This window comes from Schistocerca gregaria, chromosome 5 (genome assembly GCF_023897955.1).
Source record: "Schistocerca gregaria isolate iqSchGreg1 chromosome 5, iqSchGreg1.2, whole genome shotgun sequence".
Taxonomy (NCBI): Eukaryota; Metazoa; Arthropoda; class Insecta; order Orthoptera; family Acrididae; genus Schistocerca; species Schistocerca gregaria.
In genome coordinates, this window is record NC_064924.1 from 131,708,479 (window position 1) to 131,852,657 (window position 144,179).

The 144,179-nt window shown below is 44.0% G+C and overlaps 1 protein-coding gene across 1 annotated transcript; it reads left to right on the forward strand.

The window, feature by feature from the left end:
• The first annotated feature begins 578 nt into the window (after positions 1-578).
• On the forward strand, positions 579-113,626 carry LOC126273259 (sodium/hydrogen exchanger 9B2-like). The gene is made up of 11 exons (XM_049976804.1): positions 579-585; positions 5,737-5,836; positions 16,178-16,389; positions 28,745-28,919; positions 44,127-44,309; positions 51,019-51,194; positions 57,048-57,154; positions 76,190-76,354; positions 105,956-106,099; positions 109,227-109,328; positions 113,234-113,626. The coding sequence occupies exons 1-11, from the start codon at positions 579-581 to the stop codon at positions 113,624-113,626; spliced, it is 1,764 nt and encodes a 587-aa protein (XP_049832761.1).
• The last annotated feature ends 30,553 nt before the right edge of the window (positions 113,627-144,179 follow it).

Genomic DNA, 144,179 nt, shown 5'->3' on the forward strand with positions numbered 1-144,179 from the left:
TTTGTCGCCTTAAAGGCATTCTTGAGTGACATCAACTCAACACGCCCAATCTCAAAGATAACTTACGCTCGCGACCGTTACAGCGTGTATTTAAAGCAAACCTGATTTGTATCCTCGTAGTGATGCTGGTGCAAAATTTGAATAGACATAGACAAACAGATACGCGCCTACTAACTTTCGTTTATGTCGCACACCTCCTTCTTGGTTTTGTGATTTTTTTTTGCGTCAGTGTATGTCAGACACCCTCTTACACTCCATTTCTGAGACGACCCAAGACAGAGAAATTGAGACAACTGGAGACTAAGGTACAGGCCCTGCCTGACATCCACTACCATGGAGCTTGTTGGCGCCTTACGTGTCCTTACGTCGGCAGCAAGGTGTGCCGCTACCCCATCATTCACCTATCACATTACTCAAAAATCCTTTCTTCCAGCTGTTTGCAGGTGTTGACTGGTGGCGGGTAGGTGCGGGTTTTCACAAAACTAAAAAGTTCGGTGGCGTTGAATTGGCCGATCTGGAAGACCACCCTCGTGGAACTCTTGCGCCCCAACACTATTCGAATGAGCCGGACTCCCAGAATGGAGGGTACCGCGCTAATGTACACATACAAACACGTCCAGTTGGTGGACAAACTTTCACGCTCTCGCTGCTGATTGGCTATCGTTTTACGACGGTGTCTCCACAACGGCGTGCTACCAAGCACTGATTGTTTGGAAAGTTTTTCTTGTTTCATCGTCCCTTGCTCTGGTCTGATCATAGTATCAACTTGTTTTTCCCTACTCTGAATACTATGGTTACGTCCCGTACCATACGCGAATGGAAAGCGGGAAGCTTATTCTCTCTTGGCCCTAGCAAACCTTTTCGTTCGAGTGTCTCTCAATAGAATTTTTTGGTATTTTCGGTTATCTCTCTGGCTGAGCAAATAAACCATGGACCGAACACGTTGATCCGTCTTGCAGACAGTCCTTGCTCTCTGTCGGTCTGACCAGAGGTGGTACATAATACTAAATATTTTAGCCACATTATTGTCCAGTTAGCTTAGCAGTGGCGCTGATGACCACGCTGTGGAATGCCCAATGCATACTCTCACCTTGACCACGACCACCACTGCCCCTACCAGAAGTGGAGCCGACGCACTTGAATTAAAGCTTGGTACCGTAAAATCGTTGTGTAAGAAATCTGTTTTGTTAACAAAACAGCAGTTTATCAGCATCAAACTGGCCTGCCACTCATTTCACCTGTCACACAGCGGAAGTTACCACATCGTTCATATCTATTTGCATTAGAATTTTGGAACATACGCTGTATTCCTACATTACGAAATACCTCGAAGACAATGATCTATTGACACTTAACGAGCATGGTTTCAGAAAATATCGTTCTTATGGAATAGAACTGGCTCTTTATCCATCCAAAGTAGTGAGTGCTACCAATATGGGACCTCAAGTTGATTGCCTATCTTTAGATTTCCAGAAGGTATATGATACCGTTCCTCACAAGTAGCTTTGTCAAATTGCGTGCCTATGGAGTGTCGTATGAGTTGCGCGATTAGATTTGTGATTTCTCGTTAGAAAGGTCCCAGTCCGTATGTACATATTTGTGGTTAAGCGTGTAAGCGTGAAAAAGTACAGAAAAGATTTTAAATTATGTTTAAAGTCTGTTGAAAGTCGCTAAGTGCTGTAATAATCACATAGTGGATTAGTATACTCTGGGTAATTTGCTCTCCGTCTTAAGGAAACCTGGTTTATCACGCATCTCAGTATTTATGACTTAATCTCTCATGAACTATGTGTCATTCAAGATACAATTTTGCAGGTACATGCAGCTGTATATGTGGATACTGATCGAAAATGTGTTGCGAATATACCCATTTAGTGTTAACGACGTATTACATTGAAACGTCGTACCTGATACCGCAGTTTTACTGTAGCAACAGCGAAAACGTAGAGAGCGATAAACTTTCTTCCTTTAATCATTTTTTGGGTTGGTGTCAGAGAGAAAAAGTTTCTCAAAAGTTTGAAATTATGTGCAGACTTTGTTATAAGTCGATAAGTGCTGTCATTCTATACTACTCGATGAGTATAGTGTGGGTACCTGCGAGCGGTGCAAAACGCTCTTTTTACGCCGCCACCCCCGTCCCTTTGAGAGGTAGCTCATTCGAACCTAGACGACGCTTCTTTCAGGTTAGCAAGTGTACCAAGTTTGGTTGAAATGTTTCCCGTAGTTTAGGAAGAGGTGTTGAACATACATACGTACATCCATTTCTATAAGATACCCTGATGCCACAAAAGTTTCAGATAACGATAGGCACATATAGAGGTGGTGGCAATATCGTGTAAATAAGGTATAAAAAGGCAATGCATTGGACGAGCTGTAATTTGTGTTCAGGCGCTTCATGTGGAAAGGTTCCCGACTTGATTATGGGAATCAGCAGACTTTGAATGAGGAATGGTAGTTGGAGCTAGACGCATGGGACATTCCTTTTCGGAAATCGTTTGTGAATTGAATATTTGGACAATCACGATGTCAAGAATGTGCATGGGGGCTTAATTAAAAAGAAAAGACTAATATTAATGCATAAATGCAATAAATTTACTAGCTGTGTGACCAGTTACGAAGTCTCGTAACCGGTTGGCCCTGACTAGTATTAGCACGCAATGTGACTGCATAAAATAAAACTATAAAAGCTACGAAACAACAAAGCACAAGTGTAACTGTTCTGTGTGTGGTAGTGTGACTCAACGTACATGTATCTGGCTCAGTCCTTTCTCAATACAACAAGATATTTTAAACACCATTTACAATGAACTAATGGAAAAATCAGAAATACTATAATTGCACATAGAAACTAGAATTACAAGCCTAATAAATGAACACGATCCAGATGCTTTGTTGTCTGTATCTGTGAGCAAGAGAGATTGTTATTAAAGACAACTGTAATACCTTTTTACGTCATTATATATTGACGAAACTATTCCATTACAACAGCATCATAAATGAAAAGCCCATCTCCTTTCTCAAATATATTCTGACAATAGCATCTTCTTCCATCTATACATTACACCGACCGAACAGCACACATTTCAGTCAACACTCAGATCGTCTATTCTCTCGCCCAACAGAACAACGACTGCCCTCGACATCCTCTGAACTACTACTGCGCCAGTGGAGGCGGCTGAATAATAATCTTTGGCGCAATCTCTGGCACTGTGACTCAGTGTAGCCACCTTTCAAATGCGCCGAGGATACTAAATTTCAGGCACTACCTCTCACCACGGACAACGCCGTGGCGGACGGTTAACACCCGAAAGCAGCGGCGTTTGCAAGAGTCGTCAGTGCTAACAGAGAAGCAGTACTGTGAGAAATAACAGCAGAAATCAAGGTGGGACGTACGAAGGGCGTATCTGTTCGGCGTTAATGGGCTACAGCAGCAGACGACCGACGCGAGTGCCTTTGCTGACACCGAGGCATCGCCTGCAGTGGCACTCCTGTGCTCGTGATCACATCGGTTGAAATTGATACTGGAAAACCGTGGCCTGGTTGGATGGGCGCCAAATCCAGGTGGTAAGAGCTGATGGTAGGGTTCGAGTATGGCGCAGACTCCACGAAGCCATGGACCCAAGTTGTCAACGGGGCACTGTACGAGTTGGTGGTGGCTCCATAGTGGTGTGGGCTGGGTTTACATGCAGTGGAGTAGATCCTCTGGCCGACTGAACCGACCGTTGACCGGAAATGGTTATATTCGGCTACTTGGAGACCATTTGCTGCCATGCGCCGACTTGTTCATGATGACAATGCGTCATGTCACCGGGCCACAATTTTTCGTGATTGATTTGAAGAACATTCTGGACTGTACGAGTTAATAAGTTGGCTATCCAGATCCGTCGACGTGAGACCCGTCGAACATTCATGAGACGTAATGGAAAGGCTAGTTAGTGCACAAACTCCTGCGCTGATAACACTTTCGCAATTACGGGTGGCTAAAGGAGCAGCATGGTTCAATATTTCTTCAGCGGAGTTCCAACGACTTGTTGAGTCCATGCCACGTGAGTTGCTGCATTGCGTGGGGAAAAAGGAGGCCCAACACTGTAAGGTGTCAGGCAAATCCAACAAGTTCCATGAAAACACTGACATGATAAGCAAATCCAGTAGAATGTCACATAGCTCCGAATAAATAGTGACATTAAATAGTGACGCAGTTCCGAGGGGAGAAACGAGGACAGAAGCCGAGAGCAGAACCGTGTTAAGCTAGAAGGCCCTACGATAAGGGAGGGGCTGGACCCCCACGTCGCTAGCTAACCACTAGGGCCACACAAACCGCAAATTTTAGTGGGAGACTTTTTCGTGTCTCTGTTACATTGGGACCACCCCCCCCCCCCCCCCAGCCCATGTTAAAAGATAGAGCCCTCCAGAAGAACAGTATAGATCTTACGATAACGCTAAAAGATCCACACCAGCTGCAGATTTTAGCGTGAGACTTTTTCGCGTCTCTGTACGTTGCAAACTTTAAAAACATTGCCCCACCACGAAAAGTATAACGTTTCTCATTGGATAGACAGAATTTTTGTAGGCGGAGCTTAAGGTTAACATTGAGGCCCTGATTGGTCAGATGAAAACACAGCCAGATAGCTTTTTTAAACCTACTTCGGTAAATTGTAGTAAGGAGAAGTTAGGAGAAGAGTTAGTTCCGAGACGGCGAGCTGGCTGGCTGCTGCGCCGGTTGCCGTCCCCCTGACGAACACCGACAAGGTAATGAATGCACGCGATGCCGCATAACAGCGCATAAAGCTTCACTCAGAACTGCATGTGTTACACCCCCTTTTTGCGTAATACTAGTGTCGATCGTAAATTAAAGCTCATGGTGTTCACATTTGCCATTTGAAGTAAAAATCTGAAACGCGATGATTTCTCTGTTTTATAGTTATTGAGAAGCCACATCAGCCACTGTAATTTACGACAAGTTAGATAAGTAATTAAAGATAATTGAGGGTCACTGTAGACCATTTTGATAGTTTTCTCTTTTGTGAAACTTAATTTAAACCTAGATTATAGATGTGATATGGCATAGGTCATCCTTCGATCGATTGCAGAACTTGGAAACCCATTCAGGGAATATTCGTTCACATTTTTGTTGAACGCAGTTGGTTTTTACCATCCTGTATTAAAACACTTCCTTTTATCAATAGTGCAATTTATAAACAATGTTTTGTGAGTAGAATAAAATTTCCAATGGTAAACTTAACTGCTTTTTCGACGTTATTTTACCAGCTAACTAAAAATAGGAAAGCCTTGAACTCCTTCAACTAAATTTAGTTGGTATTAAGATTCTTTTACAGGGAGTGCAGTGGAGCTGACGCTGAGATCATTTAGTATTTGGTTATATCATCGCTAGTCTCACTGAACTCTTCTGAATTCTACATGTCATGTGTGGTCTGGCGTCTCCTTACCAGCAACAGATCCCAGGTTCAAACTAGTCAATTCCCTAAAAAACACGCTCAGAGCGTCGTTGCGCGAAATTGGTAGGGAGACACGATATAGAACAAACAGACACCACCATGAATGTTTAGAACACGACATTAGGAGGTATCCCGTGGCTTTTGTCATCTCAGTTTATACAGAAGAGGTGTAGGGATATGACAAAACAGAGAGATGTGATTTCTGTGAAAGCTGCGTGTGGATATGTGTAAAATGAGAGAAGGCGTACAAGAGGGAAAGACGTGTTTTTTTGTGTTTCAGCGGAGGCGCACGCGCCCCCTAGCGACTACAGGCGACAGCCACGAGCCTCGATCCAGGACCCGCCGCTGCCACGGCCTCCGATGGAGGATCCTCCACGCAGGTGAGCCGAGTCACGTGACGACGTACAATGTGTTAACTGAACACGAGGCACTCGCGTTGTTTCTGTGCTGACGACAGTTTCAGGAACGATGGAGAAGGGTTTCCGTGTCAGTTTGTTTTATGGGACACTGGCCTGGTAACAAATGAGTTTAAAGTTGCAAGCGAAACTTTGAAGTTTTTCGTTGGTCATCTGAAGAGAACATCTACATTCTATCCGAGAGAATGTCTAGTTTACGACGGAAGGTGGCTGTCTTCTGTTTCTAGACGTCTTGGTCAGTCGTAAAGGGGATGGATTACTAGGGAATTACGTTTAGCGCAAGCCTACACATACGGAACTATATTTCCAGGCGACAAGCTGACACTACCCTTCACAGACTGTGGGCACCTTTCGTACTGTGGTGCACAGAGCACGTATTCTGTTTGACCGAGACGACCTGTGAACAGGCTGGAACATCTAAAATTTGTATTTAAGGCCAGCCGGAGTGGCCGAGCGGTTCTAGGCGCTTCAGTCTGGAATCGCGAGACCGCTACGGCGCAGGTTCGAATCGTCCCTCGTCATGGATGTGTGTGATGTCTGTAGGTTAGTTAGGTTTAAGTAGTTTTAAGTTCTAGGGGACTGATGACCTCAGATGTTGTCCCATAGTGCTCAGATACATTTGAACCATTTCATTTGTATTTAAAAACAATGGATATTCTTCGCATCAAATTAGTGAAATGCGGTAGGGGGCTGGTGTTGAGTGGAAAGGCACTGTGTTTCTAAATACACTGATGAATTAATTTTTAAAAATAAAAAATCCGACAATAACGTTAAAAAATTGCCTCAAGAACTGAGGAGTCTAAATTTCAAAAACACAACTGATAACAAACACCTCAAAACGGCAACAGTATAAAATCACTACCTTTTAGTAAAGAATATTGAATGAAGCAAAATATATCATCAAATGAATATGCCACAAATAACAACGATCGGCTATTGCCAGTAATAATCATTGCCTTCGAAGTAGCCAAAATGACTGGCAAATGTGGTTCAAATTTATGATGGTACAGGCGGTGAGAGAGACAACGACAGTAGCAATAATCCTTCTTCAAAAATGGTTCAAATGGCTCTGAGCACTTCTGAGGTCAACAGTCCCCTAGAACTTAGAGGTACTTAAGGGGGCTACGACATCAAACGGGCCGGCTTGGAGCAGGAGACGCACCACAGGACATTTTAATTTCCACTGTCTATATCTTTACAAGTAAATTCATAAAACTTTGTCCGCATGACCAGGAAGGTCACACCCAGCCATCACGAGGCACAGAAAATCCCTGAACCCGCCGGGAAACGAACCCGGGAACCCGGGCGTGGGCAGCGAGAACGGTACCGCACGACCACGAGATGCGGGCGAAACTTTACCCGAGCGCACGGCACAATTAGGATAGCTTTAGAGACATAAACAGGACCATGGCGTTGCCCCCACAAGAGGGCGTCATTTCTTGTAAATTAGGCAGACACGTAAAGAATCACTACGTCCAAGTGATCTTCTGGTCGCCTTTAGGATACCGGGGCCATTCTCGTTTTGACAAAGGACGATCTGGGTTTGCGAAAGGCTGCGGTCACTGTTCACCATGCGGCAAATCCTGCTCAGGTGAAACTACACCTACAGTTCGTGAAATGTGCTTGGTACGTGATCGCCACACTTTGCCAGACAGTAAGTCATAGTCGAACATTTTATCTCCATAAGACGTTCTACGTATTATTCCGCTGTGGAAATGTTGACCAAAACAAGCCTCTTCTGCGACTGCTTTATTAACGAAACTGTGGAAATACTTTCGGCAGAAGATCTTACCAATGGCGTCTCTCAATTTGATAAGGCTTGTGACCCGGTGATGTCTCTGGTATGTTGAGAACGTCAGCAACCTAAGCCTAATGGCACATCCAGAAATAATTAATTTCATTATTTTGACAACTGAATTTTAAGTCCACAGGCCCAAAGTTCGACAGAAGCCGTGCGTGCCACAACACAGTTGCGAATGCACCAGCGCCTCAGATGGCACAATATTCGACAGAGAGTGCTGAACTAGACAGAGGGCTGTCATTCAGTGAAAACCTATTCGCACTAGGCACCCGTCAATTTTCAGTGAAGGGTCAGCGACATGCCCTGCCAGCCTCCAGTGTAAAACTCACCTCAAGACTGCTAAATGTTTCTTTGACGAAATATCGTAGCAAGTTATCGACATCATTCGGTTGCAAGTCTTAAACCTCATGGAACACTATGCTGGACAATCATCAAGAATGGCTCTGAGCACTATGGGACTTAACATCTGAGGTCATCAGTCCCCTAGAACTTAGAACTACTTAAACCTAACTAACCTAAGGACATCACAAACATCCATGCCCGATGCAGGATTCGAACCTGCGACCGTAGCGGTGATGCGGTTCCAGACTGAAGCGCCTAGAACCGCACAGTAACACCGGCCGGCGAAAATCTTGAGGAATCACATCCTGCCCTTTCTTTTTGTTATTGTATTGTACCCCACATGTTCATTTCTTAACTTACCAGTACATGTAATTTTCCACGTTACGATTTAGCACCACAGTTCAAACTCTTCGATCCTCTTTTTTTCCCGGTTTCCCTGCAACCCACAATTCACTTCCATGCAGTGCTGTCCTCAAAAGGTTCGTTCTTGGACATTTCTTTCTCGACTTGAGGCAGATGTTTAATACAACATATTTCTTTTGCCCAGGAGTGCCCTATTTGCCCGTACTAGTCTGCTTTTCACGACCGTGCGAGGTCCGTCATGAGTTATTCCGTTACCAAGGTAACACGATTTCTTCACTTCGTCCATTTCGCAGCCAACAATTTCGCTATTACGTTTATCACTTATTTCTGCTGCTCCTCTTTCGTCTGTCTTCAGCTTCTCCTCAACCCATAATGTGCGCTGATTATAGCACTCCACTGTGAACTGTCCTGTCGATGTGATTACCCCGATTCCCGTCAGATCACCACAGTGAAACACCGTGGGGCGTGGTCAATACTTCTATGGGTGACCGTCCGTATACGGCGCATGCTGTTAACAATCTTTTCTTCGTGTTTACGACAGAGGGGACAAGAGAGTTGGTGGCGTAAGGTACCTGATCACCAGTAATTACACCGAATGTCCTGGATTAAATACCAATTCTTTACGCAGTGTGATCTGAAGGGTTGAGACACTATTAATGTAGTAAAGAACGTATACGTCTGTACAGCTTCCAGTGGAGTTCATGGGGATAGTGAGAAAATCAGAATAGAAGGACGTATATTCTCTGTGGCGGTATAGGCGGATTCCAGGTCCTCATCAAGGAAAACGGAGTAGGTAGACACTTTAATGGAACGTCTGAGAAACACAATCTCGTTGTCTTTCTCGGTGACGTAAATCTCTCTGGTATTTAGTGGAGTGTGTGTGTAGAAAGTGAGCTGTTTTGAACTGTAGGTCGTGTGAATGATACAAAATTGTTGAGGGTTTTGTGCCCTCTTGTTGACAAACTGTATGTTGGCCTCTGTCTCGTGCTCTTCGACCGAAGTTTGTTTGATGGTTTTTCTGACTTTTAGATGCCACGAGTGGGTGGTATTGTCAAAGCTTCGTCCTCCATTGTTGGTAACGGACTGATGTCGATCTCGGGGCAGGAGGTTGCGTGTAACATACCTGTCCCTTTTCCCTGATTACTCTCCCCTTGCTACCTGCAACGGTCGCTCGCTACATCACGGGAATCCAGGATGTTCGAGGTTTCCCTCTTTCTTGTCAAAGCTATCGTCATGTTTGTGGATTTCTGTGGCTTCCGTCCACAGCAAGAACTTCCGTCTCGGCGACCTTTTCTTTAAGTGCTCGGTCTCACAAAGCGCGTGCTTCGCCACTGACGATTGCTCCACGTGAATCTGTAGTACCTTTTATGTTCGACGATTCTGTTGACAAACACTTTCCATATGCACAGGGTATGTTCCCGACATTGCAGGTGGGTCCATTTCGTCCTTTGACGCTGTGAGGTAGTCTTTTATCTTCTTTGTCGGTTCGCAAATAGTCTTTACGCCAGTTTTGCGCCATATGCAGCCGATTCTGCCCTTCACCTCGGGGATGTACGGGGGCAAGGCCGTACCCAAATCTCTTCTTCTGACGTGTCACTTCGCCGACTGTTTCATTCGGTGACACGTTATGTAACTGGCGGGGTACCCCATTGGTCTTCAGATCGCTATCCAGGTGCTGCGTTTCACATATTCATCTTGCGCGCGTTAAGAGCGTATTAATAATTTCTCTTTTCGCGGTACGGGTGATGATTTAACAGTTCGTGCAGGTATCGGTCCTTGTGTGCGATATTTGATACAAACTGTGTCCCTTGATTTCACCATTCCTCGTAACGAATACATCTGGAATGGGTAACTGTTGTTCCTTTTGTTCTTCCATAGTAAATTTCATGTTCTCACGGGGACCGTTCACATTACTTAGAAAGTCACCAAGCTCTTCTTCACCGTGGCTCAACAACAAAATGTCGTCGACCTACCTGTACTACAACCTTAGGATTACAAGGCGGCAAGTCCAGCGAGTCTTTTTCGAAAAGCCCCATGAAGAAATGGTCGCTACTGGACTAAGTGGGCTACCCATTGCTACCCCTTCCAGCTGTTCGTACACAGAAGGTACCATTCCAAATCTAACACCTCGTGGTGACACCTGTGTGAAAGAGCTCGGTGATTTCAAGCGGGAAAACAGAACTGATGTACTTCAGAGAATCATTGATTTGCACTTTGATAAATAAAGAAACAGCATCAAAGCTGACCAAAATGTCGTTGGATACAAGTTTTAATTTCTTCGGCTTTTCAATGAAATGTTCAGGGACTTGTGTGTTTGTGTCGGTCTTTCCATCATGTGTGCTGTAACTGCGATCGGAACGGTCGCGGGGTTGAAATGACGGAAAGCGCAGCGGGACCCACGGAGAGGCCCGCGAGCAACAACACAACGGGAGAGAACGGACACGACCAACGAAGGACAGAACGAACAACAAGAAGATCGAAACAACGAAGTCACAAGGAAACCTAACAACCACGTCCCCTCGTACACAGAACAAGAAAGTAAGTAAGCTGTCTAACGCGAGGCGAAGTGTCGAGAGACGTACGCAAGATTAGACTGGCTGGCTTAGCTTTTTAATTAGAGATGGGGCCCCTCCACGCCCACACCAACGTGGTGACCAGACCAAAAGTTCTACTGTCATCTCCGTCAACATGTTAGTTATCTAGTAAGTGGATCGCAGGATGCTGGGCTGTGATGTTATCCGTGCGTCTGTGTAAGACTACGCATTAACACGGCCCATCAGGTGATAGATAGTGGACGAAATGCAAGTGAGGGTAGCGATTTGAAGAGCACAGGGAAAAAAGTGCCATGGCTCGTGCCGTGGGAAAAAAACCTCTGCGACAGTGGGATGGGTAGTAAGAGCAGAAGTAGCCTACTAGCTGCGATAGTTCATGCAAGGTTGGATTTGTTAGTATGGGTAGCATGCATCATTACCGTGGCAGGCGATGGCGATGTATCCCAGTTCCGAGAGGCAGGCGCTTAAGTACTCCATCGGGGGCACCGCTGTTGGCCGCTGGGACCACGTGATCCACAGTGGCGCCCTCACACTAAAGGTGGACCAGGACGCGCGCGCCGCCACAGTTTACGGCGCGATGGTGCAGAGACCTCTAGGGGTCGTCGACGTCCATGACGTCTCACGGATTTTCAAATCCACCGTACGCGGTACCAGAGTGTGGCTGATGCAGAGAGGGCAAGTGTTTCACCAGTTTATATGTCGGTGAGCCAGGAGCGCGACAAGTAAACAATAATCTTCTGCTGCCATTCTCGACGTAGTGTTTTAATGATGCCAACTACTTGTGCGTCAGTAACGTCAGGAAAAGCGTCAAACAAACGTCGCTCGAAGAACACGAGACAGAAGCCAAGACAATAGGTAGTGTGAAAGATGTTTAATATGTGTGGGTTTCTTGGTAAGTGGACTAAAAGAAAACCTAAAAAACATTAAAATAATACATAACTACACACATCGAAAACATCACGCATAAATGCCACAATACGCGGAATAAGGCTCATGAAAATTTCACGAAACCAAATGAAAAAAAAAAAAAACAAAAAAGAACGTGGCTGGTGGCAAAAGCGGTTATTCCACAAACAAACCCATTGTGAAGTTGAAATCCAAGTAAAGCTGTGGAAGGAGCCGCCATAAGTATGTGTTTGATCAAATTCGGTATGTCATAGTTAACAATTATGAAGTTTGTAATGAATGAAGCTACATTTATTAATTTGAATCATTACTTGTAAAATAAAAATGGATTATATACACATAAAAAAGTTTTGAATCACCTCGGTTCCGAAAGTTCTGGAACCTGTACAGAAAATTGGAATAGAGATCAACATAAACACAATTTCGGGCCTTTTTATTGCTCATGAAAAACGCACATGCCATGTTGTACCACCACACAGCGAGACATTCAGAACTGGTGGTCCAGACTGCTGTACACACCGATACTTCTAATGCCCAGTAGCACGTCCTCTTGCATTAAAGAATGCCTGTATTCATCGTGCCATAGTATACAAAAGTTAATCACTGTTGGTCCAGATCGTCTCACTCCTCAACGGCGATTCGGCAGACATCCCTCAGATTGGTTGGTGGGTCACGTTGTCCATAAACAGACCTTTTCAGTCTATCCCAGCCTGTTCGATACGGTTCATGTCTGGAGAACATGCTGGCCACTCTAGTCGAGCGATGTCGCTATCCTGAAGGAAGTCATTCACAAGATGTGCACAATTGGGGCGCGAATTGTCGTTCATGAAGACGAATGCCTCGCCAATATGTTGCCGACATGGTTGCACTATCTGTCGGAGGATGGAGTTCAAGTATCGTACACCCGTTATGGCGCCTTCCATGACCACCAGCGGCGTACGTCGGCCCCACATAATGCCACCCCATAACAGCAGGGAACCTCCACCTTGCTGCACTCGCTGGGCAGTGTGTCTAAGGCGTTCAGCCTGACCGGGTTCCCTCCAAACACGTGCCTGACCATTGTCTGCTTGAATGCATATTCATCGGTGAAGAGAACGTGATGCCAATCCTGAGTGGTCCATTCGGCATGTTCTTGGGCCAATCTGTACCTCGCTGCATGGTGTCGTGGTTGCAAACATAGACCTCGCCATGGACGTCGGGAGTGAAGTTGCACATCATGCAGCCTAGTTTGAGTCATAAGACGACGTCCTGTTGCTGCACGAAAAGCATTATTCAACATGGCGGCATTGCTGTCAGGATTTCTCCTAGCCATAATCCGTAGGTAGCGGTCATTCACTGCACTGGGCGGCCTGAGCGAGGCATGTCATCGACAGTCCCTGTTTCTCTGTATCTCCTCCATGTCCGAACAACATCGCTTTGGTTCATTCGGAGACGCCTGGACACTTTCCTTGTTGAGAGTCCTATCTGGCGCAAAGTAACAATGCGGTCGCGATCAGACCGCGGTATGGACTGTCTAGGCATGGTTGAACGACGGACAACACGAGCCGTGTACCTCCTCCCTGGTGGAATGACTGGAACTGATCGGCTGCGGGACCCCCTCTGTCTAATAGGCGCTGCTCATGCATGGTTGTTTACATCTTTGGGCGGGTTTAGTGACATCCCTGAACAGTCAAAGGGACGGTGTCAGTGATAGAATATGTAGAGTCAATGTCTATCTTCAGGAGTTCTGGGCACCAGGCTGGTGCAAATTTTTTTTATGTGTGTATTAAGAAGCTGTGAAATTCACGAATATTAGCTTTGGCTCCATCAGTGTCAAGGGTCCGCACGCTTTAATAAAGTGGATTTCTGTATCTACATACATATTCTGTAAGCCACCGTATGGTATGTGTGGCGGAGTGCACCTTCTACCACTACTAATCATTATCTTTCCTATTCGATTCGCGAAGGCACCAAGGGAAAATCGACTGTCTATATGCCTCCGTACGAGATATAATTTCTCTCTTATCTTGAGTTCGCGGTACTTACGCGAAATGTACGTTCGCGGCAGTAGAACCATCCTGCAGTCAGCTGTAAATGCCTATAGTCTAAATTTTCTGAACAGTGGTTCGCGAAAAGAACGTCGCGTTCCCATTTGAGTTCCGAGACGTCTCCATAATACTTGCGAGTTGATCCATCAACATATGTATTAGTACGCCTCTGAACTGTTTTGATGTCTTCCTGTAATCTGGTCTGGTGGGGATCCTAAACACTCTAGCACATATCAAGAACGGGTCGCACAAGTGTTCAATAAGCGGTCTTCATTATATATGAGCGACGGTTCCCTAAAGTCCCTCAATAAACCGAAGTCGAGCATTTACCTTCCCTACTATCGTCCTTACGTCCTCCTTCCATTTCAAACCGCTTTGCAACGTTACGTTTAGATATTTAGTATACCAAGCAGGACATTACTAATAAATGATTCAAATGGCTCTAAGCACTGTGGGAGTTAACATCTGAGGTCATCAGTCCCCTAGAACTTAGAACTACTTAAACCTAACTAACCTAAGGACATCACACACACCCATGCGCGAAGCAGGATTCGAACCTGCGACCGTAGCAGCAGCGCGGCTCCTGACTGAAGTGCCTAGAACCGCTCGGCCATGGCGGCCAGCTGGACATCACTAATACTGCATTCGAAGATTATAGGATTGTTTTTCCTCCCATCTTCATTAACTTGCATTTTTCTACATTTAGAGCAAGGTGACATTCACCACACCATATAGAAGTGCTAAGTTCTACAGTCACTCAATTACGATACTTACCCGTACACTACAGCATTGTTTGCAAGCAGTCTTAGACTACTCATCACCCTGTCCATAGAGCATTTTTATGTATAAAGAACCAGTCTGGTTCTATCGTGCTTTCCTGGGGTACTGCAAACGGTACTCTTGTCTCTATTGAGCACTTGTCACTAAGGAAAACGTACTGCATTCTGTTACTTAAAAAGTTTTCGAGCCATTGATATATCTAAGGACGTAATTCGTATTCTTGGACCTTTGCTAACATTCTGCATTGGGTATCGTGCCAAACACTTCCCGAAAACTAAGTATATGGAATCTACCTTTTTCCCTGCATCCAAATAAGAGTTCTTAGCAAAGTGTGATGATGTGAATGTCGTGTATCTGGTGGAAATTGATCGACAATCATTCAAACTGAACGTTGAAAATGTAGGACGGTATAGTCCAGCTACTGTACTGAGGAAAATTCCAGTAAAACAAAAGAATTGAATACAGCTGATAAAATCTCGTATTTATTTACAACAATCCAGCCAAATTCAAGTACCTTGCTCCAGGTAAGACCCTTGCACTCAAGTTACAGTATAATGAACAGGGCCGGCCGCGGTGGCCGAGCGGTTCTAGGCGCTACAGTCTGGAACCGCGCGAGCATTACGGTGGCAGGTTCGAATCTTGCCTCGGACATGGATGTGTGTGATGTCCTTAGGTTCTAGGGAACTGATGACTTTACAAGTCCCATGGTGCTCAGAGCCATTTGAACCATAATGAACAGCTTCAACAATGGGTATTCGACTGGAGGGAGAAAACTAATAGGTTATATTATGTAAATTAGAGGGGAAGGTCTGACACATTCTCACCTAGCACCACATATCCAGTCCCGTCAATTCCTCCATCTTGACTAATTTTAGATTTGAGGGAGTGTGCCGAGACATCCATGTATTTGCGAGAAACACTTTGTCCAGATGGCGCAGTGGTTAATCCAGCTGCCTAGTAAGAGGGCTATCCTGGTTTCAAATTCTGATCAGACACACATTTTCACCCATCGCCACTGATTCTGCAGTAAGTCTCGATGCAGCTGGTAACATTAGTTCCTTCACTTTCCTTTACTTTCTCCCCACTCTCCTTTCAATTAACATAATATGTATCACAGCTTTGGATTCCACAGGATGTCTGTTTATTCATACATGTCCCAAAGAACAGACACTACACATTCATATAAATGATCAGTTATAATATATTGTAGCATCTTTTCGGAAATTAATTTTAACAAAGAAAAAATATGTATTTTATTATTTGACTAAAGTGCACTGAGAAACTTAAATTTTATTGTTAGGTGAGGACAGGTAGTTACACAGGGGAAACGCAGGAGATTTCCCAGTAGGTGGAGGATCTAAATCAATAATTTTATTTAGCTGTTACTGTATGATTAGAGATTGCATTTTTAGATAATTCACTCCACTGAAGTGGCTACAAACTTGCGTTAATGTCACTGTGACTGAGTAATCTAGAATCACACATAGCGATGAGTTTACTGGCAGTGAGTAGAGCTGTCTGGACGCTTCCACAGGTGGCGGTGGGTTCCCCCACGTTTAGCCACTCTACCTGCCCCGTCGCAGTTCTGCCACAACACGCCAGCGTGGACCCCGCCGCAGTGCTGCCAACAAGCCTGGGCCCGGCGTCCCTCGTACCGCCAGGTCGCCCGCTTCTTCGCGCTCTTCGTGCTGACGGTGCTCGCATGGGCCATCGCCTACAGCATCGCCGGACCACAGGCGGCTCCAGGTGACTAGCAACCACCCACAATGTCCATTACCTCAAGTTATTTGTTGATATCTAGAGGTGATGCTTTACATGGTGAAGGGAGTATAATCTACACTATTGCCCATTAAAATTGCTTCACCACGAAGATGACGTGCTACAGACGCGACATTTAACTGACAGGAAGAAGATGCTGTGATATGCAAATGATCAGCTTTTCAGAGCATTCACACAAGGTTGGCGCCGGTGGCGACACCTACAACGTGCTGACATGAGGAAAGTTTCCAATCAATTTCTCATACACAAACAACATTTGACCGACGTTGTCTGATGAAACGTTGTTGTGATGCCTTCTGTAAGGAGGAGAAATGCGTACCATCACGTTTCCGACTTTGATAAAGGTCGGATTGTAGCCTATCAAGATTGTGGTTTATCGTATCGCGACATTGCTGCTCTCGTCGGTCGAGATCCAATGGCTGTTAGCAGAATATGGAATCGGTAGGTTCAGGAGGTAATACGGAACGCCGTGCTGCCAGTCCAGATGACAGGCATTTTATCCGCATGGCTTAAGGATCGTGCATCCACGTCTCGATCCCTGAGTCAACAGATGGGGACGTTTGCAAGACAACAACCATTTGCACGAACAGTTCGACGACGTTTGCAGCATAACGGACTATCAGCTCGGAGACCATGGCTGCGGTTATCCTTGGCTCTGCATCACAGACAGGAGCGCCTGCGATGGTGTACTCAACGACAAATCTGGGTGCTCGAATGGCACAAACGTAATTTTTTCGGATGAATTCAGGTTCTGTTTACAGCATCATGATGTTCGCATCCGTGTTTGGCGACATCGCGGTGAACTCACCTTCGAAGCGTGTATTCGTCATCGCCATACTGGCGTATCACCCGGTGTGATGGTATGGGGTGACATTGGTTACACGTCTCGGTCGCCTTTTGTTCGCACTGATGGCACGTTGAACAGTGGACGTTACATTTCAGATGTGTTACGACCCGTGGCTCTACCCTTCATTCGATCCCTGCGAAACCCTACATTTCAGCAGGATATTGCACGACCGCATGTTGCAGGTCCTGTACGGGCCTTTTTGGATACAGAAAATGTTCGACTGCTGTCCTGGCCAGTACATTCTCCAGCTCTCTCAGCAATTGAAAACGTCTGGGCAACGGTGGCCGAGCAACTGGCTCGTCACAATACGCCAGTCACTACTATTGAAGAACTATGGTATCGTGTTGAAGCTGCTTCGGCAGCTGTAGCTGTACACACCATCCAAACTGTGTCTGAATCAAAGCCCAGGCGTATCAAGGCCGTTATTACGGCCAGAGGTGGTTGTTCTGAGTACTGATTTCTCAGGACCTATGCACCGAAATTGCGTGAAAATGTAATCACATGTCAGTTCTAGTATAATATATTTGTCCAATGAATACCCGTTTATCATCTGCATTTCTTCTCGGTGTAACAATTTTAATTGCCAATAGTATACTTTTCATTCCTTTCATTGTATCACCTGTCATTAAAGCATGTGTACGAGGTATGATAAAAAAGTAATGTGTATATTTTAATTTTCCGAGCCTCTTACATCTGATTTTCAATTATTTTTATCTGATTGGTACGCATGTTCCTGATAAATGTTTGTATCTTCATCCGTTTTATTTAGTTTATTGTTGGCAGTCGAAAAGATTACACTCGTTTTCGAGTGATCGACGAGTTTTTACGTTCCTATAAGATTGATCAAAGAATCTCCGTTAAATTTTGACCGAAAACTGCAATAAAGTGCAGCACCGCATCCGAAATGTCGACTGTGGCTTTTGAAGAATCTACTAAGACTAACACAAGAGTTTACGAGCGGCAAGAACGAGAATCGAGAAGACCTTGAAGACGACGACCGTCGCGAACGCCCTAGCACATCAATTACTGACAACAGTGTGGAAGAAGCAAAGAAAATGTTCTGAAAAATCCCAGAATCACCATGAGAGAGAGGTTTCTGGTGATGTCGGCATACCCTTCGGCTCACACCAAGCAATCTTTCTCGGATGTTTTGGGCATGAAACGTGTAGCGAAAACGACGTTGCCCACACGTTGCTAAGGTATTGCTGAGTAAAGTCGACAACGATCCAGAACTAGTAAAGAAGGGTATGACATTTAAACGAAGGCCCAATCGTCCCAAAGGAAACTACCTGAAGAGCCAAGACAGAAAAAAATTCGACTAGTACGATCACATGTGAAGATTCTTATCACTGTTTTCTTTTATTGCAATGGGATAGAGCATCATGAGTTCCTGCCTTATGATCGTAGAGATCAATAAGGAATGCTACCTGGAAGTTATACGCTGTTTGCGTGAAGCAGTCCGAACACAACGACTAGAATTGAGGAAACTGCATCTCAATAATGCTCCCGCTCACACCTCAATTCTTGTTTGTGACTTTTTCCACAAAAAAAAACAGTTATGTTGCCTCAGCCACCATATTCGCCGGATATGGTCCCGTGCTGCTTCCTTCTATTCGCGAGGCTGAATAGAAATATGAAACGACGTCATATTCTCACCATTGACGAAATAAAAACAGAATCGCTGAAGGAGCTGAACACCATAACGAAAAGAGAGTTCCAGAAGTGCTCCCAAGATTGCAAAAATCGCCGGCACGAGAGTGTTCCATCTGAGAGGATTAACTTTAAAGGCGACGGAGTTGATGTAGATGAATAAATAAAGATTCTTTAAGAAAAACAAAATTTTCTGTTACTTTTTGATCACGCTTCGTATATTAATGCTTGGCGATTTCCTGCTCAGTAAACGGTGTGGCAAATACAGTGATGCCTCTATACACTATGCCTATAACATGTTGCGAGACTGAATGACAGTTAGTGGCGTTGCAGGCATGTAATGCAGTAAGGTAAGAGTGTACGTGAAGCACAGACCAACGGACAGTCATTCCAGGGCCGGCCTCCGTGGCCGAGCGGTTCTAGGCCTTCACTCCGGAAAGGTGTTGCTGCTACGGTCGCAGGTTCGAATCCTGCCTCTGTCATTGATGTGTGTGATGTCCTTAGGTTAGTTAGGTTTAAGCAGTTCTAAATCTAGGGGTCTGATGACCTCAGATGTTTCTTAGTGCTTAGAGCCATTTGAACCATTTGAAGCCATTCAAGTAATGATAAAGGCTGCAATTGGGGAGAGTCGCCGATTTCCACAAAGGATAGATTTTTATAGCTCTGTGCCTGGGAATGAGTTTATCAACAACAATGGACCCGATCAGCTGTTCAAATCTTGCTATTATGAGCAACTATGGAAAAAGTTTGAAGGAAGATGAAATAACAAGTAGGCAACAGGTTGAGGGACGTGGATATCACAGGCTTGCCCAGTCTGTAAAACTGGGTACGCTGCGATCTGTGATAGATCTGACGACAGAGTGCAATGCAAATGCAGGCAGAAGATTTTCAGAGCACAGCATTAAGAGCACATTGTTGTGTATGGGGCGCGGCAGAATTGTTCCCGAGTTGGACCAACGACATCGTCTAAAACGATTGGAGTTTATTTATTTAATCGTATGGCTCGGGACCCCCGTAGGGCAAGTCGTTCGCCGCGTGCCGGTCTTTCAACTTGACGCCACTTCGGCGACCTGCGGTCGATGAGGATATAGGATGATGATGAGTACAGCACAACACTCAGTCCCTGGGCGGAGAAAATTCTCTGACCCAGCCGGGAATCGAACCCGGGCCCAGAGGATTGACAATCTCTCACGCTGATCATTCAGCTACCGGGGGCGGACCGCGGATTGGAGTGAACACGAGGTTATCAAAATTGGACCCTGAAGCAGAGGAAATTTGTCGCCTGAACTAATAAGTCAGGTTTCTTGGTACACCATGTCAATGATCGTGTCTGCATACACCGTCATCTAGGTGAAAAGCTACTTGAAAATAAATAAATAAATGAAAACAGGCTCATGGAGGCAATATTATGCTATGAGGGACATTCAGCTGGGATTCCATGGGACTCTTACTAGTAAACGAAGGCACCATGACAGGTATGGAGCGTGTGAAAATTATCTGGATGCAGAATTTCCCAGTATACGATATCGATTAAAAGCTCTCGGTTTCCCAACTGGGTGGCGGTGTTAAAATAGCACGAAGTTTCGAAAGTTGTCATACTCACAGTCTTTAGGCGAAATGATGATTATTACACTTTTCAAAACGTCATGATTTTTTAACACTACCAGCCAGCTGGGAAACCGAGAGCTTTACATGACTATGTAAACATTGTTACGCACCACCTGCATCCGTTCATGCTTGATGTCGACTCCAACTGCAATGGCATCTTCCAACAGGATAACTGTCCGTGTCACAAGGCCACGTACATGACAGGGCATGTTGATGCCTTCGCCACCAAATTCGCTGCAACTGATGGAACACACCTGAGACACATCCAGAGGCCAGCCCTATACGCACAGATCAATGGCTCGTACTTTGCTGGAACAGCGTGCCATGTCCATAAACATGTGGAAACCTTGACTTGTAGAATCCATGTCACTTCTGTTCTGTATCCCATTGGGGTAACGACAGCTATTCAGCAGATGGTCACAATGGTTATCTGTTATCCGGTGCATATCATTGTACACTCGGACATGCTAAATTCTTTGAACCATAGGTCGCGCTAATAATTTTGGGCAGCGGCTTTCCAGTCGTGTCTGAATGGGTCTTTCGTTTACTCTGACCTAATTGAATTCGCAATGCCTAACATGCTAATTGACAACGTGCTGTGGAGTTGCAAATATTGTACACGAAGCTGCTCAACTTTCTTCATTTTGTTGTTTCCAGTTGGTCACAAAAGGCACAAATCGCTATTAAGTCGCATTTTACTTGAAAAATTTGTTGGATCGACAGATGATGCATTGCATACACTGAAGTGACAAAAGTCATGCGACAGAGATATGCACGTGTACAGATGGTGGTAGTATCGTGTACACGAGATATAAAATGGCAGTACATTGGTGGAACCGTCAGTTGTACTCAGGTAATTCATGTTAAAAGTTTTAAGCCGTAATTATGCCCGCACGACGGGAATTAACAGACATTGACCGCAGAAAGGTCGTTGGGGCTAGACGCATTGGACATACCATTTCGGAAATTTTTAGTGTTCCGAGATCCACAGTACTAAGAGCGTGCCGAGATTATTAAATATGAGGCATTACCTCTCACCACGGACAACGCAGTGGCGACGGCATTTACTTAAAGACCAAGGGTGTTAGCCTAAAGTTGTAAGTGCTAACAGACAAGCAACACTGTGTGCAATAACCGCAGAATGCAGTGTGGCACGTATGACTAACGTATCAGCTAGGTCAATGCGGCGACATTTGGCGTTAATGGGCTCTGGCAGCAGTCGACCGACGCGAGTGCCTTTTGTTAAGAGCACGACATCGTTGGCAACACCTCTAATGGGCTCGTGACCATATCAGTTGGGCTCTTGACGACTGGAAAACCGTGGTCTGGTCAGATGATTGATTGATTTTATTTTAATATAACAGGGAAGCCAAAACAGCTTAGGTCTAACCCGCCACTGACCGCACCGAAACTAAGTTTAGTGTGCGGTATCGCTCTCTGTCTATCTAGTAAAGCGAACTAGTGCCCTTAAATAGTGTCAGACACAATTTCTTCAGGCCTGGTTGTCCGGAAGATTCTGTATCTTTTACTCTCCAATTCAAATATAAGGTGTGATGCAGTTTCTCCACTATCATCACAGATCCTATATTTAGGGTCCTCTTTCGTTATACCCATGGTGTTTTTTTGAAATTCCCATGGCGGGTCATCAGTCCAGTCATGAGTTTGATCTCTTTCCTGTTCAATCCCAGGGTTACAGAGCTTCTTTTAAAACATGGCTTGGGCATAATTACCTTACCATGTGTTTATGGACCTTGGTCCGATATCCCACATGCTGTTTCCTAAGCCAGTTCTGTAGTTCTAATTTAATGATAGCCTTGGAGATTGTCAGGACAGGTACCAGTCCACTAAATGGAGCTGTTGCCCACATCTGTCGGCTTGTTCATTGCCACAGATCCCTGAGTGGCCAGGGACCCACACTAGGTTTACCCTATTGCTTCCCCCTATCTCCACCAGAGCTCTTGAGCATTCTGCAACAATTTTAGATCTTGTTGCAGGAGCTGCCAATGATTCAGGGCTGTCTGGCTGTCTGAATAGATGTAGGTGCTATGGTCCTTGCAGCACCTACGCATATTCTCCTCCACACATGCCCTGATTGCAGTAATTTCAGCTTGGAATACCGAGGCCAGTTTTCCTAAAGAGATGATGCCCTCCAGTCTCGGCTGAACCCAGTACACGCCTGCCCCAATGCCTTGGTCTATTTTCGACCCATCAGTGAACCAAATGATGTCCCCCGTATGCTGCCTAACTGGTTTTTCCCACTGCTCCCTGCTTCAAGTTATTATACTGTAATGCTTGTCGAAGCTGTTGGGAGTTATTACATAGTCGGCACGCATTTCCCCAGCCATTCCTATATTTACCTCACTCACTATGTTGGTGTATGAATCTGGATATTCGACTGAGACCCAGTTTTTTCCAGTTTTAAGTCTGTGTGCCCCAGCTGCTGCCTCCCCCTCCGGCCAAAGGTGTAGTGGAGGCATGTCCAGCATGGCTTCCATTCCAGCGGTTGGTATGCTGCTAATTAGACCTGTTATGGGTAAGCAGGCCAATCTCTGCACCTTAGCAAGCTCCTTAGCTGCAACCCACTGTTCTACCTACTTCCACCACACTACAGCCCTGTAGAAAATCCTAGGTCTGACCACTGTGGTGTATATCCAGTGCAAACCCCTGGCGATTAGGCCCCAGTTTTTGCCACAAACCCTTCTAGTACTAACTAGAGTACTTTTTGCCTTGGAGCAGATACTCTTAATGTGAGGGATCAATGTTAGCTTCTCATCTAAGGTTATCCCTAGATATTTGACTATCCTTTTCACAGGTAGAGTTTCAGCGAAGAGCTTTAGATTCCAAATTGAATGATGAATATGTCTCTTCGTAAATGGCACAACAATAGTCTTCTTAGGATTAACCCTCAGGTCCTGTTTAATGCACAAATTTTGCACAATGTCCAAGTGTCCTTGTGTCATATTTCTAACTGTGTCAATAAATTTGTCAAGTAGTACTTTGACAAGGTCATCTGTGTATCTTTGGCAGAAGCATTGTCTGGAATTTAATTCCACAATGAGTTCCTTCACCACTAGATTCCACAATACAGGAGACAATAATCAAAAATGGTTCAAATGGCTCTGAGCACTATGGGACTTAACATCTGTGTTCATCAGTCCCCTAGAATTTAGAACTACTTAAACCTAACTAACCTATCACACACATCCATGCCCGAGGCAGGATTCGAACCTGCGACCGTAGCAGTCTCGCAGTTCCGGACTGTGCGCCTAGAACCGCTAGACCACCGCGGCCGGCAGACAATAATCCTCCTTGTGGGCAGCCTCTAGTGGTGTTAATTACCATCTTTTCATTCATAGTGGTAGCCTCTTCCTTCCACTAAGCATGTCTCTGCTCCACCTGCATATAGTGGTCCCCAGGTCATGCACCTCTACTGCCCTTACCATGGGATCAAAGGTCGTGTTACAGAAGGCCTCCTCGATGCATAGGGCTATTTCTTGGAAGTGAAGTGTTTTCTAGACCTTCCCAACGAGTTGCCAACGAGTTGGTGGAGAGCTGTCTCACATTATTTACCTGGCTGGTAAGCATGTTGGTTCGGGTGTAGAGGGACTCTACTTAGTCTTCTCTCCCCAACATATACATTAACCAGTTTTTCCGTTTTTCCAATGTTTTGAGAGTGAAGGAGGACAGACTGATTGGTCTCATATCCTTAGCCTTGGTATAATCAATCCTCAATGGCTCTGGAACGAAGGCAACCTTCACTGTCCTCCAAGTATTGGGAATGATTCCTACTGCTAAGCTAACCTTGAATAGCCTGCATAGGACTCTTATGAGCTTCTCTCCTGCCTGTTGCAGGAGAGCTGTAAAAATTCCATCTGGGCCAAGTGACGTAAACGGTTGGAATGTTCCCACAGCCAATTGGATTTTATTAAAGTTCACACACCCCTTGCCCGGTTACCAGTCCTTTTTTCGAGTGCCTGAGAACCGTTGTCTCTCCTGGATCACATTCTGGACTGTGTTGTCCGGCAGAGCATATTGAAGAAAGTGAGTTATGAGGAGGAGTTCCAGCATCTCATGTGCTGTCTTTGCATATTTCCCATCCTCCTTCCTCAATGTACCTCCTGGGTTGGGTGGTACTCTAGTGCGAATCTTGTGCAGTCTGGCTTGTGGAGCCATGCTCTCCACTTCCTCATTGAATGCCATCCAGGATGCCTCCTTTGCTTGTCTGATTGCAAGATTGTAGTTGACAAGGACCTCACGGTATTTAGCCTATTGTCATTTACGTCTCGCAGTATTAACAGTCTCCGTAATTGTTTTCTTTGCTTTTCTAAGTTGTTATTCCACCAAGGCACACTTCTATTAGTGCACTTCTAGGTGATTGTGTGCAGTTCTCCTGATATGAGGTCGCCATGACACAGGTAACAGCCTCTGCTACTTCCTCCAATTCTACTGGGTTCCTCATCGAGGTTTTAATTTCCGATAAACCTAAATCAGGAACCCTCCTTTATGTCTCCCAGTCTGTTTTCCTGGGATTCCTATAGGTCATGGTCTGTCTGATTCCCATTTCAACCTTGAACTTAATGTACATGTGGTCCGATGAGGATGGCTCCAGCACCACATGCCATTGTTTGACATAGCTGCCTATCATCATGGAACTAAAGGTTATGTCAATTACTTCTTCCCTTCTGCTATTCCTGAATGTGGGTTCATTGATCATATTCAGAACTTCTAAGTTACTAGCTAAAAGTAATTCAAGAAGGTACTCACCTCTACTGTTGGTGTCCTTGCTGCCCCACACTAGGTTGTGGGCATTGGCGTCGCATCCCACCAGCAGTTGGTCACCTTGTCGATGGCAAGTCTCTACCAGTCTTCTCACCTCCAAGGGAGGAGAAGAGCTGTCTTTGTAAGGGAGATATGCTGAGGCCAAAACAATTTCCCTCGTGAAACCTTCCTCACATTGCTCCATTTTAATGATCACTAAATCCCTAGAGCAGAAATCCATCTCTGGCATCAAAGAAATACATAGATGCATGTTTTAGAGTTTCTTAGATTTCTAGCATAGATCAGGTTACCTGCCACCAAGGCCCGATACACCCCCTTTATATAAATAGGGTTCTTGCATCAGGGCCACATCCACTTCCGGCCTCCCCTGGCAGCGACTCAGGGCAGCAGAGGTCCCCTTTACTGTGCTGCAGATTAATTTGCAGCACCTCCAGTCTCCATCTTGCTGCCATCTTTGTCTTTGAGAGCCCTGATGGTGACCTGCGAGAACCCTAAAAAAATTTCAGGTCTTGCTCCCGCATTGCCTTCAGGGACTTTTCTCCTACCTCCACTACCAGGCTTCATCCTTCCGGTGCAACTTTTGGTTGATCACTCTCCAATCTTCTGTCGAGACTTTTTGGTTCTGAGCCCCTATTTTCCCGAACAGTGTCTTAGGAGAGACTTCCTTAAGGATCTTTGGTACCCATATTGATATCTTTGTGATCTTAAGAAGGTCGGCTGCCATCTTAACCAGCAGCTTTGCCTCTTCCCAAGGGGATATCGTGGGCACCTTGTTGTTAAGCCATTCCACTATGTCCACCACTAACAGACAAAAATGAGGACAACACGATCTAGATAGACTCTCCTGAATTTGGGTCCTCTTTTCAAAGAGGACCACCTGTACCAGTTCGTCCTGTGAGGTGATGGTCACCAGAGGATAGCCTTCCTGGATAACTGCCATCCTAAAAACCGAGACTGCAGTACTACAGGACTGTTTCCCTATTTCTTGTCTCGGTTTTTTCTGGGCTCGCTTATCCAGGGAGGAGGGAGTCTTTGATTCCTCCCTTATCTACTTGTTACCTGTCTTTGACTTAGTGGGGTTTTGATTATCCCCTTCCACTTGAGTCAGTTTCTTCCTGGGGGTCTTAGGTTCAAGTCCCTTTAATTCCCTCCACTTGTCTTTAGGAAGCCATTCTTTCCCTTCCTTTTTCCTCTTTTCGCTGAGTAGTTTCCTCCTCTGGGCCCCAGACAAGCCCTCGATCTTAATCTGGTCTAGCTTCTCGGTTGCAGTTTACACTTATGGCTCAGGTCTAGGCCCCAATTCAGTAGTGGGAATGCCTTCCATTGGTACTGACCCCAATATTTGGATATGTGTTGTCTCAGTTTGCTCCTCAGTTTGTTTTTTAATTTTTTCTTTAATTGTGTCCAAATTGGTCCCACTTGATTTGGGCTCTACAAGGTCTACACCACGAAACCCTGCACGGTTTAAGGGTACTTACTCAGGGAGGTTGCCTGGTATCCCTGAGGCTCTGTTTGTGACATATCTTCCTATGTGCCACACACCCCTTGCCACGGATCGCATCACACCTTGGGTTGGGTCACGGAGTTGGGTAGGACTAGGAGTGGATAGGGAAGATAGGATGGTGTGGGACACTCTTAGTCTGATCCATCGGCTGAAGCCTTTCTGGTAGTAGGTCCTCTACCTTCAGCATAGCCCTCTGCTTCATGCGGATACACAAGCCTCTACACCTGTACAGTGTTTCATCAGGGCGATGCCCCCAGAGACGTGGTCAGATGAAATGGTGCAAATGGCTCTGAGCACCATGGGACTTAATTCTGAGGTCATCATCCCCCTAAAACTTAGATCTACTTAAACCTAACTAACCTAAGGACGTCACACGCATCCATGCCTGAGGCAGGATTCGAACCTTCGATCGTAGCGGTCGTGCGGTTCCAGACTGTAGCGCCTAGAACCGCTCAGCCACTCCGACCAGTGGTCAGATGAATCCCGATAACAGTTGGTAAGAACTAATGGGAGTGTTCGAGTGTGGCGCAGACCCAATGAAGCCATTAACCCCAGTTGTCAACAATGCACTGTGTAAGCTGGTGGTGGCTCCACAACGATGTGGGCTGTGTTTAAATGTAATTGGCCGGATACTCGGATGCAACTAAACTGATTGTTGGCTGTAAATGCTCATGTTAGGCTACTTGGAGACCAATTACAGCCATTTATGGACTTTATGTCCCAACAAACAATGGAATTTATATGCATAGTAATGCACCATGTCACTGGGCCACAATTGTTCACAGTTGGTTTGAAGAATGTTCTGGATACTTAAAGGGAATTAATCTGACCACCCATAACACCTAACATGAACCCCATCGAACATTTACGGGTCATAATCTAAAGGTAAATTCATGCACAGAATCCTGCACCATCAACACCTCCGCACTTATGGACAGCTATAGAGGCAGCATCGCTCAGTATTTCTTCAAGGTATTTCCAACGACTTGCTGAGTCCATGCTACGTGGAGTTGCTGCATTATGCCGGGAAAAAGGAGACCCAACACGATATTAGGGGGTATTCCGCCACTTTTGTCACCTCAGTGTATACGATAGTTTGTAAATGTAATAGAACCACATAGGACAAGAGAGGTGGAAATCCATATGCACAGACACTTCCACGTCCTTGCCTTTAACAGGACGTTAAACTTTATTTTATCATCCTTCCTTTCTTCTGATATTGTGTTTTTGAATAATTGGTGAAAACAGTAGCTGGAATCAGTCAGAACTCTCATACAGGTTAACTTTTGATGTCTATGAAAAATCAAACGACCCACAAATAACGCTGAAAACATTCAAAAATGATGCATAATTTTTCATGTGAGCCGGCCGCGGTGGTCTAGCGGTTCAGGCGCTCAGTCCGGAACCGCGCGACAGCTACGGTCTCAGGTTCTAATACTGCCTCGGGCATGGATGTGTGTGATGTCCTTAGGTTAGTTAGGTTTAAGTAGTTCTAAGTTCTAGGGGACTGATGACCACAGATGTTAAGTCCGATAGTGCTCAAAGCCATTTGAACCCTATTTTTTTCATGTGAACCAAAATCTGCAGAGGTATAGCTACTTTTCTGTAGATCACAAACGACAAATTAGAAAACCTCAATAGTAGCTAACTGATGTGTATAATCATCACAGTCCAAATATTTAAACGAGATGGTTAGTGTAAACGAAACTCGTTAGTTGAGATGACCACGAAAAAATTCAGTTGTGAACCAAACGAAAAGGGTTGTAACATGTGTCTTTGTTTCACACAGTTCAGTCGTTTGCAGAGTATAGGCGTGGATGTGTGGTGGTTACGTACCCGCACGGACTGGTGCCGCTGACACCGGCTGAGTGCCACTGACCCCGCCGCTGTCTTGCAGCTCGCGTCGCCACAGAGTGAGTCGTGTCTCTGTTTAGGAGGACAACTGTTCGGGCTGGCGGTGCTGGTCCTGGGCGCCCACCTTGGCGGACAGTTGGCAGCCCTGCTGAGGTTGCCCAGTCTGCTCGGGATGATGCTCGTGGGGATGGCTCTGCAGAACCTTCACCTGATCGACCTGGGTGGATCTTACACATACGTCTGCGCCGTGCTGAGGTGAGCATCTTCTCCTAGTTGTGGTAACTCACAGTTATCAGTGTACTGAAATAAGCAGGGCAGTACAAATTGATTAACAACTTATTACTTGACCTAAGACTAAGCGCTGTAGTGCACAATAGTTTGGGAAAATGAAGCCACCATTACAGATAGCGCTTGGTAGTTAGCAACTCTGAAGCCTGCTATTGATTCTCTATTGAGTACCATACTGCATGTGCATTTGACTTTGGTTCTTGGCATCTTATGTTCTCTGAGGCTCTAGACAACTCGATGATTGCTATAAATCCCTGACGTACGACGTACTCTCAGCTATGAAATGTATTGTGGCTTGGGTATATGTAACAGTTTATTAGGGGTGTAAGTGCAGATATTTCTGTTGATGACTGAGCACTGTATTCCGAACAACATTACGTCAGTGTTTACTCACTTTGCAGACCAAAAGCTACTGTTGTTGGGAGTAATATGCTTTTAGGTTGGTTAGTACCTCGAAGTATGAGTCGCATAAGCAAGCCATTAATGATTATTTTTCCTGGGCAGCAGGTCAATTATTGAAGTGTGGACGCTAAACAATTAATGTATACTGATAGGCGTATTCCGTTTGCGGAGCAGTTATGGCCGTCTAGAAAAGTCAGGTAGTAAGTTATGTGATGCTTTTGAGGGAAGACTGTTGTGTGCAGAGAAGAAAAACAAACCGTGATGTGGGTACGTAATTAATAAGGTATCGATTACCATAATATTTGTAACTTTAACCCTAACATCTTATATAGACAGGATAAACATTGATAAAATCGACAACAGAAGGGACGGATCTCTGCTGGAAATGGGGGAAGAAATCCTATGAACACATGTCCGGAAATGTGTTGGCGTGGTAAATGGCGCTAACGAATTAAAGTTCCTGCTGTGTGTTCTTCGTGTACTGCGTGCTGTATGATGCAGCGTACTGTTAGCAATAGAATGGTCTGCTATTCATGTCGGGAACAAGCCGAGATGGGGTTTGTGTACAGCCAAGTAGACGGAAATTGTCGAGAGGCAGCACGACTGTACCAAAACAAGACCCTCACATACACCAACCGCATCACTCAACATTTCAAGCCCTTTTTTGGAAATCTGGGTGATCATGGGTCCTTTCGAACAGACGAACTTGCAGGGAAGCGGCGGACTGCGCACACTCCAGATTTGGAGGACCATGTTCTCCAGGATATTCAGATGAGCCATAACACAAGCCCCAGGGAATTGCCCACCAACATGGTGCAGGCCACAGTACTATTATACATATCCTGCATGACAACCGCTACAATCCCTATCGCCTCAATGAGTGCAAGGATTATCAGCTGTGGATTTCCATCTGTGAGAAGGGTTTTGTCAATAGTTTTTGCACCAGAATATAACAATTATGGGATTTCTGTTATCAGTCTTCTTTCGGACAAGCCAATCTTTAAGAGTTATTGGCATCGTCAATCTGCATAATCGTCCTCTGTGGGCTACGGACAACCATCAGGGAATGATTGAGGTGTCTCGTCAGCATTAGTACAGCATCAATGTATGAGCAGGGGTTCCTAGCGACCACATCTTGGACCACTTATTATTACAAATATGTAAATGGAGAAACATACCGCTACTTCCTGCAGAATACTCTGCCTGAGCCGCTTGAGAATGTGATTTTGGTAAAACGACAAATTATACTGTTTCTACATGACAGAGCACCACCCCACTTCCGCATTACAGTTCGCTAACGCCTCTACAACAGCTTCTCTTGACGTTGGATAGGATTCGGAGGCCCTCTAGCATGACCCGCTAAATCACTGGACTTTTTTTTACCTCTGGGGGCATCTGAAAAACGTTGTTTATGCCTGATGTACAGACCCCTCAGCATCGTGTTCACAACGCCTGTGACACTATACGGAGAGAGACTGGAATGTGGGAAAGAGTGCGGCAGTCCATGATGCGACGTGTGATCGCGTGCATTGCATTCTGTGGAGGCCACTTCGAACATTTGCTGAGACGTGAATGAGATGCATCTCTGTATTGTGTTCTGTGGTGATTTGTTGTGGCTGCACGCACACCATTCACAGGTCGAATCCCCAGATTGACATACAGATATGCAGTCAGGGTGCGTGGGATAACCACGAGATCGCTCCTGCTGTCACACGGAATCGAACCCCAGACCATAACTCCAGGTGTGGGTCCAGTGTGTCTAGCGAGCAGAGAGGTATGTTACAAGCCCTCCACTGGCTTCCTAATCAACACCTGACCATCACTGGCTCCGTGTTCCTATCCAGCTTTCATCAAAAAACACATTAGACCGCTACCATGACCTCCAGTGAGCTCTCGCTTTACACCATGGACGTCGTAAAGGACGGTGGTTTGTTGTCAGTGGAACGCACAATACAGGGAGTTTGTCTTGGAGCAGTCCTTGATGTACAGGGTGGAAGAACGAAAATTGTCTAACTTGAAGCGGGAAGGGGAAACCAGATGGCGCTATGGTTGTCCCGCTAGATGGCGCTGCCATAGGTCAAATGGATATCAACTGCGTTTTTTTTTTTAAAATAGGAACCCCCATTTTTTATTACATATTCGTGTAGTACGTAAGGAAATATTAATGTTTTAGTTGGAGCACTTTTTTCGCTTTGTGATACATGGCGCTGTAATAGTCACAAACATATGGCTCACAATTTTAGACGAACAGTTAGTAACATGTAGGTTCTTTAAATTAAAATTCAGAACCTAGGTACGTTTGAACATTTTATTTCGGTTAATGTGATGCTTGTACCTTTGTGAACTTATCACTTCTGAGAACGCATGCTGCTACAGCGTGACTACCCGTAAATACCACATTAATGCAATAAATGCTCAAAATGATGTCCGTCAGTCTCAATGCATTTGGCAGTACGTGTAACGACATTCCTCTCAACAGCGAGCAGTTCGCCTTCCGTAATGTTCGCACATGCATTGACAATGCGCTGACGCGTGTTGTCAGGCGTTGGGGTGGATCACGATAGCAAATATCCTTCAGATATCCCCACAGAAAGTAATCCGGGGACGTCAGATCCGGTGAACGTGCAGGCGATGGTATGGTGCTTCGACGACCAATCCACCTGTCATGAAATATGCTATTCACTACCGCTTCAACCGCACGCGAGCAATGTACCGGACATCCATTCTGTTGGAAGTACATCGCCATTCTGTCATGCAGTGAAATATCTTGTAGTAATATCGGTAGAACATTACGTAGGAAATCAGCATACATTGCACCATTTAGATTGCCATCGATAAAATAGAGGCGAATTATCCTTCCTCCCATAATTCCGCACCACACATTAACCCGCCAAGGTCGCTGATGTTCCACTTGTCGGTACCATCGTGGATTTTCCGTTTCCCAGTAGTGCATATTATGCCGGTTTACGTTACCGCTGTTGGTGAATGACGCTAAATAGACCGCGTGCAAACAATCTCTCATCGTCCCGTAATTTCTCTTGTGCCCAGTGGAAGAACTGTACACGATTTTCAAAGTCGTCTCCATGCAATTCCTGGTGCATAGAAACATGGCACGGGTGCAATCGATGTTGATGTAGCATTCTGAACACCGACGTTTTTGAGATTCCCGATTCTCGCGCAATTTGTCTGAGACTGGTGCGCGGATTAGCCGCGACAGCAGCTAACACACCTACTTGGGCATCATAATTTGTTGCAGGCCGTGGTTGACTTTTCACATGTGGCTGAAGACTTCCTGTTTCCTTAAATAACGTAACCATACGGCGAACGGTCCGGACACTTGGATGATGTCGTCCAGGATACCGAGCAGCATACATAGCACACGCCCGTTGCACATTTTGATTACAATAGCCATACATCACCACGATATCGACCTTATTTCGTGACTTATTTGGCCCGGTCACTATTAATGGACCACCCATGATTTGCAACAGTTGTTTGCGTCACTGTGATGCCAACTGCTAATCAAACTGCTGCTCAGATACAGCACGATGCGCTACAGCCCTAGGCAAAACACGATGGTAGAGCCATGAGGTCGTCCATAGCCAGGTCTTATTCCGACCTTACATTCTTGTGACTACTACTTCATCAATCATTTAGAGTGGCTACATTCTTGCCAAGTCTTTCTGCAGTACCACAGCTTCTGATAACCCTATTACACGACCTGCTTCAAACACAGGGAGGTCTTGATGATCGCGCCTTTGTCGCCTGAAAGGCATTCTTGACTGACATCAGCTAAGCACCTCCAGCCGCAAAGGTAACTAACGCTCACGACCGTTACAGCGTGTATTTAAAGCAAAAGTGATTTGCATCCTCAAAGTGGCGTTTCTAGCGCCACTCTTACGCGACCAGCGCGAAATCTGAGTAGACATAATTTTTCAGAGGTAAGAACATGCCTACCAACTTTTATTTAATCTTCGTTGATCCGTTATGGACCGTGGGACAACGGCTGACATGTATTTCCTGATGCAATAATTCACCAACAGCCGTATGTCTTGTAGAAATTTATTTTATGAACTTCTTATGTGCTACCAGTTTCGGCATTACATTGATGCCATCTTCAGGCCCCACACGTCATAGTCGTAAAAACGCTGTACACGGAAGGAGCCATATAACTCGATTCGTGAATCAAACCGTTATGCAACAGTTCTTGGCTGGCAGGCGACACAGCCTGTGTGCCTGAAGATGGCATCAGTGTGATACCGAAACTGGTAGCACATAAGCAGCTCATAAAATAAATTTCTACAATACATACGGCTGTTGGTACATTAGTGCATCAAGAAACCTTACACTTATGTCGGCCTCACCTTGTCGTTGCAATTTTTTTATCGGTGCAAGAGCTAGTAGTTTGAGTCATTTTTGTGCATATAGCGAACTGTATGGCAAACTTCCTACCTTGAAGTTGCAGACTGGAATGATTTTGTCGCAGTTACTTAACACAAAGAAACCAAGATGAAACTGTTGCATATGCTTGGTAATTAGGTAACAAAGCTCTACGAGAGATGGCCACTAATGAATTATTTAGTTACAGTTTTCTGTTTCAGCTATGACTGTCACTAACATTTTTAATTTTTATCTGCATGAAAAGAACATTTTTATCCTTTGATGGTATTTGCTTCCGTTTGTGGAAAAGCATCATACAGAAATGACGTTGTTAAGAAAAAATTTAAAATGTTGAAAACCAGAGGTGTTTGGAGCTAAATTTAATGGAAGTTCACTCTCTCCTGAGATATTTGAAAGAGATTGAAGAGCTGTTTCTTAGTCGGAGTTAACTACGCCACAGTTTTGTTACAAGAAAGAAAGATCATGTACACAAGCTGTGGAGAAATCTTAGTAAGAGACGTTTTATCAGCATTCGAAGATGATGCTCATACACAAGTAAGAGTGAAGCCTTCAACTGTGTTGATCTCCATGTTTTGATTTCCAGACTAGATTACTATAGAATTTGTGGCAAAAGTCTAGAACTAATGAAATCATACCTCAATAAAGGAAAGCAGGTGGTGAGTTCAGGAGGTCAGTTATTGAACACACTTGCGGTTCAACATGGAGTACTACAGGGATCACAATTAGGACCTCTTCTGTTTCTCATACAAATAAATGACTTACCTGATAATACAGATATAAAGACTCATATGTTTGCAAATGATACTACTTTTCTATCTGCAAACTATGTATCTGAATACCTTGTCAAAAGAGTGAATTTGGTGGAAGAGAGTGCAGCATCCAGGATCAATGCAAATACACTCACGCTAATACGTTAAGGATAGTTGCAGAATGTGGCTCCACACAATGTGGCACGACACAAAACTGGCTCTAATAGCATGGGCACGTAGGGAACACACATGACACAGATCTATAAGTCCACGGTATTGGTGATAAGTTGAGAAAACCGTCCCGAAACACATGTGCTACAAAACGCCACTGTTCTCTGAGCAACGGGTTGGCATAATCTCAATCAGGTGGTTGAGCAGCTGCTGGGGTATAGCCTCCCATTCTTCCACCAGTGCCTATCGGAGCTCCTGAAGTGTCCTAGGGGTTTGAAGACGTGCAGCGATACGTCGACCGAGAGCATCCCAGACGTGCTCGATGGGGTTTAGGTCTGGAGAACAGGCAGGCCACTCCATTCACCTGATATCTTCTGTTCCAAGATACTTCTCCACGATGGCAGCTCGGTTGGGTTGTGCGTTATCATCCATCAGGAGGAAGGTGGGACCCACTGAACACCTAAAAAGGCGGACATACTGGTGCGAAATAACGTCCCGATACACCTGGCCTGTTACAGTTCCTCTGTCAAAGACATGCAGCGGTATACGTCCACCAATCACAATCCCACCCCACACCATCAAACCACGATCTCCATACAGGTCCCTTTCAAAGACATTAAGGGGTTGATATCTGGTTACTGGGGCACGCCAGATGAAAACCCGGTGAGAATCACTGTTCAGACTATACCTTGACTCGTCCGTGAACATAACCTAGGACCACTATTCCAATGGCCATGTATTGTGTTCTTGACATCAAGCTTTACAGGCTCTCCTGTCACCAGGGGTCAGTGGAATGCACCTTACAGGTCTCCATGTTCACTTGTCTGTAGACTGTGTGTCTGGAGACAACTGTTCCAGTGGCTGCGGTAAAGTCCCGAGCAAGGCTACCTGCCGTACTCCGTGGCCATCTGCAGGCACTGATGGTGAGATATCGGTCTTCTTGTGGTCTTGTACACTGTGATCGTCCTGTACTGTAGCGACAGGACACGTTTCCTGTCTGCTGGAATCGTTGCCATAATCTCGAGATCACACTTTGTGGCACACGGAGGGCCCGTGCTACGACCTGCTGTGTTTGACCAGTCTCCAGTTGCTCTAGTCTTCTACCCTTCATAACGTCATCAATATGTGTTCCTTGATCCATTTTCAACACACAGTCACCATTAGCACGTCTGAAAACGTCTGCACACTTACTCGCTGCACCGTACTCTGACATGCACCAACACACCTCTACATACGTGGACTGGTGCCTGCGCCACCGTGCGACGACCTCAGGTCAGATGCACCATATGGTCACACCCAGAGGTGATTTAAACACGAAAACCGCCCACCAGAGCGTTGTTTCACCATGTATCGGCATTATCCTTAATTTATGAGAATGAGTCTAATGTACTATTAAACATACATAAGACGCATAATATGTGATTCAGCCTATCAAAGGCTGCAAGAATAGAAAAACAAAGTATAAAATATTTACTTATTACACTTGACAACAAACTAACAAATGGCTCTGAGCACTATGGGACTTAACATTTATAGTCATCAGTCCCCTAGAACTTAGAACTAGTTAAACCTAACTAACCTAAGGACATCACATAACACCCAGCCATCACGAGGCAGAGAAAATCCCTGACCCCGCCGGGAATCGAACCCGGGCGTGGTAAGCGAGAACGCTACCGCACGACCACGAGATACGGGCAACCAACTAACATGTAACACCATGTAGAACAAGTAACATTTGAGTTGTCAAGAGTGATATACTGGTTGAAGAGACTGATGTCATGTGTCACCTTTGAGTGTATAAGGTCAGCGTGTTTTGTCTTTTCTCAATCTGTTTTAAAATACAGATGAATACTCTGGGGAAATAGCAAAAATATAAATGAGATTCTTGTAATTCAGAAGAAGGCAATTAGAGAAATTCCAAGAGCAGAAGGCAGAACTCATTGCAAGCTTTTGTTCACCACGTAAAATATTTTAATTGTAATTAATACCAATAAGCTAGAAATTGTTAATTACATACTCACTGAACTACCACATATATGTGCAACAAATCAAAGACTTGGTTATAATACAGGAATCAGTACTACTGTGCTCTTACAAAAAAAAAAAAGAGTAGCAGAAACAAACAATGGTCATACCTACATGGCAATCCAAAGATATAACAAATTGTGTACATGTGTCACAGGCATGCCAATCAAATCATTTAAGGAAAAGCTGCACAGCTTCTTGCTAGCTAACCCATTTTATTCTCCAGAAGAATTTAAGAAATGCCAAATACAACAATGTAAATAATGGAAATATATACTTTGTAATATTAATAAGTAAATGTACTGAGGAAGTCTATTGAATGTTGTTGTTGTTGCTGCTGCGGTCTGGTTTGATGCAGCTCTCCATGCTACTCTATCCTGTGCAAGCTTCTTCATCTCCCAGTACCTACTGCAACATACATCCTTCTGAATCTGTTTAGTGTATTCATCTCCTGGTCTCCCTCTACGATTTTTACCCTCCATGCTGCTCTCCAATACTAAATTGGTGATCCATTGATGACTCAGAACATGCACTACCAACCGATTCCTTCTTCTAGTCAAGTTGTGCCACAAATTTCTCTTCTCCCCAATCTTACTCAGTACCTCCCCATTAGTTATGTGATCTACCCATATAATCTTCAGCATTCTTCTGTAGCACTACATTTCGAAAGCTTCTATTCCCTTCTTGTCTAAACTATTTGTCTTCACATTTCACTTCCATACGTGGCTACACTCCATACAAATACTTTCAGAAACGATTCCTGACATTTAAATCTGCACTTGATGTTATCAGATTTCTCTTCTTCAGAAACGCTTTCCTTGCCATGCCAGTCTACATTTCATATCCTCTCTACTTCTACCATCATCAGTTATTTAGCTGCCCAAATAGCAAAACTCATTTACTACTTCAAGTGTCTCATTTCCTAATCTAATTCCCTCAGCATCACCCGATTTACTTCGACTACATTCCATTATCCTCGTTTTGCTTTTGTTGATGTTCATCTTATATCCTCCTTTCAAGACACAGTCCATTCTTTCCAACTGCTCTTCCAGGTCCTTTGGTGTCTCTGACAGAATTACAACGTCATCAGCAAACCTCAAGGTTTTTATTTCTTTTCCATGGAATTTTCTTTTGTTTCCTTTACTGCTTGCTCAATACACAGATTGAATAACATCGGGGATAGGCTACGACCCTTTCTCACTCCCTTCCCAAGCACTGCTTCCCCTTCATGCCCCTCGACTCTTATAACTGCCATCTACTTTCTGTACAAATTTTAAATAGCCTTTCGCTCACTGTATTTTACCCTGCCGCCATCAGAATTTGAAACAGAGTAATCCAGTCAACATTATCAAAAGCTTTGTCTAAGTCTAAAAATGCTAGAAACGTTGGTTTTCCTTTACTTAATCTATGTAGTAGGGTCAGTATTGACTCACATGTTCCAATATTTGTACAGGATCCAAACTGCTCTTCCCCGAGGTCGGTTTCTACCAGTGTTTTCATTCGTCTGTAAATAATTCGCGTTAGTGTTGTGCAGCCGTGAACTGATAGTTCTGTTATATTCACATCTCTCAACACGTGCTTTCTTTGGGATTGGAATTATTATATTCTTCTTGAAGTCTGAGAGTATTTCGCCTGTCTCATACATCTTGCTCACCAGATGTTAGAGTTTTGTCAGGAGTGGCTCTCCCAAGGCTGTCAGTAGCTCTAATGGAATGTTGTCTACTCCCAGGGCCTTGTTTCAACTTAGGGCTTTCAGTGCTCTGTCAAACTCTTCACGCAGTATCGTATCTCCCATTTCATCTACATCCTCTTCCATTTTCATTATATTATCCTAAAGTAATCCTCTACATCCTTCAATTTGTCCTCTAGCCATCCCTAATTAGCCATTTTGCAATTCCTGTCGATCTCATTTGTGAGACGTTTGTATTCCTTTTCTATTGCTTCATTTACTGCATTTCTATATTTTCTCCTTTCATTAATTAAATTCAATAGATCTTCTGTTACCCAAGGATTTCTACTAGCTCTCGTCTTTTTGCCTACTTGCTCCTCTGCTGCCTTCACTATTTCATCTCCCAAAGCTACCTATATATTTCCCCAATTCTTGTCAATCGTTCCCTAATGCTCTCCCTGAACCTCTTTACAACCTCTGGTTCTGTCAGTTTATCCAAGTCCCATCTCCTTAAATTCCCAACTTTTTGCAGTTTCTTCGGTTTTAATCTACAGTTTGTAGCCAACAGATTGTGGTCAGAGTCTACATCGGCCCCCAGAAACGTCTAACAATTTAAAACCTGGTTCCTAAATCTCTGTCTTGTCCTATTGGATGTACAAATGCTGAATGAATAATAAAAAAACCTTAATCTGTATTTGTTGTGACCCATCTTATTGCATTCGGAAGTTGTTATAAGAGGAGAATAGTGCGACTGTAAGTATTATGAATTTTGACATAGGCTGAAAAAAAAACTAGATTAAATAGGAAGCATATCAGAGATCTTACAGAGATGTTGGGGACAACAACCAGCACACATTCAGTGGTCAGTTTGTGGCGTCGCAACTAGTGCGAGCGCACAGTTTTCTATCAAATATTTACTGTGAAATGTAGACAGACTGTAAAGTAGCCATCAGATTAGCATATGTGCTGTAGCGGGCAGATTACCGGTGTCCGTTCGTCTGACGTCACGACCATATGGCATGTCTGTACCGTGAGAATGTAAGACCTGTGCGCTAACTAGCCGCGTGTATAACGTGGAACTTTCATCTTTAATAACTTCTAACTGAGGAACCTGAGGAAATTAAAAGTTAATATACTAGTTTCTGTTATGAATAAAAATAAGTCATCCAAATTTGAGCTTTGAAACCTGCATATTTTGGAAATTAGAAAAATCTTACAGAAAATGCAAATTTCTACAATTTTCGAGTCTAAATAAATACCATTATGTATAGATCACCTTCAGTGACCATCCAACTATGAAACAAAATCACCTTCCGTGCTTTTGTATTTATTTTGAGAATTTTACTTTTAGAAATTCACCTATAACTTTGTTAAAACCATAAATGTTTTGAATTTTTGTGAACAGTTATTTTATATGAGTAGGTGAGAGTGAATGAGTGTGCCTGAGTGAATGAAAGAGGGACATTCGCCATTCTTTGCAAGTGTATAAAATCTAGGTTGGAACTCGCAAGTGTTCAGACGATGTAACCGTGGGAACAGAGTCGCCAGTGGTTCCCCATCTTAGTGAATGTCGGATGTCCAAGAGTGTATGGTATTGTACAAGCAGCCAGAACGTTCGCGAGTATTTAAATAATTTCTGGAAATAAAGTAAAGTCTAGTTTTCCTTTCGGTTTGTTAAATTATACAGTAAATTTTGTGTAACAAGAAATCATGACGTAAATGATTCAGAAGTCATGACTGGTGCGTGCTAGATTTTGGCGCGAGGCGCACCCAAAGAGTTAATTCTGATTGGCTGTGTGATGTGTGAGCCAATGAGATGCGAGGACGGTTAGCAGACTAGGAGAGGAGTCGCGAGTGGATGGAGAGTCGCGAAGGAACTGTGATCGAGAAGAGACATGCTTGATGTGTCCTCGCGAATAATGTGTAAAATGAAGTCATAAAACGGCTTCATCGGTTCGGTACTGTGCGATTTGAGACTGGAAGAGTCCAGTAACGCGTAGTGTGAGTTTGAGCGAGTTGTGACTTTTCGTTCCGCGAAAGACGCGAGTAACTTTAATAATTAAAAGCGTGGCGGTACTTCGTAAACTTTTACTAAGTGCTTATGGCGAGCATTAACGTTAAAAAACGAACTATTATTGAACATCGACTGCAAACGTGTATGTTAGAAAATCGTCTGTGTTGCAGTTAAGTAAATTCCGTAACTTTGAAAGCTAATTCTGGCGGGGTTTGAGTGTGGATAGAATTGTGAACTGAACTTTCTTCAAACGTAGATTAGCGGGCTGATGATCAGGCTTAAAGACAATAAAGAGCTTAAATAGAATTACCAACTTCGCGTTCTCGTTTGAGTAAACAATTACTACCATTCCAATAACTCAATTTATTTAGGAAGATTGCTCATAGATTGTATTTCAGCAAACATGTATCGCGGCCTCCGGTGAGCGGCTATTAAATTGCAGTTTCTTCAACACTGCTTTTCTGCAATTTTTCCAGTAGCTGCTATCAGGAGAGGCGAGTGCAGCAACTACCTAAGAAACGAGGTAGGTGGATTTTCTTTCAGGGAAAGGAAACTGCGCGATAAGAGCCTGACCCGTCGCAAGTTGAGTTCTTACCAAGCACCGATATGGATTAATTCATTTGACAGCCTTTTTCTCATTCTGATAGTAGAGGCATCTAAACACGATCCTGTATAACACACGTGTGCCGTGTCCAGCGGCACGGTTAATTTCCTTGCCGCTAGAGAGTCATTTTCGGTGGCGTGTCACACAGTGGTCGCGAAAGGGTGGATGACACCTCACTGCTGTGAGCGTCGCCGCAGGTGAAGTGATCACAACACCGTTCGATGGAGTCATTTGCTGCACAGAGACGAACAAGTGGGCAGTGGTGAGAGCGAGGGCTTCGTGAAACTGGTGCAGTGCGGTTCATTCAGCTGCAAGTCACTACAGTCTGTGTGGAGCACGACTGCCGTGTGGCCACAACAGCTCGATGAAGCAGTTAGTGTCTCCTGGCCGGACAGAGAGCAGTCATTGTGTAGGCGGAGAAAGGGCTTCTGTAATTCAAGAGAGCACTGGCTGAGTGCTCCAGCAGCTGGCGGGTGCATGCTGGTGCGTTTATAGTTGATACAATGCCCTGTGTGGTATATGTACAGTGCATTTGGCGTATTTGTTAGTGGCAGGAGTCTTCATGAAAGTCTTTGCTTGCTGAATAACAAGTTGTGGTTGTTTATTGATGACACCCAGGAATACAGACGTGTCTAACTGCAAGTGAGAGAAGAGCTATGTGTGCTACGGGTGTGATCAACTGTATTAATTCTAAACTATACGCTTTAAACTGTGCCATGAGACTGCTGAGAATTCATCTTGTTAAGTGTTCAGTGTGAATAGTCAATTGACTATATCATTGTATAAGAGTTATTTATATATATGCATAGGTAATTTTGTAGAAAGTTGTGTATAGCTTGTGGTAGTAGCAATCTGGTGAAAGTGATAGAAGTAGACCTATGTGTAGTGTTTTATGATCCTAGTTAAGGCATGTCTTCCCATCTTATATTTTACTGCTGAAAAAAAAAATGGTTCAAATGGCTCTGAGCACTATGGGACTCAACTGCTGTGGTCATTAGTCTCCTAGAACGTAGAACTACTTAAACCTAACTAACCTAAGGACATCACACACATCCATGCCCGAGGCAGGATTCGAACCTGCGACCGTAGCAGTCGCACGGTTCCGGACTGCGCGCCTAGAACCGCGAGACCACCGCGGCCGGCTTACTGCTGAAGTTGTCTCAGATATTACGACTGATTAAAGCCTAGGGGCAGGCGTTGTAAATCGGTAATGTTGTTGACCGGTTATGTACACTACTGGCCATTAAAACTGCTACACCAAGGAGAAATGCAGATGATAAACGGGTATTCATTGGACAAATATATTATTCTAGAACTGATATGTGATCACATTTTCACGCAATTTGGGTGCATGCATTGATCCTGAGAAATCAGTACCCAGAACAACCACCTCTGGCCGTAATAACGGCCTTGATACGCCTGGGCTTTGAGTCAAACAGAGCTTTAATGGCAGCTTCAACACGATACGACAGTTCGTCAAGAGTAGTGACTGGCGTATTGTGACGAGCCAGTTGCTCGGCCACCATTGACCAGACGTTTTCTATTGGTAAGAGATCTGGAGAATGTGCTGGCCACGGCAGCAGTCAAACATTTTCCGTATCCAGAAAGGCCCGTACAGGATCTGCAACATGTGGTCGTGCATTATCCTATAATCCTGAAATGTAGGGTTTCGCAGGGCTCGAATGAAGGGTAGAGCCACGGGTCGTAACACATCTGAAATGTAACGTCCACTGTTCAAAGTTCCGTCAGTGCGAACAAGAGGTGACCGAGAAGCGTAACCAATGGCACCCCATACCATCACACCGGGTGATACGCCAGTATGGCGATGACAATATACACTTCCAATGTGCGTTCACCGCGATGTCGCCAAACACGGAAGCGACCATCATGAGGCTGTAAACAGAACCTGGTTTCATCCGACAAAATGACGTTTTGCCATTCGTGAACCCAGGTTCGTCGTTAAGTAAACCATCGCAGGCGCTCCTGTCAGTGATGCAGCGTCAAGGGTAACCGCAGCCGTGGTCTCCGAGCTGATAGTCCATGCTGCTGCAAACGTCGTCGAACTGTTCGTGCAGATGGTTGTTGTCTTGCGAATGTCCCCATCTGTTGACTCAGGGATCGAGACGTGGCTGCACGATCCTTTACAACCATGTGCTTAAGATGCCTGTCACCTCGACTGCTAGTGATACGAGGCCGTTGGGATCCAACACGGCGTTCCGTATTACCCTCCTGAACCCACCGATTCCATATTCTGCTAACAGTCATTGGGTCACGAGCAACGCGAGCAGCAATGTCGCGATACGATAAACAGCAATCGCGATAGGCTACAATCCGACCTTTATCAAAGTCGGAAACGTGATGGTACGCATTTCTCCGCCTTGCACGACGCATCACAACAACGTTTCACCAGGCACCGTCGGTCAACTGCTGTTTGTGTATGAGAAATCGGTTGGAGACTTCCCTCATGTCAGCACGTTGTAGGTGTCGCTACCGGCGCTAACCATGTGTGAATGCTCTGAGAAGCTCATCATTTGCATATTACAGCATTTTCTCCCTGTCGGTTAAATCTCGTGTCTGTAGCACATCATCTTCGTGGTGTAGCAATTTTAATGGCCAATAGTGTAGTTCAAATTAAAATTTAAAACAGTCGTGATCCCAAACTTGTTAAAATATTTTTTTTTATTGGAGTGAGTGACCGGCTTCGACTCTGTGAAAGAGTCATCTTTAGACTCCAGGGAGGTGGATGGACACCACTGGATGAGTTACAGGATCGTCGAGGGTCGACAGAACTCATCTAGCAGTGTCCATCCACCACTCTGGAGTCTGAACATGACTCACAAAGTCGAAACCAATCAATCACTCCATCAAAAAAATATTTTAACAATATTGTGATCAAGACTGTTTTAAATTTTAATCACTCTGGTGTTCAAACCAACAGTGGATTTCTGTATAATGTGACAGTTGCATACAGTATATAACTGAAGTCCCGATACGTGTTTTGAAAGACTTGAGTTTGCTTGACTGTACCGACCTATGACTACTGCGCAATCGACCACAGACTTTGACTTGACTTAGACTTGGCGCTAGTGATGGGTACTGGGTTTACCTGACTGTGAAGACCTGTGACTGCTGCCCACAGGCACTTAGCCCTGGTGATGATACTGGTCCGAGCTGGTCTGGATTTGGAAGCGCCAGCGCTGCGCCGGCTGGCGCCACACGTGGTCAAGTTGGCAGCCCTGCCCTGGGCTGTGGAATGCACGGCTGTCGCTGCCACGACACACTTTCTGCTGGGCCTGCCCTGGATGTGGGGATTCCTCGTGGGGTGAGTTCGCCGTATTCATACAGAGCTATCAGATATATGTACTTCATTCGGCAGAGAATTCAAATCGAAATTTCGCGCCGTTATCCTGTAAGTTGGTAAGCGTGCTAGAAACAGCGTTCAGAATGACCTGTAGGTGGCAGCATAGTGCAGATGCAGTATCAGTATAAAGATGGCCCCCACGCTCGTGACATGCGCCAGGGAAGAACAGCGTTCTGTTATTCGGTTTTTGCGTAGTGAAGGTGTTAAACCAATTGAAATTCATCGACGAATGAAGGTTCAGTACGGTGATGCATGTTTGTCACAGCAGCAAGTCTACGAACGGTGTAGGAAGTTCGCAAATGGTGTGACTTCAGTGGAAGATGCTCCTCGTCCAGGTCAGGCACAGCGAGTTGTGACTCCGCAGAACATTGCAGCAGTTGAAGCCATAGTGGACGAAAACCGCCGACTGACACTGAATAACATTGCAGCATGTTTACATATTAGTCATGGGTCAGCACACCACATTGTGCATGATGTGCTCCAGTTTCACAAAGTATCTGCAAGATGTGTGCTGACTCCTGAAATGAGAGAACGACGTGTTGATGCTTGTGAAGAACTTCTTCAGCGCTTTGAACTAGCAAGTGATGGCTTCCTTGCAAGAATCTTTACTGGTGTCGAAACCTGGGTTCACTTCCACCAACCGGAAACAAAGAGAGCGAGTAAGGAATGGCACCATTCCTCATCACCAGAACCAAAGAAGTTCCGAACCATCACCTGGGAAGGTTATACTGACTTTGTTTTGGGACGAAAAAGGCGTCATTTTGGAGCATTACATGCCTAGAGGGACCACCGTCACCAGTGCATCATATACAGATCTAAAAAATCCTCTGCAGCCTGAAATCAAATCAAAGCGACGTGGATTGCTGTCAGCAGGTGTCCTTTTGCAACAGGATAATGCAAGGCCCCACACAGCCCGTTCACAGCTGCAACAATCACGGACTGCATTTTGAGTGTCTTCCTCATCCACCATACTCACAAGACCTTGCCCCAAGTGATTTCCATATGCTTGTACCACTCAAAGATGGAACGGGAGGAAAGAAGTTCCGTTCTGATGAAGAGGTACGCCACGCGGTGCATGAGTGGTTGCGCGGACTACCAAAAGAATTTTTTTCTAAAGGAATTCATGCACTTTGTAAGCGCTGGAGGACTTGCACTGAGCGTGGGGGAGATTATGTTGAAAAGTGATACAGCTTTGTACCACTTCTGCACACTAAATAATATTTTAAAAAATGTTTAAGGTTTTCGTTCGACTCACTCTCGTATATACTCCATTCGGCAGAGAATTCAATTACATCAACTGTCGCAGTCTTCACATTCACAGAACGCTGTGTTATGCACTCTTCTTGGACAACGTTCTCTGCTGTACCTATGTGACTAAAGTTTTCAGGCAGTGTTTCGGTACTTTTGTCTTAAAGGATTGTGTGTGTGTGTGTCCACAGCGCCTAAACTCGACGTCGCGAGGTTGCGTATCCCAGTTTTGAATCTGCGATGCAGCCAGTGCACAGTTGCTCAAGTCCCTGTCGAAGAAACATAGTTTCAGCTAGGCCTGGTGATATGTTATCGATCTATCGATAATTTTCTCAAAACTTTAGATGTCTATATCGGTGTAAGTTTTTACTTTTTACCACACAGCCACAACACGCCACGAAACAAATGAACACCACGCAGCCACAACAAGACGTAGCGGCAGCGAAAACTCCGCCTATGTTTTGAGAAATCTAAAAAGTGCAGTGCGAAGCGACCATAGGTCACAAAGTAAGCCTATTTACGTCGCCAACAACACAGGAGAACACACCACAACTTCGAAACTATGACAAGTTGTATATTGTGTAGCAGAATAGCTACCAAAATAAATGGACGAAAACATCAAGTAAGTTATAAATAAATATTAAACCCACTGATGATTGCACAAAAGCGCTGAAACATGTATGGGTGAAACAAAACAGAAAGAAGTTGTCTTGCAGAAGGCGGAACTTCTCATCCCATTTTCGAAACTCAGCTCGCTCTGTTACTGCGTGAGATCCATAGCGCTATTCACAATGACGCTCAGGTTGATGTGGTGGTCCTTGACTTCAAGAAGGCGTTTGACATCACCCCGCACTGCCGCTCAGTGAAAAAAAAAGACGTACGAGCTTATCGAGTATGACTGAATTCGGAACTCTCTTGCAAATAGAACTCAGCACTTCGATCTTAATGAAACAACATCTATGAAACCTCCCCCTAGAAAAATTTATGAGTGATTGTGCTGATAAACCCCTTACGTTATTTGATTTTCAAACAGCTGAGCAAAACTGAACGTGCACAGACATTTCTCTCTTTACTTATTCAGATCATCAATAAACTGACACACAATATTTTAGCACAACGCAATCTGACTTTCAATAAACCCCACAGAAGAATGGCCCTTACTAACAATAACCTATACCTTTCATGAATCACTTACCTCACAAAAATCTTCGTTACTCGAGCTACTGAAATGCAGCGAGCGCCAATACTGCCAGCTAAATAAAAGATTCAAACTACTGAAGCCACTAACTACTGATAGGCATAGTTAGCAAACGAAAGATTTTGATAGAGAACAATCAATGTATTACGTTAATAGTGTTCAAAAGTCATTATACTTCATGACATCAAGTCTTACAAATTTACTGTCTGTGATGGACACACGTCCAGATCATACTCTCTCAATACTTCGCCATCTCTCTCCCCACATCCACCACTGCTGGTGGCTCACCCCCAACTGCGCAACGCTACGCGCTGTTCATATCCAACTGCCCAACACTACAATAGCAAATATTACAACAATGCCAACCAGACGCAGACTGCACACAGCACAGCCAGTGATTTTCATACAGAGCTCTACGTGGCGTTACCAATATAAAAACCTAAACAGCCTACTTACATCTGCAGATGAGAAGGTAATTGACGGAGTACACACAAGAAGTGTGATAGGACCTATATTGTATATAATGTTTTTAAATGATCTAATAGAAAGCGTTAGAAGATTCTGTTCGCATATGGTATAGTTTTCTATAACAAAGTAACAGTGCTAGAAGACGGTGACGGTTTGCAGAATGACCTGCAAAAGATTGGATGGTGCAGTCTCTGGCACTTGACCGAGGACGTTAATAAATGTAACATACTGTACGTACATAGGAAAGGAATCAAACTACTGGACTACTACACTGTTGATGAGAAACTACTGGAATCAGTATCATCCGTAAAACATCTAGGAGTAACTATCCAGAGCGACGTTAAGTGGAATGACTACACAAAACAAGTAGTAGGGAAAGCAGATGCCAGAGGGCAGATGCCAGATTGAGATCCACAGGAAGAATCATAAGGAAACGTACCCATCCACGAACGCAGAGGTCTATAAAGTGCTTGTTCGAGCGATTCTTGAGTATTGTTCATCAGCATACGATGCTTACCAGGTGGACCGATAGAAGAGGTGGAGAAGATCCAACGAAGAGCGGCGGGTTTAGGTGAAACGTCCGCTTAGAAAAATTAATGAATTACTGTGCTGATACACCTCTTACATTATTTGGATTTCAAACAGCTGAGCAGAACTGAACATACTCAGACATTTCACTCTTTACCTATTTTGATTAACACTAAACTGACACACAATATTTTTAGCGCAACGCAATCTGACTTTCAGTAACCCCTTCAAGAGAATGACCCCGACTAACATTAACCTATACCTTTCACAAATCACTTACCGCAGAAAAACCTTCGTTACTCGAACTACTACAATACAGCGAGCGCCACTACTGCCAACTAAATAAAAGATTCAAACTACTGAAGGCACTAACTACTGATAGGCATAGTTAGCAAATGAAAGATTTTGGTAGAGAATGAACAATGTATTTACCTTAATAGTGTTCAAAAGTCATAATATATAAAGCAGTTTATGACATCCAGTCTTACAAATTTACTCTCTCTCTCTGATGGACACACGTCCAGATCATCTGCTCTCAAAACTCCGCCATCTCACTCCACACATCCACCACTTCTCGCGGCTCACCTCCAACTGCGTAACGCTACGCGCTGTTAACATCCAGCTGCCCAACACTACAATAGCATATACTCCAACAATGCAAACCAAACACAGCCTTCACACAGCACAGTCAGTGACTTTCAGACAGAGCGCTACGCGGCGTTACCAACATAAAAGCCTAAACAGCCTACTTACATAGTCATGGGCCGTTTAGTCGGCACGACAGCGTTACAGAGTTGTTCAACGATTTCCTCTGGCAGACGTTACACAAGAGAGGCGTTGCGGATATCAGAGATGTTTACTATTGAAATTTCGAGAGAGCACTATCCAGTCGGACAACATACTACTTCCTGCCACATACATCTTGCGTAATGGCGACGAGGAGAAAACTCGAGAAATTAGAGTTAATACAGAGCCTTACCGACGGTCATTCTTCCAGGACGCCATTCGCGAGTGGAATGGGGTAGGGGGTAGGGGGGATCAGTTAGTGATATTAGACCCACACTCCGCTGCACACCATTAGCCGGCCGCTGTGACCGAGCGGTTCTAGGCGCTTCAGTCCGGAACCGCCCTGCTGCTACGGTCGCAGGTTCGAATCGTGCCTCGGGCACGGATGTGTGTCATGTCCTTAGGTTAGTTAGGTTTAAGTAGTCCTAAGTCTAGGGGGCAGATTACCTCAGATGTTAAGTCCCATAGTGCTTATAGCCATTTGGACCATTTTGCACACCATTAGCTGACTTATGGTGTATGCTGTAGATGTAGAGTTGATTATAATACTTTTTTTTCTGAGTTTACCATTTTCATCTTGTATGCAAAAGTGTATAACTGTTCAGTTAAAGGAAAAGATCGTGTAAAAAATGCAAGAAAATTCTCAAATTTTCACCAACTTGAATCAAAATAATATAAGAAAATGTAGAACATAGCTATTTGCCTGATCCACTGTTCTCGTACATCACTCTCAGGTAAATTCTGTTAAGGCAGAATCACTAGCCTGATGATTCCGACTTTATTTCAAACTGTGCTGCACATTTCTCTGTAGTTTGGCGCAAACAATACTTGTCATTGTAATAAGAAATTCAGACGTGAATCCACTTTAAACCGACATGATCTCGTTTGGCCATATACTAAAGCAAACCAGCTGATGGCTGCAGTGGATAACAAGGAAGAACGCAGGAGAAGGAGCTAATGAACCAAGTACCAACATGCCGAAGCCATATTTCACCGTATACTAGGTTTCTCTTTTCAATCCCATTTATGGGAACCTAGGAAAAGTTTCTCATCTAAAATATTTAGGCGAAACCATTCAGGAAAATGGTCTGGTAAATGTTAGATATGAAGTGGAAGCAGCCTTTAGTCTTACAAAATATCTATCTATGTATCTATCTATCTATCTATCTATCTATCTATATCCGAATCCCGCTCCAGCTACTGCCTGGTCTGGGTGCTGACGAGTCCTCTCCATTTGGCTCGGTCCTCCCACCACTTTTCTTCCTCCACTTGCTGCCAGGTCACACCTCTCCTTTCAACAGATATTCTCACTCCCATTTTCCACCGTGTTCTTGGGCGCCCTATAGGTCTTTTCCCATCCATCTTTAGTTCTTCCATAATTTTGGGGAGTCTCTGCTCATGTATCCTCTTAACATGCCCATACCATCTTAATCTCTTTTTTTTTCAATTTCTTCTCTCATACTTTCTTGTATAAGGTCCTTTCTAATCTCTACATTCCTTACTCTGTCCATTTTTGTTTTCCCCTTAACTGCTCTGAGAAATTCATTTCCCCTGCTTGCAGTCTGCTCCAGTCCCTTTCTGTCATTGTCCATGTTTCTCCACCATAGGTGACAATAGGGAAGTAATAATTCTTATACATAAGGAGTTTTGCTTTTTCTGAAACTTTCTTATTCCAAACAAGGTGTTTTATTGTTTGGTAGAAACTGCCTCCCTTCTGTAACCTCCTACTAATTTCGTTGGTTATTCTTCCATCCCTAGATATTTCACTCCCTAAATAAGTGAAACTTTCTACCACTTTGAAGGGTTCTCCGTCCAAGGTAATATTTCCGTTGATCCCTTTCTCTCTTCCAAATACCATTACTTCACTCTTATCTTTATTTATTTTTAATCCATACCTTTTCATTATTTCCTTCCAAGCATCAAACTGTAACTGTACATCTACCACTTTAACATCTTACAAAAGATACCTATAACAAATAGTGCTTGTCAGAGTACACAGAACTGAGACACTACACGACAGTCACCAAACTAGAGTGTCTTTATGGAATTCGGGGACTCACTTTAAACAAAAATAGAGACATTGAAGGAATTCGTACTCGACAAGAAAAAGTAGTCAAAGAATCTTTTTGGTCCAAATTGTAGTGAAGAAGGAAGATATATTCGAAGAGCAAATAAAGAAATTGAAAAGTGTACTAACGTGTTCAAGGATATGAAAAACTTATGTCAGCAAGTATTAGAATATGACAGTGGAGCACTCTTGAGGGACGGCAATATTTACTGCACCTTCTTTCTTTTTAGTACCTCAGCATGCTTTTCGCAATCTCAGTTTAGCATCAATGGTGTAAGCGCCATACGGCGAGCTGGCTCGGTCAGTGTGTGGAGTGTACAGTAGCGGACACCTGCGCGTTCTGCGGTGGTGACGTGTGGCGCCCCTGTTGACAGGAGCGCCGTGTCGGCGGTGGCGCCTGCCGTCGTGGTGCCCAGTCTGATGCGACTCCGTGCTCGCGGCTACGGGGCCGCCAAGGCCATCCCCACGCTCATCATCGCCGTCTCCGCCATCGACGACGGCGCCTCTGTCGCCATCTTCGGTGTCGTCCTCAGCGTCATCTTTTCGGAAGGTACGCCGGTGATTCTGTATCTTTATCCAGGTCACTCGTGTACTCCGTCCGTCATAAGCACAACTCTCATGTAAACATTACTCTACGCATTCTTCCATGTTTGCTGGAACAACATTGGATTTTGTTTCACGTGGGTCAGAAGAAAAGCTGTCTCGAGTATAGTCAGGTACGATAACGAGGGTACGTTTTATGCTGTGCATTGAGCGAATATCGACTCAGCGATGATAGGGGGCAACAGCTTTACCGGCACATTTAACCTGGAAAGCACTCGCTGTGGCGCTAATCTGTATCGTTCATACCGATCGGTGCAGTAGGTTAGCCTTGGTAGTGACGTCAATTTCTGTTGTTTATCCGAAGTTGCTATTCTGTAAGCGTCTCAGACTTGTTACCTATCGATCCTCCCGCCGAATTTTCGACAACTGTACCGGTAGGAACTTCCTGGCAGATTAAAACTGTGTTCCGGACCGAGATTCGAACTCGGGTCCTTTGCTTTTAGCGGACAAGTGCTCTACCATCTGAGCTACCCAAGCAAGACACGACCAGTCCTCACAGCTTCACTTCTGCCAGTACCACCCAAACTTCACAGAAACTTCTGTGAAGATGTGAGGACGGGTCGTGAGTCGTGCTTGGGTAGCTCAGATGGTAGAGCACTTGTTCGCGAAAGGTAAAGGTCCCGAGTTCGAGTCTCGGTCCGGCACATAGTTTAAATCTGCCAGGAAGTTTCATATCAGCGCACACTCCGCTGCAGAGTGAAAATCTCATTCGGTACGGAGATGTTTTAGATTTCGGTGTGGCCCTCTCGTTCGGTTCGGTGTGATTTATTTACATCTAGAATTCCTTATCTTAGACATGTTGAGCGGTTTTAGCTTCAGATTTAGTGATTGTGTTATTGAAGAATCACCAGGATGCGCCTGGGAGTTCATAACCTACAATTTTCCTTTGTTAGAAATATGGTTTTGTGTTGTTGTTACTGTGAATGATTGTAGCAAAAAAAAAAAAAAAAAAAAAAAAAAAAAAAAAGTTTCGGTCAATATTCTTACAAAATACTTATTATTATGTAAATGTGTATTTTTATGTAGTTACGAGTTAAAAAAATCATTAAATTTCAAAAGGTCGGCTCTGCCTACATATATAGCATGAGTGTGAGCTGAAATTACTAGTGACTTCGCATACTTTTTTCCGCAAATGGTTTATGTATTAATTATAGAAACGCTTTTAAAACTTTTAAGTAACAATGCACAGCAATTTTGTGTAGCATGAAAGAGGAAACCTTTCAAAATTTCAGGCATTTACGGCTTACTGCTGCATCATTTGGCAATGAAGTCAGCCTGCGTCTCTGTTGACTGGAATTATGTGGAATAAAGTGCTGAAGGCATTCGAGTTCTAGTAGCGCAGTGGAAGCCGGTACGGTAGCTCAGCGTGTTCGGTCACATGGTTAGGTGCCGTGTTTTATAAAAAGAAAACTGGCTCAGTGTTTCAAAGACGAACTTCAAAGGATGTCATGGTACGTCCGCCCCAAACAAATGCAACAAAAAAATTGAGATCCACGAAAAAAAAGTGGGTAAGGCAACAGACCGCTGTGTGAAAGGTCGTAGGTTCCCATACCGCTGGGTACGAAAAAAAAAATTTTCCACTTTCTGTTCGTAGCGCATTCTGAGACTCCGTTAATCGTCGAAGTTAAGCATTTTTCTGAAATATTCGTTGTTACTTACACCTAAGAGCATGCTTTGCTCAGTAATGAGTATCTTCGATTTCGTAATTTCCATATGTTTAACAAATGAAAGATGAAATTGCTGTGCATGAACCAACTGACAGTGACTTTTGTAATTTTTCTTGTTACAAATAATTCACCATTTTTTTCTGAAATATAGCGATTTCCGAGTGTGTGGTCTGACAGGAATCTAAGAGCACAACTTAAAAAATGTCAGGATCGCAGGATTCGAACCTGCGACCGTAGCAGCAGTGCGGTTCCGGACTGAAGCGCATAGAATCGCTTTTTTTATTTAGATCTCTTTTTGTTCTTTTCGATCGTTGTTCTGCTTGGGGCAGACGTCGTGAGACATCCGTTTAAGTTCGTTGTCGATCGATGAACTCAGTTTTTTTTATTGCAGAGGGCAGCTAACCCTCCTACCGAACACGCTGAGCTACCGTGCCGGCGGCCGTTCGGCCACAGCTGTCTGCGACGTGTGCTTGTTGCCGTACGTATATCTCCCATGTTTTTTCCGTATTAGTGAAAGTTTGTAAATGGTTAACCATTTTACAACACTTACCACCAGATTTTCAACGTCGTCGTCCATGCACTCATGTCACAATTATCGTTATCCACAATGAAGAATATTGTATACCAATAATCAATAATTACAACGCTTTTTAAGTGATAGACCTCCTAACGAAAATCTGTAGATTCAAACCGTACAGTGCAATTGTCAACGAAGTTAAGAACGGCTATGCTAGTTAGTTTGAGAAACAAGAGTCTGGTAAGGAGAAATGACTGCAAGTAGAAAAGGAAAAGTGCTTTCATCGCAATGGAATAACAAAAAAACTACCCACAGTGGTGGTATGCAAATATACACTGAAGAGGGAAAGAAACTGGTACACCTGTTTAATATCGTGTATGGCCCCCATGATCACGCAATGTGCCGAAACACGACCTGGCATGCACTCGTGTAGTCTGAATTAGTGCTGGAGGGAACTGACTCCATGAATCCTGTAGGGCTGTCCATAAGTCTCTGATTACGAGGGGGTGGAGATCTCTTCTGAAGAGCACGTTGCAAGGCATCCCAGATATGCTCAATGATGTTCATGTCTGTGGACTTTGGAGGCCAGCGGAAGTGTTTAAGCTCAGAAGGGTATTCCTGGAGCCACTCTGTAGCAATTCTAGATGTGTGGGGTGTCGTGTTGTCTTGCTGGAATTGCCGAAATCTGTCGGAATGCACAGTGGAGATGAATGGATACAGGTGATCAGACAGGATGCTTATGTACGTGTCACCTGTCGGAGACGTATCTAGACTATCAGGGGTTCCATATCACTCAAACTGCACACGCCTCATACTATTACAGAGCCTCCACCAGCTTCATCAGTCCCCTGTTGACACGCAGGGTCCACGGATTCATGAGGTTGTCTGAATACCCGTAAACGTCCATCCACTCGATACAACATTAAACGAGACTCGTTCGACCAGGCAACATGTTTCCAGTCATCAGTACTCCAATGTCGGTGTTGACGGGCCGAGGCGAGGCTTCGTGTCGTGCAGTAATCAAGAGGAGACGAGTCGGCGTTCGGCTCCGAAAGCCCATATCGATGATTTTTCGTTGAATGGTTCGCGCGCTGACAATTGTTGATGACCCAACATTGAAATCTGCAGCAATTTGCACGTCTGTCACACTGAATGGTTCTCTTCAGTCGTCGTTGATCCCGTTTCTGCAGGATCTTTTTCCGGCCGTAGCGATATCGAAGATTTGATGTTCTACCGGATTCCTGACATTCTCGGTACACCCGTGCGATGGTCGTACGGGAAAATACCCTTTTCATCGCTACCCCGGAGATGCTGTGTCCCATCGCTCGTGCGCCGACTATAACACCAAGTTCAAACTGACTTAAATCTTGATAACCTGCAGTAACCGATCTAACAACTGCGCCACACACTTGTTGTCTTATACAGGCGTGGTCGACTGCAGCGCAGTATTCTGCCTGTTTACATATCTCTGTATTTGAATATGCATGCCTATGCCAGTTTCTTTGGCTCTTCAGTGTATAACTAAAACAACTAATTGAGCTGTGCGTGGCTTGTGTTCCCGCCATCATCTATATTACACCCTGCTTTTAACGTACTTCCACCTCACTACGTTAACTTAAATTACTAATGTCACTGAGTTGCTGCTCTGTCTGACCGTCACCGGCGCTAGCAGCGCGTATCGATATATCTCCTCCCGTAGTATCTTTGCTCGACTGCTGTTACTTCCCGGTCCTTGTCTGTCGTAAGGGAGTTCAGGTCGTGAGTTCGGGTCTGCCAGTCAGTTGGAACGCGTCTGGGTGTTCCAGTACGGCACTAGTGCAGTCGTTTTGCAGCAGTGAGGTCTACGTCAACATGGCTCGCCCGACCATTGCGCCACTTGAATCAGGCCACGGTCTTGATTAATCGTCGGTCGGTCGTCCTAATGGGCGACGTGTTTTGGCTCGCCGATCGTTCATGAGTCGGCTGTGTGTGTGTGCATCGACTCCCAACTTGTCTTCGTGTGTGCTTAGTTACTGTTGGATATCGTTCAGGTCTTCGTGCAAGTGTTTGTCAGGTTGTGTCTGTAGTTGGTGTTGTTTCCACTGACGAAAAGTTTAGATGTTGTCGACATTCTGAGCGGAGTCGTTCAGTTGCGGAGAATTTATCTCCGCGCGCTGCAGTCGGCTGGGTCCGCTGGCGGTCCCTGCGCAGTGTCGGAGCGTTTGTGGAGCAGTCCGATCGCTACGAGCTTTGTGGTTCACCGACGCAGGACGTCATGTTTGAGTAGTGGTTTCAACTACCCAAGCCACGTCCATTCATGATGTGTGGTTCGTTTCGGTGGTTCGTTGTTGGGGAGGTTTTCCTGTGAGCAACACCGAGTGTTTCTATTGCTGAAATTCAGCCGCTATGCTGTGCAATTAACTATATAGGTTGACTACAATTCGAGTGTACTACCGGAATTTTCTGCCTTGTGGCCGTTAGTGTTCCGGTTACCTTCCCTGGCCACTAACATAATTTCAGGCAGCCTCCTTTCCTCACCTGCTGTCGCTGTCCAACATGGTGTGTAGTTTTGACACGTAATAAATATTTCATTGTGGATAATCACGTTCGTAACCTTTTGTGTTTGAGTTCTTATGTACTGATTGGTGGCAACCAAGTTGTTGTGTCGGTCGGTCCGTGGCTGTCCCCTGGTTGGGTTCTGACGGATCAAGTGTAGCTGGGCTCACCACCTGTCTAACCAAAGTGAAAGAGGGCAGACCGACCTCCCTGGAGGCTTCTGAGTGCCGTTTTCCTTATTGTCGTTCTCACCGGTGTTTAGTTGTCTGTTTATAGTCTATCATAGCCAATAATTAAAAGATTCTTGTTTCTACTGGACTTTATGTATTTTTTGGAAAATCTATTGTGGACCTTAAGCCGCTTAAAACCTCATTCTTGAAATTACCCTTTAAGCGAAACATTGCGGCCTTCTGCCTTAAAAGATTATGGTAATATTTTTAAAAATGTTGTAATTTAATTGTGGCTCTCAGCCGTTGTATTGCACCTTGCATATGTTTGTTCTATCCACTTTTGCCACGAGGCTTCCACCCTAGCTGCGATACCATATATATTTTAATTATTTTATTTGGCCCTTTCCACAGTCCTAATCACTTGTTCTGTCCTGTGGGTTAAGCGGGCGTGTGACTAATTTTCATATGCTATAATTTCTCTAATGGGTTTGAAACTGACAACGAGGCAGATGGATAGCCAGTTGGTGGGATCTGATTTCCATTGCAGATGAAACAGATATAAGTGTTTTGTTTGTCCCTCCCAGACGTCAAAACAACTTTTCCTTTATTTTATGAGGTTTCGGGATTGCAGCCGGATTATGTCGACTTCTTGCCACAGTACTTCGGCTGGCAACCTTCCAGCCATCTTCAGGTGAGTATCCCTGGCGGACACTCACCTGAAGATGGCTGGACGGTTGCCAGCAGAAATATTGTGGCAAGAAGTCGACATAATACTGCTACAATCCCGACCGAAACCTCATAGAATATTCGGTACACTGGGAAAACTTCAAGAATCACAGTTTTTCCTTTCTTACATGACATTCGTCGGACTGTATTCTGCCAAGTACAGGTGGACTTACGCCGTGTTGCAGGTGGTCTGGCGTTCCGCATCACACAGGGCCCCGCCTCCATCCTCGGTGGTGTCGGCTTCGGCGTGCTGTGGGGGCTGCTGGCCCGGTGGGTTCCAGAGAAGGATGACGTGAGTACCACATGTACCTGTAGCTGCTGTCACACATATACTGGGTGGCTACCCACACGCCCACTGCGGACTGTAATTATCGTTGTTGTTGTTGTTGTTGTGGTCTTCAGTCCTGAGACCAGTTTGAGGCAGTTCTCCATGCTACTCTATCCTGTGCAAGCTTCATCTCCCAGTACCTACTGCAACCTACATCCTTCTGAATCTGCTTACTGTATTCATCTCTTTGTCTCCCTCTACGATTTTTACCCTCCACGCTGCACTCCAATACTAAATTGGTGATCCCTTGATGCCTGAGAATATGTCCGATCAACATATCCCTTCTTCTAGTCAACTTGTGCCACAAATTTCTCTTCTCCCCTATTCTATTCAGTACCTCCTCATCAATTATGTGATCTACCCACCTAATCTTCAGCATTTTTCCGCAGGAGCACATTTCGAAAGCTTCTATTCTCTTCTTGTCTAAACTATTTATCGTCCACGTTTCACTTCCATACATGGCTACACTCCATGCAAATACAGAAACGACTTCCTGACACTTAAAACTATACTCGATGATAACAAACTTCTCTTCTTCAGAAACGCTTTGCTTGCCATTACGTCTACATTATCGTATGGCAGCGAAACTTGGGAGATATGGTAATGCACAACCGATGTACGCTAGAAAAAAAGTTAGTTCCAATTTAGGCCACCAGGCGCAAATCTGGCGCTGTACAGCATATCGTCGACGTCTCCGGTGCTCATACTCAGCAAACTATGTGACATGTGGTTCATAATAAAATCAACATAATGCCTGTGTCACTCGCTTGACGCTTTTTCCCCACATCCCGTTCCTAATAAACTATACATGGAAACATTTCTATACGTCTTCTTCTTGCATTCACGACACGGTATCTGCATCTGATGGCCAAGATCGAAAATAATTTTTTTTTCCAGCGTAAATCGGTTTCTCGGCGTGTTAGAATATCTGTCAAATCCGCTGCCATACGAAAATTACAACCCACAGTGCTTCTCTGTGAGTAACTGCAGATACATAGCTTAGGCATTACGTGAATGTCTGTAGCATTTGGTAAAAGAACGACATGGAAAAAAAAACGATAGACCGAGGAATTGTGGAGGGTGTCTTGAGGAAGTCACGCTCTGAAACGTCATCCGATACACTGATGAGCGCATAACATATACGGGTTAAGTTCAGCAGACTGCAGGTGCAGACCCCATCCGCGTATTGTTCACTCACAAGAGTAAACTCTCCATCGCTCCCCGTCCCCCCTCCGCCCGTCTCAGATTTTGTTGTAAGATAGCCCAGTGGATAGCCCTCAAAAACTAAACACAGATCAAGCATGAAGCCAGGAAGAAGGTGTACTAAACTGCAAAAAAAGGAAAATATAGGTAGAAACAGTGAACAATCCAAGAAAAAGAACTGTAATAAACAGCAGCCCGAAACAGCAGCGGCGTCGTGGTAAAGTGGTCATGGTGTAGAACTGCTAACCGGGCGAGCCGTGTTCGAAATTTCTTCGTGCTTTTTTTTTTATTATTCACAACATTATGAACTGGCCATGCGCTCATTGAAATGTTTGTTCTCGTTCTGTAGTCTTGCCAGTTGTCATACTATACATTGGTTGTAGAATATGAGTCATACGGTAAGAATACATTACCGTTGCAAGTAAATATAATGAACTGGGAGCGCAGGCGGGATACCACATAGGTCTTGCAGAAATGAAAACAACAAATAAACGGGTATGAACAGCGTTACAACAAAGGAATTCAAGAGACAAGACTTCCAAACGAAACGACACTTCAAAAACATTAAAAACGTTTTGACAGAGCACAGAAAAACCGTGTGATTGTGAAACTGTTCCGTTCATTTGTCGTAGCTTATGTGACAAACTATTGTGTGTTCATAATTTTGTTGGGAGTGATCACATTCATATTCATACGTACACCTTAATCGGGCAAAGAGACATATCTCACTCACTTACTAGTCGTACAAATTAGGTGCATCGATAAGAGTTTCCTGTCATACGACACACGTACTGTCACTAATGCCGTGTATGACACACCAGACGTGTTTTCCGGTGGAGGATTTGGTTGACTTGTCACCTTGTCATCAAACATTTGCGTTTCCCATTCGAAATCCAGTTCCTTTTGGCTGCACACAAAGTAGTTGTGCAGATTGAGCCCTCATTATTCCTTACAGCTCGCTGTTAGAAACGCCGTTACACCATGATACAGGCACAAATTTTAATAAAACGAACAGAGAAAAAAATAAAGAAAAGGGCACAAGTTAGGCTTAAACACTTCTCGCCCGCTTGGTAGTCCAATCCCGTAATCAGTTAACCACGACTCTACTTTGCTTTCTGATTGCTCTCTATTGTTCTTCTTGTGCATGGACCGTTCACTGCTTCTACTTCTATTTTTTGTTTCAGTCTAGTTCACCTACTTCCCGTTTTTATGCTTGACCGGTGTTCAGCTTTTTTTAACGAGCTGTCCACAACTGACCACTAAATCTGAGGGAGATGCGATGGGGAATTTATCCTGTCATCTGCACTGTGCGAGTGAGGGAGAGAGGGAGGAAAGGAAGGAGAGAGAGACAGAGAGAGACAGAGAGAGACAGAGAGAGACAGAGACAGAGACCGCATACGGTTAGCGGAAGTTGAGCAAGATGACCGTTACTGCGTCGTCTAATTACACACCGCCTAATTACACATCGCAGGGAAGTGAGACACAACCGTTTGGAAAATGTGTTACGGGGAACGAATGCCTGTCACTACATTTCCCCGCACGGATGCAGTGCTCCAATTAACACCTGTCACTGGACCACCACTTCGGCAGCAAACGTGGGTTGAAACGCTGTCACTTCTGCCGTGACTGCGCTGTTTGGTCTCTGCAGTGATATGCCACGTGTGGACGCATTAGACGCCGCGAATGTCGCCAAGTCTGTTCGCAGGAATTAATGCAGTTAATCAGCGTCACATCTCAACGTCTGCTGCTGGAAGGGTGCCCTAGTAGCAGGCATTATTCACTGTAGCGTTGTTGGGTGACATTTCCAGAAATGGGTTTCCACTCTCAATTTGTCCCTCAAGATGTCTTCTGAAGGCTCTCGTCGTTTGCTGGTGTATTTTTGCGAGGCCTTCTGAGGCGAGTAAAATCACATGTGAAAATATGTCACATTGACCAGGATTTTTTTAAAAGTTTTTTTTAAACAAATGGTTCAAATGGCTCTGAGCACTATGGGACTTAACATCTAAGGTCATCAGTCCCCTAGAACTTAGAACTACTTGAACATAACTAACCTCATGACATCACACACATCCATGCCCGAGGCAGGTTTCGAACCTGCGATCGTAGCAGTTGCCCTGTTCGGACCTGAAGCGCCTAGAACCGCTCGGCTCTGAGCACTATGGGACTTAACATCTATGATCATCAGTCCCCTAGAACTTAGAACTACTTAAACCTACCTAACCTAAGGACGTCACACAACACCCAGTCATCAAGAGGCAGAGAAAATCCCTGACCCCGCCGGGAATCGAACCCGGGAACCGCTCTGCCACAGCGGCCCGCACTAGGTAACATTGGTCAAATTAGGAGAAAAGTTTCCATAGCGATACATTCAGAAACCAGTAACTGTTGACATCGGAGCAAATCTGTTATGTAGAAGCAGACACTATAGGCATTGCTGCATATGTTCAGCACTCATTCTACCACATACTTCAGCCCTTCTACGCAGTGAACCATGCACTCTTTGAAATACACCCCACCTTGGTCGAACTGCATCACATGGGCTGCTCACAGGCTCCTAACGACGCACTTTGTAAATTGTTTGAGCGTACACCAACGGCTTTAATGCTCGTTTCACACTGGGACACTGGTGACGGTCGCCAGTGATGGTCACCGGTGACTGTGGTAAACACTCCTGGCTCACTTGTGTCCGACACCGCAGGTGTTGCCAACTGATTAGTTAGTGGAATGGACTCGTACAGGGGTAGCAACTAAATTTTGCTAGCCCTTTATGGTCCGAAAAATAAAGTATTTAATTTGAAAAAAAGAACATACAACTTACAAATTTTGATTTTCTCATACGAGCTCGTCTCATTGAAATCAGGCACAAAATTCGTTATAATTTCTTGCCACGCATTCGTTTTCATCACTTTGTTGCTATAGTCATCGCTTTTCACATCCCAAATAGCTGGACGACTTTCTACCTCACTTACGAAATCTTTAGTGTCAATAAAATCTAAACTCATGGTTACAATATAAGGTACAATGAAAGTTTCGCGTCAGTGTCTCAGAAATGACTGCCTGTCGGTTGCTAAATCTGCAGCTCTGTGTCTGTGATCTGTGTTGCAGTGTGAACGCTCCAGTTGAAACTAATGCGTGTCTGGCGGTGACTGCTGCAAATACAGTGACCCTGTCCGTCACACGTGGTGAGGGTGAGTCACTGCTGCGTCACAGTGGCTGGGTGAGGCGGTGTAGTGTCCTGGTGTGAGTGCTCCAGTTCAGACGAATGTTTCTCTGTCGGTGACCGTCGCTGGTGACCTTCACCAGTGTCCCAGTGTGAAATGAGCCTAAATGTACCCATAGCCAGAAATCATAGCCAATAGCGAGGTCATGCCACCAATCCTCACTGATCACTCCATCGGCCATGAAACGTTGAGATAAGATCCTGTCTCACGATCTATACAAAATAGGTTCATACCTTGTCATGTATAAACCAGGCACTGTCTTTCTGCTAGTGTAGAGTTGTCCAATAGCGCTGGTAATTCATCGTGCGGAACAGCAGCTGTTAATGTGGTAAAGCGCATAGCCCCGTGAGTGTGTCACAGGAAGTTCCTGGGCAGCGAGCCTCATGTCACACCTCCATGATTGCTCGAGAATTTTCTCTGCCCACATGCGCGCTTCTTGTGGAACCTGCTTCATCTGCAAATAAAATGCAGGCTGTGAGCTGAGGATCTACAGCAATCTTTTGTATGAGCCATTTACAGAACTTTAATCAGGCAGTGTGGTCTCTTGGGTGAAGAGCTTGGATGAATTGCATATGGTAGGGATAAAACAACACTGCCCATGCAGAACAGACCACTACAGTGTGTAAGTTTGATGTGATCCACGTCGGCTCGAAGTGGCAAAAATTGATGTCCAGGTAGAATAACAGCTTCTTTGGAATGAAAGAAACTTAAATTCTCCTTCTGAAAAGCGAAACGCCCCATCGCAACCCCCTCAGATTTAGTGTTTCAAATGGCTCTGAGCACTATGGAACTTAACATCTGAGGTCATCAGTCCCGTAGACTTGGAACTACTTAAGCCTAACTAAACTAAGGACACCACACTCATCCATGCTCGAGGCAGGAGTCGAACCTGCGACCGTAGCGGTCGCGAGATTCCAGACTAAAACGCCTAGAACCGCTCGGTCACAGCGGCCGGCCTCAGATTTATTGGTAAGATTGCCCAGTGAATAGTCAGTCAAAAACTGAACACCGATCAAGCATGAACACGAAGAAGTTATACTAAAGAGTGAAAAAAAAATCGAACTAATGAACGGCGCGAGAACAAGGCGTGCAATAAACGGCACAGTGGAACAGCACCGGTGTCGTGGGTTTAGTGCCGGCACGGTAGCTCAGCGTGTTCGGTCAGTGGTTAGCTGCCCTCTGTAATAAAAAACTGAACCAACGGTTTAACACTGAACTCGAACGGGTGTCCTGGGACATCCCCACCGAACAAATGCAACGAACAACATCGAACAAAAAAAAGTGGTTACGGTGTTAAGACTGCCAAGAAAACTGGCCGTGTGCAAAACTCGCTCGTATCTCTTTTATTCTTTCTTTCTTTTTCTTTTCCTTTTTTTTAACATCACTACAAACTGTCCGTCCGGCCTTTGAAATATTTGTTTTCGTTCTGTCGTCTTGGCAATTGTCATACGATACATTGGTTATAGAATACGAGTCATGTGTAAGAATACGTTACCGTCACAAGTAAATGAGATGAATAGTGAGAGCAGGCCACATACCACATAGACGTCTGACAGAAATGAAAATAATAAATAAACGGGTGTAAACTGTGTTACAACAAAGGAATTCAAGAGTCGAGACTTCGAAAACGGAACACAACTTCGGAGACATTCAAACATATGTTCTGACAGATCAGAGAAACTGTGTGATTGTGTAACTGTTGCGTTCATTTATCGCGGCCTATGTGACAAACTACTATGTTTTTATCATTTTCATACAAGTTATTACATTCACAATCACACGAACACCTAAATCGGGCGAGGAGGCATATCTGTCTCACTCACTCACTCACTCACCAGGCGTACAAGGTAGGTGCGTCGATAAGAGATTACTGTCATATGACACACGTACTCTCACTAATGCCGTGCCGGCCGGAATGGCCGAGCGGTTCTAGGCGCTACAGTTTGGAAGCGCGCAACCGCTACGGTCGAAGGTTCGAATCCTGCCTCGGGCGTGGATGTGTGTGATGTCTTTAGGTTAGTTAGGTTTGGGTAGTTCTAGGTTCTAGGGGACTGATGACCACAGCAGTTAAGTCCCATAGTGCTCAGAGCCATTTGAACCATTTGAATAAGTGCCGTGAAGGACACCAGACGTGTTTTCTGGTGGAGGATTCGGTTGACTAGTCGCCTTGTTGTCAAACGTTTGCGGTTCCCATTCGAAAGCACACTTCCTATCGGCTGCTAATATAGTAGTTGCGCGGAGTGAACTGTCATTATGTGGTTCAAATGGCTGTGAGCACTATGGGACTTAACTGCTGAGGTCATCAGTCCCCTAGAACTTAGAACTACTTAAACCTAACTAACCTAAGGACATCACACACATCCATGCCCGAGGCAGGATTCAAACCTGCAACCTTAGCGGTCGCGCGCTTCCAGACTGTAGCGCCTAGAACCGCTCGGTCACTCAGGCCGACCAGCGCCGAATGAACTGCCATTATAGGTCCCTGCCTTGCACCTCGCTGTTGCAAACGGACGTGACACCAAGACACCGACAAAAATTTGAATAAAGGAAACAACGAAAAAAAAAGTGCGAGGGGGCCGGCCGCTGTGGCCGAGCGGTTCTAGGCGCTTCAGTCTGGAACAGCGCGGCCGCTACGCTCGCAGCTCGAATCCTGCCTATGGCATGGATGTGTGTGATGTCCTTAGGTTAGTTAGGTTTAAGTAGTTCTGAGTTCTAGGGGACTGATGACGTCAGATGTTAAGTCCCATAGCGCTCAGAGCCATTTGAACCTTTTTGGTGCGATGCCGGTTTGTATTCCTCTTGCCCGCTTGGTAGTCTAACACGCTAACCGCATAACCATGACGTCATTTTACTACACTTCTTGTTGTTGGACCGTTGCCTGTTTCTATTTTGCTTTTCTTTTTTTCACGGTCCAGTACACCCTCTTCCTGTTTTTATGCTTGATCTGTGTTTAATTTTTGAAGGGCTATCCACTGGATCCTCTTACCACTAAATGTGAGGGGAGTGGTATGGGGAGTTTCCATTGTGAGCAGCGAAATAGAGACTTAATTGTGAATTCTCTTTGAAGTGAATAAGGAAAACAAGTCCAGTGGACTCTCAGCGGCGGAAGACTATAACACCACAGTTCTGGAGCGCCTCAATGCGGAGACAACGTCTTGTTGTTAGCAAGGTCGCACCTCCACATAACATTGAAGGTGAGAATCGGATGTCAGTAGACTGCCTGGCATCGGACAATAGGCCATTGAAGGTTTCAGGACGAACTGTCATCAGTAGACCTCGGAGCGGTTGGCGTTGTTGTCCAGAGAACTCGTCCGTTGAGAGCTCGATGTGTACTGCCATTCCGTGGTTGTGCGCGGGCATAAATAAGAAGAATCATTTAAAAACCTAGTAACTGCAGCCGAGGACAAAATACCGTTTAATGCGTTTTCACCCCAACTGTGGTATGCTCTTTAACGCTGTGGACTCAGATAGGGTCATTTCGTGTTCTTTCCCATAGTAATTTAGTGTTGAGAAATGTGGATTGCATCAAATCTTATTATGTACACCACAGCCGACGGTTCAAAATGTATTATGTTCAAAGCAATTTTTCCCAATCTGCGTTATTAGATCTCTCTTTTGCTTGCTGCTTCCACCTTTTTCAATTTATTTCGCAGTGTGATGTTGACGACGTGACCATAAAGAGGCCGAATTTAGTATTATATATTAATACTTTCAGCTGCTGACGGGCGTTGGAATATATCAACGGAGACAGATGAAAATGTGTGCCTCGACTGAGACTCGAACCCGAGATCTCGTACCTTCGTTGCAGGTGCTCTACCCATCTCAGCCACCGAGGGCACAGAGAATATTGCGACTGCAGGGACTATCTCGCGCATGCCATGTCCATATACTACATTCATAGTGTCCCTGCACAACACACTCATTACTCGTGGAAGATATTCTTACCAAGTCCTATAAGAGTTCGGGTAATATGTGTGCATCTGCACAGAAGAAGAAGAAGGTCATGGCCGGTATTGCCAGAACTATACAGTTATACTATGTCCCAAAGAACAGATTCAATATCCATATAAGTATATAGTTCTGGCAATACCGGCCATGAACTTTTTCTGTGCAGATGCACACATATTACCCGAACTCTTGTCGGATTTGGTAAGAATGTCTTTCACGAGTAATGAGCGTGTTGGGGTGGGACACTACGAATGTAGTGTGTGGACATACAAGGTGAGATTGTTGGTCTCGCGGGAGGCTTGCGCGATATAGTCCCTGCAGTCGCACTATCCTGTATGCCCTCGGTGGCCCGGATGGATAGAGCGTCTGCCATGTAAGCAGGAGATCCCGGGTTCGAGTCCCTGTCAGGGGCACACATTTTCACCTGACCCTGTTGAGATATATATATATATATATATATATATATATATATATATATATCAACGCCCGTCAGCAGCAGAAAGTATTAATATATAATTATAATTTCGTTCTAGGTGTCTCCAGGGTAGCAATGGTGTCTGTTCTTTCAGACATATAACTATATAATAGAGGGCAGTTTACCCGTGGAAGAGCTATCGCAAGAAAGTGGAGTGTGAATTAGGGCTGCGAACGCTAAAAAGATAGCGTGAAAGGAAGCTCAGTAAGTGATAACATCTGATCTATTTTACGAATGGACATTTTCAGTGAAATTTGTAATGTCGGTGCATTGATGTCTTATTCGCGTGGGAAAGATAGCATAATGTATTTCCTATACTTTGATTGAGCTTTACTATCTGTAATTATGGCGCGAGGAGCCGCATTTCGTTTTAGGTACTTCAACCGTGATCTACATGTAAGTACACTTGTGTCCAAAATTAAAGCAACAAACCTCTGTTTCCCCGTCCTGAGTCCAGTTCACGATATAATCATACAAACCGTCAACAGATGTTCATATTATCGTGTCCTGCACGGAAGATGGCACTCTGGTCAACGGACAACCACGCCAGCGATAACGTCAGGGCACCTACCAAACGGAATAGTGTTTGCCGGGCAGTTTCACATTCGCAATCACTGTGTACACAATGATAATTAACTGAAACACTCAGCTGCCGACAGGTGTTGTCGATATACCTCCATGAGGACAGCTGAAAATGTGTGCCCGGCCGGGACTCGAACTCTGGATCTCCTGCTTACATGGCAGGTATATCAACAGATGAAGAGCGCGAGTGCAGAGACTTATCCGTTGCACGCTTCCCGTGAGACCCACATTCCCAACTATCCACAATCTACATACGTAATGTTCCTAATACGTGTTTGCCTATCCACTCATTACTCGCGCCAACTAAGGTGACGATTCCCATAAGAGATCGGGCAACCTGTGCACATCCACACAGACGGTCAGTGGCCGTGTAGCCTTTAACGATATGTGAAGATAGTAACTGGTCCCGAAAGAACAGATACCATTGATGACCGTGCAGCTACTCTAGAATAAATGATAATTAAAGGTTACCCGGCCATTGACCTTCGTCTGTGCGAATGCGCACAGGTTGCCCGAACTCTTACGGGATCGTCACCTTAGTTGGCGCGAGTAATGAGTGGATGTGCAAATATCTTTTAGGAACATTACGTATGTGGATTGTGGACAGTTGTGAATGTAGGTCTCACGGGAAGCGTGCAAGGGTTAAGTCCCTGCAGTCGCGCTATTCATCTGTGTCCTCGGTGTCTCAGATGGATAGAGCGTCTGCCATGTAAGCAGGAGATCCCGGGTTCGAACCCCGGGCGGGGCACAGATTTTCAGCTGTCCTCATCAAGGTATATCAACAGCACCTGAGGGTTTCAATTAATTATCATTTATTCTAGAGTAGCTGCACGGTCATCAGTAGTATCTGTTCTTTCGGGAACAGTTACTATCTTCATTTACTGTGTACACAGTCGCAGCGGTGCAGTATGGCACACACAAGACGCCTAGCAGGCTCTCTGGGGTGGAGGACAATGGGAAGAATGGAAGCAGGACAGTGGAAAACTGATGTAGCCCCATGGTTTAATGTGAATCATTCTGTTGTTTTTAGATGTGGCGACAGTTTATAGAGATCGAAACTGTTTTATGAAGGCTACGGCAGGGCCGACCACGTGTAACGTCAGAAAGAGCGAACCATTATTTGGCTCCAAAGACACGAAGGTACTTCCTTAGTGCTGCGCTGCAGGTGGCATCTGACCTCCCAGCATGTTGTATCGAGGAAAACGGCGTACAGAAGGCCTCGACAGAATGGCCATTATTGTCGGAATCCTGCTGCATGGCTGCCTCATGACGCGTTTCCACGGAAGGGAACGTCTAGAGTGCAGCCGTCACCATGCCACCTGGACAGTCGAACAGTGAACCAGTGTTCTTCTCACAGATGAGTCCCAACTGGGGCTGGACAGTGATTCTCGACGGATTCGCATCTGGAGGGGATGTGGAATACGATTTCGGGTTCAAAATGGATCAAATGGCTCTGAGCACTATGGGACTTGACATATGTGGTCATCAGTCACCTAGAACTTACAACTACTTAAACCTAACTAACCTAAGGACATCACACACATCCATGCCCGAGGCAAGATTCGAACCTGCGACCGTAGCAGTCGCGCGGTTCTTGACTGAGCGCCTAGAACCGCTAGACCACCGCGGCCGGATGCGATTTCGGGTCCCAACCATTGTGGAAAGAAACTGATATCGAGGATGACCCCTAGTGGCGTGGGCAGGGACTATGTTGATTACTCGAACACTTCTTCATGAAATTGTACGGTTAAATAAGCAAGGTTTAACTGTTGTCAGATTTGGAGACAACTTGAAAAAGGCTGATAGTTTGCAGTTTCATGTTTCGCCACTAAATATCGATGGAAGGTCAGCTGAAACTGATTGGCCGACTCACGAAGATAGTGACTGCGACTGTTTGCTCCAGGAAGAAGGGATAAGTACAGGACTGTAACACATCGATCTACCGACAAGAACACGTTAATAAATTTATTTTCTTCCGTGACCAGCTGTGTGCAACAATAAAATAACAAAAATTTGAAATAAAAGTTTCAAATGATTTTTTTATCAATCCTGGGACTAGTTTGATGCGATCCGCCACGAATTCCTCTCCTGTGCCAACCTCTTCATCTCAGAGTAGCACTTGCAACCTTCGTCCTCAATTATTTGCTGGATGTATTCCAAGCTCTGTCTTCCTCTACGGTTTTTACCCTTTACAGGTCCCTCTAGTGGATGTCACCCCCTGAGGTCTTAACAGAAGTCCTGTCATCGTGTCCCTTCTCCTTGTCAGCGTTTTCCACATATTCCTTTGGTCTCCGATCCTGTGCAGAACCTCCTCACTCCTTACTTTATCAGGCCACCTAATTTTCAACATACGTCTGTAGTACCTTCTCAAGTGCTTCGGATTCTCTTCTGTTTCGGTTTTCCCACAGCCTATGTGTCACTACCATAAATGCTGTGCTCCATATGTGCATTCTCAGAAATCCATATTTTTTACTCGTTATACTGTTAATTGCATTCAGCAGATCATGTAATTCTTCTTCACTTTTGATGAGATCAACACGAATAAGTTCAAAACGTATTATGTGCAATTTCAAAATTAAAATGGCCCTTTCATGCACTGGGAAGTGATTCTAATCGTGACTGATTTTGGAACTAATCTAAATACCTATGTCCTGCCTACGAGGATTTTTACATATTTCATTTGGTGAGGAAGAGAAATATTATTTTTACCTTTGGTAAAATTATGATCTGTGCACTTCATACGATTTGAAACAATGCTCCTCAAATACCGTCACGGAGCACGGATTCAGTTACTTGCGTGTGGAGCACATGGCGTCGTGGAGGAAAGACAATGGAGATCACTCAGTTACATTTGCACCTGCATAGGTGGAACGGCAAACAGAAATAGCTCGAAAACACGCCCACAGTGAATTCTTCGCACCTCGTGTTTTCTTTAACGCTAGTAAGTTAGGGAACTGGATTGTGTTTTTCAGAATGCGACACTTCACAACATGATTTCCTCTTTAAATGTATCCCGACAAAACAGAAATAAGTTTTTTCTCTCCGTGGAATGTCCTGCTGTGGGCTGTGTGCAGTCAAGACCACTTAAAATGCTACGTCTGCACTCCATTCCGGATGTTCTAATTTTCGTTCCTGCACTCCTTTGTCGTTCATAAATTCTCCAATCGTGACTTTTAAATCGAAAAATCGTTCCAGATCAGCCCCTTGACTGGACCAACATACTTTCCAGTAATATACATAGTGGCGACATAAAGCTGGCCAATGCGCTGAAAGGAATATGACTGAAGAAAATCTACGTCCACCATCGCTTTCTTACATTTTTTGTACAGTTTAATTATTAACTATGTAATTAACAGTTTAAGGAACAGATTTACTTTTATTAGTTTAATAAGCATATTTTAGAAAGGAATTTAAACTCTATGTTCGAAATGTTCACCGCCAACATCCAAGCGAAGTTGTGCTCGTCGAAGCATGTTAAGGAAAACACTTTTCAGTACTCTTTGAGGAATGTTCGAAATTTATTCACATATGTTGTTTTTAACGTGTCAAGTGTTCTGGGATTGTTGCGGTAGACTCCAGCCTTTAGAAATCCCTAGAGGTAAAAGTCACATAATGACAAATCGGGAGAGCGGGGTGGCCACAAGCCCTTACTAATGTTCCTCTCTTCTGTAAAATCAGTGTGTATATGAGCTAAGGACAAATCCGACGTATAAGAAGTTGCCCCATTTTGCTGTAAATATGCACAACATTTTTCGTTTGGAGTTAACACAGCCGAAAATTCATAATAGAGTTGCAAGTAAACATGTGTGTTGGCAGATTCATTGAAGAACAATGGCCTGCTAATTCTGTTACCAGATACAGCAAACCGTACACCAATTTTTAAATCGTGTAACGGCTTTTGCAGTATGCCATGGGGATTTTCTGTAGCCCAGTGTCTTGTGTTTTGTGAATTAACGTAACCCGATGGATGAAAACAAGCTTCATCCGCCAAAAAAAGGAGGAACGGATCAAGATGTCCCCCAGCGACATTTTCCAGCAACCAATTACAGTAATGTGTGTAGTTACCCCGGTCCGCTTCTTTTATTTGCTGAACAACACTCTCACAATAAGGTTTCATTTTTAAGCCATCAAGGATGCGTCGACACTGAAACGTCCCCTTAGAAAATTTTATGAATTACTGTCCTGGAAAATCTCTTACGTTATTTAATTTTCAAACAGCTGAGCAAAACTGAACGTACTCAGACATTTCTCTCTTTACTTATTCTGATTATCACTGAACTGACGCACAATATTTTTAGCGCAACGCAATCTGACTTTCAATCATGTCTGCAAAAGAATGGCCCTGATTAAAATAACCTATACCTTTCACGAATCACTTACCTCACAAAAATCTTCGTTACTCGAACTACTGCAATACAGCGAGCGCCAATACTGCCAGCTAAATAAAAGATTCTAATTACTGAAGGCACTAACTACTGATAGGCATAGTTAGCAAATGAAAGATTTTGATAGAGAACAAACAATGTATTTACCTTAATAGTGTTCAAAAGTCATAAGTTCATGATGTCCAGTCTTACAAATTTACTGTATCTGATGAACACACGTCCAGATCATCTGCTCTCAAAACTCCGCCATCTCTCTCCCCACATCCACCACTGCTGGCGGCTCACCTCCAACTGCGCAAAACTACGCGCTGTTCACATCCAACTGCCCAACACTACAATGGCGAATATTCCAACAATGCCAACAAGCCACAGACTGCACACAACACAGCCAGTGATTTTCATACAGAGCGCTACGTGGCGTTACCAACATAAAAACCTAAACAGGCTACTTACAACACGACCCGCGAGATATTCCACATTGCTTTGACAATCGTCGTATTGACTTGTAGGGACTTTATTCAATGTGTGCCGTCATGTTTGTCACAACTTCAGGTGTACGCACAGTCGGTGCCTTATTTCTCTTTGAATTAACAACACTGCCTGTCGAACGCCACTTTCTCACCACATCTCGAATCGTTGATTTTGCAGGAAACTTTTCATGAAAAATGTCACGCACATATTCTTCAACAATGAATACACGTTCTTCAATGGAGTATGGCATGACCATGAAATACACGGTTTATAACGACTACTTTCCGTATGAACTGCTCACATGGTACTGCTGTTGGAAGGTGGCAAAGAAACTGACAAGCCAGTAATGTTACTCACTTGCGTTCGCATTCCGGTTCTGGCCGGTTTTATGTGCACCTTTCTGTATAATATCTCCGTACTCTTAGTTCAAATCCACCAAAAACTGTTGCCACTGACAGTGGAATAATGCGTGCGATGTAAGAAATTTTGCTGTCCTTATCTCCAGTTTCTTCATGCGTTCCATGCCTGCAGATTTAGCATGAAGTGTTTCTTGATACAGAGCACAAGGGATTCCGTCTGTCGATCGTTGCAGTTTGTGGGTCTTTCATTCCCAACCGAATCTCTAAATTCCTTCTGCGTCGTATTGTAATGTCGTTTCATAGTAAATTTGCAATACCCGTCGCCTACGTGACTTCATAACACGTACTGAGAATTTTCATCTCTCTCTTCTATCATTCCCATTCATTTTTAAAGCCTTGTGACGAAGGTCGCTAGACTGCCTCTTTCTGTGCAAACAGTTACTGAACCTGTTTGCCCTCCATACCACGAACACATAGCGAAAGGTAAAAGGCGCTGACACCACTATTCTGTCGGACTGAAGAGAGCTGTGCTGACCGAAGACTGCCGCACGCCAGTGCTAAATGGAACGTCGAGCTGATCCGACTAGTTCCGAGAACGACCGAGAAAAGCCGAGTGACAGGCCAGGCTTCGGCCGGCCTGCGGCCCACACAACGCAGCATGCGTGAAGTTCGGCACGCCGTGACTGGTCCTGGATTCCACTTCTTTTGTAGCACGGCCACATTGGTTGACATGGATGGTACACTTACACAGCGGTACGTCGAAAATATTATACGCCCTGTTTCCAAAGATAAAACTTCCGGGCTAAGAGGCCGTGATCGAGCAGTAGAATTTTTTCCTCCTAACGTTTCGTTAACACCTTTGGGCAACATCTTCCGAGGTGGTGGCTCCCCTTGGAAGATGTTGCCTACAATTGGCATCGAAACGTCAGAAGGAAGAATTTCTACTGTTCGATCACGGCCTCTTATCCCGGAAGTTTAATTAATGAAGACGCAGGCCGTGAAGGCCTACACGTTACGATTAGAGGCCCTGTTTTGTTGCTCTTCATGGCAGACCATCCTGGGCCTACATTCAGCAGAGATTTTCATGCTTGTCTTCGTGCTTGCCAATTCCTACCTCGGCCTGCGAGATCGCTGGATCTCTTCCTATTTGAGAACATTTGCAGCCCTGTTTGACAATCTAAAGCGCCAATTGGACAGCATTTGGCACGACGTCCCTAAGGAGGACATCCAATAACTCTATCAATGCCAAGCCGAAAAACTGCCTGCCTTGGGGCCGGATGTGGATCAACGCATTGTTGACTTTCTCAACCTGCGAAGCACTTTCTCTTGTACATCTCATCCTATTGTTCTGCAATTGTAATCTTTGGTTTTTCTCTACATGTACAGCACATCTATCGAATATCATCCTATTTTCTACTTTTGAGTCAACCCTACAGCAGTATTTGATACCTTTTAACACCCTGTATACACGAATGGCCCGATACACTGAAGCGCCAAAGAAACTGGTAAATGCATGCGTATTCAAATACAGAGATATGTAAATAGGCAGAATACGGCGCTGCTGTCGGCACCGCCTATATAATACAACAAGCATCTGGTGAGTTGTTAGATCGGTTACTGCTGCTGCAATGGCAAGTTATGAAGATTTATGTGAGTTTGAACATGGAGTTATAGTCGGTGCACCAGCGATGGGACACAGCACCTCTGATGTACTGATCAAGTGGGGGTTTTCCCGTACCACCATTTCTTGAATGTACAGTGATTATTAGGAATCCGGTAGAACATCAAATCTCCGACATCACTGCGGATGGAAAAAGATCCTGAAACAATGGGGCCGGCCGTTGTGGCCGAGCGGTTCTAGGCGCTTCAGTCTGGTGCCGCGCGACCGCTACGGTCGCAGGTTCAAATCCTGCCTCGGGCATGGATGTGTGTGATGTCCTTAGGTTAGTTAGGTATAAGTAGTTCTAAGTTCACGGTGACTGATGACCTCAGATGTTAAGTCCCATAGTGTTCAGAGCCATTTGAACCACTTTTTTGCAAGAACGGGAGCCAACTGCGACTGAAGAGAATCATTTAACGTGACAGATGTGCAACCCTTCAGCAAATTGCTACAGATTTCAATGCTGGCCCATCAACAAGAGTCAGGTGCGAACCATTCAACGAAACATTATCGACATGGGCTTTCAGAGGAAAGGGCAAACTCGTATACCATTGATTACTGCACGACACAAAGCTTTACGCTTCGTCTGTGTCCGTGAACCCCGGCATTGGACTGTTGATGACTGGAAACATGTTGCCTGGTCGGACGAGTTTTGCTTCAAATTGTATCGGACGGATGGACGTGAACGGGTATGAAGACAAACTCACGAATCCATGGTCCCTGCATATCAGCACGAGACTGTTCAAGCTGGTGGAGGCTCTGTAATGTTGTGGGGCGTGTGCAGTTGGGGTGGTATGGGACCCCTGATACGTCTAGATATGACTCTGACAGGTGAAACGTAGGTAAACATCTGTCTGGTCACCTGCATCCTTTCATGCCCATTGTGCATTCTGACGAACTTGGACAATTGCACTAGGATGACACCCCACACACCCAGAATTGCTACAGAATGTCTCCAGAACACTCTTCTGAGTTTAAACATTTCCGCTGCCCACCAAATTTGCAGACATCATTGAGTATATCTGGGATGCCTTGCAACCTGCTGTTCAGAAGAGATATTCACCCCTTCGTACAGATTTATAGACTAGCTGGCAGGATTCATGGTGTCAGTTCCCTCGAGCACTACTTCAGACATTAGTCGAGTCCATGGCACGTCGTGTTGCGTCACTACAGCGTTCTCGCGAGGCCTTACATGATATTCCTCATGTGTACCAGTTTCAAATGTTCAAATGGCTGTGAGCACTCTGGGACTTAACATCTGAGGCCATCAGTCCCACAGACTTAGAACTACTTAAACGTATCTAGCCTAAGGACAGCACATACATCCATGCCCGGGGCAGCATTCGAACCTGAGACCGTAGCAGTCGCACGGTTAGCAGAGCTTGAAAAACAAATGAGTTACGAAATGGCGTGTAATTCACGATACTGCCTTAGGAGACTAGTAAGCAGCAATGGCTGACAATGGAACGACACTGCAACGATCGGCAATTGCGTTACTTTTTCATGAAACGAAAAGCCTTATTGTGAGTGAGAGGCGTTTTCGACAACAGTTTAACACACGATGAGTCCCTTGCAGGAAGACCATCCACAGGTTGTACGATAAATTTGTACAGGAAGGAACAGTATTGGAAGCGAAACGACCTCGGCCTAAGCCTGTTTGTTCGCCGGAGAATATTGAAGCGGTACGAGTTGCTGTACAGCAAGTCCCGGGAAATCGTGTAGAAAGGCAGCAGTGCAACTGGGAATATACAGACCCTCCGTCCAACGCATTCTTAAAACTGACCTCCATGTGTACCCATACAAGATGACCTGTGCACAGAACCTCACTGAAGAACACAAGCAGCAGAGAGTGCTGTTTGTTCAGTGGGTGGAGGATAGGGAAGAAACTCTCAACAACGTTTGGTTTTCAGACAAGGCGCATTTTCGTTTAGACGGTGTGTTTAACAAACAAAATGTACGCTTTTGGGCCACTGAAAAGCTTCATGAACGAGAACATTATGCTCCGAGGATTACAGCGTGGGCAGCAATTTCCAGTCACGGACTTACTGTACCCTTTTTCTTTGAACAAACTGTGAATAGCGAGCGTTATTTGAGCATGCTTCGCAATAGCTTCATTCCACAGCCCCTTGCTTCTGCCTTGCCCTTCAACACGCAGTGGTTCATGCAAGACGGAGCAAGGCCACACTGTGTTGGAGTATTTTCACTAGCATTTCGACATGCGGATCACTTCACTCAGGTTTCCAGGTCGCTTCAATGACGGACAAAATTGCTCCCCCCCCCCCCCCCCCTCACCAATAGTCCAGACCTCAATCCAAGTGACTTTTTTCTTTGGGGGCACCAAAAGGAAAAATAGTTCCCGAAAAGTCCACGTGATTTAATGGAGCTCAGAAGACTCATTCTTCAAGCTTGTAGTGAAATTACGGACGACATGTGCCGTAGGGTAATCACTAACTTCAGTGTTCGTTTGAAGGAAGTTAGGAAACGAAATGGTGGATATATTGAACATGTGCTGAGTTACAACAAATGTCCATGGACGGCTCTTCATTGTAGTATATGTTCCTTTCAGATGTATTGACAATGAACTTTAAATTCAAAAACAAAATGGTAACGCGTTTCGCGCGCCACCCTGTATGTTATGTTATGAACGCAACCGGTGGTGGAGCTGTGTGCGAGTGTTGGTGTTGTGTTGCCGCAGCCGTTGGTGGTGCCTCTGCGGGTGCTGCTGCTGCTGTGTGGGGGCGTGGCCGCGGTGTTCGGCAGCGAAGCGCTGGGGGTGCCGGGCGCCGGGTCGCTGGGATGCCTCACCGCCGCCTTCGTGTCGGGCATCTCCTGGGAGGCGCTCGGCACGCCTCCGCAGGACGTGAGTAGCGGCTGCAGGCGCTGCCGCAAATTCCGCCATCCTCTCTCAGGATACACTACTGGCCATTAAAATTGCTACGCCAAGAAGAAATGCAGGTGATAAACGGCTATTCATTGAGCAAATATATTATACTCGAACTGACATGTGATTACATTTTCACGCATTTTGGGTGCATAGATCCTGAGAAATCACTACCCAGAACAACCACCTCTGGCCGCAATAACGGCCTTGGTACGCCTGGGCATTGAGGTAAACAGAGCTCGGATGGCGTGTACAGATACAGCTGCCCGTGCAGCTTCAACACGATACCACAGTTCATCAAGAGTAGTGACTGGCGTATTGTGACGAGCCAGTTGCTCGGCCACCATTGTCCAGACGTTTTCAGTTGGTGAGAGATCTGGAGAATGTGCTGGCCAGAGCAGCAGTCGAACACTTTCTGTATCCAGAAAGAACCGTACAGGACTTGCAACATGCGGTCGTGCATTATCCTGCTGAAATGTAGGGTTTCGCAGGGATCGAATCAAGGGTAGAGCCACGGGTCGTAACACATCTGAAATGTAACGTCCACTGTTCAAAGTGCCGTCAATACGAACAAGAGGTGACCGAGACGTGTAACCAATGGCACCCCATACCATCACGCCGGGTGATACGACAGTACGGCGATGACGAATACACGCTTTCAAATTGCGTTCACCACGATGTAGCCAAACACGGATGCGATCATCATGATACTGTAAACAGAACCTGGATTCATCTGAAAAAATGACGTCTTGCCATTTGTGCACCCAGATTCGTCATTGAGTACACCATTGCAGGCGCTCCTGTCTGTGATGCAGCGTCAACGGTAACAGCAACCATGGTCTCCGAGTTGATAGTCCATGCTGCTGAAAACATCGTCGAACTGTGGGTGCAGATGGTTGTTGTCTTGCAAACGTCCGCATGTGTTGACTTAGGGATCGACACGTGGCTGCACGATCCGTTACAGCCATGCGGATGTGATGCCTGTCATCTCGACTGCTAGTGATACGAGGCCGTTGGGATCCAGCATGGCCTTCCGTATTACGTGCCTGGAATAGAAGGGAGAACCGCTGTAGGTACTCAAGGTACCCTCCACCACACACCGTCAGGTGGTTTGAGGAGTATGCATGTAGATGTAGATGTAGACCCTCCTGAACCCACCCATTCCATATTCTGCTAACAGCCACTGGATCTCGACCAACGCGTGCAGCAATGTCGCGATACGATAAACTGCAATCGCGATAGGCTACAATCCGACCTTTATCAAAGTGGGAAACTCATTTCTCCTCCTTCTACGAGGCTTCACAACAACGTTTTACCAGGCAACGCCGGTCAGCTGCTGTTTGTGTATGAGAAATCGGTTGGAAACTTTCCTCATGACAGCACGTTGTATGTGTCGCCACCGGCGCCAACCTTGTGTGAATGCTCTGAAAAGCTAATCATTTGCATATCGGAGCATCTTCTTCCTGTCGGTTAAATTTCGCGTCTGTAGCATCTTCCTGGTGTAGCAATTTTAATGGCCAGTAGCGTAGCTTCAGAATGCTTTAGTAGTTAACAATGACTTATTTTTAAAAAAGTCTGTTCGCTATTCTACCCTCTTAGCGGTTGAATTTCTAAAAATCCAGAAACACGGATTTCTTATTTCTGATTCAGAAACCAAATGGCAAGTTTCGTAGTTCTGAGTTCAAAGTTTTCTTAAAAAAGACATATTTCAAAACGCCCTTCATCCTCTATTTCACTTCCTTGGGTATGGAATTTCGAGCAATCCCTTGTTAATATGTGCCTTCAATATAACATTCACAACCTCTGCAAATCTGAAGTTACTTTGCTTAGCGGTCTGAACTGGGCGCTGAAGATCCAGTGAATCAGTCTGGCCCAATGTTGCCACTTTAAGGGTTGAATTTCCAAAAACTATGGAACACCTAATCTTTCAGATATCACTTTTTAAAGATTTAACTTTAAAAATGCTTTCACAATAAGATATTTTCATAAAAGATTTGACCCACTTTTCGCCCCCTCAGCGGCTGAACTTCCAAAAACAGTGAAAAGTGTACTTTTGTAATTTCTAACAGAGAAACCAAATACAAATTTTCAGAGATTTATCTTCAAAAATGTTTGCACAATGAAATATTTAATAAAAAATCTAATCCCCTATTGCAGCCCCATAGGGATTAAATTGTCAAAAGCAATGAAACATGTACTATTTTATTTCTGACCGAGAAGCCAAATTCCAAAATTTAGCTTTAAAAATGCTTACCTAATGAAATATTTTAATAAAACCGCGCTAGGGGTCGAACTTCCAAAAACATTGAAACACATGCTTTCGTATTTGTGACGGAGAAGTACAATTCAAATTTTTATAGATGTAACTCAAAAATTCTTTAAATATTTTCAAAAAACATTTCATCCACTATTTCATCCGTTTTTGGGTGGAATTTCTAAAAGTCCCTTCTTAAGCAATGCCTACAGTATAAGATCAGCTCACTCTTCAAATTTCAAGTTTCTAATCGCATTCGGGAGGACGACGGTTCAATCACGCGTCTGGCCATCCTGATGTAGGTTTCCTGTGATTTCCCTAAATCGCTCCAGGCAAATGCCAGGATGGTTCCTTTGAAAGGGCATGGCCGACTTCCTTCCCCATCCTTCCTTAATCCGATGAGACTGATGACCTCGCTGGTTCGTCTCTTCCACCAATCAACTGAACTCAAGTTTCTATGTGTAGCTGTTTGGGCTAAGGATTTAATTTACTATATGCTAGTGAGTAGCCCTTGAATATCCAGTGGCGCGCAGGGCCCCACCTCCATGCTGCGAGGGTAGGACAGGCCAGCATTTCATGAGTTGTAATTGGGAACACCATTCACAACGTTGTATTTCTCCGACATTTATGTCTAATGGCAGCGTACAGCCTGGCGAAAGGAAACGAAGTAAACGTTTTACAGGGGAAGCTAATAAAATAGCTGTACTAGCGGCAGTGCACCACAACCCACGGATTAGCGCCCGGCAGTCACATCACAATACAGGTATGTCCGTAGGTAGTACCGTCAATTACTGCATCGTCGTAAATATCATCCCTACCTCGTGTCACTGCATCGAGAATTTCACGGCGCAGATTTCCATAATCGGGTAGTGTTTTGTGAATCGCCACGTCAACAAATGCAAATGACACCTTCGTTCTTTCCCGAACTACTATTTTCCGATGAGTCTACATTCACAAACCGCGGCAGCGTTAGGTCGCGTCCTACGTAAGCGACAGAAGCGACCGACAGCGCGCGCTGGACAGCCTCAGGCGGCAAAACGCAACCGCAGGTATAGTTATGGAAGTGCCCGAGATGATAAAGTGGGGAGGCAACAAAGCAATAGACAACGTGACCAACATAATTCAGCACATCTGGAGAACAAAGAAGTTGCCAGAAGGATGGAAGAATGCAATTTTAGTACCAATACACAAGAAGGGGGACAAGAGAGATGCAAACAGTTACAGAGGAATATCGCTACTAGAGGTCGGATACAAGGTGCTGTCAAAACTATTGCTCAAGAGAGTAGAAGAACAGGTAGAAAGTACAGTTGGCGACTACCGACCGGGACCCAGGAAGGGAAGAGGTTGTGTAGAACAGATATTTATCCTGAAGCAACTGATAGAACATAGGGCCTTAAGAAACAAAAAGACAGTAATAACGTTCGTGGACTTCACAAAGGCATATGACTCCATCGACAGACAGACCCTTTTAGGATCCTGAAGAACAGAGGACTTGATGAAACTACACAAGGCTCATAATAGAAATTCTGACAGACGCAAAAGCAAGGGTGAGATTCAGAGGAGCACTGCCAGAAGAATTTGAGATCAAAGACTGGTGTTAAACAGGGAGATGGATTGTCACCATTGTTGTTCAAGATAGCACTCGGCGAAGTGATCAGGCAGTGGAGGGCAATAAACGAGGAAAAACGAACACCAAAGACCCATGTGGGGGACAATAAGGACAACAGGGCTCAAGTGGACTGCCTAGCCTTAGCAGACGACAGAGAAATAGTAAGTGAGACGGAAGAAGACGCAAAGACACAACTCGACAACTTAAGTAAGGTGGGACTGAGGATCGCCTATAACAAGACATTAAATACCACTGCAGACTGGGAAACACCGGAAGGCACTGTGCAAGGGGAGGACAAATTTAAATACCTGGGAGAATTTATAACAGGAGCAAGGAGGGAATAACAGAAGGATAAAGAAGATGAGGTCAGCCTTTTGCATGACGAGAGAGATATACAATAAAAAGAATATATCCGGAGAGGCAAAGATAAGCCACTACAAGGCAACAGTGAGGAATGCAGTATTATTTGCTGCTGAGACGATGACACTAGGAAGAAATGGGGCACAACAACTAGAGAAAGAAGAGAGAAAAATACTGAGAAAAATACTAGGTCCCAAATGAGGTGGATGCGAAGACCTATGGAAGAATTGTACCGGAACATGAGAACAATATTGGGGGAAATCAGACTCAAAAGGGCAAGTTTTGCTGGGCATGTAGTTAGGATGAGTGTGGACAGCTTGACGAAGAGAGTGTGGGAAACAACAGGGAGGACAAGGGGAAAGACAGGAACCAAGTGGGTTGTTGAACTTCGGGAGGACTGGTTGGAATTGGCGATCAAGGTCGAAGGAAAGGAAAATTGGAGGAACAAATATACACCGACAAATATGCCGGAGATCAATGACAGAGAAGAATACATCAAAAGATTAGAATGTCACCAGTGAAGATCTCGAAAGAAGAACGGGAGAGAAGAAGAGAAAGAAAGAAGAGGTTCTGGGAGAAGAAGAAGAAAATGCAGTCCACAAAGGGACCTTTGGTCCTGCAGACGCCATAACGCAAGAAGAAGAAGAAGAAGAAAAAGTGTCCTACGCGATCGACATCTGTGTCGCTGCCTGTCTCCCGCTGCAACTGGCGACGTTTGAATTCAAACGTGTTTGAATCTTGTCGCTGCAGCACGCGCGACACAGACCGACAGCCACGTGCCTTCTAGGAAAAGCAGTGGAGCCGACGCGACGGCAGCTATGAAACACTTGTCATCCGATTTTACGAAACTATTCGGTGAAAAAAATTGATTCTTCCGTATCTTAAAGCTTGATATCTTTAAACGATAGATATCTGAATTTATTTTCGTTATTCGTCATAGTTACCGTGCCGCACGAAATTGAGTACATGGCTGCACGAAATTTTTAAGAATTTGCAGAGGTAAAATCACATTGCGTAGACTTCCCGTATAGTTCATTGCGTATGAAATGTCACCAACATATCTAAACTGTATTTAAAGTTGAGACTGGAATGATATCTTTTCTCATTCTTGAGATATCGGTCGTTATATCCACCGACGGGTCGCTTGCGGCGCGTCCGAATCTTTCCTGCGTTTCGGCAATCAAATGGCCGTAAAAATTGTCGTATCTCATAAACCGTTCAAGATATCGAAACGACGATTTTTGGAAATGACAGCACGTAGAAGGGACTATTTTATCGTATGATTAACAATCGAAACGTTTTTGTAATTTGATGCTCTAAATCATGAACAGAAAATGAGGTGCACCAAACATTTCCCTAACATTTTTTATTTCCTACTTTTAGACAAATCGTTGCACAAAACGTTTGACCTTCTTTTCAAAAACATTTGTGTGCTTTACTTTTACAGACTATTTAGATTAACTGAAGCGTTTGGCCTTAACACTGACTGCTGATGAATTACGTTCGCAACATCAAATATCTGTAAAATTTCATGGTTCATTGTAATTTATTAGGAATTCAATGTGTGTGATAAACCGGGGTAGGTGTGTCTACACTTACAGATCAAGTTCTTTGGTAAGACGTTAAATATGTACTTAGCGATGCAGTGTTAACAGCATACATAAAAATTAATATACACGATTGTAACTGAGTCAGTTAAAATCTAATAAGGAGGAGGAATCGAACACAGGACCTTCCCGATACATGCAAAAACAGTCATAGTGCTACCACTCCACCACAGCTACATCTGAGTACTAAACATCAATCTGTGTATTTATGTCAGTATTCAGGCTAGTTAGTCACGTAGTAATTCATTCTTCCGCATTTATTGGCTGTTAAAAGTTCTTGATCATGTAAAAAACATTCGTATTTAATTTATTCATGAGCTAGTTGAATGCCTCTGTGCTCATTCAACTGTATTCGAAGAATTTGTCTGGTGATCTTAGCAGAAGATGATATTTATAAAGGCAGGCCCAGGTGGCCGAGCGGTTCTAGGCGCTACAGTCTGGAACCGCGCGACCTCTACAGTTGCAGGTTCGAATCCTGCCTCGGGCATGGATGTGTGTGATGTTCTTAGGTTAGTTAGGTTTAAGTAGTTCTACATTATAGGGGACTGATGACCTCTGATATTTATAAAATTCTCCATGGAGATTCCTCCCTTTGTAAATTTCATTCGCAGCATTCCTTTTCGCATTTATTTTCTTAAGTAAACCTAATTCTGTAGCCTTACTCTCCAGCTACAGTATTCTACAGTTTAGGGGCGTCGTTTTATAGAAACAGCTGGTTGGCTCCAAGCAGCCATCTTGTAGCGCGACATGGTCGCTCGCACGCAGGACACCCGAGCTTTTCGCCCGATGCTGCTGCTTGTCGCTGGGGTTTCGCGTATCCAGAAGTCGCTCGCTGTCAGTCACTTCTGTCGCTCACGTAGGACACGGCCTTAACCGGCTTAGTGTGCATTACTGGAGTGTACACAATACCTATTGGTTACAGGAAGCTGACAATCAAAGTCCTTGGTCTTTTAATGTATGGTGTGGCATCATGGGAAACAAACTCATCGATCCATATTTTATCGACAGAACGTTGAACGGACGCAAATATCGAACGTTTTTGGAACAGAAACAACCGGTACTACTGCAGGATGTAGATGACGACAACACGTGTGGTTTCAGCATGACGGCTGCCCAGCGCAATACACAACTGAAGCACAGGAGGTATTAGACGGTGTTTACACTTGTCAATGGACCAACAGAGGTGGCCCTGTTAATTGGCACACCAGCTCGCCGGACTTGACGTCGCCGGATTTCTTTATATGGGGATATTTAAAAGATAAGGTGTACCAGCAACTGCCAAAATACCGAGAAGACATGGTCGACTGCATCAAAAACACCTGCACTGACACTTTCCCCTTCTGTTCTCGATATATGTGAACGACATCCCTTCCTATCTGAAACAGGAAGCTGAACTGACACTGTTTGCTGATGATACAAGCATCATTATTAATCCAGTAAAAGAAACTCCAATTGAAAATGATAAAATAAGGTCTTTGGAAAAGTCATTAATTAGTTTTCTTCAGATAGGCTTGCTCTAAACTTTGAAAAAAAAAACAAAACAGTACATCCAATTTTCTGCTGCAAAAAGTATAATTCCTTCAGTAAATATAACACATCAACAGAAGTCAGTAGACAGGGTAGAACACACTAAGTTTTTGGGTGTGCATATGGATGAGAACATTAATTGGAAAATTCATATTTTGTATCTTCTAAAGCGATTAGGTTAAGAAACTTTTGCAATCAGAACAATTGCCAATTTTGAGGATATAGAAATTAGTAAGCTAACGTACTTTGCATACTTTCACTCTCTGATGTACGGAATAATATTTTGAGGTAACTCAACATTTAGGCAAAAAGTATTCACAGCTCAAAAGAAAGTGGTTAGAATAATGTCTGGGGTTCATAGTCGCACATCTCGAAGGCATCTTTTTAAATTATTGGGAATTCTTACAACAGCTTCACAGTACATTTACTCACTAATGAAATTTGTTCTCAACAACATGGACCAGTTTAAATACAACCCTGACATTCATGATTATAATACCAAAAAAAAGAAAGACTTACACTATCATTTACTCTACCCACCTTTTAGCACAGAAAGGGGTAAATTATGCTGCTATAAAAATTTTCGACAAATTACCAGATGAAATAAAATGGCTGACAGAAAGCCGTAATAGCTTCAAAAATAAATTGAAATCATATCTCCTTGACAACTCCTTCTATGCCATAGATGAATTCGGAATAAATAAATCTATTAATATAGTATATGCATTTTGTACCATTTAAGGGAATGGGGTAAATAATAGAAACACTAATCTTTAACTCTGTATTGTAATATATATTAAAAAATCTTGTTTTATATGTGCATTTCTTGTGCACTTGACACGTTACAGATCACAACGGCATAGCTTAGAACGGAAAATCATTGATCTTGAGGCTGTTAAAGCATCAGTCAATACGGCTGTAAATAGCACTACAAAGAAAGTTAGTAAGATCTTTCAGTTTAGCAAAAGCGACAAGAAGCAGATTTCAGATTGTTATTTTAAACTGCGGTAACTGCAGCCATGCTTCCACATTTTTCAAGAAATAATCGACGCTGGCTGAAGAATCTTTTTGTTAAAAGTCACAACCTGTTTCGTGCCACTAGAAGACTCATCCTCAGGTGAGTTGTGCAAAGAACAAGGAGAAATCCTTTTACTAAGAAACCGTTAGTAAGGATTCCTAGTAAAAGAATTTTTCTTATTATTGGAGAAATCACCTCAGGATACGTTCTCTAGTGGCGCGAAACCGGTCGTGATTGTAACAAAAAGTATTCTTCAGGCAGCGCCAATTATTTCTTTAAAAAAATTTCAGCTTACCTGACAGGTCGTTAGGAAAATTTCATTTCCAGCACTGACAATGTTGAGCATCAATGGACAAAGTTCAAGAGCATTTTACAATGCACATCTGACAGTTCCGAACCGACGAAAATTGTGAAGGGTGGTAAAGATCCACTGTGCTTCGCCTACCGTGTTAAAAAATTTAAATATATTGCAACTTTAAATATGACCAATACCTGACAGACAAACAAAACTAAATTAAGGCAAAATCTGTGTCTAACGCAATCGCAAGTAAAATTCTATCTTTCGACGTGGCAGAAAATCATAAGACGTTTTAGTTATATGTCAAATCAGTAAACGAACCAAACCTATTGTTGTGGTTGGCAGGAGAGCAAACACAGGTTTACTAAAGGAGGCCGAAATGCACGCGTTTTAGCTCGCGCAGGCTGGCGTGAGGTCTGGAACATGACAAGGGAATTAGAATTGAGAAAAACGGACGTAGCTGGTGGAATACTTAACTTTAATCCATTAATGACGAACGTCATGATTCACAATATCAATAGTACGGATACTGGCGCCTTGCTAGGTCGTAGCAAATAACGTAGCTGAAGGCTATGCAAACTATCGTCTCGGCAAATGAGAGAGTATTTAGTCAGTGAACCATCGCTAGCAAAGTCGGATGTACAACTGGGGCGAGTGCTAGGAAGTCTCTCTAGACCTGCCGTGTGGCGGCGCTCGGTCTGCAATCACTGATAGAGGCGACACGCGGGTCCTAGGTATACTAACGGACCGCGGCCGATTTAAAGGCTACCACCTAGCAAGTGTGGTGTCTGGCGGTGACACCACATTCCTCCCCCGCAAATCGGTGTACGGTTGTGGCATAAGGCTTCCGCCCGCCGTGGGGAGGACACCATGTTGACGTATGCGACGAGGTGGGGAGCCTAACAACAGGCGAGGCTGTGCCACCCGCACCCTGCCATTCGGACCGCGGGGAGCTAGGAAACGCCTGAAAACCTGCTCCAGGGTGCACGCCAACATGCAGTATTTGCGCCCGTAGAGAGACAGGAGGGGCCGAAGGGTCGACCTGCATCGTGCCGGGGCACCCGACGGGCGAAGACGACATATGGTCCGGAGCGGGCAAGAGTTCCATGTCGGAGGACAACTGGTCACGGGAAGCGATCGGCGGCGCGTGACGCAGGGAGGTGCCCGGCGGTTGCAGCGACTCGTCCACTGCGGGTGTCGCCGGCAGGAGAACAGGAGGCGGCGGCGGTGGCGGCGGCGCGTCGCCATGGGGCAAAATGGAAGGCAGCGTCGGTAACAACTGGGGCTGAGGCGAGCCAGTGGCTGGGTCCTCGGGGCGCTGACGGGACGGCACCGTCGCTGAAAGCAGACGGCGAGCGGCAGATCCCGTGCGACGACAGAGGCGCAGCTGGTTGAGATGCCGACGCACCTCACCAGAGGCGCCCAAAACCAAATACATAGCGTGTTCGAGGCAGCGAAGAATGCGCCCTTCGAGCCAACGCCGTGAACCGCGATAGTGGCGATAGTAGACAACGTGGCCTGGAGCAAAAGCAGGTGTCTGCCGCGGCACAGGAACCTGATGCGACGGATGTAGCAAAGACATCAAGATTCGATGATGACGACGGTGGAGCAACTCAGTCGGCGAGCGACCATCTCGGGGCTGAGAGCGATACGAAGACAAAAAGAGCAATAACGCGTCCTCCCGAGAATGCGACTCTTTCAACTTCAACATCTGTGACTTGGAAGTCCTAACCAATCGTTCAGCGGCACCGTTTGACTGTGGCGAAAACGGCGCTGACGTCAGATATTGAATACCATTGGCCTTGCAGAATGACTGAAATTCTGCGGACATGAATTGTGGGCTATTGTCGGAAACAATAGTCTGTGAAGACCTTCAATGCAAAAGATAGCGGATAACGCTTGGATGGTGGCAGATGACGGCGTGGAAGACATCCGGACAACAAAAGGAAAATTACTGAATGAATCTGCCGCAACCAACCATCGAGCATTCCAGAATGGCCCAGCAAAATCGATGTGTAAGCGTCGCCAAGGGGAAGTGGCTTTTGGCCATGCAAAGAATTTCCGCGGTGGTGCTGATTGTTGTTCGGTACACACCATGCAAGAAGAGCACATATTCGTAATCGCGGCATCAATTCCGAACCAAGTACAGTGCTGACGAGCAAGTTGTTTCGTTCTCACTATACCCCAATGTCCTCGGTGAAAAAGCTGTAAGACAGAGGATTGTAACGAACGTGGTACCACGACCCTGGACTGATCAGTATCAGAACGCAACAGCAAAACACCACGTCGTACAAAAAGTCTCTCCTTGTGAGCAAAAAATCGGCGAACCAACGGGTCCCCGATCCGTGACTTTGACAAGGGCCATTGCGTAGCAACAAAACGCAGAACGGGAGAAAAGACAGGGTCGGCAGCTGTGGCTGTAGCTACACGACGAAAATCAATCGAAAACGATTCGACCACGTCATCGGTTTCCGCATCAATGAATATGCAAGCAAGTTCGGAGGAATCGAATGCCCTATCCTCAGCAACAGGCAAGCGGGACAACGCATCGGCGTTTCCGTGCTTAGCAGTGGACCGATACAAGATATCGTAGCGGTACTGCGAGAGGAAAATAGACCAGCAAATGAATTTCTGCGCTGTACGTGGAGGTACAGGCTTGATCGGATGAAAAAGCGATGTCAAAAGTTTGTGGTCCATGATTATGGTAAAGTGACGACCATACAAGAAATCATGAAGCTTTGTAACACCAAATACGAGAGCCAATGCTTCTTTCTCGATCTGTGAATAATTTCTTTTCACAGACGAGAGCAATTTGGACGCAAAGGCAATAGGGCAATCGTGCGATCCATCTTTGTGCGCAAGCACAGCACCGATCCGGAAATCCGATGCATCCACCATCAACAAAAGGGGCTTCTGGGGATCGAATGGTGTAAGGCAAGTATTGGAAAGCAACGCCGATTTCAACTGGCGAAAGGCGCGTTCGCATTCCATCGTCCAGAACACCTTTACGGCGTAAGCGATGAAGCGGAGCTGAAATGGAGGAGGGGTGTGGTATATAACGGCTATACTAATTAATTTTTCCAAGCACTCTCTGTAGCTGCTTCAAATTCTGCGGTGAAGGCAAGTCTTGTATGGCACGAAGGTGCGTGGGACTGAGATGTATGCCTTGGGCATTGATTACATGTCCCAGGTATGGCAAATCACGAGCAAAAAAAAAAAAAAAAAAAAAAAAAAAAAAAAAAAAAAAAAAAAACACATTTGTCCTTCCGCAAGCGAATAATGTTCTGAGATTGGCCAAATGTTCTTCTTCCGTCTTTCCAGAGATCACATTATCGTCCAGATAATTTGCTGCAGGAGGGACCGACGCACAAACAGTTTTAAATACTGCTGAAACAATGCAGGGGCGGATGCACACCCGAATGGCAGTCGTTTGAATCGATACAAACCAAGATGTGTGTTAACCACCAAAACGCGCTGGGATTTTTCGTCCACCGGTATTTGCAAGTACGCATCTGCGAGGTCCAACTTCGAAAAATATTTACCCTGGCGCAGTTTGTCAAAAAGATCTTACGGGCGGGGTAAAGGAAAAGTTTCGATCACTAGTTGTGGATTCACTGTTGCCTTGAAGTCCACACGAAGTCTCAACTTTCCGGAAGGTTTTGGCAAAATTACTAAGGGTGATGCCCAGAGAGAAGCCTGCACACGTTTTGAATCCAAATCGTGTAATGTTTTTGCGAGCTCATCACGCAATGCGTGGGGAACACTGCGCGCTCTGAAAAATTTCGGTTTCACGTTTACCTTCAGTTCCAAATGTGCTTTATAGTTCTTAGCGCAACCGAGGCCCGGTGCAAAAATGTCTGCAAATTCTTCACATAGACGAGAAACACTGTCTGAAGGCACAGTCTGGTTCACTGATAGGACCTGATTTACTATAGACAAGTTAAACAACTGAAATAAATCCAGACCAAACAAGTTCACTGCAGAAGAAGAACGAAGGACGTAAAATGACACAAGTTTCGTTTGTCTTTTGTATGTTGCAAGAAGGCTGCACTGTCCTAACACAGGGATACCTTGACCTGAATAACTACTTAACATTTGCGGCACGCGACGGAGGTGTGCCCAGCAGTTTGTAAGTGTTGTGATTGATCAGTGAAAGTGCAGCTCCGGTATCGAGCTGGAATGGTATCACTTTGCCTTTAATGTCGAAGTCTACAAAAAGTTTATTATCCTGCTGACGACAAGAGCAACTGTCTCGTGCAACGTGAACTGACACTGCTACAGAATCACTTGCGACTTGACGGGAGTTCCGGCGATGTCAACGCACACTATTTTTGGGACGAACACAGTCACTGTTAGAGAGAGTGGCAGTGGGCGGAGTGGAATGAACTACATGAATTTCCATGGGCGAAGTTTCACGAGCCTGAGGATCCTTGGTTCGATTCCGATTCCGGCCCGAAGCAAAGTGTCTGGAACAGTTTTGAGCTTCCGATCTGAGCTTTTTCTGGCAAACACTCTGAACATGTCCTTTTTTATTACAATAAAAGCAAATAGCTTGGCGTGACGGGCAATTCTCACTCGAATGTTTAGTAGCTCACCGCGGGCATGGTACGATTACTGCATTTGCTTCCCGGCGCGGCACACGTGGCTGAGAGCCTGGCGGCAGCGGCGCTGCCGGGCGCGAGGGCTGTTTACTGCTCCGTGCAGCTCGCCCGGCGGGCCGGTTAACCTGACACACTGCTGGCGAAGTTTCAAATGATTCCTGAGCAAAGTCAAGTGTGTCCTGCCGATCCAATATGTCCATCACTTGTTGAAGGGAGGGATTTACTAGTTTCAAAATCTGTTCCCGTATACGAACATCGGAAACGTTCTGTGCAATTGCATCACGTACCATAGTATCTGAATAAGGGAGTCCACATGGACACTCAAAAGCACAATCCCTAGTAAGGCCTTGCACGGTTGCAACCCACTCCCGATTACTCTGACCTGCCGTACGTTTTGTACGAAAAATATATACCGTTTGGCAACTACGTTGACTGATTCTTTGAAATATGCATCTAATGCAGACAAAATTTCTTCGTAGGACAGAGCTGCTACGTCGCGGCGGGGAAATAATTAGACTGTCACACGGTACGTACTCACGCCGGCAGATGAAAGGAGAAAAGGCTGCCGCTCGTTACCTTGAATTGTGTAGGCGGCGAGATGGAATCCAGATTGGCGTGACCACTCCGTCCAGCTTTCCAGTGCAGCATGAAAAGGTCGAAAAGTTGGTGCAACAGCGTATTGTGGCTGCGTTAGCGGTGAAGCGGCTGCTGCCGCATCGGTTTGCATCGCACGTTGACCCTGAACGAGCTGTCCAAGGGCATCCAGTAAGGCCTGCGTCTGCTGATTCTGTAAGCGATAAAATTCGGACAGTACTTCTGGAGATTGTGGCGAAGCCATTACACAAGTAAATCAGGGCAATTTAGATAAGAACACTTTTACTCTCGTCGCCATTGTTGTGGTTGGCAGGAGAGCCAACACCGTGTTACTAAAGGAGGCCGAAAGGCACGCACGCGTTTTAGCTCACGCAGGCTGGCGTGAGGTCTGGAACATGACAAGGGAATTAGAATTTAGAAAAACGGACGTAGCTGGTGGAATACTTAGCTTTAATCTATTAATGACGAACGTCGCTCTTTATGGTACATGATTCACAATATCAATAGTACGGATACTGGCGCCTTGCTAGGTCGTAGCAAATAACGTAGCTGAAGGCTATGCTAACTATCGTCTCGGCAAATGAGAGAGTATTTAGTCAGTGAACCATCGCTAGCAAAGTCGGCTGTACAACTGGGGCGAGTGCTAGGAAGTCTCTCTAGACCTGCCGTGTGGTGGCGCTCGGTCTGCAATCACTGATAGAGGCGACACGCGGATCCTACGTACTCTAACGGACCGCGGCCGATTTAAAGGCTACCAACTAGCAAGAATGGTGTCTTGCAGTGACACCACACATATCTATTAACACACCCTGTGAACGAAATGGCATTGAAAAAGAGGTTGACATAAGAAGGCCAAAATAGTAAACGTCTTCGAAAACTATTTCACAGAGGAATATCGCGCTGTAGTTCCTCTTTTAAATTGTCGCACGAATGGCAAAATGACAGATGTCGAAATAAGTGAGAAAGGGTAAAAAAGCAACTGATTTCGCCCGAGGAAAGGCCACTGGTTCTGATAAGATACCAGTTCGATTTTACATAGACTATGCGAAAGAATTTGCCTCTCTTCTAGCAGCGGTTTATAGTACGCTATGTGATCAAAAGCATCCGGACCACCCCAAAAAATAAGTTTTTCATATTAAGTGCAGTGTGCTGCCACCTACTGCCAGGTATTCTATATCAGCGACCTCACTAGTCGTAAGACATTGTGTGAGAACAGAATGGGGCGCTACGCGGAATTCACGGACTTTGACCGTTTTGTGATTTTGTGTCACTTGTCTCATATGTCTGCACGCGAGATTTCCACAGTCCTAAACATCCCTAGGTTCACTGCTTCCGATGTCACAGTGAAGTGGAAACGTGAAGGGACACGTACAGCACAGAAGCGTACATGCCGACGTCATCTGTAGACTGACAGAGACCGCCGACAGTTGAAGAGGGTCGTAATGTGTAATAGGCAGACATCTATCCAGACCGTCACACAGGAATTTCAAGTACTATGACAGTTAGACGGGAGGTGAGAAAACTTGGATTTCAAGGTCGGGCGGATGCTCATATCTCACACATCACGCCGGTAAATGCCAAACGACACCTCGTTTGGTGTAAGGAGCGTAAACATTGGACGATTGAACAGTGGAAAAACGTTGTGTGGGGTGACGAATACATAATGTTGCGATTCTATGGCAGGGTGTGGGCATGGTGAATGCCCGGTGAACGTAATCTGCTAACGTGTGTAGTGCGAACAGTAAAATTCGGAGGCGGTAGTGTTATGGTGTGGTCGTGTTTTTCGTGGAGGGGGCTTGCACCCCTTGTTTTGCGTGGCACTATCACAGCTCATGCCTACATTGATGTTTTAAGCAACTTATTTCTAACCACTGTTGAACAGCAATTCGGGGATGGCGATTGCAGCTTTCAACACGATCGAACACCTGTTCATAATGCACAGCTTGTGGCTGTATGGTTATGCGACAATAACATCCCTGTAATGAACTTACCTGCACAGAGTCCTGACCTGAATCCAACAAAACACCTTTGGGATGTTTTGGAACGCCGACTTCGTGCCAGGCGTCACCGACCGAAATCGATACCTCTCCTGAGTGCAGCTTTCCGTGAAGAATGGGCTGCCATTCCCCAAGAAACTTCCCAGCACCTGATTGAACGTATCCCTGTGAGAGTGGAAGCAGCCATCAAGACTAAGGGTGGGCCAACACAATATTGAATTCGAGCATTACCGACTGAGGGCGCCACGTAAGTCACTTTCAGCCAGGTGTCCGGATGCTTTTGATCACATAGTGTAGGTCACTAGATGAGAGAAGCATTCCGAATGAGTGGAAAAAAGCGCGGATCATTCCCGTTTCCAAGAAGGGTCGTCAAACAGACGCACAAAGCTATAGGCCTATATTTCCGACGTTGGTATGTTATACAATTTTGCAACACGTTAAATGACGTTTCTGGAGACCGAAAATCTCCTCTCTATGGATCAACATGCGTTACGAAAAAAACGATCGTGTGAAGCCCAGATCACTCTGTTCGTCCACGAGATCCAGAGAGCTGTAGGGGCCCGGGCCGATGCTATGGTCCTTGTCTACCGGAAGACTAATGAATAAAGCAGTAGCGTAAGCAGTCTGAGATCAATTTTGTGGCTGGACGGAAGAGTTTCTAGGAAACAGAAGACTGCCTATTATTCTGTCGGAGAGATATCGACGTAGAAACAGCTTCTGGAGCGCCCCAAGGGAATTTTATAGGACCATTATTTTACATAATATGCCAGGTGGCCCACGCAAGCCTTTCTCTATAGGTTTACGTTTCGATAGTGCAAAAAGGGTTGCTTTTTCAATGCTCTCGAAAGGGAAAGTACATGTACAAGCGAACCTCCACCGAACTGTGCCGCCATCTGCCTGCGTTTTCCTCCTGGTTCCGCTCTTATAAGATCTTGCAGTCGAACAGGTAACAACTGCAGTGCACTCCAGAGTAGACTTCACTAATGTGATACTCATCTATGGAGAGACGCCCCCGCAATGCAGCTGAGGGCCGAAGGGTGTATTCACAACGTTTTCAAACGCGACGTCTGCTTTCTGCGCGTGTTTTTAGACGTACAGAGATGCGTTTAACAACTGATGGAGCTTTCCATGTGCACCGTGTCCTGTAAATACCAATCCGCGAATCACCTCATGTTGTCCGGAATATTACTGAGTATTTTGGGGAACATTCCACGCAGCATAAGCATAGCATAAACGAAAATAACGCGCACGTGCAATGTAGTATAAACGAAAGTATTATAATGCTGTTGCATTTAGATTGCATAATAATAATAATAATAATAATAATAATAATAATAATGAGACGTGCGCGACTCGTGTTCGTGCCGTTTATTACTTGAAATCTTGTCTTTGCGTTACTGCAGTCCCGTTTTTTTATTAGGTTAATTGGCGTCACTAAGTTGCTGCCTGCCTGACCGTGAGCGGCAGCAGCATCGCTATCGATAAGAGCACTGTCGTACTATCTCTGGAGCGACCGCTAGTATTTCCGGATCGTGGTATGTCGGCAGTTCAGTTGGGACACAGCGCCAGTGAAGTGTGGACAGCGAGTACTCGCCCGACCGCTGGCGACACACATGCACTGCCTGACGGAAGGAGACTAGAGCGGCAGCGACCGTTGGTTGTCGTTCGTCTCATCGGGCGACGTGTATTGGGACTTTTGACCGTTTCTGGGCCTCGTCAGGTGGTCATCTTGCCGGGCGTGGGTCGGATCCTTTCTGGTGCAGAGATGTCGGGAACCCAATGGGCAAGTGTTCCCTCTGCATGGTTGGGTCCGACCCAGTGCGCCCGGGTCACCGTGTCTCCGAGTTCCGAACGGACGTCGAGCTGAGTCGGGATGGAGCTGCAGTGAGGTCCGGACAGCCATGCCTCGCCCGACCGTTGCCGACACACATGACTTGATTGGGGACGACCTTGGTTGCTCGTTCGGTCGGTCGTCTCACCGGGTTCTCTGTGTGTGTCGACTTGTGATTGGTCCTTGTAGTTCCACAGTGACTACTTTTAGCATGGTTCGAGTTCTTGTGGAAGTGTTTTCGTGGAACTGTCTCTAGCTTGTGTGATTTCGACTGAGCAGTTATTTTAATGTTGTATGCGTACTGGAGTTGGCAGTCGGTCGGTTGGGACACAGCACCGAGTGTTCGCAGTGCGTTTTTCCTCGCCGTATGATGCTGTTCAACAAGGCGTGCAGTTCGACAGTCCTTGGTGTTTGTTTATATTTTTGAGTGGTTATTGTGCCTTGGCTGTTTTTAGACGCCAATATTTGAAGACGTAGCGCTGCTGGCATCTTCGTCCTCGCTGACGTTTTCCGTTGTCGTGCAGCTGGTCGGCCGAAAGGTAATTGATTAGGTTGTCGGTTGGTCCTTCAGCCGTCTCAGGGTCGGGTTGACATCTGATTATTTAATCTTATTCTTGGCTGCCTACCTCAGCTAACCTTAATTTAGAGTTACCTCATCAGACCGACCCTCGGAGTGCTTCTGAGCACCATTGTTCTGTTGCTTTTAGATTGTGATTTTCTTTTAGTCTCAAGTACTGTGCCAGGCCTTCAGCCGCCTATTAATTTAGTTGGTTCAATTTTAAAATAAGACGTTCAGCCGACTTAAATTAAGGTTTCAAGATTGAATTGTTTCAAACTTATTTTAAAAAAAGGAGATTTTTCTCTGTTTTAAATCTTCAGATGGTAATGATAATACTATTTCGGTCGTTATTATTACTACAACTATGAAATTCATTAGATCTCGCCCAGTAACACCGATTCCTCATCGTAATTAGGACCAAAAAAAGAGCTGCAGCAGACCTGGGAATATCGAGGTCTTCGGTTCATTGGATTCTGGAGGAACGAAAATGGAATCCCTTTAATATGCTCAATGGAAACGATTTCCAAAATCGGCTATCATTCTGCAGACGTCTCGTAAATAAAGCAGCCGTAAATCGGTATTTTATCAGGCAGATTTTATGGGGAGATGAATGCCATTTCGTCAAAGACGCCACTGTCAATAGACACAATCTACTTACTTAGCCCCTGCAAATCCTCACTGATTACGACCACACCACATGCAAGAGCAAGGAGGAATTAACGTAAGGTGCAGAATTCTACGAGAACGCATCATTCTGCCAGTTTATTTGGCTCCTAGACTAACTTGTCATCTGTTGCAATTCCTACACAATGAGCTGACATTTGGGCATCTCCTAAAAGACAACCCACTTCAGTCACCTGTGACGTCCTGTTTCAGCACGATGATCCACCACCCCGTTATTGTAAACGGGTTTGGGAATGTCTCAACAATGTGTACCCCAAAGGTGCATAGATCACGTTAATTGCTTTCGATGGCCAGTGCGACCGTTCGATTTAGCGTCCTTTTCTAATGGGGTTATATCAAGGCCTGGGTTTATGAAACGGAAGCGGAAAATCCAGAACTGTTAAAAAAAACCGATAAGTCATGCTTGCGTTAATATCTGCAGAAATATTTAGAGGTGTCCATAGTAATACCGAGAACCGCTTACATCAATGCATGCAACAAGTCGGATATGTATTTGAAACTTTGTATTATGAATAATGCAATTGTAAAGATCTGTCAATGTATAACAGAGGTTTAAAGGAACATTCTTTATGATATTCGTTACATTAATTGCTTTTTATTGTAGTCAGAGAAATGATAGCGTTTATGTAATGCTGCCAATTCTGAAGCACGAACGGGTGCATTATGTGTTGTTAATAAATGAGCTGTTGTATGTTGATATACCTTGAAACAGGTAATTAATACGCTTTCTCCCTTGTGCGTATTGTTTTGGTGAGGAACAATCATTTTTCTAGAGAGACGCTTCTTTCAAGTGTGAGACTCGGACCTGCCACCCCTTGTATAGTACGCAGTTGTTCTAGCGACGATTTACAGGACCAGTTAGAGCAGTAAAGTGTTGTTTTCAAGCGCTGGTGTTAGCAGGGTCTCGCTTCTGTGCTATTGTATACAGAGAAGTCACGACACTAGAAACCAGTAGCGAAATACTGGAAGACCTGCAGAGAATCGAAGCTTTGTGTAGGGGTGGCAGCTGACCCTCAACAAAAATGGTTCAAATGGCTCTACGCAGTATGGGACTTAACATCTGAGGTCATCAGTCCCCTAGACTTAGAACTACTTAACCCTAACTAACCTAAGGACATCACAGACATCCATGCCGGAGGCAGGATTCGAACCTGCGATCGTAGCAGCAGCGCGGTTCCGCCTTGACCCTCAACATATAGGTAAACAAATGTAACGTATTGCTAGTACATATACCGGCAGACTCTTTATGGTATGATTGCACAAGTGAAACGCAACTACTGTAAGAATATATTCCCATCAAAGATATAGGAGTATGCATATGGACCGGTTTGAAGTAGAACGACCACAAAAAATTAATCGCAGATGAGGCAGTTTCTAAACCTTCATGGTGGTGTCAGTTTCTTCTATATCGTCTCCCTACCACTTTCGCGCAATGACGCTCTGAGCGTGTTTTTTTTTAGGGAATTGACTAGTTTGAACCTGGGACCTGTTGCTGGTAAGGAGACACCAGACCACACATGATATGTAGAATTCAGAAGAGTTCAGTGAGACTAGCGATGATATAACCAAATACTAAATGATCTCAGCGTGAGCTCCACTGCACTCCCTGTAAAAGAATCTTAATACTAACTAAATTTAGTGGAAGGGGTTCAAGGCTTTCCTATTTTTAGTTAGCTGGTAAAATAATGTCTAAAAAGCAGTTAAGTTTACCATTGGAAATTTTATTCTACTCACAAAACAGTGTTTATAAATTGCACTATTGATAAAAGGAAGTGTTTTAATACAGGATGGTAAAAACCAACTGCGTTCAACAAAAATGTGAACGAATATTCCCTGAGTGGGTTTCCAAGTTCTACAATGGATCGAAGGATGACCTATGCCGTGTCACATCTATAATCTAGGTTTAAATTAAGTTTCACGAAAGAGAAAACTATCAAAGTGGTCTACAGTGACCCTCAATTATAATAACTTATCTAAATTGTCGTAAATTACAGTAGCTGATGGGGCTTCTGAATAACCATATAACAGAAAAATCATCGCGTTTCAGATTTTTACTTCAAGTGGCAAATGTGAACACCATGAGCTTTAATTGACGATCGACACTAGTATTACGCAAAAAGGAGGTGTAACAGATGAGACTTCTGCAGTTCTGAGTGAAGCCTTATGCGCTCAAAAATGCGACATCGCGCGCGTTCATTACCTTGTCGGTGTTCAGGCAGCGTCAGGGCAGCGGCGGGCACCACAGCTCCGCTCACCTCGCCATCTCGGAAGCAACTCTGACCTAACTTCTCCTTACTACAATTTACAGAAGTTGGTTTTTTAAAAAAACTATCTGGCTGTGTTTTCATCTGAACAATCAGGGTCTTAATGTTAACCTTAAGCTCCGCCTACAAAAATTCTGTCTATCCAATGAGAAACGTTATACTTTTCGTGGTGGGGCAATGTTTTTAAAGTTTGCAACGTAACAGAGACGCTAAAAAGGCTCACGCTAAAACCTGCAGCTGGTGTGGTCCTTTTAGCGTTATTGTAAGATTTATACTGTTCTTCTGGAGGGCTCTATCTTTTAACATGGGCTGGGGGGTGGTCCTTGACGTAACAGAGACACGAAAAAGTCTCATGCTAAAACATGCGTGTGGTAGTCTTAGGGGAAGGCTGGCGACGTGGGTGTCCAGTCCGTCCCTTATCGTAGGGCCTTCTAGCTTAACACGGTTCTGCTCTCGGCTTCAGTCCTCGTTTCTCCCCTCGGAACTGCGTCGGTCTCACGGTGAGAAGGTACGACATGCATTTAGGTATTCTTGTGTTAGTCTGTGGTATTCCATATGCTCACTCGTTACTCGTATTACTTTGGTTAATTTAATGTCACGATTTATTCGGAGCTATGTGACTGGATTTGCTTATCATGTCAGTGTTCATGGAAGGTGTTGGATTTGCCTGACACCTTACAAGGTGCCACACTGAGATTCATTGGAAGCACCTTCGGTAAATGTAGTCTGTCAAGAAAGGAGATAACTTACAAATCCGTCAGTCTGGCATCCGCACTATACAGAACAGAAATAGAAAAATCCAGAGAAGAGCAGCACGTTTCCTTGCAGGTTCATTTAGTCAGCGCGAAAGAATCATAGAGATGGCCGGTCAACTACAGTGACAGTCGTTGCCAAAGAGGCGATCTGCTTCACGGCATGGTCTACTGTGAAAATTCCGTAGATCTATTTTCGTAGAACAGTCACCCAATATAGTGCTGCCTCCTACAAGTATCTCAATAAATGAACACAAGGGTAAAGGCAGAGAGATTCGAGACCGCATGCAGGCTACCACCAACCACTCACAACTGAACAGGAAAAAAAGGGAAGTGGCACTTGTAACCTTCGCCACAAAGCGTGGATGTAGACTAAGTTATAATTTCACTTGTGTCCAAATGTGCCAATTATACGAGGGTTATCCAGAAAGTAAGCTCCGATCGGTCACAAAATGGACACCACAGTGAAAACCTGATGAAACTTTGCACAGATGTGTTGGGCAGTGTCTCTAGTATGACCATCGACTGCATCAAGATGCTCTTTTCAGTTGTGTGCGCAATATGAGCGAGTAAATGTGCCCAGAACAACGATGTCTCCCATCAAGTAGGAGGTCCCGCTGAGAGGCTTCGCCTTAAGGAATGCAGCCCACCTAACACAACTGCCACGCACTTCCTTCTTCATAGCAACTCTCAGCCCCACTCCGCAGGGGCAGTGAAGACACTCCTGCAGCCTTTTCGATGGGAAGTGTTTGATCACGCACAACACAGCCCTAATTGACTCGTCCTGAGTATCATCTCTGTTCACATGAAACACTGGATACGAAGACAACACTTGGGCACATGTTACGCGTTATAGACCGGCGTAGAGAATTATCAGAAAGGACAGGCAGCTGCCTTCCATGACGATGATGTTGCAAATTTGGTATAACGCTCCTACAAATGTCTAGGTTGGAGCGGCGATTATGTTGAGAAGTATCTGGAAAGTGTAGAACACTCTTGCAAATAGAATGATTCTGATTTTCACTGTGGTTTCCATTTAGCGGCCGATCTGAACTTAGTTTCTGGACAACCCTCGTATTTTTGTACATATTATTACATTCCAGTTTGTACTGAAGATTATAAATGTGATATCTGCCCACATCACAAAAAATTATTCACGTTATTTTACAAAGATTAGGCAAAGACTTTATTGAGTAATAATAAGTAGCGTAAGATGACAATAAGAATAAGATCAGGTATGTATATAATGGAATTGTAGTGCATCGGTTTGCATACTAGTCAGATTTATCGTGTTCTACAATATATGCGTCTTGGTCTGTTACACTACAAGCGCCTGATTTTCTTCTTGTCGCCTTTGAAAAAGAAGTCCTCATTTGCTGTAATAAAAGTTTCTACACAGCTGGAAATTTCTTGATGTAAAGGTAATATTGTAGTAATTTTAAAACAATGAAAGAATGCCATTTACTTCTAATTTTCTGAACTTAAATACTGCAGATATATTCCTGTATAGACACTTCTATGAGCAATGTATTGACACATATGACGTGGCAAATAAGTGCTAAATACAACCCCAGTGAAACAGAATTACACGCATAATTCGGAATGTTTCTCTACCAGATCATATTGGAGCCAGACTTTCAGTACAACATTTTTGTAAGACTTCTTCATGTGTTAAGATCTCTTCAGACTGGCGTAAATCCGGCAACTGTTTCATAAAATTTTTTATTGTTAGGGCCAGCAGCATGATATCTGTCAGATAATGTCTATTAGAAAGATGCACCAGACTAGTTGTTTAGTTGTTTCTAATCATTAACCCTCACTAACGACAAACTGTTTCGGAATTTATCGCCATTTTCAAGTACGTCTAGAACAATGTGACCTCCATATTACGCCGAGGGGTAAACCTGTCAAACTGTTGTCAAACCATACGAGGTGCATTCAAGTTCTAAGCCCTCCGATTTTTTTCTAATTAACTACTCACCCCAAATCGATGAAACTGGCGTTATTTCTCGACGTAATTCCCCTGCAGACGTACACATTTTTCACAACGCTGACGCCATGATTCCATGGCAGCGGCGAAGGCTTCTTTAGGAGTCTGTTTTGACCACTGGAAAATCGCTGAGGCAATAGCAGCACGGCTGGTAAATGTGCGGCCATGGAGAGTGTCTTTCATTGTTGGAAGAAGCCAAAAGTCACTAGGAGCCAGATCAGGTGAGTAGGGAGCATGAGGAATCACTTCAAAGTTGTTATCTCGAAGAAACTGTTGCGTAACGTTAGCTCGATGTGCGGGCGCGTTGTCTTGGTGAAACAGCACACGCGCAGCCCTTCCCGGACGTTTTTGTTGCAGTGCAGGAAGGAATTTGTTCTTCAAAACATTTTCGTACAATGCACCTGTTACCGTAGTGCCCTTTGGAACGCAACGGGTAAGGATTACGCCCTCGCTATCCCAGGACATGGACACCATCATTTTTTCAGCACTGGTGGTTACCAGAAATTTTTGGTGGCGGTGAATCTGTGTGCTTCCATTGAGCTGACTGGCGCTTTGTTTCTGGATTGAGAAATGGCATCTACGTCTCATCCATTGTCACAACCGATGAAAAGAAAGTTCCATTCATACTGTCGTGGTGCGTCAACATTGCTTGGCAACATGCCACACGGGCAGCCATGTGGTCGTGCGTCTGCATTCGTGGCACCCACCTGGATGACACTTCTCGCATTTTCAGGTCGTCATGCAGGATTGTGTGCACAGAACCCACAGAAATGCCAACTCTGGAGACGATCTGTTCAACAGTCATTTGGCGATCCCCCAAAACAATTCTCGCCACTTTCTCGAACATGTCCCGAGACCGGCTTGTGCAAGCCCGAGGTTGTTTCGGTTTGTTGTCACACGATGTTCTGCCTTCATTGAACTGTCGCACCCACGAACGCACTTTCGACACATCCATAACTCCATCACCACGTGTCTCCTTCAACTGTTGATGAATTTCAATTGGTTTCACACCACGCAAATTCAGAAAACGAATGATGGCACACTGTTCAAGTAAGGAAAACGTCGCCATTTTAAGTATTTAAAACAGTTCTCATTCTCGCCGCTGGCGGTAAAATGCCATCTGCCATACGGTGCTGCCATCTCTGGGACGTATTGACAATGAAAGCGGCCTCATTTTAAAACAATGCGCATGTTTCTATCTCTTTCCAGTCCGGAGAAAAAAAATCGGAGGCCTTAGAACTTGAATGCACCTCGTAATTAACTTATTATTTTTACTATAGTTACGTCATTTACCATCTAATCAAAACAACCCGATGCAGCTGACTAACGACATAATATGGAAGTCACATCATTCTAGATGTACTTGACAATGACGAATAATCCCGAAATAGTTTGTTGTTCTAATAAATAGCGTAAAATTACCATGTCAATATAATTGGACGTAGTATAATGTTGTTGCTCATAGAAACGAACACGAAACAGAACACCGACTCAGTTATTCCTGATAGCTTTCTCTAGTAAATATACTAAAGTGCTGGAAAATGGCGAATAGAATGATTCTGTAAAATATTTCGTTAATGACTGCAGCCACTCCTTCGCATCTGCTTCTCCGTGGTTGTTCAAAAAATGTTGAAATGTGTGTGAGATCTTATGAGACTTGACTGCTAAGGTCATCAGTCCCTAAGCTTACACACTACATAACCTAAATTATCCTAAGCACAAACACACACACCCATGCCCGAGGGAGGACTCGAACCTCCGCCGGGATCAGCCGCACAGTCCATGACTGCAGCGCCCTAGACCGCTCGGCTAATCCCGCGCGGCTCCGAAGTTTTTCATGGAGCCAATAACGCTAACTATTATTCGTCTTTGGAACAGAATTTTTGTTATTCTTTTCAACCATACGTGTTTCACCTAATTGTACTAGGAAACTTCACTGTTATTCTTATGAATGAAAGAAATAATTGTATACTTTTCAATTGGAGACACTTTTAGCTTCCTTAAATATTCGCCCTATTGACAAGTGGGCCCTTGCGATTTTTCACTTACTTTCGTGCTTACTATGGTTTATGCGAGTCTAATAACTTCTTTTGCTAATGCCTGAGTCCGGCATGTTGCGCAGGGTCGGCATGGTTAAATCAGATTTGGCATGCTTAATTTTGAGGGGTGGTCGGATGGCCTTCCTGCCGCCACACCATACCCCCCCCCGAGACGGAAGCAGTGTACCCCAGCAGTCTGCGTCTAGTGTAAACCATGATGTAGTGCGAACGTGTTTCAAATATCTGCGAGGCGTGTAACTGAGGTGGTACGTGGGGACCAGCCCGGTATTCACCTAGGGAGATGTGGAAAACTGTCTAAAACCACATCCAGGCTGGTCGGCACACCGGCCCACGTCGTTAATTCTCCGGCAGGATTCGACCTAGGGCCGGCGCTCCTACGCGAGTCCAGGAAGCAACGCATTTGCGCTCTCGGCAAACCTGGCGGATCGTTACGTGAGTCTAATGACTGTTAGTAAGTAATTCATGACAAGCAAAAAACACCGTTAAGATTCCAGTCAAGTGCCTGTCACAACGTTATGGAAAATACAATGAAATGAATACCCCTAGCTGCATACAGGCGTTGATATAAATCGACGGGGACAGTTGAAAAAGTGTGCCCCGACCGGGACTCGAACCCGGGATCTCCTGATTACATGGGAGACGATCTATCCATCTGAACCACCGAGGACACAGAGGATAGTGCGACTGCAGGGACTTATCTCTGGCACGCCTCCCGTGAGGCCCACATTCATAACTTATTTTCCTGCACTATATACACTCCTGGAAATTGAAATAAGAACACCATGAATTCATTGTCCCAGGAAGGGGAAACTTTATTGACACATTCCTGTGGTCAGATACATCACATGATCACACTGACAGAACCACAGGCACATAGACACAGGCAACAGAGCATGCACAATGTGGGCACTAGTACAGTGTATATCCACCTTTCGCAGCAATGCAGGCTGCTATTCTCCCATGGAGACGATCGTAGAGATGCTGGATGTAGTCCTGTGGAACGGCTTGCCATGCCATTTCCACCTGGCGCCTCAGTTGGACCAGCGTTCGTGCTGGACGTGAAGACCGCGTGAGACGACGCTTCATCCAGTCCCAAACATGCTCAAAGGGGGACAGATCCGGAGATCTTGCTGGCCAGGGTAGTTGACTTACACCTTCTAGAACACGTTGGGTGGCACGGGATACATGCGGACGTGCATTGTCCTGTTGGAACAGCAAGTTCCCTTGCCGGTCTAGGAATGGTAGAACGATGGGTTCGATGACGGTTTGGATGTACCGTGCACTATTCAGTGTCCCCTCGACAATCACCAGAGGTGTACGGATAGTGTAGGAGATCGCTCCCCACACCATGATGCCGGGTGTTGGCCCTGAGTGCCTCGGTTGTATGCAGTCCTGATTGTGGCGCTCACCTGCACGGCGCCAAACACGCATACGACCATCATTGGCACCAAGGCAGAAGCGACTCTCATCGCTGAAGACGACACGTCTCCATTCGTCCCTCCATTCACGCCTGTTGCGACACCACTGGAGGCGGGCTGCACGATGTTGGGGCGTGAGCGGAAGACGGCCTAACGGTGTGCGGGACCGTAGCCCAGCTTCATGGAGACGGTTGCGAATGGTCCTCGCCGATACCCCAGGAGCAACAGTGTCCCTAATTTGCTGGGAAGTGGCGGTGCGGTCCCCTACGGCACTGCGTAGGATCCTACGGTCTTGGCGTGCATCCGTGCGTCGCTGCGGTCCGGTCCCAGGTCGACGGGCACGTGCACCTTCCGCCGACCACTGGCGACAACATCGATGTACTGTGGAGACCTCACGCCCCACGTGTTGAGCAATTTGGCGTACCGTCCACCCGGCCTCCCGCATGCCCACTATACGCCCTCGCTCAAATTCCGTCAACTGCACGTACGGTTCACGTCCACGCTGTCGCGGCATGCTACCAGTGTTAAAGACTGCGATGGAGCTCCGTATGCCACGGCAAACTGGCTGACACTGACGGCGGCGATGCACAAATGCTGCGCAGCTAGCGCCATTCGCCGGCCAACACCGCGGTTCCTGGTGTGTCCGCTGTGCCGTGCGTGTGATCATTGCTTGTACAGCCCTCTCGCAGTGTCCGGAGCAAGTATGATGGGTCTGACACACCGGTGTCAATGTGTTCTTTTTTCCATTTCCAGGAGTGTAATTAGTGCCCCAATCCATTATACTCATTACTCGCGGCTTTTTGCCGATTCCCGTAAGAGTTCGGCCACCGTTTGTGCATCCACACAGATTATACTTACACTGAAGGGCCAAAGAAACTGGTATAGGCATCCGTATTGAAATACAGAGCTATGTAAACAGGCAGAACAAGGCGCTGTGGTCGGCAAGAACTATATAAGACAACTAGTGTCTGGTGCAGTTGTTAGATCGGTTACTGCTGCTGCAAGAGTTTCGTGACTCTGAACGTGGCGTTACAGTCTGCGCTCGAGCATTGGGACACAGCATCGCCGAGGTAGCGATGAAATGGGCATTTTCGCGCACGAGCGTTTTATGACTGTACCGTGGACATCAGGAATGCGCCAAAAACATCAAATCTCCGACATCGCTGCGGCCGGAAAGAGATCCGGGACCAACGACGACTGAAGAGATTCGTTCAACGTGACAGAAATGCAACGCTTCTGCAAATTTCAATGTTGGACCATCAACAAGTGTCAGCGTGCGAACCATTCAAAGAAACATCATTGATATGGGCTTTCGGAGCCGAAGGTCCAAGCTCGTCAACATCGACACTGGACTGTTGAAGACGGGAAACATGTTGCGTCATCGGACCAGTCTCGTTTGCAATTGTATCGAGCGGATGGCCGTGTACGGGTATGGAGACAACGTCATGAAGCCATGGACTTTGCATGTCAGCACGGGACTGTTAAAACTTGTGGAGGCTCTGTACTGCTATGGAGCGTGTGCAGTTGGAGTGATATGGGACCCCTGATACGTCTAGATACGACTCTGACAGGTGACACGCAGGTAAGCATCCTGTCTGATCACCTGCATCCATTCGTGTCCATTGTGAATTCCGACGGTCTTGGGCAATTCCAGCAGGACAATGCGACACCCCATACGTCCAGAGTTGCTACAGAGTGGCTCCAGTGGCTCCAGGAACATTCTTCTGACCTTAAACACTTCCGCTGGCAACCAAACTCCCCAGATATGAGATGCCTTGCAACGTCCTCTTAAGAAGAGACCTCCAACACCTCTTACTCTTACGGATTTATTGACAGCCCTGTAGAATTCAGTGTCAGTTCCCTCTGGCAGTACTTCAGACATGATTCGAGTCCACGACACGTCGTGTTGCGGCACTTCTGTGTGCTCGTGGTGACCCTACACGATATTAGGCAGGTGTACCACTTTCTTTGGCTCTTCGGTGTACAATACAACAATTAATTAGAAGCTGCTGTGGCCTTCGCAAAACATTACCACTTGTAAAATGGGGAATGGACTTCATGAAAAAATCTAAATAATGGAATCTATGTGTAACCTAATTTATCATAGTATCTTTTGGGCGCTTTGTTGTTAGCTCATCAGTTTTTTGTGTGTTTCAGAACCCGGTTGCTACAGCCTTTGAAATATTTTGGATAATATTCGAACCGGTGCTGTTTGGAATAACAGGTACCCAGATAAAATTTGAGGAATTAACAGGAAACCTCGTTTCACTGTGCGTTGCCTGTATCATCACAGCTATGGTGGTGAGTACACATTTCAGCCACATTTAGTATTTAAGTGTCTATGTAACAAAACAGTGACAGAATACTCTCATCTGGCAAGTAAGAACAGAAGATATCACACAGGAGACACGAGTCCGTGGTTTCGGAAGCAGGGATGATTTCATCAACTGTCTCGGCTATCGGAAGAACAGGTTGGAGCAAAAGAAACTTTGCCGGAATTACTTAAGCAAGTTTTACAGGACATCGAGTCAAGAGGGACACTATAGGAAAATATGAGAGGGAAGTCAGCAGTGAAAGTCAGCAACAGACATTACGCTCACATCTGCCAGTTACAGAGTGCACAGACAACAAGTCATAAACAAGAAAAATTAAGGCTGAAAACAAACCATAAAAGTAAGTAATGATGAAACACACAGCTCCAGTTGCTACAGCTGATCCACCTAACCAGTTTTTTAAATGTTCAGAATCGTTGTTAGGAAACAGCAGAGAATGGCAGGCTGAATAAGAAAATAGAAAAAAGTACAGGTTGCGTAAAACCACTCAAATGTATAAGAAGAAATTTCTTTACATAATCTGTAAACATAAAAATGTCAAAAGCCATATTATGATGATACAGGTGTAAAGAAACTGTAGGTTGTATCTGTATGTTAAGGAAATGGAAAAAAAATGTTGCAAACCAGAACCGAGTATGATTTAACTATGCCAATGATTATTTGAAGAGAAAAAAGTTACAATATAAACTCAGATATCTATCATAATTACGCTTGTGACAGTGGTGTAAGAGGAACGGATGCGCAGGTTAATTTACTGCTGATTTATGTCATCAGTCCTCTGACTGGCTTGGTACGGCACCCACTATTCCCCCTGTTACGTCAGTCTTTATATCTCAAAATAGCTCTTACATCCAGTGTCCTGAACTATATGTTACGCATATCCCAGTCTTCCTGTTTCTCTACAAGTTTTGCCTAATGTGGCTCCTTCCAGAAAGTGATACGTGTATTTAAGTTTGGATGAAATAGATCCTGTGGTTTAGGGGGAGATGAGGAACATACTTACATTTTTATAATGTGCATGGGTGAGAAGTCTGTCTGTATTACTCAACCGCTGAAACGATCAATCACCCGATCCCAGTTGCAGGCTGTCTAAGTAACAGACTCCAAGCGCAACAAAAATTTGGTTTTCAGTATTTAAAATAGTAATTGACTGAATTTTCTGTCATAATCGACTCATTAAGAGATGTAATCTTACGTTAAAGGGATAACACAATGAGTCAAGTATTTAAGTCAGGAAGTTTGTTCGATACGTCTTGGTGCAGTGTAAGTCACAGCGCGCAATTTCTCCGAAATCTTTGAGAACACTTAACGGCTTTCGTCAACAAAAGTCTTTTCGAAGCTATTCCTCGCTGACACCCTCCACAAAACAATGAAACGAAAAAACTGTCGTTTATTACATTTTTGCTGTTCATGCACCAAAACCTCAGCATCAGGAATGACATTTTAATTTATTACTTTTTTTCTGTTATTCCATTCGCAACCCGTGTTGAAGACAGTATCCAAAAATACTACTAAGTGTACCGGCAAGTTATATAATTGCATGGCACATAGTTCAGGATATATGACGTCATAAACATTCAGATGTTTGAAAAACTAACTTTCCTTAAAATGAGGTGGAAATTATCAAGACCACACTCATCTAGTATTTGAAGTTGTTTTGCGCAGGCGACTTGGACTTCTTAAATAATCGACATTGGAGGAGTTAGTGGTCCCCCCATGCTCCAGAATAGGCCAAGTGTCCCTCGTCTACTTACTACTCCCTCCTCCGTCTCTTCCGCTCTTGCGTGCGCCTGTGATCTACAGTACTGTGCAGTAAGAATGTAATTTAACTAGGGTGCTTCATTAAGTCTAGTGTTTATTTTTTCCATCTGGAGTTGTGGTCTCTTTGTGGTTTCAGTAACTATAATCTGATTATTGTGTTCCAATAGTTCCATTAACTGAATAGAGTGCAGCTAAGGGCTATGTCATTTCGCGATAAGTACAGGACTGCACATACCAGTTCGTTGTAATTAAAGTATAGCTACTTAAAGGGGTCCAGTGTCGGTTGTAATTATCATATAGCAGACACGCTGATGCCTTAATGCGAAACCAATATACTCTGAAAACAAGTTAGTTCCTACTTTGGCCACCGAATACGGATCTGGTGCTGTAGAGCATCTGGTCTACGACTCGAGCGCTCATACTGAGCAAATTATGTAAGTGGCTGTTAAAAATAAAATCATCATATGCCTTTCTCACTTGTTCGAAATTTTTTGCCTATGTTCCATTTGTAATCCATTACGTGTTGAAATATTTCTGTATGGCTTTCTTGTATTCGCAGCGCCAGGTTTGCACCTGATGGCCAAATTGGAACTAATCTTTTCCAGCATAAATCGGTTCTGCATGACAATATGTACCAAGTTGCGCTGCTGTATGATACTGACAGCCGACAATGGACCTTCATGAGTAGCTGCACTTTCATTATAATCACCCAGTACACGTCTTGTGAAAATTCACTGAGTGTCCTAAAGACAATTTTTATTCATATTCTTGTAGCTTCTGCATTTAGGTGAAAGTTACAGTATATACTAGGAAAAAATATAAGCACTGACTTGGAAATAGACACACACACACGAAACAAAGAAGTATCAGTAAGGAATCTATTGTTAATACGTATTTTCTTCCTGTACTTTCATTCTATTTGATCCAGTGTGTGGATAAAGTTTTCTAGCTTAAGAGCGTCAGTACACTGTGCCCAGTTTTCTGTAAGTCCATGGAAACCATAACAAAATTAATATTTGATTGATTTCAGCATCTCTGAAATTTTTTCTTTGCGTTTGTAAGCTATGTGTAAAAATAATTTATGTTTTGGAAAGAGTAACTTCTTAGACAGAGGTAGGAACTAGTTACTCAAGTGTTCTGGACTGTGTGTAACACTACAATGATGCGACATGTTCATTATAAAAATTTGGATTGAATGAGTCTTAGCTTTATATGTAAAGTGTTATGAAGTATGACAGCGTTAATAAATTTAGTTTTGTTTTGGAATGAGTTCGTAAAAGTCGACCAGAAAGAAATGACATTCTGTTTAAAAAGTATTTCTTTCTGCTTTTTAGGTACGAATACTGGCAACAATGTTGTTGGGAATTGGCAGTAGACTAAACCTCAAGGAAAAAATTTTTGTATCTTTATCCTGGATGGCGAAGGCTGCTGGTCAGGTATGTATATTACCAAAACTACATCAAAAGTTACATAAAACACAGTATGTTAACTGTATTAGAAATAGAGTGTTTAAATCCACAAAACCATCCAATAGAAATTATATTCTCACCATACTGTTCCGTCGATTCAGCAAATCCTCTGAGTCTTCTTCACTCTCACGGAGGACAGCAGTATCATCTGTAAATCGTATCACTGATACCTTCTCGCCCTGAACCTTCAATCCACTCTTGAATCTTCTTTTCTTTCTGCAGTTGCTTTTTCGGTGTACAGCCTGAACATTACGGATGAAAGACTGCATCCCTGTCTTAGGCCCTGCTGAATTCGAGCACTTCGTTCTTGGTCTTCTTTTCTTACTGTTCCAACTTGGTTCTTGTAGACATTAAATATTATCCGGCTTTCCCAGTAGTTTATTCCTGTTAATCTCAGAATTTCAAACATTTTGCTAAATTTTACGTCATCGAACGCTTGTTACAGGTCAGCAAATCCTACGAACAAGGCTTGACTCTTTGCACAAGTCTTCCATTCTTAATCGCAACGTCGGAACTGCTCCTCCGGTGTCCTTACCTTGCCAAAAACCAAACTGAGTGTCGTAACTCCATCTTCTGGTGGAGTGTGGGACTATGGCTGTTCAATGTTCAATAAAAACAATACCAATCGCCGTTATATAGGTTTATTTCTAGGCAACCAGTTTCGACATTACACTACATCATCTTCAGGCCAAAACTGCTCCAATCCAGTGACCTTTGTGTTACAAATATAGCAGTGAGTTGCTGACTGTTGTCCAACGAACACGCATGCCCGTAATAGCTGTTACGAGATCAGTTAAAGGCACTGATTTATTTGTAACACGAAGGTTACTGGATTGGAGCAGTTTTGGATGAAGATGACGTAGTGTAACGTCGAAACTGGTTGCCTAGAAATAAACCTACATAACAGCTATTGGCATTGTTTTTATTGAAAACTGATGGTCATCTAACAGACCATCAATTTTCTTTTACATTTTTCTACATATCATTCTTTCGAGCAGGTTGGACGCATGAGCAGTCAAGTTCATTGCGCGATAGTTCCCACACTCATATGCCCTTGCTATCTTCCGGATTGTGTGCATGATATTTTTGCGAAAGTCTGACAGTACGGGAGTCGCACAAAAATATGGAAACAGCGCCAGAAACGAATGATAGCAATAAATGCAGCTGCTAGCGAAGCCGGCAGGTGTTGTTGTTGGTTTTGACCGCGAATGAACACCTGTGTTTTATCCTCAATACATGGCAAGAGTCAGTCGTTGTCGGAAAATTGTTTTGTGAACCTGTGAGTGCCTTATGTTGGAGCTAAGTAAATTCGAACGCGAGGAGATTTTTGGTACTTTTATGGAGGGTGATTCCGTAACGACAGTAGCCGAAGCGTTTGACGTTTCAAGAGGCTTAGTATTAAAGACTTATATCGCATGCAGAGAAGGCGGATAAACATCTTCCACTACGTTGCAACGTGGACTGAGTTGTGTGTTGGGTGATTGTGAAAGAGGTCATTGATGAGGATTCTGACAAAAAATGGGAGGATGACAGCTGCAAAAGTCACTGCAGAACTGAATGTCACTCTCCCGATCACTGTCAGCACCAAAACAATGAGAAGGGAGATCCATAGGTTGGGAACTGGAAGGCGAGCTGGAATTCCAAAACTGCTTATCAGTGATGCCAGTAACAGGAAAAAAGTAGTGTTGAAATAATAAAACGTGGAGTATGGAGCAATGGAAGAATGACGTTTGGTCGTATGAGTCTTGTTTCATATTGTTTCCAACATCTGGCTAAGCTCACATCTCAAGAGTGAAATATGGCGGGCGTTCGGTGATGATTTGGGCAGTCATATCATGGTATTCCACGAATCCCTTGTTTACTGTGCAAGGTCGCACTACTGCCGTGGGTTATGTGACCATTTTGGCTGATCCGGTCCATCCCATGGTACAGTGTTTGTTCCACAGTGTTGATGTTCTCTTCCAAGACGACAACACCCCAGTCCACCCAACTCATCGTCGAGAACTGGTTTTATGACCAAGAGAATGCATTTTTGCATCTGTCCCGGCCACCACGCTCGCCAGATCTCAATGTTATTGTACCTTTGGGGTCTACCTTGGAGGGAACCGTGCGTGATCACTTTCTACCTCCAGCATCGTTGCCTGAATTATCTACTCTATTGCAGGAAAAATGGTATAAGACGCCCTTGAAAACCGCACAGGACAGGTATTTATCCATTCTCGGACGACAAAAAATGGTATAAGAAGCCCTTGAAAACTGCACAGTACAGGTATTTATCCATTCTCGGACGACAAAAATCTGTTTTGAATGCCTACACTGTATTAAACGGGTAATCTTTTGTGATTAACTTCTCATGGTTGGGATTCACAGTCACACAATATTTCTTAAAAGACATCATAGTAGTCGTTGACTGTATAAAAGATTTATTATTACGATTGCAATTTCGGCCTTATGATCATTTTCAAGTAACACTGCAAAAGTTACCTAAACACAAAAAATACGAAAGTGAAGCACACAGTGTATACACAAGATTAAACAAACATTTCATTAAGATAGTAGTGCACTTACAAAAATTGGTGAGAAATGTACATTACTTACATTCTGTCAGAATATACGATTATCTGCGATAAGTACAAAAATGTTCAAAAAATATGTGTGAAAACATATGGGACTTAACTGGTAAGGTCATCAGTCCCTATGACATGAGTACACGTTATCGTCAGAATGCAGCATTTTGACTGTGAAAGTCCCACAAGATCCAAAGAGTACGACACTTATTACATCGTAATATGTTGTTAAATATGTACTAAACTGTCAATGTTACCGTCGTTCTAATAATCTATCACACATACGAGCTCAGGTGAACTGACAACATGTGGAGTTATGTCCGTTGGCGCGAAAATACATTTACTAAAGATACTGCCTGTGCACGTAGCAAAGATAGTGCGCACCAAGGATACAACTTATAAGCTTTTATCGTAAGGTCTTTTCATCTGTCGACATCATACAGCTTTCTAAATAGTGATATGATTGTAAGGGCAGTAGGATAGGATGAGAATATTTATTTATAACATAACATAACAAACATACGCATACAAAGTATTAATCAGAGGTATGTCTTCATCTCATTTACGAACACTTAAGTCAGTGTATTATCCTCTTTTATGTTATAAATAAATATTCCCATCCTATCCTACTGCCCGTTACAATCATAGCACTATTCACAAAGCCGTATGATGTCGACAGATGAAAAGATTTTACGATACAAAACTTATAAGTTGTATCCTTGGTGTGCACTATCTTTGCTACGCCAACGGACTTAGCTCCACATGTTGTCAGTGCACCTGAGCTTGTGTGTGTGATAGATTATTAGAACGATGGTAACATTGACAGTTCAGTACATATTTAACAACATATTAGATGTAATATGTGTCGTACTCATCGGATCTTGTGGGACTCTCACAGCCAAAAGGTTGCATTTTGACGACGACTAATATTTTGTGTTTTTGGTGCTTCTGTATTTTTGTCCAACCCCTGTACGCCTCCAGACCCGCAGAGTGTACACACCAACTTGAACAGTCCCTTGGTTGACACTTCCCCTTCGATTTCAGAAATTGCAATGGAGTTCTGCCTTACTTAATCACAATTCCATTTGGATATTCAACGAATGGGGACTTGAAAGTTTTTATCAGTTTGTTGCCTGCGAATGTGCCTGTGAAGTATCTACCATTTCACTACAGTTGAGGTATCGTCAATCCTCATTTTTGTTAATTGATGAATCCACTCATTTTGTTCACTGTAGACCTCGCATTATTTATTCTACCTGTTTTAAAAAGATTAAAGTTGAATATGCTTCTTATTTCCTTCCACAGGCCGCACTGTGTTCACAAGCACTTCTCAAGGCAAAGGGTCCCGGAGGCTCAGAAGAGGAGGTTCGCTATGGCAAGTTGACTGAGCTCTTGTGCGTGCTGTCCATCGTAATTGCAGCACCACTGTGTGCCATCAGCATCATCGTCTCTGGCCCTCATCTTCTGAAGAAGATGGACACACCACCTCCAGAAACCTGGAGTAAGAGTGCACGGCCTTCAATAATGATTATGTCAATAGCTGAAAGTGAAGAGGCACCACGTCCAGAAACGTGGAGTAAGAGTGCTAGGCCGTCAATAATGATTGTGCCTATAGCTGAAAATGAAGGAGAGCAACAAGAAGAAGGGAAAGTTAGGAAGAGGGTGTCAATAGACAGCAATGCTACATCTGTGACCTAGAGGTTGAACGTATACCCAAACGAGAGAGAGAGAGAGAGAGAGAGAGAGAGAGAGAGAGAGGGATGATATGCCTCTTAGAAGTTCTGGTGGAGAACATTCTGTCTCTATCATACATTCAAATATCACTGGAAAATCTTTTTACATCTGTGGATATCAAAATTCGAAAAGTACATCTAAAATGTGATACGTACAACAATTTCAGTTATCAGTATTAACTAGTAATTTCACTTTGATTTTGTAATAAAGCTGTATGTATTTGTTAAGAAGCGCGATGAATGATGTACAATTACGCAATCTAACAGTTTCACAGAAAGAAACAGATATCAGCATCATCGTGAACAAAGAACTGTGATGGAACAAGGACCCGTCTGCATGTTTTGTGGGAATAACACATTGCTTACTTATTTTGAATTTTACAAGCGAACTCTGCATACATTAAATATTCTTTGGTGACATAAAATGTGAAGCCTCAGATACCAAAAATGTTATTGGAAGTAAAATACTGGTGTGTAAATACAGAATCTGAAATATACACTGCATCTAGGTTGAACAGTGCGGAAAGCCATCCATTTCAGTTTTAGATACTACTTTTACAAATCCAGATAATGCATTTAACCCTTTAATCTCTATTATAAACTCATACTGTGACCTCATGTTTAGCATATGTGCAACCTGAAATGAACATGAAAAGTGTGTCAAGAAAGAAATGCACATGCAGTGATCAAATTAGGTACATACATTTTTACCATCTTAAGCATCCAGTCAGTGGACTGACACTGACTAGCTTGGAAATGTATATTTATTTATGTTGTTTTTTCTATGTTTTAATTTATATTATAGAAAATATTATTTTTATGAAATAAATATGTTTCCAGCTGTTGCTTTAATCTGGGACTGAATTCAATTTGTAAATAACTTTCAGAGCATTAATCTTATTTTTTTTAATACTATGCGAATTAAAGTTTCATCTTGATTTCATATTTTACCAGGTGCTACCTCACAAATATTGCTTCATTGAGGAATTATCCTTACATTTGATGACTTCTTTCATTTCTTTCAGCACAGTATTTCATAAAAAAGTTCAAAATCTTCATTAAATGTCACTCTTAATCCAGCAATGGAAAATCCAGAATGGAATGTGACAATATTGTGAAAAGGGAAGTTGCTACTCACCATAGAACGGAGATGATGAGTTGCAGATAGGCACAACAAAAAGACTGTCACAAATATAGCTTTCGGCTAGTAAGGCCTTCGTCAAAATTAGACGACAAACACACACATACACACTCACGCAAATGCAGCTCACTCTCTCTCTCTCTCACACACACAAACACACACATACACACACACACACATAACTGCCGTCTCAGGGGCTATATTTGTGACAGTCTCTCTTAACCCTTTGTTTACCATTGTCCCTTAATAAGCAATGAAACTTTTAGCATTGATTGTTGTACCTAAATGCTGAAATGACTCCTATAATGCCTGCAAATTGAAAAGAAATAATTTTTCTCTAATTAGCTTATTTGAGGAAACGAATTCATTGGTCTATTTTCTATCTTCACCCTTGGTTGCATTGTATGTCTGCTGGTAGTTTCTGTAAAACATTGGATTGTGACTTGCTTGCATGAGTATATTAGTTATGAACATATGGATGTCCCTGTAACATTCATGATAATTCAGATTTCCTGAAGGAACTGTTAGGAATTTATTTCATGTATGCTAATAATGAGACAATGGTGTGTTAGATTTTCATTCCTTTGTTGATGATGTCATATTACTGTATGCATGTCTTGTATACAAAAATTACTATTTTCATTGTGGAGCTCTGCTTTCTTTACATTTTATGAGATTTTCTTTGTAGAGTGAAATATTCCCTTTCACATTTTACGATTAAAATAGGTCAGAGAAACACCACACAGACTTACAATTTAAAAACTTCTATGAGAACAGGAGAGCTATGAAATGAGTTAAGGTGGAGCTGATGACTTAGAATTGTTGATTATTCCACCCAATGCAGACTAAATAACAGATGAAGAGATGAAGAAGTCATTGAAGAAAATGCACTGAACAATGACTATGTCGTACAAGATGTTACAAGTGCTTTAGAACTGAGAGCAAAGATGAAGTTCAGGTTATTTATTTATGTTCAGAAGCTAAACAAAGAAAAGCATTAAGAGACAGAACGTGTGGTGACACATATCGATCCCACCCCAGTGGTAATGGAACTGCAAGTTTCCATCAGAAGCCCATAGTGGCTGTGTGGGATGTGGTGGACCCATTGGTAAATGCCCACTGGCCTATGTCTCCAGCGGCTCTGTCGCCAGTGACAGCCACTCACCCGACTTGCGCTCGGCGCCACTTCCCTACGTGAAGCTATGCAGGCGCCGCACAGCCTTGGCGTTGAACCAGCTCTTTTTCAAGATCTTACCCAAGTGTTTTCGCTGCTTCCTTCATTTTTCACGCATAAGTACGCAAATTTGCAAGCAGCAGCATTGCTTTAGATGATCAACCAAAATCAGCTGTTTCAGTCTGGAAATTAACTCAGTTTGCATGAGCCCTGTTGAAACATAGCGCTTTCCCATTGGCCTTCCAGTTCTGACTTTTCGTTGGTTGCTTGGTTAGAGCTGGTACGACGCGGTGGGGATAGTACAAAATCGTGTGCCTTTTCCGTTGTCATGGGAGAAGAATTGGGGTGGGTGGCCCATGGCGCGGAGGGAGGCAGCCGGTTTGTCTGCTAGGAATACGGCGGGTACACAGGCTAGGCATGTGATGTACGCTTGTCGGAGGTGGAGGGGAGCAGCACATTCTGAAGGTGATGTGGGAACATCAATTATATGTGTGTGTGGGGGGGGGGGGGGGGAGAGGAAGGGGAAACTGTAGTAGAGGGTGTGGGGACAGTCGGTTACCGGAGAGTGAGGCCAATACGTAGTTTAAGGGGGGTAGGACGTCAAATGGGCCGACGTGGAGCAGGAGAGGCACCACTCGACATTTCACTTTCCACTGTCTATACTTTTACAAATAAATTTATAAAACTTTGTCAGCATGACCAGGAAAGATTAAGAATTCACACTCTTAGCAGTGAAAGTTGTAAAACATAACGAAATAATTTTTTTTTTACATGAGAAATTCATCATTTTTTTCACTTACTAATGGCAGCATTTGTTGCTATAGGTACACTTTTCTTCATAAATAAGAGAGATTCTTCGATGAATTTTGCACAGCATACAAACCATACTTAGAGGTGTGTGAAACTATATAATTTCCCAAATCTATTAAAAACGGTGGTAGAAATTGAGGTAATTAACTACAAAATTCGTGTTTTTTTCTAAACATAAAGTTTAAAATACAACAGCTCATTCGTTTTTTCATAAATTAAATAAATTTTAGAGTTTCATGCACCTGTAAGTATGGTATGTATGCTGTGCAAAATTCATAGAAGAATCTCTCTAACTTATGATGAAAAGTGTACCTATAATAACAAATGCAACCATTAGTAAGTGAAAAAATGATGAATTTTCACATGCAAAAAAAATTACTTGTTTATGTTTTCGAACTTCCACTGCAACGAGTGCGAATCCTGAATCCTTCCTGGTGATGCTGATAAAGTTTTATGAATTTATTTGTAAAAGTATAGACAGTGGAAATTAAAATGTCCTGTGATGCCTCACCTGCTCTAAATCGGCCCGTTTGTCTGGCAAGTCGCACTCTGAACCACGTCAAAATGGCTGTCGTGCCTTCCTTTCAGAGACGTAGTTCAATGTCATTACAATAGGTGGCAGCATTGTACGTTGTGTAAGAACAGCACGGTTCCGCTGTGGCCCGCTACCCGGCTATGCCGCGAGTTGCCCTGTATCTCATGAGGCAGCGTCACAACACGGCGCGCTCGTATTACCCAAACAACATTTAATCACTGTTTGAGAACGACGGCACTTAGAGACTTCCAAAAAACTTTGAATATTATTTCAAACTTTTCCAAAGTTTTTCGTTAGTCTGTGGATGAATAAACCGAACAGTTGGCTATTACGGAACATATTCTCTTTTGGAGCCTATGGAACCTGACAAAAACGAAAAACAAAAGCTTTTACATGCATTTTTGATTAGTCTGTGAATGAATAATCTGAACTAATAGAACCAGCCATGAAAGATTTTAATAAAGGAAAACTTGGTGCGTAGTAGTGCCCTACTAAGGATCATGTTGATTTAAAGGCTGTGGATCTAAAATTTTAAAAAAATAAAAATAAAAAATAGGCCATGTGTGATTATGACCCACCCACAGTGAGTTCCGTACAAACTTAATTCTGTACATAGACGAGGTTATCAGTTCTGGGAACCGAGGATATTGTCAATTTTTGCCTGCTACCGAAATTTGTACTGGCGGGGCGTCGGTGTCATGGTTTCCAAGACTTTCGAGAATATTTCAATTTCGAGTTTGAAGTGACAAAATGACAAAAGAAATATAATTTTCTTGTGGTACAGTTAGAAATTAACAATTTCTGATTCTTCTCTCAACTTGTGCTGTGAAATCTTGCTTCCTGACAAATTTTATGATTTTAACTCAATGGGAACTACCCTATAGGTTTTGATTAGTGAATTTTCGAATATCAAAACATGTAACATAAAAGGCCGTAAATTTTTGATCGGACGAACTTAGAAGCTTAAAAATTTTACACTGCCAAGGTACCACAGATCTTAGTAAGTGCCATAATTTCGAACTTGATGTGCCCTCTATCCAGAGAAAAGGAGCCTGAAAGTCGAATAGACAAATAGACAGACGGATAGAAAATTTCAAAACATATTTTTTCGTGTTATACAATTATAAATTAACAATTTTCGGTTTTTTTGATATACTTGTACTGTGAAACCTTGCTTATTGCCAAACTGCATGATTTTAGGTCAGTGGGAAGTATCCTGTACCTTTCAGTGAGTGAATTTTCGTGTCTCAAAGCGTGCGAAGTAAATGGACGAATTTTTTGGTTGGTTTTTTGGTTGCTTAAAAATTTTACAACGCTAAGGGACCGTAGGCCTCAATATGTGACGCAAATTTGAGCTTGACAGATCTACCTGTTCCTGAGAAAAAGAACTCTTAAGGTCACTTGCTAATGAATCTACTCCAAAAATTCGAATTTTTTTCCATCTTAAATCAACATTTAGAGTTTTGTGAACAAAATGGTAGTTAAATGAATCGATTCGGACATCGGGAAGATCTTTAAAACAAATTTAAATATATGTCGGTATGCTGCAACAACCGTGTTCCCGCTGCGGCCGGATGTCAAATGGCGTCATTATTGTTTGTGTTGATCTAGAAGCGCGAGACGCGGAAAGAAACAAGATGTCACAGTACAATTGAAGGAAAGTAACTGAAAGTGTTTAACTTGTAATTACATAAGACGAGAAAACAGCTTTTCTCTGAGATCCTTTAATCCGTTTTTCAGTTTGTATTTCCGTCTTTGAGAGCATTTTTACTTGGGACAGTAAGCGTATATCAAGTTGAAGTTGATATCACGTACTAAGGTCCGTGGTCGCTTGGCGTTGTCAAAGTTTGGAGCTTGTAAGTGAAGGCAGCGAGGAGTTACGGTAATTTACGCGTTCGCGATGAGTCTAATTTATGCGATTCTCTCACTATCACTTGTAAGGACTTAGCCGGCCGGAGTGGCCGAGCGGTTCTAGGCGCTACAGTCTGGAGCCGCGGGACCGCTACGGTTGCAGGTTCGAATCCTGCCTCGGGCATGGATGTGTGTGATGTCGTTAGGTTTAAGTAGTTCTAAGTTCTAGGGGACTGATGACCACAACAGTTAAGTCCCATAGTGCTCAGAGCCATTTGAACCAATTTTTTTGTTAGGACTTTTCCCGTTATAACGGGTCAGCTAGCAAGCGGATCTCAGCGGACTCGCATGCAAAGTGCAAAGTCGGGATGGAAACAGGGAAGCCGTGAAACGAAAAATTCGCCACGAAAAATGGGTTCTTGGAGCAACTGAAAAGGACAGAATAGCACAGAGGAGCAAGAAAAGGAAAAGATGAGGAACACACAAACCGAAACATTATGCAACTGGAGGGTTTTAAGAACAACAACGGTGAGTAACAGATGAAATGTACCATTAAACTGAATTTTCCATGAATCAAATTTTCTGACATGTTTATTTTATGCAAAAGAAACTATTTGAGCTAGAGTTCTGGAATTTTTTGTGATACTTCAGGCTACCATTTGGAGAAAAATATGCAACAGACATCAGCTTGCTATTACCAGGAGGAAAAATATACCCTTATTAATTATAAAAAATTACATTAATTTTGATTTTCTAATGTATGTATTTATAGTATAAGAACTATTGATTGAAATCATTTGATTTTCGTCCGCTTTTTAGATAACAGTGTCATAAATGTGTGCACAAAGTTTTAAGCATCTAGGAAAAGTGGTTAATACGTCTATAGACTTTAAACATGGAAAAATTTTAAATTACTGTCCGACCTATATAATGCAGTTTATATCGAAGCAATTCTGATTATTCTTGTACCAAAATCGTCATCCTCAAAACAATTTTTTTTCCAAAATTTTTTTTGTCTTCAGAGTTTACATTACGTAGTTAGACTCTCAAAAGCTTTATGAAAATTATTACTATTTCTCCAGACGTTCGCTGACAAGTTAGCTTAACAGTCGGACATACAGGCAATGAGACGGACAACAAAGGGATGCTACAAGGGTTCAGTATTAACAGATTGAGGCGCTATAAATAAGGCTTTTGCATGGTTAACGTCAAATGTCTAACACAGTCAGTCATATGTATAGTAATTATACGCCAGATTGGGGGACTGGGGGTTACTCGTGCGGGCTACCAGTTCTGCGTTCGGACGTTTAAATTCTGTTGTTGAGCAGTACGGAAGGGTTGGTTCAAAAGGCACTGTACGAGGAGCTATTAAGCTGTGAAATTCTGTGTGTTCACGTCACGTTAATGTGTGACTGTGTCAAGCGTACTTCCTCTTCTTTACTAAAAGATACATACACTCCTGGAAATGGAAAAAAGAACACATTGGCACCGGTGTGTCAGACCCACCATACTTGCTCCGGACACTGCGAGAGGGCTGTACAAGTAATGATCACACGCACGGCACAGCGGACACACCAGGAACCGCGGTGTTGGCCGTCGAATGGCGCTAGCTGCGCAGCATTTGTGCACCGCCGCCGTCAGTGTCAGCCAGTTTGCCGTGGCATATGGAGGTCCATCGCAGTCTTTAACACTGGTAGCATGCCGCGACAGCGTGGACGTGAACCGTATGTGCAGTTGACGGACTTTGAGCGAGGGCTTATAGTGGGCATGCGGGAGGCCGGGTGGACGTACCGCCGAATTGCTGAACACGTGGGGCGTGAGGTCTCCACAGTACATCGATGTTGTCGCCAGTGGTCGGCGGAAGGTGCACGTGCCCGTCGACCTGGGACCGGACTGCAGCGACGCACGGATGCACGCCAAGACCGTAGGATCCTACGCAGTGCCGTAGGGGACCGCACCGCCACTTCCCAGCAAATTAAGGACACTGTTGCTCCTGGGGTATCGGCGAGGACCATTCGCAACCGTCTCCATGAAGCTGGGCTACGGTCCCGCACACCGTTAGGCCGTCTTCCGCTCACGCCCCAACATCGTGCAGCCCGCCTCCAGTGGTGTCGCGACATGCGTGAATGCAGGGACGAATGGAGACGTGTCGTTTTCAGCGATGAGAGTCGCTTCTGCCTTGGTGCCAATGATGGTCGTATGCGTGTTTGGCGCCGTGCAGGTGAGCGCCACAATCAGGACTGCATACGACCGAGGCACACAGGGCCAACACCCGGCATCATGGTGTGGGCAGCGATCTCCTACACTGGCCGTACACCTCTGGTGATCGTCGAGGGGACACTGAATAGTGCACGGTATATCCAAACCGTCATTGAACCCATCGTTCTACCATTCCTAGACCGGCAAGGGAACTTGCTGTTCCAACAGGACAATGCACGTCCGCATGTATCCCGTGCCACCCAACGTGCTCTAGAAGGTGTAAGTCAACTACCCTGGCCAGCAAGATCTCCGGATCTGTCCCCTATTGAACATGTTTGGGACTGGATGAAGCGTCTTCTCACGCGGTCTGCACGTCCAGCACGAACGCTGGTCCAACTGAGGCGCCAGGTGGAAATGGCATGGCAAGCCGTTCCACAGGACTACATCCAGCATCTCTACGATCGTCTCCATGGGAGAATAGCAGCCTGCATTGCTGCGAAAGGTGGATATATACTGTACTAGTGCCGACATTGTGCATGCTCTGTTGCCTGTGTCTATGTGCCTGTGGTTCTGTCAGTGTGATCATGTGATGTATCTGACCCTATGAGTGTGTCAATAAAGTTTCCCCTTCCTGGGACAATGAATTCACAGTGTTCTTATTTCAATTTCCAGGAGTGTAGACAAAATTCCTCTCTCTCAGCACTAGGCATACATGTAGATAACAGGCGTCGCGGAAGAATGGCAGCTTGTCAGACAACTGACGGACGCAAAAATACAACTGGTCACACACACTGAAAATTCTCAAATCTGGATGTTCGGGTCTGTGCATTCTGCTTGAAAAGTTTTTCCTAAACTCTTGACTCATTAGGTAAAGTATCACGGGGCAACATTGTGAACTAATGATTAAAAGGAAATCATTTGTTAAAGAGCATGAAGTTCATTTTTTATATTTCCCAGTACGTACTGCCATGACTCTGCTTAATCTAAACTGGAGCTTGGAGGGGATACTGTTTTTCAGTCTTCATCTTTTCTCTGTGTTATTCCTTCCGTCCTCTACCCACTTTGGTTCCATTGCACAAAACAAAGGAGTTATGTGTAATTTGTGCTCAACAAATAAAAGGGTAATGTATGCCTCTTGGCCCCTGCTTACGAATAAAAACGAGGACTCTAAAAGCCTTCCTTAATTTTTTCTCAAAAAATGTTGTTTCGAAGTATCCGATTAACCATTAACTGTATTATTTTTAACTCGATTATTAATATTGCTGTATCAACTTTAGTAGCGCAGTCTGTGAAGCTGCTACATACAACGTTTATGAGCCAAAAATAACGAGGAAACCACATTTTAACTTTAAAAATTTTAATGTAAGGTAAAATATTTTTTCTTATTCCCTGGGGAAACATGTGACAATACTCAGGTACTAACTAAACTGCTACAGTTTCTCGTTCTTTTAAAAAACTGTTGTAGTGCTCCATGACTTTGTCGCTCCTCTTAGGCGGACAATTTAAAAGTTTCAGTTTAATAACAAAGGTTAGAGTTCTGACGACGTTTTCATTATTTTCATGCCACAGCAAAGCATCTGTCTTGAAAAAATTTTCACTCAGTTCTAGCGAGCAAAAATACTGTTTTTTTTAGGAAAGCTAATTAGGATCAGAGGTAGCCAAAGATACGGAACAGGATGCAAGTACCGTAAATCATTTTTCAGGTTTGTAGAATTATGTAAGAGAAATCAAAATCGCCCAGCAGATACTTTTAATTTAAAGAATACTGAAACTCAAGTATGTTGCTTTCCCTTCAGACATACACATGCGTCGATATACACAGTGGCAAGGCAAGTAAAAATTTCATTCTCTTACTGTGGTGATAGTTCGAAGTCATCACAGTTCATAAATATTTCAGGTAATAATTAATTTTCGTTATATACGTTGTATGATGGATAGCTCCTGGAAGTGCAGAAAGATTCTCCACAATATGGTGCTTCTCCAAGGGAGATCACTGTTAATTTTAAAAGTTCAATGTAATCCTAAGCTGTTGTTCTCTCAACGACTCTGTAATAATACTGAGGATTCATTACAAAGTGCGTTGAACCAAGTTGTCCTTAAAATTTCCCCACTGAATTCCAGTTCGGAGTATAAGAACATCTACTCAGGACGAAGCGTCCGGAACGGTTTTCGAGATTGACGGAGGCGGACCTGGGTCTCTAGAGCTGATCATTTTCATTAAAATTGCTCGCATATCTAAAAGTCCTCATATTTTTATTTTATCGAGCCAAAAACTAGAGCTTAACGTGGGACTGAATCTCGTATGCAGCGAGAGTTTCATAGATAACAGAGGAAGACAATGAACTTTCGGTTTTATATAAATCTGAAAATGTTCAGAAAACTCTGCGGCGAAATATCTCGGCAGCAGGTTACTGACCAGCATTTCGCCTCAAATGTCATGGAACAATCTACACGCCAGGAAAGTTTTAAATCACCTAATTTTTGCTCTTTTCTTTAGCAAGATAAAAGAGCAAATGCTCGCAAAAAATACGAGCATTGAAAATGTAGTCGATCGTTCTTTTCGTTTCAAGTATACTTGTAAGTAAAATTTGTATTATAAGTACGCAAATACAAAACTTACTGAATTGTTGAATGTCATCTTGGTCTCACTCTATCGTGTATCCTGCCTAGTGTGGCCTGTGAAGTGAGAAATCATTCAGGCATGTAAACTGACGTAGACAACCTGCTTAAATTAAGTAGTATATGAAATTATCATATAGGACAGCGAGAGTAATACTTTGCAAAGTTGTTTTTATTTTTTTCTGATTTTTTTTTCTTTGAACGCCCAAGCACACTTTCGTCTTTCCCACTACCCCACAGACAACTCTTTTTTACATGAAATAGAGGTAAACTAGCGCTAGCCCAAGAAAATGTGCGAGTAATTTTAAAATGTTCTACATAAGAGCCACCCCTATAGGTCTCCGTTCACTTCTCTCCTAGTGCAGAACACATGGTTACAAATAATGTCCCTTCTCGCACGACACTAGTTCAGATCACAAATTTCCAGAGTAAGTCACGGCCTGCGAAAATTTGACATGAACCATGACAATCATTTACATGGGCATCTTAAATGATTCTTATCTTACAAATGAAACAACGAAATGGAAGATAGTTTCAAATTTCTTTTACGCATTTACTCACTAATAGATCGTAACATAGTCTTTGAACGGCGTGAGGTTTCCTTGAAGAAACTGTAAAAGACTTTTTTAACACATTCGTTTGGGAAACTCGTGGAAAATTAATGTTCAGGGATTGCTTCTGCCCCGGCGAGATTCAAATCAGCATCCTCGCCATTTACTTCAAATGGTAGCACTTGTCTCGGTAAGGCGGCGCTGCAGTCACCTCAGTTTGGACAGCGGTCGCTAGATGGATTATTTGTCCGTTTTGTCGGTGAAACCGCTGGAAGCTGTTGGTTCGCTCACGTTCGCAACATTGACAATCGAAATCACTGCATTACCAGTTAGACAACATTTAACCCTACAAGCAATATATCGTTCTGCGCCTTCCTTCCCACGCACCCCCGCCCTCCCCCAGCCCCTTCGCCGAAAGTCCGTAAGTTACCGTTCCTTGGCTTTTAAAATTAAATCTAAATCTGGTCTTTGTGGAAGTGGGACTTTTTTGTTTTAAAATGAATACTACTTAGACACTTCACAGTAACGGAAATAAATTTCCACTGCAGTGCTTAACATTAAGAAACGAAACAGTTTATTTCCACTTAAGGTAATTCTTTAAAAGCTTTTAGTGAATAAGTTTTGTTGTTATGTATACAGAGTGCACCACAGTTAACAATGAAAACTGACAGTGGTGAAAGTACAGAATGGTTCAAACGGTTCAAATGGCTCTGAGCACTATGGGACTTAACTTCTGAGGTCATCAGTCACCTAGAACTTAGAACTAATTAAACCTAACTAACCTACGGACATCACACACATCCATGCCCGAGGCAGGATTCGAACCTGAGACCGTAGTGGTCGCGCGGTTTCAGACTGTAGCCACTAGAACCGCTTAGCCACTCCGGCCGGCGAAAGTACAGAATAACTGAAGCAAAATCGTTGCAGTAAAGATGGGGTGGCAAATAAGTAGTTTGCGACATAACTGCGAATGTATGGCTGCGAGGCCGCCACTGACTTCAATGACGGATATTGTCCTAGTTAGTACCAAAGTATTCGAAACGTTAACTTTTCCTTTAAGTCTCCATCTAATTGGGTTCAAGAACCCGGACGTTCATATTCACAGGAAATGTACATTAGTATGTTCTGCAGAAACGGTTAGCATTTCGGTCAATGCTGTCGAGCATGTGTCCTGTTCCCTAGTAGGCACAGAGCCCACCATGCGTGATGCCATCGACGGGTATAAGGCGTGACTGGCATACTGTGGCATAGGTATCCATGCTGCATTCTCCTGGTTCCAAAATTTATCTGTGCTAGTTGGCACTGGGTCACAGCGCTGCACCTATTGTTTCCATATTCCACACATTTTCGATTGGCGACAAGTTTGGTGATATGGTAGGCCAGGGCAAAAGGCTGACGTCCTTGGGTGCCAAGAAGGCTCTTGTGCATTGTCTTGATGGAGAATGGCGTCTGAGGTGTTGAAGCAGAAAGATCACAGATACGGGGCACAGGATGTCGTTCATGTAGGTCACAATGGTCACAGTGCCCTGGTTACGTAGCAGCTATGATCTGTGGTTGTTGCCAACAGCATCCCACACCATAAGGCGTTGAGTTGGCACTGTGGGTCTCGTGCGAACGCAGTCACTGTGGTGCCGCTTCCTCTGTCTGCGGCAGACCAAAATGTGGCCATCATTTTCAAACAAACATAACCTGGATTCGACCGAAAACAGTATCTGATGCCATTCCTATCGCCAGCTGACGTCGTTTCACACACCATTGCCGTCTAGCGTGTTTCTGCACATTCGCCAAAGGTAGACGGAGAAGTGGACGACGCGCTAGTAACCGACGCCGCTGTAGACGTCGACAGACCGTCACCCCTAATACTGTACTATGTATTACACTGGTCCAGTGTTGCGCCAGAGCTGAGGACGCAGATCTGTCCTACAATGCCATTCGGATGAGGTGTCGAATCTCTCGGGGGATCTCCTGGGTTCGATTCCCGGCGGGGTCAGGTATCTTCTCTGCCTCGTGATGACTGGGTGTTGTATGATGTCCTTAGGTTTAAGTAGTTCTAAGTTCTAGGGGAATTATGGCCATAGATGTTACGTCCCATAGTGCTCAGAGCCATTTGAACCAACCTCTCGGGGGATGGTCTGGGTGGTGCGATCTGACCCATCTCGTCATGTTCTACGGGCTTCCGTGAACCATTCTTCACACGCCCGTTGCACTGTCGACCACTTCGTCCCACATCAGCAGCAATTTCTGGGATGGATGCATAACATTATCGTATGCCAATAACGTGCCCTCTTTCAAACTCAATGATCTGACGGTACGGTTCTCGCATGCGTCTGCGAGGCTTCCTGCACGTCTGCTCAAGTCACGCTGACCCATTACCTTCGGTTTGGAGCGACAACGGGAGATGCAGGCACGTTTTACAGGTAGATGATGTTGTTCCACGATGTCAGTGTTGATCTCGAACCAGCGGGCCGACGTGGTTCAAATGCCAATCATTTCTGCAGAACATGCTAACTCATATGTCCCGTCAATATGAACATCCTGTCTCCAGTCGTTCAAGGCGTTTTTTTCTGAACGTGAGTGTATATTAACACCAAAATGGTGCGAGATGAAAATGTGAAACATAGTCTTTATCTGGACGTACAAAGGCATGTGATGTCAAGCCCTTGGGTTTTTATGTCTGGCATCATGTGAAAAGTGAAGTGTACAGCACTTCCGCTTGTGTTGTTGTTGTTGTGGTCTTCAGTCCTGAGACTGGTTTGATGCACCTCTCCATGCTACTCTATCCTGTGCAAGATTCTTCATCTCTCAGTACCTACTGCAACCTACATCCTTCTGAATCTGCTTAGCGTATTCATCTCTTGGTCTCTCTCTACGATTTTTACCCTCCCCGCTGCCTTCTAATACTGAATTGGTGATCCCTTGATACCTCAGAACATGTCCTACCAACCGATCCCTTCTTCTAGTTAAGTTGTGCCACAAACTTCTCTTCTCCCAAATCCTATTCAGTACCTCCTCATTACTTATGGGATCTACCCATCTAATCTTCACCATTCTTCAGTAGCACCACATTTCTAAAGCTTCTATTATCTTCTTGTCTAAGCTATTTATAGTCCATGTTTCACATCCATACATGGCTACACTCCATACAAATACTTTCAGGAACGACTTCCTGACACTTAAATCAATACTCAATGTTAACAAATTTCTCTTCTTCAGAAACGCTTTTTTTGCAATTGCCAGTCTACATTTTATATCCTCTCTACTTCGTCCAGCGTCAGATATTTTGCTCCCCAAATAGCAAACCTTCTTAACTACTTTAAGTGTCGCATTTCCTGATCTAATTCCCTCAGCATCACCCGACTTAATTCGACTACATTCCATTATCCTCGTTTTGCTTTTGTTGATGTTCATCTTATATTCTCCTTTCAAGACACTATCCATTCCGTTCACTTGCTTTTCCAAGACCTTTGCTGTCTCTGACAGAATTACAATGCCATCGGCAAACCTCAAAGTTTTATTTCATCTCCGTGGATTTTAATACCTACTCCGAAATTTTTCTTTTGTTTCCTTCACTGCTTGCTCAATATACAGATTGAATAACTTCGGGGAAAGGCTACAACCCTGTCTCACTTCCTTCCCAACCACTGCTTCCCTTTCATGTCCCTCGACTCTTATAACTGCCATCTGGTTTCTGTACAAATTGTAAATAGCTTTTCGCTCCCTGTATTTTACACTTGTCACCTTCAGAATTTGAAAGAGTATATTCCAGTCAACATTGTCAAAAGATTTCTCTAAATCTACAAACGCTAGAAACGTAGGATTGTCTTTCCTTAATCTATCTCCTGAAATAAGTCGTAGGGTCGGTATTGCCTCACATGTTCCAATATTTCTACGGAATCGAAACTGATCTTTCCCGAGGTCGGCTACTACTAGCTTTTCCATTCGTCTGTAAAGAATTCGCGTTAGTATTTTGCAGCTGTGACTTATTAAACTGATTGTTCGGTAATTTTCACATCTGTCAACACCTGCTTTCTTTGGGATTGGAATTATTATATTCTTCTAAAAGTCTGAGGGTATTTCGCCCGTCTCATACATCTTGCTCATCAGATGGTAGAGTTTTGTCAGGACTGGCTCTCCCAAGGCTGTCAGTAGTTCTAATGGAATGTTGTCTACTCCCGTGGCCTTGTTCCGACTCAGGTCTTTCAGTCCATAATATTGTCCTCAAGTACATCGCCCTTGTATAGACCCTCTATATACTCCTTCCACGTTTCTGCTTTCCCTTCTTTGCTTACAACTGGGTTTCCATCTAAGCTGTTGGTATTCATACAAGTGACGTCAGCAAAACATCTTTTAATCAGTTGTGAAACTAAGCAATCTGTCAAACATTAACTGGTATGTGAAGGCAACCAAGCTATATATGAATAATCAAAACCTTAACATTTACAGAAGTTTTCCATTGGATTTTAAATACACACATCAAAAAATGTTTTGCATCGCTCTGGTTTCCAGAACTCCTGACGATAGACGTAGACTGTGGATATTGTATCACAGGCACAGTCCCTTTGACTGTTCAGAGATGTCACTAAACCTGCCCAAAGATGTAAACAACCATGCATGAAAAGCGCCTATTAGACGGAGGGGGTCCGACAGCCGATCAGTTGCAGTCGTTTCACCAGGAAGGAGGAACACGGCTCATGTTGTCTGTAGTTCAACCATGCCTAGACGGTCAATACAGGGGTTCGATCACGTCCTCACTGTTTGTGCGAGGAAGGGCTTTCACCAAGGGAAGTAGCCAGGCGTCTCGGAGTGAGCCAAATCGATGCTGTTCGGACATGGAGGAGATACAGAGAGACAGAAACAGTCGATGACATGCCTCGCTCAGGCCGCCCAAGGGCTACTACAGCAGTGGATGGCCGCTAACTACGGATTATGGCTCGGAGGAACCCTGACAGCAACGCCACCATCTTGAATAATGCAGCCACAGGACATCGTGTTACGACTCAAACTGTGCGCAATAGGCTGAATGATGCGCAACTTCACCCTCCACTTCCCTTCCGAGGTCCTTCTTTGCAACCACGACACCATGCCCAACAACATGCCGAATGGACCGCTCAGGATTGGCATCACTTTCTCTTCAGTGATGAGCGTCGCATATGTCTTGAAGCGGACAATCATCGGAGCGTGTTTGGAGGCAACCTGGTCAGGATGAACGCCTTAGACACACTGTCCTGCGAGTGCAGCAAGGTGGAGGTTCCCTGCTGTTTTGAGGTGGTATTATGTGGGGCCGACGTGCGCCGCCGATGGTCATGGAAAGCGCCGTAACGGCTGTACGATATGTGAATGCCATCCCACGACCGATAGTGCATCTATATCGGCAGCATATTGGCGAGGCATTCGTCTTCATGGACCACAATTCGCGACCCCATCCTGAACATCTTGTGAATGACTTCCTTCAGGATAACGACATCGCTCGACTAGAGTGCCAGCATGTTCTCCAGACACCACTCTATCGACCATGCCTCAGATAGATTGAAAAGGGCTTTTTTTGGACGACGTGACACACCAACGACTCTGAGGGATCTACTCCGAATTGCCTTTGAGGAGTGGGACAATCTGGACCAACAGCGCAATGATGAACTTGTGGATACTAAGACACGACGAATACTCGCATGCATCAATGCAAGAGGTCGTGCTACTGGGTACCGGTGTGTACAGCAATGTGGTCCACCACCTCTGAAGGTTTCGCTGTCTGGTGGTGCAATATGCAACGTGTGGTTTTCATGAGCAATAAAAAGGGCGGAAATGATGTTTATGTTGATCCCTATTCCAGTTTTCTATACAGGTTGCGAAACTCTCGGAACCGAGGTGATGCAAATGTTTTTTTGATGTGTGTATTTTGGTGAACTTTGATGTGATCTCTCTCTTTATTCGCCTTCGTCTGTTTGATTAGTTACGATTAACTGAGATGCTGGATTAACGAATCTATGTCGATACGTATCGATTTTCACGTAGTTTTAGTTCAGTGGCCAGTTCTGTGCACAAACAGACGGAGTTGCCTGTTATTGCCATCGTGTTCATGGGAAATATCGAAGAATGTGTCCTGGAGTCAGCAACATTTAAAGTTGCATGGTTTTTCAGATATGTATACGGTACGTTTGTCGTTTGGCCTCATGGAAGTCAGAATTTGTGTGTGTGTGTGTGTGAAATCTTATGGGACTTGACTGCTAAGGTCATCAGTCCCTAAGCTTTCACACAAGTTAATCTAAATTATCCTAAGGACAAAGACACACACCCACGCCCGAGGGAGGACTCGAACCTCCGCCGGTACCAGCCACACAGTCCATGACTGCAGCGCCTAAGACCGCTCACTTAATCCCGCGCGGCGAAGTCAGAATTTAAACAGCTATTTAAAATATCTGATTTCACACGAATATTCGTTTCACTTTGGAGGTGGGAGAGGATGGCTGCCTAACCCTTCCTTGGAGGAATGTTGATGATATGTTGAGACATGCCGTTCAAAGGAAGCCGACTCACACTGATTTGTATCAGCAGCCTTCTGGTAGTCACCATTCCTCTCAACCTGAAGAGGTATTTCTTTCCATGGTTGATAGGGTATGCGTCTTCTCAAACCCTGAGAGTTTGTCAGCTGAGTTAGCTCACCTTGGAGACACACTTCGGTAGGATGGTTATTATGGAAGACAGACCAGACCTGCGTTGGGCTGTCGATCAATCGTGTATCGGGTAACTGGCCAAAAAAAGTGAGGTGGCACCTAAGTTTACAGCCCTTTTACGTTACACCTGCAGGACTGTTCACATTGTGCGGAAACACGGAGTGAAGTGCGTTTTATGACTACCGTCCAAGACTAGTGCTCCTTTAGGGTTTTTAAAGGATGATGTCAGTTTGCGTAAAGCGTATTTCTTGAAATTATCAGGAGCCTAAGGGTAACACACGCTTACAAAAGCTAAGCAAGTCTGCTATAACATAACATTGCGTTCGCACAGGTCATCCTATGGAATGTATAAATACAGAGATTTTAGCGTGCACTTTGAGCTACTGGGATAGTATAATTGTGGAAGAAGTTGATGTTAAATTAGCAAGATATGTTATAAATAGGGACGGAGTTTTTTGCTTCAGTTTTGTTCCGAATCCTACACTCTTCCTGGTAAAAAATGGGCGGACGGAGTTAACACTACTTGCTCACCCGTTGATAATTAAAGTTCACTTTTGATTAGTGCTGACGTTGGTCATCTTTCGTCATATGGTTGCGCAAGGTGTTTACAGAGTAGACCTCAAATATTCCAGACACTCTTCGAGCTTCTTCGTCCCATGTGGCCACACCAGAAAGGTATCGTCGGCGTACCGTTGGTGTCACGTTGGCTTGAACGTGCGGAATCTAGTTTCTTTGTGTCAAAGTGATCCACGTATAGGTTCGCCACGATAGGCGATGGACTACCCAAAGCCACGCCATAGGTTTGCTGCAGAATCCTTGAACACGTTCTCAGTTCGAATAAAATAAACTTTCTTGAGACTGAGAAGCTTGTGTGCACGAATCAGCATGGTTTTAGAAAGCATTGCTTGTGCGAAACTCAGCTTGCCCTTTTATCACTATTGGTAAAAGGTAACTGGCTGATTCCATATTTTTAGATCTCCGGAAAGTATTAGACACAGTGCCCCATTGCAGGCTGTTAACGAAGGGAAGAGCACGTGGAGAGAGTTCACAGATGTGTGAGTGGCTCGAAGACTTCATAATTAATAGAACCCAGTATGTTGTCCTTGACGGCGAGTGTTGATCAGAGACAAGTGTATCGTCAGGAGTGCCCCAGGGAAGTGTTATAGGACAGCTGTTGTTCTCTATATACATAAATGATTCGACTGATAAGGTGGGCAGCAATCTGCGGTTGTTTGCTGATCATGCCATGGTGTACAGAAACACGTCGAAGATGAGTGACTGTGGGAAGATACAAGACGACTTAGTTGTTGTGATGAATGGCATCTAGCCATATAGGTGGAAATTGTAAGTTACAACGGATGAGTAGGAAGATCAAACCTACAATGCTCATATACAGTGTTACTAGCGTTCTTCTCGACACAGTCAAGTCGTTTAAATATCTTGCGTAACGTTGCAGACCTGTATAAGATACAACGAACATGTGATAACTGTGATAGGGAAGGCGAAAGGTCGACTTTGGTTTACTGGGATAATTTTAGAAAAGAGTGGTACACCTGTAAAGGAGATCGCATATAGGACACTGGTGCGACCAGAGTACAGTACTGCTGGGATCCGTACAAGGTCGGATTGAGGGAAGGCATCGAAGCTCCGAAGGTTATTCGGAAAGCATGGAACGATCGTTCGCGAAATGGAAACCACAGTGAAAATCCGATGAACTTTTGAACAAGTATGTTGGGCAGTCTCTCTAGTATGCCCATCGATAGCGTTACTTCGTTCATTTTAGTTCTGAGCACACAGGGAGCACATATACCTAGAACAATAGTGTCTCCAGCCAAGTACGAGGGCCTGGTGAGTAATTTCGCCTGAATCTATGCAGCCAACGTTACATAACTGTCGTGCGTTTTCTTCTTCAAGACAAATATTAGACGCATTCTGCAGGGGCGATGAAGATGCTCCTGCATCGTTTTCAATGGGAAATGTTTGATAAGCCACAATACAGCCTGTAATTGTCTCACTCTGAGTTTCATCTCTGCTCTCATGAACCGCTGGCTATGAAGACAACATTTTGGCACAGACAACGAGCTGTAGGCCAACGTAGAGAATTGGCGGAAAGCACTGGCGGCTGCCTTCTATAACGAGAGTATTGGAAAGTTGATACAACTCTACGACAAACGTCTAAGTCGGATCGGCGACTATGGAGATAAGTGGCTCTAATATGAGGCTAAATGTTGCAAATAAAACAGTTTTGATTTTCACTGTGGTTTCCATTTCGCGATCTATCCTTCATCACTTTCCAGATAGCCCTCGTACGTTCGATGTCTTACTTGAATTCGACCCGGTACGGATACCAAACACTCGAGCAGTACTCAAGAATGGGTCTCACCAGCAACCTATAAGCGGGCTACTAGATTGGTTACCGGTATGTTCGAGCAACACGCAAGTGTTATGGAGATGACTCGGGAACTCAAATGGAAATGCCTGGAGGGAAGGCGACGTTGGTTTAGAGAAACACTCTTGAGAAAGTTTAGAGAACCGGCATTTGAAGCTGACTGCCGAACGAGTCTACTGCCATACGAAGGACATAAGGACTACGAAGATAAGATAGGAGAAATTAGGGCTCATACGGAGACAGTCGTTTCTCTATTTGCGCGTTGAACAGGAAGGCAAATGGCAAGTAGTGGTACAAGGTACCCTTCGCCACGCACGGTACGTTGGATTGCGAAGTATCTATGTAGATGTAGATGCAGATGAATAAAGCATGTCAAGAAAATATGACAGGTCGCAATATGGATATCTGACTGGTTCTTCCTATTGCAGGGTGAGGCCGTGAGTACGACAGTGTCTAAAACTGAGGTAAGCCGGGTTTTGTGACCGAGCGGTTCTAGGCACTTCAGTCCGTAACCACGCGGCTGCTACAGTCACAGGTTCGAATCCTGCCTCGAGCATGTGTGGTGTCCTTAGGTTAGTTAGATTTACTTATTTCTACGCCTAGGGGACTGATGACCTCATACGTTAAGTCCCGTAGTGCTTAGATTCATTTGAACCATTTGAATTCTGAGGTAAACACAATATTGTCCGTTCAGAGCGAGAGCTCAGCACGATAACTGGCTTCACCGACCACAGTTTATTGTGCTCTACTGCAAGATCGCGCTCTTACCACATTTTTTTGACACTTTGACTCATCAGTGTGGTGACAGCCTGCAGGGAATGGGGCATTATGTAACATTATGTTCCCCGCAGACATCCTCGGCTGCTTCGCCTGTTTGCTTTTTTCCCCAGGCTTCCCCTCTTGCGCAAATTCCCAGCAAAACCAGACCTGTCGCTTAAGCCATATTTTCGTTTTAACCTACCTGTTGTAGAGCTGATAGGGCACTAAAGGTAGTTGATTTTTGTGACACCTCATCTTGTGATTTTCGTAACACCTAATCTGCGCCAGCGACGTCAGATTTGAATATAAGTGCCAGTGCAGTACACAGTGAATGTATTAAGCCTGATTTACTCTGGAGTGAACACAAGCGAACACCGGTGAAAGAGCATTCCCTCCTGTGTAAACGGGAGGCGATGACGAGCAAACTGCATTTGGTGGTGTTAGTCTGAAGTGAACACAAGGGAACACCGGTGAAAGAGCATTCCCTCTCGTGTAAACGGGAGGCGATGACGAGCAAACTGCATTTGGTGGTGTTCCGCTCGCATTCGGTAATATTTGCTCGTGTTCCTCTGTCCGTCGATCTTTTAGCGAACCATCAAAGGAAGTTAGCGTCCTCCCCGCATCGGCGCTAGCAGCGCAGGAAGCTTTCCTCCGCTGTCTCGTCTGCTTCAGTCGAAAATGTAAGTTGCATCAGCGATGCAGTGATCTGAAGAGAACGTAATTTTGCCGATAGAAGAATATTGATATCACACGTGCGTCTGGGATCCAAGACATACACAGCATAGATGCCGAAGGAAAAGAAATATGACTGCTGAAAAATTGCCGAAGAACTCAAGTATCCAACTGGGGACATGAGAAAGACAATAAATTGATTAGGTGCTTGGATAAGCTGGAAATAGAGTGAATTAGCACAATTTTTGTTATTATTATTATTATTATTATTATTATTATTATTATTATTATTCACTTATGTTACCAACAGGTGCACGCGGGATACAATCAATAAATGTCACTTCTGATGGTCAGCCTTCCTTTGTGTCCAAATTTGTTTCATTCTTTCACAGTGAAGTCTCTTTCTTTCATTAGACCACGATGTCCCTGTCCATTTCGTAATTTGCCTCTGATCACTTTCCAATCACATATCTTCTGTCTGAAGGTTTTTCTATTTGTAGCGTCTGTCTAAGTTATACCTGCTGCTTAAGATCCTCCTTAATCATAGCGATCCATTTAATTGGCTCAGTTTCCGCCCTAATTCTGTGTTCGTAGAATTCTACTTTTTTCAACCTAGTGGGTGCAATTCTTTTAATGTGCTCCTAAAATTTAAGTCTTTTTTTTCTCATGTCACCATGTATGTCTGTGTATTTTTCTATTTCCTTGTTACTTCTCAGCGTATAAGTTTCTCCCTCAGCAATTTTGGGGCCCAACACTTTCCTAATAATCTTTCTTTCTTTCATTCGAATTTCTTCACTATCCGTCTTTCTATTTAAAGTTACAGCTTTTGCTCCATAAAGACATTCAGGGTTGATTACAGTTCTGTAATACCTTAGTTCACTGAATTTAGAAAGTGAATTTTCATTATAAATATTTAGTTTTAATGTGAATGCAGTTGCCATTTTTTGACAGCAAACTTCGTTTGCAGCTTTTTTCAAACCGTTTTCTTGTATTATTTCCCCCAGCTGTTTATACTGAGAAACAATTTTTATTTTTGCATACTTCGTATTCAAAGACTTTGGTGCCTGTTTCTTACATGTCAAATATTCCCCGTTTTTTCAACTGATGTTCATAGTCATACTTTTGCCACAACTTCTTTAAGAACTGCAATTTGTTGTTGAGCTGTGATAAAATCCCTAGTTGAAAATGTCAGATCATCTGCAAAGGCGGGTCAGTCTACTCTAACATTACTTCTACCTAACTTGATTGATTGATCTATATCTTGACTCTGCTCTTGCTCTCGCCATTCCGTCATTACATTTTACGAAACACAGTTAATCATTAATGGAGAGAGTCCATCTCTCTGTCTAGCACCAGTCTTTACACCAAAAAAATGTTCACATGTGTGTGAAATCTTATGGGACTTAACTGCTAAGGTCATCAGTCCCTAAGCTTACACACTACTTAACATAAACTACCCTAAGGACAAACACACACACCCATGCCCGAGGGAGGACTCGAACCTCCGCCGGGACCAGCCGCACAGTCCATGACTGCAGCGCCTGAGACCACTGGGCTCTTTATACCAAACGGCTCAGAATTTTCTCCCATGAATGTAACTTTAGAGCTAGAGTCGGTTAACGTTTGTTTAATCAGTGTTAGAGTTTTATTATCTAGCCCTTGTTTCTTTAAAATTTGCAAAAGAGTTTCACGTTAAACTGAATCGTAGGCCTTTTTAAAGTCCACATATGTACATACAATATTGTTACTAGAAATCCTTTGCTGTCTAAGGGCTAGTTTTAAAGTAAGAATGTGTTCCGGACAGGATCTGTTTGGTCTAAATCCAGCTTGGAATTCATCAAGAATAAGTTCTAACTGTTCTTGGGATCGATCAAGTAAACATTGCGAGAGAATTTTGTCTGTGACCGGCAGAAGAGAGATTTCTTGGTAATCATTAACATCTGCTCTATCCCCTTTTTTATGCAATGGATGCATTACGGCAGTTTTCCAGTCCTTAGGTACTTTCTCAGTTTGCTGAGTATGTTATATTAGTTGAGTGATCTCCTTTATAGTGTTAGGGGCAGCTGATTTTAGTAGTACTGCAATTATACCATCTTCTCCAAATTTTTATTGTTTTTAAGTCTCTTAATTTCTTTAGTTATTTCAATGTCGTCAGGCTCTTTAGGGTTAACAGTTGGCGTTGTTGGTTTGTTGTGATTGGAATTTAGTCGCTGGGTCCAAACAGTTTAATAGTTTTTCAAAATAATTAGCAAGTGTCGGCCGCTGTGGCCGCGCGGTTCTAGGCGCTTCAGTCCGGAACCGCGCGACTGCTACGGTCTACGGTTCTAATCCTGCCTCGGGCATGGATGTGTGTGATGTCCTTAGGTTAATTAAGTTCAAGTAGCTCTAAGAATGATGACCTCAGATGTTAAGTCCCATAGTGCTAAGAGCCATTTGAACCATTTAATTAGCAAGTACCTTACGATTTTCCTGATTGTTAAGAGCCAAACTGCCATTTTTGAAGTAAAGACTTTGAGTTTGGTAATCAGTTGGTAATGTTTTGAATGTTTTATAAAAGTTTCTTGTATTATTATTTTGGAAGCCTTTTTCTATTTCAAAAGTTGGAGTTTTTCACAGTTTCTTTTAGTCTGTCGGATTAATTTAGAAGTTTCTTTTTTTACGGTTAGAGAGGTGTTGCAAGTATTTTTAATTGTTACTATTCCAATTTTTAAATGCCTCTTGCCTAGACTTGATTGCTGTTTCACAATCCGCCTTCCAGCAAGGATGTTTTTGGTTCTTTCGAAGCGGAATTAAATTTTGTGCTGTTTTGTTGAATTTTCCTTTTAAGCTTTCCCAATTCTTGAATTGTTTATTGTCAAGTTCCCTTGTTAGAGTTGGAGTTATTTTAGCAGTGTCAAATTTTGGGACACCTTTTTTTGTTTTGAAGAGTTTTTTAGGTTGACGTTTTACTTTTATTCGCGTTAAAATGGTCAGAATCAATATTATCTCTGTCCTAACTTAGACATTTAAAATTTCTCTGTAGTTAGGGTATGAAATTGGTACATGATCGATTTGAAATTCCTCAATAAAGATATTAAGTGCATAACAAGTTTTCGTTTAGAAGGGTTCTTTTTAGAATGTGCTGACAGGATTTGAAGGTTAAAATTTTTGCCTGTTCCAACAAGTCTTTGACCATTTTGGTTTGTCCATTTATGTGCAGAAAATCAACCCAATGTATTCTTATATTTTTTATCTTTACCTAATTCAGCATTAAAATCACCAATTAAAGTTTTAAAATTGTTTGAGGGAATTTTCGGGATAATGCTTTCTAACGTTTCCCAAGCTTCATTAACGTCTTCAGGTTTTTTACGGCATATTGACATAAATTAAAATTTGCGCATTTAAGAGAAATTAACATTAGTCTATTACTAATGGATTTCAGACACGTTACTGAACTTAAAATATTTTTGGAGACTGCAAAAGCAACTCCCAGATGTGGTGTATTGTGAAGTATTCTTTTATCAGTTTTATTTTTACAAAGACGATAATTGCCGAAATCCATGATATTATCTTCCGTCATTCGTGTTTTTTGAAGTGCCATAATTTGAATCTTTGTTCTTGTAACTATTTTTTCTTTTTTTTAAAAAACAAGAAAAAGCACATTAAATTTCGCTGAAAGTAAATAAGTGTGAATGTTTGTCTGTTTCTGCAGATTAAAAGTAAAAATATACGAAATATATCATCAAACTAGTTGTTGAAGTTAGTAGTAGATGTAATTAAGTGGCTGATGTGTCACTGTTGCGTCAGAGATATTTATTCTGGATACTGGCATCTGCGCTTTAGCAAACTGTATGGAGCGATAAAAACAGTTACTGTTCGACGGCCATACAGTCCAGGATATGTATGCCAATCAGGCAAAATCGCTCTGAGTATTTCAGCAATCATCTCACCAGCCCACCAGGTTGATCATACCCGTTTGGTAAAGCGCCATGACCTGCTGCTATGAAGAAGTCCTGAACTGTCTGCTGCACATTCTCGTCTGACAGGAATCGTCGGCCCCTCAAGGCCTTTTTTAAGGGACCGTAGGGGTGATAACCACGTGGGGAGAGATTGGGACCCTAGAGCGAGGTTGGAGTGTCTCCAACATGAGTTAGAGTAACTTTTGCTTTACGACATTTGCGATGTGATGACGTGCGTCATTCTGATACAGCAGTAGCCCTTGGGGTACAATTCCACAATTGCGAGTTTCGACTGACGTGCTGCCCCGTACACGTTCTCCGTTCTCCGACTGATGTCTACAGGTGTTTGTTCTTCGGCAGACAAGAAAAGAATGTCAGCACCTTGGTTCTGTTTGGACGCATTTGGTAATAACGTCGCCATAGTTCACGTTTCACATTTACTGCTCGCACGTCGGAAGGACACGAATACCACACTAATCCCTTGTCCAGACGTTAGTGCTTATATACCCACATCGCAGTTGCGCTACTTTGCGTATACGCTACAGCTACACCCCCGAACGGAAACTGATCGCCTCCTGCTCAAAGCAGATTATATGAAGTAGCATATGTGACAGGCCATATACATTTCTCATTTCATTAATAATATTTTATTGGAATCATAGTCCTTATAGATTGTTTAGTAAAAAAATTGAAGTACTTTATGTATTTCACTGCAGGGATTAGAAACTAACTGACCTTAGCAGCTGTCGAAATGTGAAACAATCGCTGTAGTAACATAAATGTCTCCAGTTGGTAATAACCAGAATCTTAATGTTAGTCTTTCTTCATGTTGCGTAGGTCGTCGCCAGTTGGTGCTCTGCTTTTAAATTTCCTATTTAGTTGCGATGAGGAGCCAGTGAAAAGCCTCAAGGGACATGTGTGAAAAGTTTTGGAATAATGCTAAGGAAAGGTGTAGCTGCAGTTCAGTATTAGGTACACTACCTCCACGCATTTCACATTTATGTACAAACTGAGACACCTAAATTCTTCTTTTCCTATGCAGTCTTGCATAGTTCATCAAAATGGTTCAAATGGCTCTGAGCACTATGGGACTCAACTGCTGTGGTCATTATTCCCCTAGAACTTAGAACTACTTAAACCTAACTAACCTAAGGACATCACACACATCCATGCCCGAGGCAGGATTCGAACCTGCGACCGTAGCAGCCGCACGGTTCCGGACTGCGCGCCTAGAACCGCGAGACCACCGCGACCAGCCATAATTCATCATAACAAGTGCGCTAGCCATGTAAAATAATTCTTTCCAAATATCAAAGTTTCGCATCGTGCCTCTATTTACTGTTGTATTCCGTGTGCCGATTATTAGCTCCAAAACCAATAACGCAGTGTTCATAGACTATGTTCGTTGTCCCGTGATCTCATCCATTGACTCCGGTATAAACGCTTGTTTACAATTACAAGCGAATGGTTGTCAACACCATAGAATTGTGGGCAACTGCTAGTTCGTTGTTGTTCGAATCCATTGGCTCCGGTGTAAACCAGACTTCAGGAGGTAAAATAATGTAGACACTACTGCGAAGAGGATAAAGTAGAAAAGGGTGAAACTTTGCATTCAACCCTTCGTGTGTATTGGTGTATTTTACTAAATTGTCCTAAAATGAAAATGTAAATGATGTATTTCCTTATTATTACCCTGTTGCGTCCATTTCAAAGTTTGCAAAGAACGGCCATAATCTCGCATTGACAAAACATGTTTTGAAGCAGAATCTGGCCGTCTGCGCGCTTTTCCCTGTCCCACGGACATTTGCAGAACGTTTACATTTCTTTTGGCGGCTTGCTCGCTAACAAGGCCTACAAAGCGCTGTCAGCGACTTTTCGGCGCTAAGCTGTATACATGGACGTCTGCCTCTGTTTGTGGCGCCAAGTTTAATGTGTTTCTGCACAATACGAATGCGGCATGGGCCGTCTGGAAATGTCTCAAACGTTCCCCAGAAAAAAAAGAAAACGCACTATGTCGCCTGACCAACGCCGTGCTCTTACTGCAGTCATTTAAGTCGACACCCCGTTCCTTTGAACGCAGGTAAAGCTTACTGTATTTCTTTCCCTAGAGCATGCAAACAAGACCATAAACTGCTGCCCACCATTTCATCACAATGTATGAAGTCAAATCGCCGTATATCGTTCCCTTCACCAAATCAAAAGTGAGAGTGCCCTGCAATCTCTGAACCCATCCTAGAAAGAGTCATGGGAAAATTATGCATTAGAGACATTACACTTTAGTCGCTGGCAGGAAGTATACTCAGTATTCTGGTTTATGTATTCGGTTCGAAAGTGCTGACGAAAGAAAAGGTGATGTGGGAATTTATTGAGTTGATAGAAGATGCGATTTGTTGAAGGCAGCAGGATGCACATGTCTCTAGAGGATTTCTAGGCATGTTTAATTTCCATGAGGAGCTTAGTGAGGCTTTCAGATCAATGTAAATAATAATAATAATAATAATAATAATAATAATAATAATACAATAAAACAACTACAGATGCATTTCACTTTTGCAGGTTGATTACAAAATTTTATGCTTGTGTCTTCTATAGAGATCACAAGAACAACTACAACATACAATTTCAGATTACCAAGAAGGCTTTCGACTTATAGATCATACCTGAATTTTAAAAATTAAAGCAATGAGTTCGAAACCAATAGTCTGCACATTCATTGATTTTTAAAAAGTATACGATTCTATAGATAGACAATATCTACGCAATATTCTACAGGAATCCGGACTAGACTCCAAATCTTGAAAACTGATCGGACAAACACTGATAGAAACCAAATTAAAAATTAAATTCATAGGTGAATTTTCTGAACCATTCTTAGTTAAAACAAGGTCAAGACAAGGAGATGGGATCTCGCCGCTATTATTCAACATAGTTTTGCACAGATTTTTGAAAGAATGGGAAATATGATTAAGAAAACAAAACTTTTGGAAGCTAGTCGAACTGGGAAGCGGTAAAGGAAAATTGAATGTTGCATATTCAGCATTTGCAGATGACTCAGCGATTCTAACCGACAATGAAGAAACAACAGTAACACAAATAGAGACTCTCAAAGAATGTGCAGAGAAGGTTGTACTGCAAATCTCACTTGAGAAGACTGAATTCATATGATCCAAGCCATATATTCCAAAGTCAAAATAAATTATGGTGAAATCAATAGAGTCGGTGAAGTTGTTAAACCAACAGGATTTGAAAATGCAGCGCCGCGCGGGATTAGCCGAGCGGTCATGGACTGTGTGGCTGGCCCCGGCGGAGGGTCGAGTCCTCCCTCGGGCATGGGTGTGTGTGTTTGTCCTTAGGATACTTTAGGTTATGTAATGTGTAAGCTTAGGGACTGATGGCCTCAGCAGTTAAGTCCCATAAGATTTCACAAACATTTGAACATTTTTTGAAAAAGCAGCACATAAAACACATAGCAGAAAATGAAGAACGCTTCCAGACTTGTTTCAAATTTGTATAACAAAAAATGCGTGTCAAAAGGCACTAAAACCAGACACTACAGCACCGTAATGAAACCTACGGTCACATATGCAAGTGAAACGCTCTCATTGGATCGAAAATTAGATTTACAAGAAATGAAGAAAGTAGAGAGAAAGATTATTAGAAAAATTCTGGGACCACAATACACACAAGATGGATACAGACTGCAAACCATCGTATGAAACATGGAAACTGACATCGGAAAGTGACGAATGAAGTTCTCTGGACACCTACACAGATTACCTGGAGACAGACTAACTAACCGTCTACTGGGATATGTGGCATCAATTAAAGCATCAATACCCTGGGTAACTGAAGTTACGAAGGATCTGACAAAAACAAAAATTGACATAACAAACACATCAGGCAGGGATACGTTCAGAAGCAAAACTGGTAAGTGGAAGTTTACACCAGTGACGGAACTAAAACCACACCGACCAAAGTGGACCGAAGAAAGAATGAAAGCCTCCTGGGAGAAATTGTCAACTGCTGCTTCAATTGCTACTGCAGATGCAGTACGAAGCGCCAGAGCCATACGCCGGCCACGATGGTCTCCTTTCTCGGTAGAGGCAAGTCACTGTCCTGAGCTCGTCCTTCTTGCGGCCGTTAGTGCTGGTGACCGCTGCTGCCAGCAGTGACATACGGTGGATACATTCCTGTCAAGTCTTTCTACAAAACTGCAGAAAAAGTTTCTCGTAGCCCTACTGCATGAAGTGAGTTGTTGATAATCACACCTTCGCCGCCTCAAAGGTGATCTTGACCAACATCAATTCACCTCGTCCAATCTCAAACTAACACTGACGAGCGTTAGAAGTTGTACTGAAGCCAAGCCTTATTCGTTTCTTCATATTGGCGCTGCTAGCGTCACTCTAACGCGACTGTCGCGAAATCTGAATAGACATCATCTCTGTGATGTAGAAACAAGCCTACCAACTTTCGTTCATGTCGCTCACCACCTTCTTGGGGTATTTCGTAAGTATTTCAATATGTTTGTGAGTGTGCGTTGGCTTGGAGACATGACGGGAGTGCTCTAGCCAATCGTAGCGCTCGTTACTTCGGTAGGCGACTACCGAAGTCAATGGAGAGACTGTGTGGAATTGGCGGTGGAGCATCGGGTCGCAGAGGAGCACTTGTGTTATCGCGAAATAGGGGAGAAGAGTGTCACGGACATGATACGGGATTTGGGGTGGATAGCATTAAAACAACGGCGTTTTTCGTTGCAGCGGAATCTTCTCACGGAATTTCAATCACCTACTTTCTCCGCCGAATGCGAAAACATTTTGTTGACGTCGACCTACACGACGAGAACCGATCATCATAATAAAATAAGGGAAGTCGGAGCTCGTACGGAAAGATACAGGTGTTCGTTTTTCCGGGCGCTGTTCGAGATTGGAATAATACAGAATGACTGTGAAGATGGTTCGATGAACCTTCTGCCAGGCACTTAAGTTTGATTTGCGGAGTATCCATGTACATTTACATGTAGATATAGGTGTCGTATCAACGGAGGAGTAGGATCTTAGTGTTTAACGTCACGTCGACAACGAGATTAGAGACGGAGCGCAAGCTCGGGTGAGGGAAGGATGGGGAAGGAAATCGGCCGTGACCTTTCAAAGGAACAATCCCAATATTTGCCTGAAGCGATTTAGGGAAATCACGGAAAACCTAAATCAGGATG

Bases quoted from the DNA above. Each gene is read 5' to 3' on its own strand.
- LOC126273259 (XM_049976804.1), top strand. The intron at 44,310-51,018 runs GTGAGTTCGCCG...CCCTGTTGACAG, and splicing joins ATGTGGGGATTCCTCGTGGG to GAGCGCCGTGTCGGCGGTGG. The intron at 109,329-113,233 runs GTATGTATATTA...TTCCTTCCACAG, and splicing joins TGGCGAAGGCTGCTGGTCAG to GCCGCACTGTGTTCACAAGC.